This window comes from Lepus europaeus, chromosome 1 (genome assembly GCF_033115175.1).
Source record: "Lepus europaeus isolate LE1 chromosome 1, mLepTim1.pri, whole genome shotgun sequence".
In the NCBI taxonomy this organism is placed as follows: Eukaryota; Metazoa; Chordata; class Mammalia; order Lagomorpha; family Leporidae; genus Lepus; species Lepus europaeus.
In genome coordinates this window covers 99,454,191-99,588,505 of record NC_084827.1, presented here as the reverse complement: position 1 = coordinate 99,588,505, position 134,315 = coordinate 99,454,191, and the positions used below count along the sequence as shown (strand labels likewise).

Sequence of the window (134,315 nt, the reverse complement as noted above, 5' to 3'; positions counted from 1 at the left end):
ATCCCCTATTGCTTTTGGAATACATATTTAGAAAAAAAAAAGAGGAAACAAGGAAATATTTTGAGGAAATGTGAGAAACTCTTTGATGAAGTGTAGTAACCAAACCCTGCAGAGTGTCAGCAACAGAAAATAGATGTTCCCCTGCCTTTTCAAAATGAGCAGAAGGGTGCAGAAGAATGCTCACAACAGCATTGGCTGCGTTCTACTTTCTGTGTTGATAGAGTGATGAGAATCTATTGGGACAGTAAAATATTCCCTTCAAGCCTATAACATTGCTTTGGTGAAGGCAATTCAACATGGTATCTTATTTTAAAACACTGTTTCCTGAACTCTGTTCCTTAGGACGTTCTGCTGAGATGAAAGCGTTCTTTGATAGCTTTGTAGAAAGACATTGTGCACATTAGCATATCAGCTACTTTGAGGTGTCTAGCAGAAAAGAAATGTTACTTGAATCTTTTTAAAATTAGATTTCTCAAGATCATAATGGAAGAGAGGGGGAAACCTCTTGTCATCCCACTTTTAAGTGTTCTACAAAGCACAACTTGGGCAGCAGTGTTCTGAAGGGTGTAGCTATATGGTTTCACATAGAACACGATTTAGTGATTATATTTCATTTCATTATGGAAATATGTTGCTGAATCCATCCTCATTTTACTAAGTTGAGATAAGGCAGACAAAATACTGACAGCTATGAGGTTTGCATGTACTTTCATTCCCATTTGTGCATTTATTCATCTATTAAATAATCACAGAGCACCCCATATCTTGCTTGCCACAATATTGGGCACAAGAGGGAATAAAAAGATAGATAGGTCCTGGGCTCAGGGATTTTAAAGTCTAATTTGAGAGAGGGAAAAGGGATGTAAGTGTGTGGGGGAAGAAAGTAAATTGACAGATAAAATACAAAGTGGGATGTTCTCTATGACAGTGGGTTTCTAGAATAGGTCTGAAAATCACTTTCAATTTGCAACACATTTAGAAAGTATCTTTATTTGGATAATACAGTTTAAATATATCATCAGGTTTAAAAAGTGCCTATGTAAAGAGATTTTAAAAAGACCTTATGTGAAATGGTTATTGTTATGCTCACTACCTTGATTTCTCGTAGATTGTTTTTACATATATCAGAATGGAATTATTTATTTACTATGGTTATACTCTAGTCTCAAATAAACCAGAATGATATTTTCTGTTTTATTCACTTATGTTGGGTGAATATATTTATTGAATATTTAAAGACAGCATGTTTAACATTTCCATTTTCATTATATTTTGTAATTTATTTGAGGATATCTAAATATAATTCCATATTTTATTGGTTTTACTTTTACTCTAGAGAAAGCTGTACATTTATACATTTTAAGATAGTTTGCTTGTTGTTGTGTTGGCTAACTGTAACTCCTAACTTAAAGTCTAAAATTTCAATCACAAAATACATTTTTAAGAAAGGTGGTACAACAACAAAAATGACAAGTAAAACACTAAATGTTGTAAATTTCCTTAATTCTCAACATGATTATTCATAGAAAATGCTCACTGACAATCACAGAATAAAGTTAGAGCATAAGCAGATATACTGTATATACCTGTGCTGTTAAATTTGATATTCTTTGTTTTTAATGAACTGTCATTGCATAATATTTATTTCTTTTAAATTTTATTATGGGAAAGAAATATTCTTCTAAGGTTAGGCTTAAGGTATGGTGTTCCTCTGCTCCTTTCAGATACTTTGATTTTTGGGTATGACACCAGGCTTGGGGAAAATGCCATTATGAAATCCCAATACTGTATAAGATGTTGATGGAATTTATATGCAACATTTCTTCCTGAAAATAAGAGGAGATATTATTTGTTGTCAATATTTCAGCATGAACTACTTGCCTTATAAGTTATGCATTTAAGTTTGTAATTGGTACAGATTGTGTTGTATGCTTTCTTCTATGTCTAAGATATTTGGCATGTCACATCTAGAATTCTTAATTTATGTTCTGATTTGAGAGTTAAGTGAAACATGACTGTCGTGCACTATTTTAGGCATAGCACTTGCTTTTCATCTTTGTACTTTCAATTAACTTTGCATTTTAAATTTCCCTGATTGTATGAAAATAGTAACCTGGTTGCAATGTCTGAAGAACTCAGAATCAGCTTTTATTTAAAAATGAAAATCTACAATAGATTCATTATATTAGAAATGCCACGTTAATTTACTTTTAATACTTCTACTATTGTAGGATTATTAAACAAAACAAAAATGCTTCCACTATCTTGGAATTTTTGTCTGTGACTTACAGGGGCAGAGAAAACTCAGGGCTATCTCCTAGTCTACGCAAAAGTAGCAGAGCACCTCCCCAGCAAATCACCTGAAAGCAGAGAGCTGACAGACTTTGAGTGAACAAGTTCAAACTGCTCGGCAGGGAATAATTTTTGACTGATTATTTAAAATAAATGTGAAAAACTTGAGGGTCAAATAAGTTTACTTAAAGTGAGAAGATTTTATTTCCCATCAGGAAATTTAGGAAGTAACAGTCACAAAGGATTATAAGTTGGCAGTTGGTATCTTCAATTATTATTCCTTTAAATGAATTCACAAATGCAACATAAGCTACTTAGATATATTTAGGATTAGAGTCTAAGAATGGTGTCATTGTAGCCTTTGAATATATTCCAAATGTTTTTTTTTAATTTTGTGGAACATGCCATTTATATGTTTGATAATACTTTATTCTAGATCTTTAGACTAATATCCACACGGAATGTATTTGCTATCTAAGTGAACACAAAGGTCCCTTTGATCTTGAGGGCTTTTTCTACATAGAAAAAGAAGTCAGTTGGAAGGTAAAATTTTCATATAAATTTTAATAGTAAGCAGAATTTCTGTAGTATAAATAGTTTCTCCAAGTGGTTTAATTCAGCTATTCAGATATTTGACTTTCTTTTTCACCTCTAGATTTTCTTTTAATTTCATAATTTTTCTCATCTCCTTTTTTAAAAGTATGTCCTCATCTTTCAAAACTATCTATTGTTCCTCATTGTAAAAACTAGTTCAACTTAGTCAGTCTCATCAAAGGTTATCCCTTTAATAGTCTAAATGATTTCAGCTGTCTCATGGGCACAAGAAACTCGATTCTGATATTTCATAGATGAAGAAAACCAAGGACCAGAGATGATAATGACTAATTATTGTCAGAAACCTGGTGGTGATACCCACCTGTTCCCTACTGTTTCTCCAACTGTTACTGATTGAGCAATTAATCAGCATGCATCTAACCCTTCCTTGAATGTACACTTATAAAATGTGCCATTTAATGATAATGATCAAATACCACTCCTTTTGTATTTTTACTGAAAGTATTTACTCATTCTGGCTGAGATCTGAAAAACAGGCTAAGGACGAATTGTACAAAGCTAGGTAGGCAACCACTAGTATGCTGATAAAATTGATGAATAACATTTAGGATGCTTGAGTGCATGGAATCTTTTAGTGCAAGTAATAATTAGAGAAGCTCTGACTCTCTTAAACACACTTCCTGTAAGGATTCTTTTCTCTTTGCTTTGGAATGGAGGTGAGGACAATTTGGTAGTTAAATCTGAGACTGTTTAGTTGCAAGTCATCTGACACCTCTTTTTCTTCTCTTGATTTCTCATTAGTTTATGTTCTGCATTTATTTTGTTCCCATGCATTCAAAAATATCTGCCAGATTTCATCATCCACAAAGCACTTGATAAAATTCCTGTTCTTCTGTAGTGTGTTCTCATCTTGTGCAGATTGCTATGTATTGAACTTCCTATAAGAATTTAATTTTCCCATCCAAATAATCCAAGGTTTCTCCTCATGACTTCTCCAGTGACTCTTCATTTGGCACTATAAAGATGGTGGTTGTTAGGGGCTGGCGCTGTGGCTCACTTGGTTAATCCTCTGCCTGTGGCGCTGGCATCCCATATGGGCATTGGGTTCTAGTCCCGGTTGCTCCTCTTTCCAGTCCAGCTCTCTGCTGTGGCCCAGGAAAGCAGTGGAGGATGGCCCAAGTCCTTGGGCCCTGCACCCGCATGGGAGACCAGGAGGAAGCACCTGGCTCCTGGCTTTGGATCGGCACAGCGTGCCAGCCATAGCGGCCATTTGGGGGGTGAACCAAAGGTAAAGGAAGACCTTTCTCTCTGTCTCTCTCTCTCTCTCTCACTGTCTAACTCTGCCTCTTAAAAAAAAAAATCATTAAAAAAAAAGATGGTGGTTGCTAATGGAAGACATGACTTTCTTTTAAACTTTAGAAGGACTAGCCCTGTAGGTATATACTAGCTTTTTAGTTCACGTACAAAGTTTACTTGTACCTTAATGCTAATTTTCACTTGAGAGATATTGACTTGGAAAGAGAATGTGAAATATATGTCTCATAGTGTGATTGCTGAATTTATTTCTGCAGTGTTTAATACCATTGCTTTGTTTTGCTTTTGTCATCTTTTTAAACTAAGCCATTATGCCCTATGGTTTGGATTGTAATATTATATTGCAATTAGGTTATAATCCCTATTTAAAAATTCAGTTATTAAGAACTCCCAAGATACTTCTCTTTTTCATTTGTAGATGAGCTCATATTCTTCCAAATTTCATCCTATATTTTAGTGTTTTCAGATAGGACTGTAGTTTCTGATCATGGATCCATACTATCCAATAAGAAGTTTTTCTCACCTGACCTAACAATTTTAACTACAAACTTTTTCACCCTGGGCTACACGAATCTGAATAGTACAATGGTCAATAAGAATCTAAGTGTGTTAGGAAATTAACCTTATACCCACTGTCACCACGTGGGATTGGGTATATTGTGCTTTACACCAAAAAACTGCCAGCTGAGGGGTAGGTAGGGCTGAAATCCAAACTGCAATTAACTCCTTAACCCAAATATGATTTTTATATTTTGCAGAAAATCCCCTATGTGATTATATAACTTTAGAAAATGGCATGTTTTTACAAGTTCAAAAAATAAGAGCTAAAAATTCAAAACAGGTCTTGATATCTGCAAAGTGGAGAGACAACTTAGAAGAAAAAAAATACTTTGGCTTGTAATTCTGGCATTACTAAGAGAACAAGAGAGATTTTATGTTTATCCTGTTGATTCATTTTAATTTGTTCAACCCAGACAGTCTGCGCAAGGGCACATGGGCCCTGATTTTGCTATCTCTTCTGGGTTTTCATTCTATGTATGTACCTGTACTTCGACTTCACTTGTAAACAGAGAATTATGTGCCCTATATTCTGACTTTAAAAATTGCAAGCATAGAATTATTTATCAACACATTGGTCTCTTCCACACTAAGTCATAACAACTAAGAAATTTTAAATATTCAGCACTTTTATTCTCTTTACATAAAGCAAGCGTATCTGAGCCAAAATATTAAGTTCTAGCTCATTGCAACAATAACTAGTGTCATGCGCATGTATTCTTCTGATCCTGGACTGGAGAAGATTATTCAGACTTGATCTGTGTTTCAGGTTTTAAAATGCCCTAAAAACAGAAAATTAGATTCAGATCTCAGAAAAAGAATTTTGGATTGACTTTCAACGTACTAATACTAATTATACTTTTCTTTTGGTATCGTGACTCTTATACCTAAGAACATATTACAAATGTCAAAACTGTTGCATTTTGACATTACAAAAACAGGCCTTGAACTCTTGAACTACTGTGAAAAGAATCTTTGTTGTAAAGACTTTTTGTAAGCCAGCTGATAATTCTTAAGTGTGTAAGAAGATACTGTCTTTCAACAGACAGGCCCCATGGATGTATATAAAGAATATGAAGAGAAATATATTAGGTTTTAAAATGAGAATTAGGTAATAAATTGTATCAAAAATATGCAGATGGGGATTTTAGTATGTAGTTATAAATGAATTGTGGAAGGTGAAAAGAATTCCAAATTCCAAAGAGAAATAAATAATGTTCAGATGTTTCATTAATTTCTAGTCTGTGAAAATATGCATTTTATAGTAATATATATATGCTTATTTAGAAATATTTGTATTTTAGGTTAACAAGAACTCAATGGTAGCCTTTATACCAAAATGTTTGACTTTACCAACAGCAAGTCATAAAAGTATTTAATTTAAAACTTTTTAATATTATTGCAGAAACTTCAGCTGCCTCCAGATGTAAATACTTATCTGTCTAAATGTTATATTTTTATGTATGCATTTTCTGAAAATGTATCATTTGTAAAGTGGCAAAGATAATACATTAAGCACTACTTGCGCTTGTTTCTGTGAGGTACATAGAAATCTATTTTAAATAAAAGAAACTGTGTTATATTTTGGTTTCCATATAAGTCTCCTATTTTTAAATTGTGTTTATATTTGTGTGGGGAAGCTGTTGAAAACTTAAATGTTGGCACCAAAGGGCGCTGGAATTTTTTTTTACTTCCTGCTTACCATGAAGTTATAGAACTTTAGAATTTCAGAGCTGGAAAAGATGTTTCTTCAACAGCCATTTCTCTGCATGCCACATAGGATGATAGTTTTTGTATTATTTCATTTTCTGATTTTCTGCACCTATTTTAACATTTAATGAAAGATTACCAACTTGGTCTGATTTCAAGCCTAAACACCTCCCCAAACACTTAAAATAAAATTAAAAACGTTCACAAACCTGTTCAGGATATGGAACAGCTTTTCTGCCTTCACTTCTTTTGTCCCCTACCTCCAGCTCCAGCTGTTCTCCAGCCTCCAGCTTCTTGGTTTTCCTGAACCTGCCATCACATGTCTGTCCCACTGACTGTTCTTTCTGCCTGGATTTTCCTCCTCCGGATATTTATGTAGCGTTGGTCTGAGTTACAATGCCATCAGACAAAATGGTCCTTTCTTCTCACTTGTTTATAATAGCGTGCTCTGTCATTCCAGTACCCACTGGGCCTGTTTTGCTTTTCCACATTTCACTTAGCATTTATCATGTTATGTCATATATGTGATAGGTTGAAGTATAATGACTAATCCTTGAGCACTGGAATTAGGGGTCTTTTTATTTATATTTGAAGATAGAGTTAAAAGTCTTTAAGAGAAATGCTTTTCACAATGAGGAATACATATGGAACTCACGACGTCCCCTAAATAGCTGTAATAAACCTTGAGTCATAGGTATAAACCCAATCAAGAATATTGTAGCTTAATTCATAGTGGCAATTTCAAGATAATATTATGAGAGGATGAGGTATCTGATTTATAGTTCTAACTCTACACAACTGATGTTTTCTGGGACTTAGCATTAGAAAGGCAAAACACTGTAATGGCTGTACTTTTGGTATTGGTTCTTCAGTTCTTTAGTGTCTCCGTCTTCCCCCACCCTCCTTTAAGGGACAGTTTTGTTAATAAGTGCCCTGGTTATCTTGCATAAATTTGGTGATAGCCAGGTTCATAAGCCAAACATGTTTTGATTAACAATTGTTCATTCAAGTGCTCAACTGGTTTCACCATTGGCTTCTTGGAATTTTAGACAAAAGGAAATCATTTATGTTACATTAGTGTAGGTCATGAAACCTAGGCATAAAAATGAATACTTAAATTTCAGCACACCAGCAGTAGCTTTTCTTTCTTCCCTTGATTGGGAGATCACTAAATTTAAGGTGTCTTAGAGAGCATTCTGAAGTTGACATTTTTTTCAAGAAATGGTTCATGAGTTTTAGAGGAAACAAATATGCACATGTGTATGTGTATACATATTTGTATATATACATATATACTCTTGGCCAGGCTGAAGCCAGGAATCAAGAGCTGCTTCTGGATCTCCCATGTGGGTGCAGGGACCCAAGCACTTGGACAATCTGCTGCTGCTTTCCCAGGCACATTAGCAGGGAAGTGGATCAGAAGTGGAGCAGCTGAGTCTTAAATGGTGCCCATTTGGGATACCAGCATCTCAGGTGGCAGCTTTACCTGTTACTCCAAGATGCCGGCCCTGAAATATGTAATGTTACAATGAAGGAGAGTTATTAAAACTTTGACTTGGACAGTTCCTGTAAGATTTGATTAGGAACATTTTCCTACCAGAAACTTAGTATAGTTTGTTTGCTTTGGTTTTGTTAATGCTATATCTAACAAAATTGTACTTGTAACCACACTTGTGATTAACACAGGTTATTACTCTTTTTAAGTATTAGTCACCAAATCTTTTATTTATTTTTAAAGATTTTATTTATTTATTTGAGAGGCATAGTTACAGAGAGAGGGAGAGACAGAGAATGGTCTTCCATCTGCTAGTTTACTGCCCAAATGGCCACAATGGCTGGGGCTGGGCTGATCCTAAGTCAGGAGCCAGAACTTCTAGTTTTCCCACATGGGTCAGAGGAACAAGCACTTGGGCCATCTCCCACTGTTTCCTGGATTTCTCAGGCCATAGCAGAGAGCTGGGTCAGAAGAGGAGCAGGTAGCACTTGATCAGGTGCCCATATGGGATGACAATGCTGCATGTGGAAGCTTAGCCTACCAAGTCACAGCACCGGCCCAGTCAACAAATCTTGATCAAACATCATTGCCTAAGTGAATAGCATTATAATGCTCATTGTAAGTAGTATTAAAATAGTAAGCTCCTGGGCACTGTGGTGTAGAGGGCTGGGCCCTGCCTGCAGTGCCAGCATCCCATATGGGTGCTGGTTAGGGTCCCAGTTGCTCCACTTCTGATCCAGCTCCCTGATGATGCACCTAGGAAAGCAATACAAGGTGTCCCTGGTGCTTGGGCCTCTGTACCCATGTGAGAGACCAGGAAGAAGCTGATGGCTCTTGGCTCCTGGATAGGGCCTGGCCCAGCCGCAGCTGTTGTAGCCATTTGGATTTGGGGGGTGAACCCACGGATGGATGATTCTCTCTGTCTCTGTCTCTCTCTCCTTTTCTATCTGCCTTTCAAATAAATAAATCTTAAAAAACGAAACCAAACAGTAAGATCCTTCAATCAGGAAGAAAACAGGAAAACAAGGCATGCACATGAAAAGCTATCTAGCTTTAGAAGATAATATAAGAAATGTCATAATGTAGAAAATTAAGACCTAGTGTTCATCTAAATACTAAATGCTAATGAAGACATAGAAATTAAGTATCAATTATGTAGGAAGTATCAAGAAAATTGATGAGTTGAGCCCTGTAGGATGGGATTGATTTTTATAAATATAATACAAGGAAAAGTTGCCTGATAGGAAAAAATAATGTCCAAAACAAAGGCAGGTGTGCTCATAGCAGTGAATAAACCACAGAAGTAGAATGGAGGATTTGTGTAAGGGTCAGATCACAGCATTTAACTTCGATCGTTCCACTGAGTGAGACTCTGAAGATTTCAAAGCGGTAGTCATCATGTGAAGTTGGTATTTAATACAGGCAGTGAAAGAATTACCTTCTTAAGAGTTTTATCAAAGTAACCCAGAGGTTCAACTGCACCATACCCTTTCTCCCCTAATTGGAAAACAGTTTGAGATGGTACACAGGTTAGGAATGTTAAGATGAGCGTTACGATTGCTGTGATGTAAGCAGCTTTATATGGTGCTCCCTCCTGCACACTTTAATGTGTGAAGAGCAAAGCAAAATATTGTCACAAAGAAGAGAAAAAATGAAAAAGATTCATCTTTAGCAGTTTAGTTTTATTAGAAATATGACCCAGGAAATCAAAAAACAACACACACACACACACAGACACATACTTAGAGAAACAATCATTTGAAAAGGTCTACCTCATAATTCCATCTCCACATGAATAAATTTCCAGGTGCCACTGAACTGTGTGCATTAAATTTCAAATATAATCAAATCGGGTTTTGAAATACTAATGGCCATTTCATAGAAGAACCCTTGCTTCAGCAACTTAGGAAATTACACTTGATTTTCTTCTGAGTGTTACTCAATTGTGCTTGAAATTGTTCATTTGAACCCTTCTAAACAAGAAGCAGGTGGTTAAATGTGGGCGCTGTTTAACATTTACACAGAACATTCCAAGCACAATGTACTTTTGCCCCGTGAATGCCAACTGGTTTTCTCCCCTCTCTCATACTCTGTTCTTCCCTGGCTATCTGATTTGACCTTGCTACACCCCTGAAAGGAGAATTGGCTCAAACGTAGTTAACTGCTGGTGAGCATTAGACTGTTTTTATAGTCTTCCTGTTAAAGCTTTTAATGTGGCAACTGCTGGTTATTGAAGCAGCTTAAGAAAAAGAATTGCTGAGTTTGCCTTTTCTTTCTAAATGGAGAAACACAAGGTGACACAATCGTATAAAATTTAATTGAACTGGAACAAGGGGAAACAGCCTAGATATTCTGCACAGAGCAAGAGCAAGACTTTGCAAAAACACATTTCAGTTCTATATTGCAGTCTGGATCTTGGCTTTTATTAATGAGTGAACTAGTTCATAAAAGGCAGGTTTTTTTTTTTTTCCTTGTCAGCTTTTCCTTTACCAGAAATGGGCAAGGTCATAAGCATCTTACTGAGAATTCAGTCACAGGGAGATATATGTTAAATTCTGCCATTTCTTGGCCCATTCACTCTACTAACTGCAAACAGAGCTTTTGCTCTCATTCATTCTCTAAAATTTCCTTCTGTGTGCTCATAGTGAGTTTGTAGCAGCCTGGTACAGAAAATAATCACCTGATCCCTCTAGGACCATCATATCAGAATGTCTTATCCCAGAATAGTTTTCTTTTGCTTTTGAAATGCCACATTTTCCTAACTCTTTCCTTCCATTTTTCCTTTCCCTTTCTCTGGGTTCTGCATATGTTTCCCTTTCTCTGTGTCCCCCACATACTAATATTTACCTAGGATTCTTGTTTCTTTGTCCAAAAACACTCATTCTTGGTGATCTCATCTATTTTTTCTCTTTAGCAAGGATGTTCCAAATCTATATATTTGTTCCAAACTTCTCTTCTAAGAAGCAAATCTAGCTGTTTCCTGATGTATCCACTTGGATATGGCACAGTTACTTGAGACTCGAATGTCTAAATGTACTTTCATGGGTCTAGCTTCTTTTGCTTAGCATCCTGCTTTTGAGATTCAACATTGTTGTCAGATGGTTAGCGGCTTGTTCTTTCATATTACTGGGTACAATTCTATTAACATACCACAACTTGTTTATCTATTCATTTGTTGAGTATTTTAGTTGCTTCCAGTTTGAAGCTATTATGAGTAAATTAATTATGAACATTTTTCTGTATTTATGAGTATATATTTTAATTTCTTTGGATCAATACCTGGGAGTATAATTGGGTAAACACATAGGAGTGTAAACAGAAAGAACTGTCCGATGTGTTTCTACATTTTTATGCACTATCAAATTATGAGAGTAATAATAGCTCCAAATTTTTTCACTTTGGCCTTTGTAGTGAGAATGTAGCAGCATCTCATTGTTACATCAACATGTACTTCTGTGATTACAAACAATTTTACTCTACCCACCTGCAAATATCAGCTTGGTTTATCTTGATGTGCATTAAAATATTTAGCTACTGTTATTGTTTGTCTGTTTTCTTATTATTTATCTATAAGTATATTTTAATTATTCTGAGCAAAAATATTTTGCCACAAATGAGCTCATTTTCTTTAATAACAAATCTCTTCCATGTCTAGAATCCTTCTTGTTACACCCAAGGTTGTACTGTTCCTATCTCCTTAATGCATTTTTCCCTTCTCTCCATCTTTATGTCACGACTTAGTATTCCACAACTACTGTGGCCCCTACTTGGTCTTTATTTCATTGGTGTGTGCTGTGGCCTTTTTTTCATATTGTTTCTCCATTTTCATTTCTTTATTTTCTTTCAGAAAACCATTAGAAGTAGTTCTAAAGAGTGAGATTGATCATTCTAAATTATAAATATGATCAAATCATATTGTTAAAAAAGGTCCCATTTAAAAGCTCCCCCATTAGTTATTTCCTCTCTTCATATATAAGAATCAACTCAGGATGGATTAAAGACCTAAATGGATAACCCAAAACTGTGAAATTTCTAGATGTTAGTATAAAGGAAACACTTCAAGACATTAGTATAAACAGTGATATCTTGGATATGACCTCAAAAGTGCAAGCAACTAAAACTAAACTAAACAAATGGCTTTATATCAAACTCAGAAACTTCAACACGAGAAAGGAAATGATCAGTAGAGTGAAGAGACATCTGACAGAATGGGAGAAAATGTTTGCAAACTACTTATCTGACAATCGATTCATATCCAGATATATAAGCAACTTGGAAAACTCAACAATGACAAAAACCAACCAATCTAGTTCAGGAGTGGGCAAAGGAATTGAATGGACAGTTCTTGAAAGAAGAATTACAAATAGCCAACAAATATATGAAAAAAAGGTTCAATCTCACTAGCCATCAGGGAAATACAAATTAAAACCACAAAGAGCTACTATTTCATCCCTGTTTGAATGGCTCTTATCAAAAAGACAGAAAGTAACAAATGCTGGCAAGGATGTGGAGACAGTAATTCTTACACATTTGGGTAGGAATGTAAATTAGTGCAGACACTGTAGATAACAGTGTGGAAATTTCTTTAAAAACTAGAACTTAGGGCCGGCTCCGCAGCTCACTAGGCTAATCCTCCGCCTTGCGGCGCCGGCACACCAGGTTCTAGTCCCGGTTGGGGCGCTGGATTCTGTCCCGGTTGCCCCTCTTCCAGGTCAGCTCTCTGCTGTGGCCCAGGAGTGCAGTGGAGGATGGCCCAAGTGCTTGGGCCCTGCACCCCATGGGAGACCAGGAGAAGCACCTGGTTCCTGCCATCGGATCAGTGCAGTGCGCCGGCCGCAGCGCTGGCTGCGGCGGCCATTGGAGGGTGAACCAACGGCAAAAGGAAGACCTTTCTCTCTGTTTCTCTCTTTCACTGTCCACTCTGCCTGTCAAAAATTAAAAATAAAATAAAATAAAATAAAAATAAATAAAAACTAGAACTAGACTTGGAACATGATCAGCAATCTCACTGTTGGATAGATATACGGAAGACATGAGATCGTATTAAGGAGATGGCTGCTCCACCATGTTTATTGCAGAAATGCTCACAACAGACAGGATTTGGAATCAACCAAGCTGTCAATCATCAGATGAGTGGATAAAGAAAATGTGGTCTACATACACAACGGAAAACTATTCAGTAACAGAAAGAAAGAAATTTTGTCATGTGCAGCAAAATGAACGGAATTGGTGGACGTCATGTTAAATGAAATAAGTCAGATACAAAAATATGAAAATTACCTGCTTTCCTTTATGTGTGGGAGTCAAGAAACAAAATCATCACATGAATTCAGAATATTGATTATTAGAGACTGGAAGGGGTGAGAGGCATGGAGGGAATTTGGATAAAAATTAGAGGAAGCTGGGTATAGTTCATGAACTGTGACAAATATACTAATATGAGATGTTAATAATACAGGGGCCTAGGTATGATTTATAGATTTGACAAAACTATCATGCTAATATGTTAACAACAGGGAAACTGGATGTGGGGGCATATTGGAACTCTTTGTACTAGTTGGCAATTTTTTTTTTTTTTTGTAAATTTAAACTGTTCTGAAATAAAGAAGCTTTAAAAACTGCTCCCTATTTACTTCAGGATTCAGGATAAAATTAGAATTATCCTTTTTTTTATCCAATCTAAGCTCATCTCTTAACTCTTTGCATTCATCAACCAACACTACTGGCAATGATATAAACACTCAATTCTGGAATGTTACATAATTTTTTCCATCATTCTGGAATTTCCCTTTCTTTAAATCACCTGATTCACTTCTATCATTCTGATAAGACTCTATCATCATCATCATCATCATCATCACCATCATTATTATTATTTGCTATTCTTCCACTTATGTATTCCTTAGGTTTGACTTAGACTGAGTTTTTTAGAAAATACAGCCAAAGGGGTTAGGCGTTGATGGTTTATTTCGGAGGTGCAAAGCTAGTGCAGTGGAAATTAGGACCTATGCTATACTTATTTCCCTTAAACAGGTAATAATTGCATGTGTGTGTGTGTGTGCGCGTTTGAATTCTCACATTGCTTTCTGTAAATCACAGAAAACATATTAAAATATTCTGGTTATCATATTTAATTATTAAAGACTGAGTGCTTTTCTCCCATGATCAGGAATAAGTTAAGAACATGCATTCTCAGAAGTTCTAATCAACATTTTCCTGAAGCTCTATCCTGTGAAATAAGGTAAAATAAAGAAAAAGAAGAAATACATATTGAAAAGGAAGAAGCAATTAGGTATGGGAAACGATTATGCACATATAAAAATGTCAGTGAATACAGTAATAAACCATTAGAATAATATGTCTGTTTACTAAGGTCAAAATATTACTAGAATAAATCTAATATGAATGAAATTGTACAGCATGTACTCTTTTGTCAGGTGTATGTATTGAAAATATGTTTTTCCAGTTGGTGTTTCCTTTTAGCTTAGTGAACAGTGTTTTCAAAGAGCACACATTTTAAAATTTTATAGACTGATTTGTTCATTTTTTCCTTGTGGTTTTGTTTCTATGTTCTAAAAGTCTTTGTCTCTTCCAGGATAATGAAGAGCTTATCTTATGTTTTCTTCTATAAGTTTTCCAGTATGAGCTTTAAGTTTTATCTCAAATCCATTTTAATTTTTTGTATATGTAATGAGGTAAAAGTCACAGATGTGTGCATGTCCACTTGCTCCAGCCTTTTGAGTTGAAAAATATCATTTCATATTTAAATATGGGGTCACATTTTTCAAAAATTTTATTTGTTGTATATTTGTATCTCTGTTTCTATATTTTGTTTACTCCATCTATATGTCTACACTTGTGTCAATTACACAATACCTAGATTATTCTTACTTGATAGTAAGTCTTGAAATGAAGCAGTGTTAAGTTTTGCAAATTTGTTGCACCTTTTTGAAGTTTTTGTGTGCTTTCTAAGTTTCTTTATTTCTATATAAATTTTAGAACCAGAACATCACTTTCTACAAAAAAGCCTGCTAAGGTTTTATTGAGACTGCATGAATGGCAGAGATGAACTAGGAGGATATTTTTCTTAAAATAAGTTGAGCCTCAAAACCATAAGCATTATATATTTTTCCATCTGGTTATGTCTGGTTTTGGGGTTATCATCCCATGTATTTGTATTGTACTTATATTTGCTTAATTTGCCTGTGTTTCTTGCTTTAAGAATGGCATTGTAAAATGAGCTTTTAAATTTTCATTTCTTAGTTCTTTCACTGTGTTAATATATGGAAATATAATTGCTATTACTTGATAAGCTCCTCAAAGGTTTAGTTCTAACTTTAACTACCTTTCAATTACCTATAGTACTGAAAACAGTGGCTTAGATATATTTAAAAATTAGTAAATATCTATTGAATTTAAAACTTTATGTTTCAGAATTATTTTAGCTGAAAATGTAAATTAGTATGTGAAGAACTAAAAGTTTAGGCCCTAGAAAACTATATAAAGATGCCTTATATTCTTTATAAATTTTAATCATCTAGATCTGATATTATGGACAGGTGATGGAGTAGTGAAATCAACAGCAAACTTTCTGCAGGTGAGAAAACTGAGGTCTTGGTATTAAATAACTTGCCATATGTTGTAAGAGTGGTATCTGCGAGCCCAGAAGTATGAATAGCATGTGGATAAATGATATGTTACACTTGGAAAATCATAAGTGGCTGTTTTCTGTAGAGTTAGAAAGAACCCAGAGATAGAGTTTAAAACTAGAGAAGCTACTCTACCAGGGAAACTTCAGTAGACAAAAATGTGGTGTGAGTGTGGGTAAAAATCCTATTTTCCTATTTTCTTTCTTCTTTTAAGATTTATTTTTTTATTTGAAAGTCAAAGTTACACAGAAACCCACACCCACACACACACACACACACACCCCCACACACACTCACATATACAGGGGGTGGAGAGAGAGAGAGAGAGAGAGAGCCTCCATCTGCTAGTTCACTCCCTAGAAGGTCTCAATGGCCAGGGCTGGGCCAGGCTGAAGCCAGGAGTCAGGAGTTTCATCTGGGTCTCCCAAGTGGGTGCAGTGGCCCAAGAACTTGGGCTATCTTCTGTTGCTTTTACCAGGCACTTTAGCAGGGAGCTGGATTGGAAGTGGAGCATTCAAGACTTGAACCATTGTCCATATGGGATGCCAGTGTCACAGGTGACAACTTTACCCACTATGCCACAGTACCGGCCCCTCCCCGGCCCCTCCCCTACTTTTGCAATTTTCCAGTTTGCAAATAGGGCTGAGTAATTTCTCCATTGGATTATGCTTCACGTATACTATAACCAATCCATTCCTGTATCAAAGAGCATCTTCCCAGATGTTGGCAATTTTTTCCTTTTGTAGGTAATATTTTGTCCTCTGGGTCTAACTACTGCAATCTTTTGAGCCAAAATCTAGTTCTCCTACTTACTGATAGTTTTATCTTGAGTCACTCATGCTGTGAATTGTTTCTATCATTTTCAATGTATTGAGAGTTGCTTTATGGTCCAGAATATGGTTTGCCACAGTGTGTGTTCTGTATAAACTTGAGGGATTGTGTTCTATAATAAACAATTCATGATGCTTAGTAATGTCACTCACATCTTTTTATCCTATATGATTCCTATCTACTTTATCAATTACTGAATGGAAAGTATTGAGAACTCCAACTATAATTGTGGATTTGGTGATTTATCCTTGCACTTGGTGAGGTTTTTTTTTTTTAAGATTTTATTTATTTATTTGAGAGTCAGAGTTACAGACAATGAAAGGGAGAGACAGAAAGGTCTTCCATCCATTGGTTCACTCCCTAAATGGCTGCATCAGCTAGAGCTGAGACGATCTGAAGCCAGGAGCCAAGAGCTTCTTCTGGGTCTCCCATGTGGGTACAGGGTCCCAAGGACCTGGTTCATCTTCTACTGCTTTCCCAGGCTATAGCAGAGAGCTGGATCAGAAGTGGAACAGTTGAGATTAGAACAGGGGCCATATGGGATGTGGGCTTTGCAGACAGAGGATTAACCTACTGTGCCACAGCACTGACTCCTTGGTCAGTTTTTGTTTCTGGTATTTTGGAAAGTCTGTCTTCAGGTGTATACCCATTTAGATTATTATCATGTTCTTGAAGACAGGATCCCTTTATCATTATGAGGTGTCACCTCTTATGTCTGGTTCTATCATTCTTCTGAAGTCGTCTTCCCTGATACAGCCTCTGAATCTTTCTGTTGATTAGTATTTGCACAATGCATATTTTACAGACTTTTACTTTAGCATATCTGTTTCTATATATTTAAAGTGAACTTATGGTAGACAGCATATCATTGGGACTTACATTTTTATCCAGTCTGACAACCTCTCACTCTTAAAATTGAAGTGATAGATCATTCTTGTTTAATCTAATTATCAGTATGATTGGTTTTCATTCATTAACTTGCCATTTTGAGTTTCCATTTTTCCTTTTTGCTTCTTATTTTGGATTAGTTCAGTATTTTTAGTACTCTGTTTTTTTGCGACAAGTTATTAGTGATAGTTCTTTAAATTTTACAAGTTATTTTTGAATTTACATGTATTTCTAACGTATAACTCTTTAAATAGTTTTATACCAGTTTGCATATAAGGATCTTATGAACTATATTTTCATTTTATTTTTTTAACTTTTATTTAATGAATATAAATTTCCAGTGTACAGCTTATGGATTACAATGGCTTCCCCCTCCCATAACTTCCCTCCCACCCGCAACCCTCCCCTCTCCCGCTCCCTCTCCCCTTCCATTTGCATCAAGATTCATTTTCAATTCTCTTTATATATAGAAGATCAATTTAGTATAAAGATTTCAACAGTTTGCACCCACATAGAAACACAAAGTGAAACATACTGTTTGAGTACTAGTTATAGCATTAAATCACAATGTACAGCACATTAAGGACAGAGATCCCACATGAGGAGCAAGTGCACAGTGGCTATGGCACCAGTAACCATCCTAGGCTGTCGTCATGAGTTGCCAAGGCTATGGAAGCCTTCCAAGTTCGCCGACTCTGATCATATTTAGACAAGGTCATAAAAGACAGGGTGAGGATAGTAACCAGATTTGAACAATTATACAGATTTAAGTGGGGAAAAGGATCATCAGTACACATAGGTTGAGAGTAGAGCCATTGGTGGTAGAGTAGAGGTTATTATTACAAAGGAATGAGGCCCAAGTGCACTAGACAGGGCCTAGAACAAAGGACAGAGACATTATTAGAGGAGCTAAGAAAGGTGCTGTCTAAGCTACAAGTAATTTTTCTGATTGAGAGGCAAATAGAACCTGATAGAAGAATAGATAGCATAATAGACCAATATAGCAATTTTAATAATAGCTTTTGAAATCTTTAACTCTTTTTGTAGATTGCCAATTGATTTGAATTGCTTTTGTTTTTAGTAACCTCAGTTAACCATACTTTCTCTCAGTTGGCACTGTTAATACATTATTGGCTTCATCTGTTTACACAGCCATCCCAAAGTACTGAATACAATAAAAGTGGCTGGAAAAAGTCCATAGGAACCTATAGGAGGACAGCTAAACACAGAACCAACAACGCTTTAGTTTTATGAGCAGCAGATCATATATAACTGTGGATGACAAAAGACTTTAAGTCGCCATGTTTAAAATTATAAACTCATCAACCAACAAGAGGCACTTGCTTACTTCACAGTATTTTTGAAAGCACCTGTAGGATTTTACAAGTATTTAACCCTTTAGGCCTCTGGGGCTTTCTCATTAAGATAACTATCATGTCTAGTAACACAAGATCATTAGACTTTTTAATTCTCAAACATTTGTATTAATAGCATTTTCCATTATAGAAACTTAAAGTCTGGTACCACATCACATCTTGACAGTCCTTCTAATATAATCCAAATAGACTGATTAGTTGGTGTCTCTATAAGATGAGAGACATAGGTCCTTCGATTTTTTCAGTTGGGCCCAAACTGGAAAAACCAAAGTCCAGGATTTACTGGAAATTTTAGAGACCAGATTGTTTGAAACTTTGATTTTTTGAATGCCTGTAAAGAATGCCAAGAAGGCTCAAAATCCAAACTATCTGGTTGAAATAAGATTCCTTAAATAAAGGCTATTATTAAAATTGCTATATTGGTCTATTATGTTATGTTATATGTGTGTACATATTGTATGTCCACATGGGGAATTTTTATTAAGAGTTTCATTTTAAATGGCTTATAGATAAGATTGTCCATAAATTTAAGCTGCTAAAATCAATCAAAGATACATTTTAATTCATGTGACCTGAATCTCTGCATCATATGTTTTATACTTGTTGGTAGAAAGAAACTAAAAACATTTTATATGGTTGTGCTTAAGTTTACTGGTTAAAGAAACTACACCATGTTAGATATTTAAGAGGTGTTTCCAAATGCATGATTCTTAAAATTTATAGAAGGCATTGGACCTTCTGGTAAATGTTTTCTTAAGTTGTTATCTAATGGTTGAAACTGTTTGCTAAGTATTCATGTGATATTGCTATTGTCAGCAAGCGATCTAGGACTTGCTCCCTCATTTCTCTATTCTAAGCCCAACTTGTTCTTTCATTTCTCTATTCTCTTCAAGGTAGGAAACTAATTCTATTATGAAGGAATCTGTAGGACGCACAATTTAATCTTTAGACCTTATAAGAGATGGCTAACATTTTTCTGTAATAGCATAGCCAAAATAAGAACTTAAATAATAATCTCATAGTTAGATTCACTTCGCCATCAGCGAAGTATACAGTAAGTAGAAAAAACCTCCCTTTCAGACCAAAGGGAAAGAAAGTTTTAAAGTGAGAATATAATTTTCCTCATGGGCATTGTCTACCTTAGAAAAACTACTACAGAACATGCCTGTGACTATAGACTTGTAGTTCAGGCCACCGAAGATTAGAGATGGGAGTTGGGCACTCCCTTGACTTGCATCCTCTGGTCTGCTTTAACACAAACCAGGAGGAAAAGAAAGCTCGGCATCAGAAGCAATGGGTGGCAGGCCTATTAATGGCTGATCTGTACAGTGATCTGCCCTCAAGGAGACCCAACAGGCCAGTCCACTGCAGTGGCTTTCAATGTGGTAAGCCTGGGCTTCAGCAGAAGTCAGCTTGTGAAGAGCCCTGGCAGCTCTGCCAAGAGTTGGATCACTGGAAATGGACCTGCCCTGGAGTCGAAGGATGCCCAGGTCAGAGCCACAGATCTTATTGGCTCTAAGCTGAAAAGCCCTTCACTCAGCCCAACTTCCAAAGTGACCACTGCAGCTGAGGGTATGGTCAAGTAGGGTCAGCAACATTGCAGGCAGAACTGTAAATTTCTTGTTAGAGATGCCCCCTGCCTTTACCTGGCCAGCTCTCCTCCCAGGCCAGCCAAGTAATGAAAGTCAACAGAGTGCCTTCCCCTAGGAGGTTCACACCTCCCTTAGGATATACCCCATGTGAAGAGATAGATAGGTCTGGGCCTCTGAATTTACAAGGCCTAAAGCCCACCAGATTATTATCAAGCCCCTTCTATCAGGTTCTGTTTGCCTCTCAATCAGAAAAATTACTTGTAGCTTAGACAGCACCTTTCTTAGCTCCTCTAATAATGCCTCTGTCCTTTGTTCTAGGCCCTGTCTAGCGCACTTGGGCCTCATTCCTTTGTAATCATAACCTCTACTCTACCACCAATGGCTCTACTCCCAACCTGTGTGTACTGATGGTCCTCTTCCCCACTTAATGCTGTATAATTGTTCAAACCTGGTAAATGCCACTCTTAGGATCATTGGTTACTATCCTCACTCTGTCTTTTATGACCTTGTCTAAATATGATCAGAGTCGGCAAACTTGGAAGGCTTCCATAGCCTTGGCAACTCATGACGACAGCCTAGGATGGTTACTGGCGCCATAAACTAGAGTGTCAATTTGTTGGGTCAACAACAGGAGCCACTGTGCACTTGCTCCTCATGTGGGATCTCTGTCCTTAATGTGCTGTACATTGTGATTTAATGCTATAACTAGTACTCAAACAGTATGTTTCACCTTGTGTTTCTATGTGGGTGCAAACTGTTGAAATCTTTATACTAAATTGATCTTCTGTATATAAAGAGAATTGAAAATGAATCTTGATGCAAATGGAAGGGGAGAGGGAGCGGGAGAGGGGAGGGTTGCGGGTGGGAGGGAAGTTATGGGAGGGGGAAGCCATTGTAATCCATAAGCTGTACACTGGAAATTTATATTCATTAAATAAAAGTTAAAAAAAAATCATGACATAACATAGACCAAATTTGATCATTGTTACAAGGTGATTATTTGAAAATAAGCACATATTTAAATAACCCATAGCTCTTAATAAAAATTCAGCTGTTTTTGAACAATTAGAATTTAACAGACATCAAGAGAACATAATAGATTACTTTAATGCATTGCTTTAACAGAGCTTCAGAGTTTAATTCTATGTCAAAGAGAATTTGAGCTTCCTGTGATCTTTTGCTGTGAGGTTTCCTTCGTTTACCTTCTTTCATATTGGTGACCATGTTTCTGTGTTTCTGTGTGTAACACATCTTTAAGCATCTTTTGCAGGGCAGGATGAGTGGCAACAAATTCTTTCAGTTTCTGTTTGCTATGAAAAGTCTTAATTTCACCTTCATTCACAAATGAGAGCTTTGCAGGATATAGTATTCTGGGCTGGCAGTTTTTCTCTCTTAGTACCTGGGCTATGTCTCGCCATTCCCTTCTAGCTTGTAGGGTTTCTGATGAGAAGTCTGCTGTGAGTCTAATTGGAGATCCTCTAAGAGTAATCTGACGTTTCTCTCTTGCACATTTTAGGATCTTTTCTTTATGTTTCACTGTGGTGATTTTGATTACGATGTGTCGTGGTGAGGATCTCTTTTGGTCATGTTTATTAGGGGTTCTATAAGCTTCCTGTACTAAGATGCCTCTGTCCTTCTCCAAACCTGGGAAATTTTCTGCTAGTATGTCACTGAAAATGCCTTCTAATCCTTTCTCCCTCTCCATGCCTTCAGGAACTCCTAGAACCCGAATGTTGGGTTTTTTAATAGTATCCTGTAGATTCCCAACAATATTTTTTAGATTTCTAATTTCTTCTTCTTTTCTTTGGTTTGCCTGTTTCCTTTCCTGTTCTCTGTCTTCTAAGTCTGATATTCTCTCTTCTGCTTCGCCCATTCTGTTTTTAAGGCTCTCTAATGTGTTTGTCATTCGATCTATTGAATTCTTCATTTCATTATGGTTTCTCGTCACTATCACAGTTTCTTGTTCCATTAGGTGTTTCATTTCATTTTGATTCCTCCTTAATATTTCATTTTCACGAGAGAGATTTTCTATCTTGTCCATTAAGGATTTCTGTAGTTCAAGAATTTGTTTTTGAGAGTTTCTTAATGATCTTACCAATTTTTTGAGATCCGCTTCTTGCATTTCTTCTATCTCATCATCTTCATAATCTTGAATTGGGGTGTCTTTTTCATTTGGGGGCGTCATAGTGTCTTCCTTGTTCTTGTTACCTCGGTTTTTGCGTTTGTTGTTTGGCATGTTGGAGATATTTGGTTTCTTCACTGTGGTGTTTTTTCTTGTTACACTATGGCTCTATATTAAGTGGACTGTCTGCTTTTGGTGGAGCCTTAGAGGCTTGAGATGAGTGTGGACTGAGAGTTGTGTTGGTTCCTCAGGGTTGAGGGTGTGTCAAAGATGACACTCCCAGGTTAGGTGTGGTAAATCTCTCTTTCTTTTTTTGATTCAAAAGGGAAGTAATTCCACACAGCTGAACGTAATTGAAGGTAGTTAGCAGGCAAATGATATACCCACAGGAGCCAGAGATTGGAAGCTCTTTCCCAAGGACCACACAGGGAATCTCTGCTGCCCTCAGTGTGGGCTCCAATTCTCCTGCAGTCTCCCACTGGGTTGCCAAGTTAGATCCTAATCTCTTGTTATTTCACCCCTCCCCCCAGAGTCAGGTTTTTCTGCTAGACTCAGGGCTGGTACAGACCTGAGGTCGCCCTGCTTATGATGTATGTCCAAAATGGCGCCTGCTCTGTCTTGCTCGCCTTTGAGAGGTGAGCGGAGAGTGAGAAACTTGTGTCCGTATTGGCCACTTTTTTTATTTTTTTCCTCTCTCTCTTCTAGTTAGCCTGGTGAATTTTTCCCCACGGAGTTTCAAGCCTTGTTCCCTCTAGCCTCCTCTTTCCGCTTGCCCGCTGATGTCTTGGGCTATTGAGGTTCGGCTCACCTCGCGTTCCAGCGCTGGTGTGTTGAGTCTGCCGCTGGTGTCTCGAACTTGGGCTCCCACGCTCTCCACGCAGGTACACTGTGAATCACTAGTTCCGGAAGAGTTTCCTCTGCTGTTTCATCCCCTACTCTTCCTTGACCCTGCAGTATCTCCACTTATATTAAACTGTCTCTCCCCCGGACTAATAGTGTGCTCCCTGCCTATTCCGCCATCTTGCCGCTCATTTCTATATTTTCATTTTCTATCCCTGTCCTTTTCATTTTTGTCATAACTTTTACTTGTAGATAAATTATCAATTTCACAGTATATTGACATAGCTTTTGCTTCATGCAGTTATATTTTAAAAAATTTTTAAAAAATTAATGATGGTCTTTCCCTGATGCTCTTCATTTCTTTCTATATATCTTGATTTTGATTTGAACTTTTCTTCAGTCAGAAGATTTTAAAACAGCATTCCTTACAGAGTATTGAATTCTTCCAGTTTTGGTAGTTCTGAACATGTCTTTGTTTTTATGGGTATTTTTATTGGACATAGAGTTCTGTTAGCTGTTTTTGTTTGTTTCTTCTAGCACTTTAAAGATGTTTCATTGTCTTCTAATTCTCATTGCTACTGACCTGGTCAGTAGTAATTATCTTTCTTTGTATTGTGGTTTTTTTTTTTTTTTTGCTGTCTTAAGATTTTTGCCTTTTCATAGTTTTTCTGCAATGTGATTGTAATGGGGTTAGATTTTTTGATTGTTTTAAAACCTATTTTTGTTTGATTTTACTTCTTGAATCTGTGTATTTATGGTCTCCATCAAATAGGGAAATTTTCTGATTCCTGAAATGTCTTCAGATTTTTTTCTTTCCCGAGCAGTATTTTTTTCTCTTCTAGATTGCTTCAAATGCATATATATCAGACAACTGGATATTTTTCATAGGTAACAGAATTCCTACTTGTTTTGTGCAGCCTAGTTTCTCTCGGATTTGGAATTTTTTTCATTTCTATTGCCATTTCTTCAAGGCTACTAATCTTTTCTTTTTCATTTTGGAATATACTGATATACCCTTCCAATGAAATAATTCATTTTAGATACCATATTTTTCAGCTCTGGAATTATCATTTGGCTCTTTTTAAGCCTTCCATTTGTTTCATCTTTTTTCATATTTACTTTAGTGCTTGAGCATATTTATAATAGCTGTTTTAGAGTCTTTCTCTGGTGCTGTTTTTTCTTCTTAATAACATGTATTACTCATACATTTTTATGGGTTACAATGTAATATTTCAACACAAGTACACAGAATGTACTGATCAAATCAGGTAATTATAATTTTTATTTCTTTATCATTTCTTAATATTTTAGCCTTTCATTGAGCTCCTCTCTTGCAGTTTTTTAAATAGCATATGTTATTGAAAAATATAGTCACTCCACTATGCAGTGGAGTACTAGAAATTTTTCCTTCTATTTAACTGTTTTCTAGTACCTGTTATCAAACCTCCCTCTGTCCAATCACATCCCCTCCCTAGCCTCCTTTAATTGCCATTCTATGTTCAAGTCAACTTTTTTTTTAGCTCCCACATATGACAGAGAATATGCAGTATTTGTCTTTGGTGTATTTCACTTAACATAATGTCCTCCAGTTCCATCCACTCTGGAAATGACAGATACTGGAAATGACAGTATTATATTTCTATAGTTGACTAATACTGCATTATACTGCATTGTGTGTGTGTGTCACATTTGCTTTATCCATTCATCCACTGATGGACTTCTTGGTTGCTTCTATATTTTGGCTTTGTGACTCATGCTACAATAAATGTAGGAGTGCAGGTATCTCTTCGATAGATTAGCTTAATTTCCTTTGGATATATACTCAAAAGAAGGATCAGAGGGAGAGAAAGAAAGAATGAGAGCGACAGCGAGAGTGAGAGCGAGAGAGAGAGAAAGAATCTCTGATCTACTGAATTTTTCCTCACGTGCCTGTAATGGCCGAAGTTAGGTTAAGAGCTGAAGCTAAGAACCATGAATGTGGGCGGCAGACTCAATCACTTGAGCCATTACTGCTGCCTTCAAGGATCTGCAATAGTAGGAAACTGGAGTTAGGAGCTGGAGCCTGGTACTGAACCTAAGAACTCCAATATGTGATGCAGACATCTTAACTGCTTGGTTAAGTGCCTGCTCTCTACTTTTGGTTTCTTTAGCAACTTATTCTCCATAATAAATTCAGAAATTGACATTTCCTCCTACAGTGTATACAGGTTTCCTTTTTTGATATCTCTGCAAACATTTATTTTTTATTTTTGATGACTGCCATTCTAACTGGGGTATGATATTTCATTGTGGCTTTGGTTTTCATTTCAGTGTTTACTAATGATATTGAAAACTTTTTTCTTTATTTGACCATTTGTATTTCCTCTTTTGACAATATCTTTTCAGATCATTTGCCCATGTTTTTAATTGGATAGTTTGGTTTTTTTGCTGTTGAATTGTTCATACTCCTTAAATACTCTGGATATTTACCCCTTGTCAGATATAAATTTGGAAATACTTTCTCCCATTCTATATGTTGTTCTTCACTTTGTGGACAGTTTCATTTGCTGTGCAAAAGCTTACTAATATGAAATCATCCTGTTTGTCTAGTTTTGCTGTTGCACTGGGGATTTTATCTAAAAAAGCTTGCCTATAACAATGTCTTAAAGTGTTTCCCCATATTTAATCCCAGTAGTTTTATAGTTTCAGGTCTGTATTTAAGTCTTTGATCCATTTTGATTTGATTTTAGTATAGGATAAAAGGTAGGGAATCAAGTTTTAATCTTCTGTGTGTGGTTATATGGTTTTCCCAGCACCATCTATTAAAAAAAGTGTCCTTTTTCCAATGTATATTTTTGGCAGCTTAATGAGCAATCAGATCATTGCAGGTGTACAAATTCATTTCTGAGATGGCTTTTCTGTTCCATTGGTCTCTGCATCTGTTTTTTTGCCAGTAGTATGCTGTTGGGGTTACCATAGCCCAACAAGGTATTGTGATGCCTGAAGCTTTCTTCTTTTTGTGCAATATTGCTTTGGATTTTCAGGGTCTTTTGCATTTCTATATGGATTTTTAAGTTTTTTGTTGTTGTTGTTCGATGAGGAATGTCATTGGTGTTTTGATTGGTTGTGCATTTGCATTTGTAGATAAATTTGGATAGCATAGACATTTAACAATAGTAATTCTAATCCATGAACATTGGAAGTCATTTTCTTTTTTCTGTATGTCTTCTTCAATTTCTTCCATCAGTAGTTTGCAATTGTTATTGTAGAGGTCCTTTACATCTTTGGTTAAATGTATTTCTAGGTATTTTTGGTAGCTATTGTGAAAGGGATTGAATCTGTTATTTTAACTGCTCTTTCTTTTGCTTATGGTTTATATTTTCATGCATTTTGCATGTCTAGTAATTTCTTATTAGATATTAGATATTGTAATAGTTGCATCATAAGGGACCAGTGCTGTGGTGTAGTGGACTAAGCCTCATCCTGAAGCGCTGGGATTCCATATGGGTACTGGTTCATGTCCTGGCTATTCAGCTTCCAATGCAGCTCTCTGCTATCACATGGGAAAGCAATAGAAGATGGCCCAAGTGCTTGGGCCCCTGCACCCATGTGGGAGACCTGGAAGAAACTCCTGGCTTCTGGCTTCATACTGGACCAGCTCTGGCCATTGTGGCCATTTGGGAAATGAAGTAGCCAATGGAAGACCTACCTCTGTGTGTGTGTGTGTGTGTGTCTGTAAATCTACCTCTCAAATTAAAAAAAAAAATAAAATCTTTTAAAAAATGCATCATCTTTCTGTCTCTCTCACTGTCTGTCAAATAAAAAAAAGGGGATCATCAGGCTCCTGGATTTTCTTGTCATTCTTTTTGGAAAGTTGAAGTTTGGTTAGGAAGGCATTTAATGGACTTAAAGAAAAGTTGATGCGTTCAAGTCTTGTCAATTTTTTCTTTTTAATTTGACAGGCAGAGTTAGACAGTGAGAGAGAGAGACAGGTCTTCCTGCCGTTGGTTCACCTCCCAAATGGCTGCTACAGCCAGCAGTGCTGTGCTGATCCGAATCCAAGAGTCAGGTGCATCCTCCTGGTCTCCGATGCGGATGCAGGGGCCCAAGAACTTGGGCCATCCTCCACAGCAGAGAGCTGGACTGGAAGAGGAGCAACCGGGACTAGAACCCAGCGCCCATAAGGGATGCCGGCACCACAGGCGGAGGATTAACCAAGTGAGCCACGGTGCTGGCCCCGAGTCTTGTCAAATTTTGTAAGGGAAGATCTAGAGTACTCTTAACTCTAGTGCTACTTAATCCCGCTACAAAGAAGTCACCCTCCTGGAATTTCTACTGAATGCCCCAGGTTTAAACAATCTCTTAACATTCTTCCTGGAAAATACTGAAACATCTCCTGTTCCTCTGTGAACATTAAGAAATGTTCTCTTTATAGCTTCTCAGTAAGTGGTCTCTGTCTTGTCTCATGAATTTTCACCTTAATAGGTATTAAGTGTGTACTATGTTCACCTAAGTATGTACTGTATTATTTAGAAAAAGACCCAATGATGCCTCAATGTATTCTCCTTAAACTCTTTTCTGTGAAGCATCCTCCTGTTCTTCAATTATCAATTTTCTTAACCTTCCCATACTTTAATTTTCCTGAACTCAGGGACTGTCAAACTTAGCTTAGTTCGTCTTTCCTCACAATGTTCTAGGAAGTGCCTCTAGGAAAAGAAACATTCTGGATAGTGCTGGAGCTTATTTTGGGCTTTACCTTCTTTTATGGATTATAATCCTGTGCTGCCACCTGTTGTCAAATGCCTGTTTTATCTTATATATACATGTATATATATATATATATATATAATGTCATCAGTTATGTATATGTTTCATACATATGTTGCACACATATATGTTTAATTCATATGTATTTATCTTTCCCCCTTATTTTTAACTATATATGGCAAGAAGGCATTTATAGTACCAGATAGTTTGTCATAGGTAGAAATCCATGTTTTTATTCTCAAAGTTTTCAATTCACTATATTTATTTTTCCAATTAGTTATTTAAAATATTGTCTAGTCGATGGAATTCTTTTGAAATTAAAGCAAGTTAAATACAACAGGATGATAAATGTCTCAAATAAAATTGTGAACATGCCTCAATCATTGCAATGTGTTTCTAGGAAGGGGGGGGGGAGAGGGAGAGAGAAAGGGATAGAGAGAGATCAGAGTTTCACAATCATTTGTTCATATTGAGGGACTAGAATTGACAGATAGTGGGAAGTGCTGAAGGATGAATGATCATAACTTTTGAGAGATGCACTATTTTTAAGCAGTGCAAATATCTCAAAAATTATCCCTGAAGTGTTCAATCTTTTTGTAGATACAGCTTAAACAAAATTGTTTTGTATTGTGTCTGTTATTCAAAGCTTTAGTGTTAGTTATCTATGAAGTCACAATTTTTAAAGAACTTGAGGACAAACCATGGGTTATTATTTTAAATAAGTGTAGGCAATCATATACATCTTTGACATTTCTATCTTATTTCTGACAAACACAATTTTTCTCATCTGGAATGTTGGAGGTTAGAGTGGCAGGTGCCAACATGCACATTAATGTGAATTCTTCTCTATTACTCCCACTTTTTCTTCTTTTCCTTTCTGATTTTGTGTATTCTTTCATTTAGCAGCCTTTGTTAATAAAGACATGGTAGGTTAATGTGGCTTATAGTGGCTAGGGTTGGTTTAGAAGGGTAAGCATGTTTAGTTTCATTACTTCCTCCGTCACATGAATTGGTCACTTCTGAATCAAGACCCATACACATCTAGCATAAAATCTTCAGAACCTAGCTTCATGAAACCAGAGCTTGCTCATTGAAATTTGACAAACAACAACTGCAGGGCAGGTTGACACAGTCTCCAGTGGATTTCAGTTCTGTCATAGTGTACCTTTTTCATGCCCACTCTAATGAAATTGGAATGCTGAATTACTGCAAATTGATTTTGAGAGAAGTTATTTAAGGGCAGGCTGGAGCAAAGAGACAATATGTCCTTGCTTAAGTATATGCAATAAGCATTTTTGGATTATAAAAATGAAATAAAATTTTACTTTTTTTGTATTGATGCTCCTTTTCTTTCTGCTAATTTCTCAGTATGAAACATCTGTAGAGTCTACCTTCAGCATTACAGAAAATAGGTTTCTTCTCCAAAATATATGTTAAAACACTTTTTCTCAATGAAACAGACCATTACAATAACTATTCTTCCCTAGTCATTCATATTTTAAGAATCTGGAGGGTTCTTTCAACATTAAAAGAAATTATATTCACATATATGCTGATTAGATTTTTTTTAAAAGATTTATTTATTTATTTGAAAAGCTAAGAGAGATAGAGAGAGAGAGAGAGCTTCCATTCATGGATTCACTCCCCAAATGACTGCAACAGCATTTCTGGGCCAGGTGAAGTCAGGAGCCAGGAACTCCAGTCTGGTCTCCTACATGGAGGTACTAGAACCATCTTCAGCTGCCTTCCCCAGTGCAATAGCAGCAACTGAAGTGGAGTAAATGGGACTCAAACCTGCTCTTCAATATGAGACACCTGCATGGCAAGCAGCAGCTTAAACCACAGCACCACAATGCTAGCCCCCATCATGAGATTTTTAACTCAATTCAATTTAAGGACCACCTCATCCACTCCATGTTAAAGCAGTATTTTGGGTGAAGATGAAGGGGAAACATATTGTTTTGCTTGAGTCATGGAACTGTCATGTGTTGAACATCTAATTTTTAATGTAAATTATTTTAATTTGAACCATTTGAGGTGAATTGCACTTTACAAATGTGGCAATGACAATGTTTTTGATCTCACAACATAGGCTTCCAGAACCTTGCCACTATCCCACCTGTGGAATCTGTTTCACATCCCTTTAGTTGATGGAGCCCACATGATTGCCTCAATGAAGAATGCAGCAGAGGCTACATCCATGACTCCTGAGCTTAAGCCATAATAATCAGTATATCTTCCTGGCCCTATTTCCCTCAAAGGATCACTTCTGGACCCAGCCACTAGGTTGTGAGGATGCCCAGGAAATATTATCTGTAGTTGCTATAACCTGTAGTCCCATAGAGATCCCAGACAATAATGAGTATCAGCTATCAATCATGAGAGAGCAAGAATTCAGACGATTCTAAACCCTAGCCAACAAGTTATCCACAGACTTGAGTCTTCCAGTAGAGATCTCAAACATCATGGAACAGAGAGAATGTGAATTCAGTCCTCACATTTTGAGCTACCCTTGCTAAGGCTGAGTTAAACAAAGATAAATCATCACTACAGATTTCCCTCAAATTGCAGATTTGTGAGCAAAATAAATGTCATTCTTTCATGCCATTGAGTTTTAGGATGATTTTACAAGCAGCAGAGTATAGTTAGAACACATTTTGGTTTTAGGAAGTGGAGTGCAGCCTAAATGAAACCTCTATGTGGCACAGTACTTTTTGGATTAGTGCAGTTGGGAGTGGGAAGGGTCTTAGAAGATTGTTATTGAAAGCCTAAAGGACTTCAAGGAGACTATTAGCCAAGGCACAATGACCTTGAGTAGAGTACTGATGAGAATTTAGAGGGAAATGTTACTGGAAGCTGGAATAAAGGGGACTCTTGTTTGGTGGTGACATAAAATTTAACAACTGTGTCTCCCTCAGGAAGGTGGAAAATAAGAAGCACACCTATTTTCTAGCTAAAGAGTTTCATAGACTGGGAGTTAAAAGTCTTTGCCTCCTGAATGTTTCTAGCTGCCTGTAGTAAAATGCAAGGAAGAGAGATGAGCTAAAGAAAGAACTGTTATATATAAAGTCTCTGGGACTTGCTGGTTTGGAAAAGAAAACTGTTTCTCATTCCAGGCCTCTCCAGATGGCAAATGATGCTAAATTAAGATGTGGCTTCTGAGCAGAGATCAAATCCAGGGTGCTGTCAAGAAAACATGATTTAAAGATAAAACCTTTTGTTAACACCTCATAAAGTTTTGAGATAGTGCCTTGTAAGCCATTTTGAACACAGAAAAGGCCCTCTAAGGATCTCATAAGATGCCTCACAGATTCTTTCCAGAAAACAATAAGCTTTATAAAAATCTTAAAGAGTGGTATTTGTAAAGAAAGTCCAACTTAGAAAAAGGCTAATCTTAATGAGATTTGAACATGTGGCTTTTGTCTAATGAAGTAGATTATAAATTGATTCATAAGAAACCCACAGAGTGTTTAAAGGAATTTTATCACCTTGTGCTAAAAAGGGCACCATCCAAAAGTTATACAGGGTTTCACCCCCTAAATTTCTATAGGCAGAAAGCAGACCAAGGAAACCAGAAAGATGGAAGAGTACAATGGGTTGATAAAACCTAAAGGGCAAATTGAAGAGTCATAAAGATTTCCTAGGTAGTGAGAGTTAGGGGTAATCAAGGAACGATTTAGTAAAACATATTTGACTATGCTTCAGAATTATTGTGGAACAGTGAGTGCTGTGTATATGTTTTCTCTTTCTTGAATCTGAGCTCACTTTGTGCTTTTCCTCTATCTATCCCACCAAGTACACATGAAGTACATAAATCATCTCTTTAGATGACAAACTTTCAGATCAATAGGCTTGGTATTCAAAGTAGTAAAAATAAAGAACCACACTCAAAAACCTCAACTGATTTAGATGGGAAGATCCTGGATATGAAGCCTTAGCCTCACAAATTTGGGAAAGGGGTCTAGGAAAGGCATTTTTGCATGTGGAAGAAATTGAGTTGTGCCCTGAAAGTAAATTGTGGAATGGCCCTTGCAATACTCTTGGTCCCAAACGCTCTTCCATAACTTTGCTATGACTTCATTAACGGGATATATGTCCCATCTTCTAAAACTCGGAGACTTTGTAACTACATCAATGATTAGATGCTGTACAAGAAATGCTGTATGACTTCTGAGGGTAGATCATAAGAAGAAATAGAGCTTCCATCTAATTTCTTTTCCCCTTGGAATGCTTGTTTTTGGAATTCAGGTACCATATTGTGAGAAAGTCAATCTACAGGGGGAGGTACATATAGATATTTTGGTTGACATCAGCAAAACTCTCAGATAACAGCCAGAAATAATTGCCTGACTTATGGGTAACTAAGCATTCACATAATTCTCCCCTCACCTTCAAGCTGTCCCATACATTTAGTGAAGCAAAGAGGAGATATCACTGATAGGTTCCAATCAGATTACAGAGTTACAAGCAAAATGAATATCATGTTTGTGCTACTAAATTATAAAATTGTTTTTTATGCAGCAATACATTACTCAGCAAAAAGCACTGTAAGTTATGTATGATCATCAATTGTACACAGAAGGAAAAATACTGACAGTATATATGTGAGAGGCAGAGCTATGCTGTGAATTCCGGTGTGTCTGCATCCAAAGTTAGAGTTCTTCCAATTCTGTGAAGGGCATAGGTTGACCAGGAGGACTCCGAGTTGAATTAGAAAATCTATTAAGCTCTAGCCTGAGAAGATTGAGACCCGTAGCACAGAGATGAGATTTATAGCCTGCCAAAGGTAAAGGCCTTCCTTGAAAACAAGGCATGCTTCATGGTCAAAAAACATGATGGTAAAATTTTACTCATATGTTTATTAGCTTTTTTGAGACCTGGAGCAAGCTAGGCAATTTCTCTGTATGCAAGTTTCTGCCACTGGGAGTTGAGGATATAGGATCTATCTTGTCAGATTGCTGTAAGGATTCTAACTTATCTGTTGGAGTAACTTATCTATGGGAAACAAAGTTTTGGTCTGGATATGGTAACAAAGTCATCTGAAAGTCATACTGGAGTATGATAACAACATATCCAATGCGCTCTAATCTCGGTATAAAACCCTAACAATGAAATTGGTTATTACCTGTTTCCTTCTTGAAATCCTGCTGCTACCTGCCAGGACTTCTCTTCTTCAGATATTACTTATGTATTTCTGCACCACTGGCTATCAGGAGTCTGTATCATTCTCCCTCAACCCCTCTCCTTACTCCTCAAAGATCTCTCTCATGTCTTATCTACAAACTTTCCTGCTTGAAATTTAGCTGATTATTTGTTTAATGTCACTCAGGTACAAACAAGGTGTAACCCTGTGAGAACTTTGCCCTTTAAAAGAGTAGCTTATTAGCCACTTTTAATCTGCAATTGATAGAACTAGTAGGAGAGGCAATTTTGTTCCCAGAGTTCCTTGCCTACTCTCTCTCCTCCCACAATAAGCAAAAAATACTCTTGAAAGTCACATTGTCACCACCCATACACCTTTTGGAAAACATTATGTACCCTAATAGGACCCAAAAGAAATAATTTGCCTGTGTAGAGAACTGAGACTGACAGCAAATGAAAACAGCACTTTATTTTAAAATAGTGACAAGTTATTTTTCTACCCCTCATTCCCCATCAGTGGTGGGTGGGTTGTGGAGGTTGAGGCTCCTATTCATTGACCAGCTTGAGATGACAGCTGCTTGATATAACTCTCATTTAATGCCATGGGCTGACTATGTATTTACTTTCTGGATTAGCCAAATGTCACCTTTTAAAGGTATATTCACTGTTAGTAAATATTTGACTTCTATATGAAGGGAGAGGGAAAAGGGTAGTTATGTTGTTCCTTTGATTATGTGACTTTACTCCAGTTTGTTTGACATTGAAGCACACAGGATTTCTCTATACTGCATAGTGAAGGATCATAAGGTAGAAATCAAGTAGAATAAAATATATAATTGAAAGTTCTTTAGAACAGACTTTTGATTCCCTAAGATATAAGCATGAAAGATTTTCAAAGCTCAGGATATTGAGGGAGATGGAGAAAGGGAATAGGAATGGATAGAGTTTGTGTTGTGTCACACATATTTTTATCCATTATCTCCAAAATACATGATATAAAAGGTAAATGCAGTGTAATTTAATAAGGATGTAAACATAGTTTGTACTGAACAATAAAAATATAACCAAATCCAGATCGTGGGCTCAATTTTCCCTGATCACTAATCTCTGTATAGAGGTCGTGTCTCCATTAATGTTACCATATAGTTCTAGCACCTCTCTAGTTTCAAAGTTCCCCTTCCTATGTATCAGAATTTTAGGAGGGAGCTTTCAAAAATTACAGATTTTTAAGGTCTATCCAGAACTACTGCATCAGAGCATTTGTCGTATCTATCCATTTCTTTACCTTCTCATTACTATAACTCAAATCTAAATCTTCATTTGCTAGCTTGTAGCAATTATCTGTTTATTGATGTTGCCCACTAATCTCTCACCTCCCAGAGGATGTCTTTGTCAGGTTAATCATTTTAAAATAGAACATCATACCTGTTATCCCAATGTTCAATAACTATTATTGTCTCCCCATTGCCCTCTAGAATACCGTCTACTCATCTGGCATTTGAAAGTTCTACAGTTTGGCATTTATAAACTTTTTATATCTGATGTGGCTTCTTACCAGAACAAAAGTCTCATGGACCCTTCAGTCTTAACCAACTTGCGCTGCTATAATGAATTACCATAAACTAGGTGGCCTAAACAACAAATATTAATGTCTTACACTTTTGGGGCCTGGGAAGCCTAAAAGAAAGGTCCTGGAAGATTCAGTGTCTAGTGAGGGCCCTTGTCCTGATCTGCAGACTGCCACCTTCTTGCTCTATCTTCACGTAGCAGAGAGAGAAGTTCGGGGACTTCCCCTTCATTTTATAAAGGGACTTATCCTGTCATTGGGGGCACTATTCTAATAACCTCATCTACACACAAATGCTTCCCAAAGGTTCTGCTCCCTCATACTCTCACACTGGGATCAGGGCCTCAACACATGAATTTAGAGTGGAGACACAAACTTTCAATCCATCACACCTTCCTTCTGATTAAAGTGTTTTCCTGTGATTTCTTTGATATAGCACACTCTTTTGTACTTTATAGGAAAAAGTTTATTTAGCTCACAGTTCATACTTTCTTTTTAAAAACAACTTTCTGTAGAAGTAATTTCAGACTTACAGTAAAGTTGCTAGTGTAAAGAATTCCTGATTACCCTTCACTCATATTCCCCATATGTTAACATTTTACCACATTTGCTATATCATTCTCTCTCTCATATACATATACATATACTTACAAATATATATTATATATTTCAGACATGATACTTTAATTCTACTTCAGTATGCATTTTCTAAAGAGAAGGACAATCTCTTAGATAACCACAGAACACTGATCAAACAGGAAACTAACTTTGGTATAATACTATCACCTAATTCACAGAAATGGAAAGATAAGACACTAAAAAGAGAAAGCACTAGTAAAATGTACAGTTGCATAGGGCTTGCATTAATAATGTACAAAGAACATTCATCATTCAATTATAAGAAAACAAATGCTCTTCTTACCAATGGACCAACAACTAGAATACTTCACAAAAGGAGACTGACAAATAGTCAATAGTCACGCAAGAAGGTACTCAATATTAGAAATGGAAGCTAAAATTTCAAGATACCACCACAAATTCAGTAGAATACCTAAAATTATAGTCAATATAACAACCCCAACTGTTGGCAAAAATGTGGAACAATTGAACGGTCATGTATTACTTACAGAATGTGAAATCATTCAAATATTTTGAAGAGCTATTGGCAGTTTCTTTAAAGATAACTATACTTTTTCCCTATGACCCCATCAATTCCATTCCTTTTTAAATGTCTGAGAAAAATGAAAATATACACCTACAAACATTATTGAATAATCGTAATATTTTTATGCGAAAAAACCAATTACTGGAAACCACCTGCATGTTCATCAATAAGAGATCAGTTAAATCATGTATTCAAACAATGGAATAATAAATTAAAAGGAGACACACTACTGATAGGAATATATCACGAATGTCAAACATTTGATGCTAAAGTGAAAAGTGTTGGGTCTTAGTCCACCCGTACAGGATGGACTGGGTCCGAGGAAAGGTAAGCGCGCCGCTCGCCCGTTCCCCAGCCTCCTGGTCCCGGAGACAATCAGACGCAGCGGGGAGCCAAGTCTAGCAAGGACTCAGTCACCTTTTACATAATAGTACCTTTTATAACACAAAACTGCAGAGTCATTGGGGCAGGGCTAAGGGCCAACCAATCACTTAAAAAATCACCTTATGGGGGGATTTCTATAGGACTAGCCCTATGTCTATACACTTGTTACTAGTTACTGATGTTGCACAGCCAATTAGCTTTAGTGGTAAACAACTTTGGATTCCGCCCATCTTACTTCCTCTGGGCGCCATCTTACTTGGCTCCGCGTGGCTTCATTCTGCACAGCTCGGGCGGGGGCACCCTGGAGCAGCTGCGCATGCGGAGCCCCCGGGCCTGGCCTGGCCTGGCCGCGCTCATGCCCCACAAAAAGCAAGATGCAAAGAATAAAACATTTGTGATTCAATTTGTAGACAATCAAAATGGGTAAAATTAATTCATGGTGGTAGAGATCAGAATAGGTCTTACCTTGTTAGAGTAAACTAAGTGGCAAGAGGCAAGAGAAGACTTTCTGGTGTGATGCAAATGTTCTATATTTTGACTTTTACATGGGATGTCCAGGTTAAAGTTCCTTGACTCATATGTATTTCACCATAGCAATTATGCCTTAATAATAAATATGAAGCAAAATTTTTGGGTGGCTTATAGTCAAGCTACAGGTGTAATACACCAACCCAGTAGTGGAGCTGCTAACATCTCTTGGTAGGAGAAGAGATTTTCAAAATTCAGAAGGCCAGGAGACTGACTTCAGTTAGGGACACAGACAATCCTTGGTGAACCTGCAAGAATAGAATGAGCAACATAAATAACTAACATTTTCCTTTATCCTTCTCTCCTCTAAGGTTGTCCACTGGTTGACAGCTTGAAAACCAGAGGGGATGAGAGCTCTATTGATGTAGTCTTTAGAGATTAGTGCCCCTACATAGCATAAATAGGGAGGAGAAGAAATGAGTAGATCTTAAGGTAAAAGCAAAAGATATCCAGTATATATTATTTGCACAACTCTAAAGGGAGTTGGTGACTTATGAGAGATTCAACAAATTAAGAGGGCCTATATGAGTTGAAGGACTGTGAAAGAGTGATTGCAATGATTGGTTCTATACTTTAAGCTGTCCAGTAATGAAAATGAGGATGAGGTGAGAGAGAATGTGTGCAACTGTGATCAAATCAATTGAGTATAAGGCCTGGTTGCTCAAAAAATTGTGGGAGTTAGAGTACTAGAAGAAGTGTTTGTAAGTGAGAGTATGGATTGATCTCAGCTTATTATAGTGGAATGTCAAGGATATATCCATGGGAATCTATTGATAAAGTAACAAAGGATGCAAAATGGTTGAAGGAGACAATATCTAGACACTGAACAACTAAAAGAATGGAAAGAGTGTTTGAAATTATCAAGAATTATGCAGGGCTGGCGCCGCAGCTCAATAAGCTAATCCTCTACCTTACGGCGCCGGCACACTGGGTTCTAGTCCCGGTAGGGGCCCCGGATTCTGTCCCGGTTGCCCCTCTTCCAGGCCAGCTCTCTGCTGTGGCCAGGGAGTGCAGTGGAGGATGGCCCACATGCTTGGGCCCTGCACCCCATGGGAGACCAGGAGAAGCACCTGGCTCCTGCCTTCGGATCAGCGCGGTGCGCCGGCCTAGGCACGCTGGCCACGGCGGCCATTGGAGGGTGAACCAACGGCAAAAGGAAGACCTTTCTCTCTATCTCTCTCTCTCACTGTCCACTCTGCCTGTCACAAAAAATAAATAAATAAATAAAAGAATTATGCAGGATGGAAAGAACGAAAGAGAGCTAGGAGGTGAAACCTCCAAAAGAATGAGGGGGTGTGAAAGGAGCATTAAAGAGGAGAGGGCTTTGGATGAGTACTAGGAGAAGTGGGTGGGATAGTCTGTTACCTTGAGTCATCTTGATACCTTTATTGCTAAGGCCCCAGTGACAACCAATCATTAAGTGCTGTCAATCTGTTGCCATTCTCAATATGAGCAGCACTCCAGTTACCAGTAGGATTTTTAAAAGTCATTTCTCTGTTTCAGAACATTAGTTTTCTAATTGATCTCCGAATAGCCACTCTTGCCAGTCTAATTTCTTTGCTGCAGCTGTGGCGAAATTTCTCAATAAACATGATTAGATTATGTGAACCCATGTATTCTCCTCCAATTTGGTACTTATAATTTGTCAGTGGAATTCTACTTATTTTAAGATTAGAACCAAAGTTTCTCCTCATAAATAGACTGGAATGACCCAGCCTCAGGTCCACATCTGGTATTACCTAGCAAAAGTTCCCACCACTGACCATCTGTGCACACATACCAACCTTCCTTTAGAGTCTTTGTCCATGATGCTTGCTCTGACTGGAATGTGCTCTCCCCTTCCTTCCAATATTTCACCAGGTTCATTCATAGTTAGCAGTTAAAGCTCAGATCAAATGCCGTCTGCCTAAGGGAACCATTTGCAATTACTTTCCAAGCTCAGTCTATGCTACACATTTTATATACAGAGAGCTTCTTGAAGGTGGAATTCAAAAGACTGTCTCAAATGGGAAATATTTAGAATTGGTGTTACCTTCTTCTTTTCTGGGGCTATGCTCAGCTGCCTGTTGCAACACAAGAGACACATAGATGTAAGTTACAAACGAAGTTTGGTTTAATGGCAGGATTTCCATATAAGGTTCTGGTAGAACAGAGATAAATTGAACAAGTGTATAACTTCTGTTGGAAGCCCTTTAAGATGCAGCCTGTATATCCCAGTGTTTCTGACTTGACTTTGAGAAATAAGGATTTTTGATTTTTGAGCTGCACACTTTTGTTCAAGATGAAACAGGTTCTATTGGATCTAAATCAGCAAGGGTATAGGATAAGTTCAGTGCCTCCAGGTAGGATAAGTACAGTGCATCCAGGTAGCCAAATGGGTCTATAATAGTGACACCACATGGTAGCTGAAAACATCAACAATAGTGGACAAGTTTAAATGTCTTAGACTTGACTATCATTAGAATCACATAGAAAATTTTGAAAAGATATCGACACTGGAGATATTTGCAGAATTATATAAATTGACTTTAAAACTGCACACTTATAATGGGTTTAGGATATGTAAATTTCACCTTAAAAAGGAGTCAAAACTTTAAAAATGATAACAATGTTTGGCCCTCACATACAGCCATTGATATTAGTACCTCTGAGGGTAGAAACTGGATATAGACAAATGTTCAAAGCTCCCCAGGAAACTTGAGCAATAGCAAAGAAAGGTCCATCTAAATTTACCTTTTGGCACAGAGATCATCTAAAAACACATCTCCAGCAATACAAATGCTTATGTACAATGTTACTCATTGGAACATTGTAATGCAAAACACAAGAAACCACCTGAATGCCCAAACATATTAGATGGGTTGAATAACCTGTGATGCAAACAAATAATAGACAGCATTCTACTGTGGGAAAATGAATGAGGGAGAACACTCCAAAATGATAAGCATAGTGGTTTCTAGGATATACTTGTACATGAAAGAGCAAAATGCACAAATATATATATACTACAGTACACTCAGGTAAGAAAGAAATTGATATTAGAAAATACACATTTACTTACTCATCTGTGCAAAAAATAAAATAAAAACTAATGTGATTATCTTCATGGGTGAGTGAGACTAGGGTAGAAAACACACGGGAATGGGAAGGTGTGGAAAGGAGAGGGATGGCATCTCTCTAAGACACCTTGTATATTTCTGATTTTTAGAACCAAATAGTGTTAACAGAAAAAATAGTATTAACCCAAATATGCAGGGATGCCAAATAAAACACAAACTGTATCAAGTAAATGTAAATTTATTATAAATGAACACCACAACCACAACAAATGGGATAAAAAGGAAAGGATAAACATTAAATAATACTGGAAAACAATATTTTAAATGTATTCTATATATATAAACTATATATATACAGTTATAGAACTATAGATGCACATGCATTTGTGTGTGTGTATATAAATGCATAGATTTCCCAGCTCGATTTGCTTGGAATAACACTTCAATAGCCTAAAGAATACACGGCATCTAGAACTTATTTTCTAAGTAACATTTTTCAGTAAAATGATTGATTCCAGGACTGGCTGCAGAAAGTACAAAATAAGCCAGGTCATCTTACCTTGCTAGAAAGTAAGTGTTCAAAAACTGCTGGAGACTCACAGAATGACAGATGCCCTAAACAGCACTCTGGCCTCAGAATCAGCACTTAAGGCATTTGGATCTAGCTAAAAAGCCCATGAGAGTATTTCAGGCATGGAAAGCCAAGAAACTGTGGTAAAAAAATGACCTAAATGAAAGATCTCTGTGAGTGAGATCCCAGGGGAAAGAATGGGCCATCAAAGAAGGAGGTGCCTTTCTCTGAAGGGAGGAGAGAACTTCCACTTTGACTATGGCCTTGTCTAAATAAGATCGGAGTTGGTGAATTCAAGAGGCTTCCATAGCCTTGGCAGCTCATGACAAGAGCCTCAGGTGATTACTGATGTCATAAATAAGAGTGTCAATTGTTAAATCAACAAGGGGAATCCCTGTGCACTTACTCCCCATGTAGGATTTCTGTCCTTAATGTGTTGTACCATGCAAATTAATAGTATAACTAGTACTCAAACAGTACTTTACACTTTGTGTGTCTGTGTGGGTGCAGTCTGTTGAAATCTTTACTTAGTATATACTAAGTTGATCTTCTGTATATAAAGATAATTGAAAATGAATCTTGATGTGAATGGGATAGGAGAGGGAGTGTGAGATGGGATGGTTGTGGGTGGGAGGGTGGTTATGGGGGGAAAAGTCGCTATAATGCAAAAGTTGTATTTTCAAAATTTATATTTATTAAATAAAAGTTAAAAAAAACTGCTAGAAGCATCTTGAAAGATTTATAAGCCAATCTAAAGGAGCTTCTGATGGCCAAAGCTTGGACAATGTGGGCAACAAAATAAATACAGAACATATTGGATTAAAACTCATAGAATAAAATGAATATCCATGGGTTCATACTGATGAAAACAAGCAATGGGACAAGCAATATTCAACAATATAATTAGAAATAAGACTTTTTCATAATGAGGCTATCTCACCCTACTAATTACAAGGGGAAAATATCTCCTTTATAGTGGAGAAATTTGGTAGATATTAAGTTAACTATCTGATCAGTTATTGTCAACAATAAAAGGACACAATGGCATGAATTTTTTGAAATAAATTTAGCCAAGGAAGTCAAAGATTTCTACAATGAAAATTACAAAATTTTAAAGAAAGAAGAATTCACAAAAAATGGAAAAATCTTCATGTTTGTGGATTGAAAGAATCAATATCATCAAAATATCTATATTACTGAAAGAAATTTCCAGATTCATGGCAATCCTAATCAAAATACCAATGATATTCTTTGCAGATCTAGAAAAAATGATTCTAAAATTCAAATGGAAATGCAAGACATCCCCAAATAACTAAAGCCATCTTACACAACAGAAACAAAGCCAGAGGCATCACAATGCCAGATTTGAAGAGATACTACAGAGCAGTAATAATAAAAACAGCTTGGTACTGGCAAAAAATAGACATATATACCAATGGAACAAAATAGAAACTGCAGAAATCAATTCACGCATCTATAACCAACTTTTCTTTGCCAAAGGAGCTAAAATCAATCCCTGGAGTAAAGACAGTCTCTTCAACAAATGTGCTGGAAAACTGGATCTCCATATACAGAAATATGAAGCAAGACCCCTACCTTACATATTACACAAAAATCCACTCAAAACGGATCAAGGACCTAAGTTTATTACCAAATACCATCAAATTACTAGAGGACATTAGGAAAAAATCTGCAAGACATTGTCATAGGCAAAGGTTTCTTGGAAAAAACCTAAGAAACACAGGCAATCAAAGACAAAACTGACAAATGGGATTACATCAAATTGAGAAACTTCTGCATGGCAAAGGAAATACTCAACAAAGTGAAGAGGCATTGACAGAAAGGGAGAAAATATTTGCAAAGTATGCAACTGACAAGGAATTAATATCCAGAATCTATAAAGAGTTCAAGAAACTCAGGAACAACAAAACAAAAAATCCAGTTAAGAAATGGGCAAAGGACTTGAACAGGCATTTTTCAAAAGAAGAAATTCAAATGGCCAACAGACACATGGGAAAATGCTCAGGAAAATTAGCCATCAGGGTAATGCAAATGAAACCCACAATAAAATTTCACCTCACCCCAGAAATCAGCAAACAATAAATGCTGGCTAGGTTATGAGGAAAAATATCCTAATTCACTGCTGACTAGAATATAAACTGATGCAGCCACTGTGGTAGACAGTATGGAGATACCTCAGAACTCTGAAAATAGATCTACCATATGATCTAGCAATACCACTCCTGGGAATTTACCAAAGGAAATGAAATCAGCATATGAAAGAGCTATCTTTACCCCTATGTGCATTGCAATTCACAATAGCTAAGATATGGAATCAACCCAGATGTCCATCAATTGATGACTGGATAAATAAGTTATGGTGTATATTATATACTATGGATTATTACTCAGTGATAAAATTAACAAAACCCTTTGTTTTGCAGCAAGATATGTTACTGGAAACCATTATAGTTAGCAAAATAAGCCAGTACCTAAAAGACAAATATTGTATATTTTCCTTGACCTTGGATAACTAATAGAATACCTAAAATGTAATATATTGGAATGAAACTGACATTTTGAAATTTAATGATTACTTAAAGCCCTGTCTCCACTTGAGAAAGAATGCTTTTTCTTCATATTATTTGTTGAACTCTATACTTTCTGAAGGGTTAATCTTTTGAGTACATTATCTAAACATAGATCTTTGTAAAAAGAGTAAGAATGGGAATAGGAGAGGGAGGAGGAAGAAGGGTGGGAGTGCAGGAAAGTGGGAAGGTAGGGTAGGAAGCATCACTATGTTCCTAAATCTGTATATATAAAATACATGAAATTTGTATATTTTACATAAAATTAAAAAGAGAAAAGAGCCTAGACACAATGATTCAAATTCTAGCTCACTCACCTGCCAACCTGCAACCTTGTTCTTTCCTTCTTTCCAAGCTTTATTTCATTAAAAAGGGACTTCGGATTTTAATTTTTATTTATTTCTATTTTATTTGAAAGGCAGGGAGAAAGGAAGAGAAAAATAGAGACAGATAGAGATCTTGCATCTGCTGGCCCACTCTCCAAATGCTGATAACAAGCAGTGCTAGGCCAGGCAGAAGTCAGGAGTGAAAATTCAATCTAGGTCTCTCATGTAGGCAGGCAGGGACCAAAGTACTTGAGCCATCATCTGCTCCTCCTGGGGCACACATCAGTACAAAGCTGGATTAAAAGTATAGGAGCTGGGAGTAGAACAAGGCACTCTGATATGGGATGCAAGCATCTCAAGTGGTGTCTTAGCACCTTTGCCAAACACCTTTCCCGAGATTTTAAAATAATGGCTTTCAAACTGTTTATATGTTTGTTTTGTGGTGTGCAACTATTGATGAGTGGATTGTTTGCTTATTTTACAGGCCCTTTTTCTTTTTTAAAGGAAATATTTAGTGCCTAGAGGTTTACATAAGCAATACAGGTAAAAATAGGTTTGCTTTGAATTGACTGGGGAGAAATGAAGGGAGGGGACTGGATTGGGGTATAACAAAAAAGCTGTCCGACCCCCGCAATCCTCCACAACCGCCACTCTGTATGGAAGCCTCTAGGTCTAATGACAAACTTCCAGCCCATTGTTTGAAAACTCTAGAATTGAAGATTGTTGCAATTATTCTACTTGCTTCAGAAACACTTGTTTCTCCTGTGAACTGTGGCGCACATATTTGCTGTTTTTCTATTTTGGGTTTCCTATGATACTACTTAGATTAGAAGAAATATGATACATCTTTCTGGACCCAGGACCTGATATAAAACCTTCACTTAGTAGTTTACTTGGTAAATATTTATTGATGGTGACTACTAACAGTGGGGCTTCCAGACAGTTCCTGGAAGAGGTTACTTTGAGTCAGGCTAGAGAATACAAATTAGTGGATAGGTCATTTTCCTGATTTGTGGGGGTTGTTCAGTGATGACAGAGAAGACCATGTAATGGGAGCTACTAGTAGTTTTCAAGGACTGAGAGCTAGTAGATATGGGGCTTAGGGCATGTAAGTAGAATAGCCAAGCTTTGATCTGAGATGGTCATGGTATAACTCAAATTAATTCCCTAGTGTAGCATCTTCGGCAAGGTATTCTAAGATAATAGGAACTGCCAAATTTCCAAGGTATCTTAAACACCAAATCCCGAATACAATGTAGGCAGTCTCTAAAGCAAAACTTTTCTTGACATTTCAGAGCCACATCCCACAACTCCTATTCTTAGCTCAAGCCCACACCCTTTTGCAGAACCAGGTGAGAAAATGATAATTGCTCTAATGCAGGAACACTCTCCACCAGGGAGCTGTACTGGCTTGGCTGGAGGCTCAAGCCAGCTGGCTGTTGGTGGGAGCATCCTGCCCTCTGCTGGCTTTGGCTGAAAAAGTGAATATGCATCACATGTTAAGTAAGTAAGGATGAAAGTATTTAGTTTTATCTAAAAATAAATATTTGCCTCCATGTTGATGAGGAATAATTAATGCTTCTCTACATGACTTCTGGATTCACAGAAGATCTCCAGGTATCTAGACAAAATATAATTGGGCATGATATTCTTAATTCTTGCTCAATAAAATGGAGTGTGAAACACAATGTAGCATTTTAAAAGAACTGTAAGGAATCAAAGTCGCATCTCTAATATTTTAAAAATACTCATCTGGTGTTGGATCTAATAGAAAGTACCCCGGAATACCATTAGAGCTTTTGCATTTATGCATTAATTCTGCATGATACTAAACCTCTCCAAGACCCAGTCTCTTCATCTGTAAAATAGTGCCATACTTACGTTCAAAGATCAACTGAACTAATAATGTATGTGACAGTCCTTTATTGTGTCCATTAAATCATGTGAGATTTAAACATACGAGGGGGTCTTCAAAAAGTTCATGGAAAATGCATATTATGAAAAATTATGGATATGGTTCAATACTTTTTGCACAAAACAGACATCTTTTAATTTCATTTTTGTTGAGTTGCTTTTGAAATGCCCTTGCACCTGCTATGCACAGATTCACATAGGAGTACAAAGTGTTCTGCACTGTTGTCAAATGATTGATTTCCTGAAATATGGGAAAAATGAAAAATTGATGACAATGTTTCAAATCTAGAGAATACAAGCTTAGGAGGCAGCAGAGAGAATGTTTACTAAGTAGAAGTTTTCTCTGATTGTCTATCATTATGTTCTGTAGAACTGATAAAAATGTTCATTTTCTCACTTTTATCAAGAAGAAAATGGCAAAATTAAAATGACAAAAAATTAATTCTAAGAATAATCTTGTACTACAATCCATCTCTCCCTTTCCCTTAATCCTTTCTTCTTCTAGATCTTTCCCTTTTCCTCCCTTCTGTTCTACTCTTATTTATTCAAGAGCAAAAATAAGTGGAAACTCCTTAGCTAGTGTTGTCATTGCTGTAGCTGTTTAGCTGTTTCTTGCCTCCCTGTAGCATTTCCATGGGTATATTTTTTTCCAGTGATATCAAAATTTTTTTACAAATTTTTATTTATTTATTTATGTGACAGACAGTGAAAGAGAGACAGAGAGAAAGGTCTTCCTTCCGTTGGTTCACCCCCCAAATGGTTGCTAAGGCTGGAGCTACGCCGATCCGAAGCTAGGAGCCAGGTGCTTCTTCCTGGTCTCCCATGCAGGTGCAGGGGCTCATGCACTCGGGCCATCTTCCACTGCCCTCCCAGGCCACAGAAGAGAGCTAGACTGGAAGAGGAGCAACTGAGACTAGAACCAGTGCCCATATGGGATGCCGGTGCTGCAGGTGGAGGATTAACCAAGTGAGCCACAGTGCCGGCCCCTAGTGATATCATAATTGAATTAGATAGAACGTGGTCTCAGCTCTTAAGTCTTTGGCTGTCCAAGCTGAATGAAAAGGGTGTTGATATTAATATAGTAGGTCTTTAATGAAAAATTATAAATCTATTTTTAACTTGGTAGTTTACTTCATTGATTTTATCCTTCTCATTTGCAGCTCTGCTTAATAAAACTTTTTAAAAAGTCCATTTACTGAAGGGTAAAACCTCAGCAAGTATGATGTGAATGTGTTCTAGAAAATTCAAATCCTACGAAGATAAAATACCAGTTGTTGGAGGCACAAGGAAATAAGATTCTCTGTAATGAGATGTTCAGCCTTTAGTGTGTGTGTATTTATATAAATATAAATGTGCATATATATCCAGGTAGAATAGAAATTGCTGAAGGAATAACCAGAAGATGTCATCTGGTATTGAAGAATGAGGTTTCCCAGGTTGACAAAATCTGTGTGTGTGTGTATGTGCGTGTGTATGTGTGTTTTGGAATTGTGGGAGGAGTAGGCTTCATGATGCAGGGCACCAGATAAGCAGGAGGTGGTATTAAGAAAATCTGTGCTGTGGCTGGAGTGATAAGGAGTGTGAGGTTGAGGCCGGAAAGGAGTCTGGGGCTAAATAAAAATGTTATTTACCTGCTAAGATGTGGAGTTTAAATGTCATTGGATGTGTGTGTTAAACTGTAGATTTGAGTGGCAGAACATATGCCTCCATTATAGTCTGTTTAGTCAAGGAAATGTTTATTACAGAGGAAGATGTTATTATATTTTAAGTTTTTATTTTAATATTTAATTATTTAGTTTTATTTTAAGTGGTATTATATTTTAAATGGTATTATAATTCCCTATTCCTTTAAAAATGTGTAAATGTCTACATGAGAACTCACTATGTTCAGTATAAACGGTGTTGGGTCAGTAAATTCTAGAATAGACTAGAATCCTCACCTTGTATCTTTAAAGGATGATAGCTTGAACTTCTTTTGATTCCCCAGAAAGTCATGATTTTTTTAATTTGACAGGTAGAGTTATAGACAGTGAGAGAGAGAGACAGAGAGAAAAGTCTTCCTTCCATTGGTTCACTCCCCAAATGGCCGCTTCGGCCAGCGCACTGCGCCAATCCGAAGCCAGGAGCCACGTGCTTCCTCCTGGTCTCTCACACGGATGCAGGGCCCAAGCACTTTGGCCATCCTCCACGGCCTTCCCTGGCCACAGCAGAGAGCTGGACTGGAAGAGGAGCAGCCGGGACTAGAATCCGGCACCCATATTGGATGCCGGCACTGCAGGTGGAGGATTAGCCAAGTGAGCCACGGCGCCAGCCCAAAAGTCATGAATTTTTAAAAAGCCGCCAGTCTTCTTCTCTCACTTAGTCTTAGAAAACTATATGCTCTAAAGTGTCTGGAGTTCTTTGCCCAAAGAGAAGGATGAAGAAGTCAACTGCATTCTATATCTGACCCACCATTCTGTACTATTGAATAAAAAGGAGGTCAGAAAAAAAAACAGTAGATAAAGACCTTCTGCCTCTCCAAAGGTTCTTGCTCATCGGATTAGCCATTTTAAAATTGCAGCTTATTTATATAAACTGCTTAGTGTGATATTATTGATTTTGAAAACCTGGCCTTTATTTATTTTTTACTTGGAAACCTTTTATTTAAGATACACAAACTTCATGTATTTCATATATCCAAATTTAGGAACATAGTGATTCTTCCCACTCTACCCTCTCTCAAGCCTGCATTCTTACCCTTTTTCCTCTACCCATTCTGTTTTTTTTTTACAACGATCTATTTCAGTTAACTTTATACTCATAAGATTAATCCTACATTAAATAAAGAGTTCAACAAAAAGTATGAAGAAAAAAAAAACCTGTTCCTCAACAGTCGACATGCAGTACTTATAAGATTCACTCTCCTTTTCCCCTAGCAATTCCACAAACAGTAAGAGTCAAAGACTGCTCACACTAATGCTGTATTTATGGCATCTTAAAATAGAGCACTTTGAATTGATATTTCCCAGTTCCTATAATTCTAATGAGATTTATTGGTAATTTAAGATATTTCCTTTTTGTATGTTTGCTCAGCACTTAGCATGTTATGAGTGATTCTGAAGAATGGAGCACATTCAACTAAACAATTTGGGCAAAAATAAAGTGTAAATAAGTGCAATAAGTAGAGTAAGTAGGGTCTGGTCCTCTGACAGTGCAAGCTAAAGCACATTGATTAGTGTGAGAGCCCTGTAGGTGCTCCTCTAAGTCCAGGGCCCAGCACATAGTAGGTGCTCAACAAATAGTTATGGAATAATGAAACACAGCACCAAATCCCTTTCCTAATGTTTGCCTGCAGTGGTTGCCTTAAGAATGTAAAAATGGACTAATTGTCCCATGACTCCTTGGGCTCATGAGTTAATGTTTGCAAAGTACTTTGAAATTCTTGGGTAGAAGAATGGTGTTTTTGTTGGCACTGTATCATGTTTGCAGTGGCACATGAATTCCTCCGCCTTCTCTTCCTCCAGCTGCCTGCTCTATGCCCTCCCCCAGCTCCAGGCAGGGGCAGAATCTCTCATGGGCAGTTGCACAGCTCTTTCTGCCTTCTTCCAGCCAGCTCCAGCACTACAGGACAGGTAGGGATAAAGCACATGCTGGAGGGAATTCTGTAGGGCCTCTGAGAGTTCTTTAGGACAAGGAAGCCGGGGTGGATACTAATGACTCTTAGAAGGGCTGGGGCATAGAAGGATGAAGGTGCGTGGCCAGCCATGGGGAAAGTAACTGGGCAGACTCCTCTGTAGGACTTGTCGAGCTGATCTTGGAGAGAAGGTAGAGCGACACAGAGGCATTCAGGAGAATGTCTCAAAGTCACTGGTTCCTCAATTTTATGTGATTTATGCTACATATTACTGAACCTTGCAGAGTATTGGCAGCAAAATAGAGTTCTGTCCGGAAGAGCCTGAAGGACAAGTCAGATTCGTTTTACACAGGCAAAACCTTCAATTATTATGATTTCTTTCCTCATTTTTTATGTTTGATGATGGCAACTAAAGAAGTTCTGTTTCACATATGGTTAGCCAAGGCTACAGTGGTTTTCGGTGCTTTTGTTGTTATTTTAAAAACAGTTTTCCTTTTTATAAATTCAACAATTAAGCAGTTCAAATGTACTTTGGAGGGGAAAAGATGTATTTTCTATTCAGAATGGATGTCCTTTAGGGAAAATTCAGGCAAAAAAGTTTTTTTTTTTCCTTTTTGAGGTTACAATATTGACTTTTAGCTGATCACACACAATAAATATCTTAAAGCAATACAGGGAGAGCCAGTTACAGATCTGAGTAGCTAGAGTGACTATCGGTGGCAGATCTTGCCTTACAGGCAAGCACGGCTCCTATTTTCCACAGTTCCAAAGTGCCTTGTTTTCCATAGCAGACCAGGAGGTTTTCAGTGCATGTGGAAAATTTTCCACGATACATATTTATGTGCTAGTAGCTGTCCAAGTGGCAAATTTGCTCTCGCTATAAATTGTTTCTAGGGCCTGGAAATGAATGTCATGTGGACGAAAACCAGCTTGGTACTCTGTTAAAAAGATAGGCCATATAGATGAAGACTATTCTGCTTCAAGAAAAAAATCAGAGAAGTCTGGCTTTAGTGGGGCAGCATGAAGCTAAAAGTAAGGCTGAGGTTTTCTTTAAAATAAAAATTATAGAAGAAATTCCTTTCAACTGAACGGCACTTATTATTTACCTGAAAACAAAAGCAAGTGAAGTAAAAACTGTAGTTAGATTGTAGTAAGTAGCGTTTAGAGCTCTTGAAGTTTATAGTCCACATAAGAGTCACATGTAAAACATTTATTTAGAGCCATTCCAGAGAAGAAATGGCTTCTTTCTCTACATGATTCATTGCACAATTGATTTCACTATTTGCATAGGGCTTGAGAATCAGAAAGGTATCACTGATTTTTGTTTCGGTTGTTGTTGTTTTTTTTCCCCTTTCTCTATTTGTGACAATTTGATTCTGAACAGTCCATGTCCTGAAATAAATAGATGAGCACTCACTTCAGGAAACATGAGATGGGGAGTAGGAATCAGGGTAAGAGTGACTTTCTTTTTCAGTATGCTGGTGTCCTGTTGCATTGCAGGAGGCTGCAAATTCAGACTAAAGCCGACTAGAGGAAACCTTGTATGATCTGGCGTGGAGACCAGGAGGAGTCGCTGGCTGCAGTTTGCCAAGTACAGTTCTATGGTGAGTGTGAGTATGAAATGTGTGGCTTGATTCTCATTATGGATTATTTTCTTTGATCTAGAGGGAAGGAAGGAAGAGAACAAATTAATATTAATGAAGAGTTGTATGTTTAGATAAGTAAAATATTGAGGGATTCTTTCCGGAAATTCTTTATCCAAGTGTTTAATGAAGATTGACCCTTAGGAGTTTTCTTTTCTAAATATTTTGTACTTCTACTTGTTGATACTAAGTCTCTTGTGTTTTTATCTTATAACATACAGTCAATGGATTTACTGGGGGGATGTCTTCATTAAGGCCAATGTTGAGTTGTAGACACTTCTGATAATAAAAAAGCTTAATAAACCTGGGAGTATGACATCAAAACAAGGACAAGCTAAAAAACAAACAAACAAAACAAAAAAACAAAACAAGAGACTTATTGAGACAGTTGAAGTTTCTTAGACAAAAGAGAAAAGAAGAAGCTGTTGAGAAGTCACATTTAAATAGGTTAAGCACTAAAAGTCAAACTTGATATTATTATTGTTATGCTGAAGACTGAATAAGGTAGCTCATGGAATTGAGAGAGAGAGAGAGAGAAGGAGAATTTATTATTTTGTAAGGACAAGAGCCCTGTCTTTTCATCTTGGTATCATCTGCAGAGAACAGATGATCAATAAACATTTTGATTGAATGGGGGTATTTCTCTTTGTTGTTATAGAAAGGGCAACAAGTTGCTTTTATGTTTTCTGTAAGATAGGGGATCAAAACTTGATCTGGGGCAGCTGAAACTTAATCAAATAGGCTACCTGTCCAAAGGTAAGTTTTGAGGATATCACAAAGCATTCGCTCTAATTCAGATCGGCTCAGAGTTCCACTTGAGACTGGACAACAGAGATCAGGGACTATCTCCAGGAGACTTTTATCAGGCGCACTTCTGGAGTCTATGAGAAGAGACTGCACAGTAGATCTCGAAAGTATGTAATCTCTTGGAAGGTGCTCCTGGATCTTACCTCTAGTGACTTGATGTTAGCGTTTGTGAGAGAGAAGGAGGATGCCACGGATGGCCTCTTTGCCAGGAAGATGGTCACAGACTGAGCTCAGCTGTTACCAACCTGGAGGCTAGCTCTTGGATCTGAGGGTCCAGGGTACAGGTAGATCCTTGACCAGAAGATGAATAGAAAGAACAGGAGACCACTTTCTTGCTGTTACCAGTTGTATTTTTCAACCCCAGAATGGTAATGAGCAACCCAGATGGTACAATTAATTGAAATTGCAATTGATCCACTAATAGTATTTAAGCCAATGGTTTAGTTGACTTTCCTCAGGAAATCCATTCTGAAGAATTCCTCAAGAGAACAAAGTAAAATGCAGCAAACTGAGTGATTTGTTGATATCTGCCACCCACCCTCTATGGAAGCAGTAGTAAATGAGAAAAATGGCCAAGAAAAAAGGAAAGAAACAAGGATTATAAATAAAATTGACCGTAATTAAATCCAGTACCTGTTTGGTAATTTAGAGCAATGTCAGGTTTTGAACCAGCTGGCTGACTTGAATGTGGGTGATGCCGGGCACTGTCTCCATAATGAAGCACTTGAAGCACTGATATCCTAGCTGCCTTTCTTCAAAGACAAAGATGAGAGCATATAATGGGTGCTGTGATTGAAACAGCCAACTAAATAAACAAGGGATATGAAGGACAAGTAGGGGTGAGATGAGATCAGACCACCACTGGGAAAGTTGTTTAGCCTCAAGGCTTTGAGCTTTTTCTCCAAGTGCTGTCCAGATGCTGAGACACTGCAACAAGGCCAAATCCAACCCTATGCCTTCCTCACCTTCAGAGATGTCCATGAACTAGGGTATGTAAGAAATCACCAAATACCAGCTTTTTTGAGGAATTTTGCTTACCTTGACTTATACTTTTTAGTTTTTTTTTTCCCCAAAAGCCAAAACTTAAATATATTTTTACCAGTACTGTTATACTCTTATGTCTCTGGATATTACTGGTAACATCTCAGTAAGAAACAAAAAAAAACCAAAAAACAAAAACAAAGAAGTCCCACAATAATAGATGGTAGTGATGCACAAATGATGAAAAAAAATGCTGAAAATACTAGCCATCATTTTTCTAGTACCTATCACCTGCTGTGTCACAATTCATGATTTATCCCTGTGGCAGCCGTGTTCAGAGGCATTATGGCCATTTTCCATATGTAATCTGAAAGATCATAGAGGTATCAAATACCTCATGATTTATTTTAAGTCGGAGTAATTTTATTACATCACGTATTTATTCCTATTTAAAGCCAGAGAACCCTAAGAATATCATAGATACAAAAAATAAAACCAGAAGTCAAAATAATCTGGATTTGACTTTCCATGTACCATGCACAGTGAATGATCTAGTAAGAACCATTCAATTTCATTATGCTTCAATAGGTTTCATTAATGAAAATAAGAAAATAACTACCTCATAGTTATGTTCTTAGGGTGTAATACGATATTTGCAAAAGGATTTGATAACCTGTGGGATAAGGTCTTTATAGAATTCTTATTCCACCCTCTGTATTCTACTCTTATTACATTTCTACTCTCCGAGCATGATATATAGCTTCAGCCTCCCTAGCTAGCAATATTTATCCCACCTTGAAAAGGCTGCTTCAAATTCTGCCCAGCCAATTAAGCTTTCATGATGACATAAGACATCATTGATGATTTGTAATGGCCTCTTTTTTTTTTTTTTGGACAGGCTGAGTGGACAGTGAGAGACAGAGAGACAGAGAGAAAGGTTTTCCTTTTGCCGTTGGTTCACCCTCCAATGGCCGCTACGGCAGGCGGGCTGCGGCCGGTGCATCACGCTGATCCGAAGGTAGGAGCCAGGTGCTTCTCCTGGTCTCCCATACGAATGCAGGGCCCAAGGACTTGGGCCATCCTCCACTGCACTCCCAGGCCTTTTAATATTACCTGAATCACACCATCATATTATTATACTACTTTATTTTGAGTGTATAATCAATTTGTTATTTCTCTTTAATTACCTCAAATTCCTGAAGTGTTACTGATATGAGTTAAAACATATGACATAATTTTGAAAAAAAATAAAGATTCAAATTTTTTGAAGAACATTTTTTAAAGATTTTTTATTTTATTTTATTTTATTTGAGAGGTAGAGTTACAGACAGTGAGAGGGAGAGACAGAGAGAGAGGTCTTCCTTTCATTAGTTCACTCCCAAATGGCTGCAACTATTGGAACTGCACTGATCTGAAGCCAGGAGTCAGGAGCTTCTTCTGGGTCTCCCACATGGATGAAGAGGCCCAAGGACCTGGGCCATCTTCTACTGCTTTCCCAGGCCATAGCACAGAGCTGGATTGGAAGTGGAGCAGCTAGGTCTTTAACTGGTGCCCATATGGGATGCCGGCACTGCAGGTGGAGGATTAACCTACTGTGCCACCGGACCGGCCCCATAAGAACATTTTCATTTGTGACTTTCAGTTTATAGCCTCAATCTAATCATGACAAAGCATAAGATTCTGAATGGGTTTCTTATTTCTGTGAATTTCGTATCTTACAGTGTCCTGTAAATAAAGATTAAATTCCACCCCCTTCTTTAAAATAAAAAATACTGGGGACCATTTATGTAAACAGGAGACCAGCATATACTCATGATTTGAATCCAGGTTTTTCTAGGTTTATAATTCATGTATCTACAGCTATGATATACTATAAATATATTATATGAAGTGCTGTCATTATTAACTATATATAATTAATACACAACATGAAAACAGCACATCAAGTGTCTACTTATGTCCTATTCCTTAAATTCTCACATGTTTTCACTTTAGTGGAGTTCTCTTCCTAATGGCAATATCAGATTATTTAGTTTACTTTGAGTAATGAGTATACTGAATAGTCTGATTTGCCTAGGGGCATATACATGAAAGTAATAATGATTTCTCCAGTTTCTTAAACTTCGTCAAATTTCTCTTTTCCTTGGGCAGACACATTATATTTTGGCCATTTTCCTATTAGAAAATAAAACAAACTCAAATTTTGTGTTATAGAAGCTCTAATCTCAATCCAGTTTAAAGCCATCCCCTCCCACTTCATTGGTCAGACACAAGGTTTTGGGGCTGGAACCTGGGAATATATCTGCCTCTAGGCTGCCATCTCTCTCTCCTTCCTGCAGCCTTCTGCAGTTTGGGGTGAGTTGGGGCAGAGAGAAAAGAGAAAGAAAAGGACCCGTTGCTCACATTTCTCAGAGTAGTTGTCGTCTTTCCTCTGTAGTTTTTGACTGTTCCTCTATCATGAACTGTCAGGTTGAGGCCATCTGTGTGGTAGGCATCTACATAGGAGTTGATCAGTCACATCAGCTATCAGCAGTTCCAGCTTCGTAAGTTCTCGTCTATGCAAACCTCCCAGTCTTTCGCTGCTGAGGTTCACTGGTACAGCAGCCAACCACTGCAGATGGAAAATGTCAAGATGTCACAAACCTGGCTACTTTCTCCAAATTTGCTGGACCTGTGGACCCATGTAAATTGCCCCCCAGGGCTGGTACCTTTTTCTCTCAGTTCACATAGGTATAGGAGTGGATTGGCAAGGCTAGTGAGTGTGCAAGTGTCAAACTAGGAATGAAATGCTGGCTTTCACTTCTTGCAGGCACCCTTCCCAGTCTTTAAGACTGGTTCTTTGGGCAGCCCTTGGATTTGGCTCAGCGGTGACAGACATGTCCTTGGGGAGTGGAAGAAAAAACTTTGGCCTTATTCCCTTCCTATCCATACCATGACCCCATCACACCTTTAATGATCTCCTGTGCCTCTTTTTCCACCCCAATGTTCCTTTTTTCTTCTTCTTTTCTTTTTTTATTTTTATTTTTTATTTCATAAATGTGAATTTACAAAATGCAACTTTTGTATTGTTGTGGCTTCCCCCCCCCAACCTCCCTCCCTCCCGTGGCCCTCCCCTCTCCCTCTCCCTCTCCCATCCCACCCTTTATCGAGTTTCATTTTCAATTACCGTCATACACTGAAGATCAACTTAGTATATACTAAGCAAGGATTTCAACAGGCTGCACTCACACAACCGCACAAGGTATAGGGTACTGTTTGACTATTAGTGTTTTTAAGTTTCATAGTAAAACACATTAAGGACAGAGATCCTACATGGGGAGCATGTACCCAGTGACTCCCATTGTTGATTTAACAATTGGCACTCTTATTTATGATGTCAGCAGTCACCCGAGACTCTCGCTATAAGATGTCTAAGCTATGGAAGCCCCTTGAGTTCACCGACTCTGAACTTGTTAGACTTGACTGGAAATGAATAGGGCATAGTTTGGGTGACAGCTGAAGGCAGCAAAGCCATTTCCCTGTCCCTTTGAAAGCCTTGAAGAATGTGGCTGGCTCCAGTCCTTATCAGCTCTCTGGCTTCTTTATCCTGATGTTAGAGTTCTAACCGCAATTCTGGAATAGCAAGAAAAGTTGAACTCAAAAGTCTGTGCATTTTGGAGGGCAAAAATTTATTCATAAAAATTGAAAATTTCTGATTGGTGAGTAACACTATTAAGAAAATGAAAAGATAAGTCATCGATTGGGAAAAATATTTGCAAAGGACATATGTTTTAAGGGATTATCCAAAATATACAAGTAACCCCTAAAACTCAACAATAGGAACACAAACAACTGGATCAGTAAATGTGCAAAATACTGAACAGACATCTCACCAAAAATACACAGATGCAAATACATTATGAAAAATGCTCAACATCGCATATCATTAGGAATTGCAGATTAAGCCAACACTGAGGTGCCACTACACCTCTATTAGAATGGTGAAAATCCAAAAAAATGAAAAAAAAATCAGATGGTGTAAAGATATAGAGTAATGGGAACTCTCATCAATTGTTCTTGGAAATGCAACATGGTACAGTTACTTTGAAAGGCGACTTGCTAACTTCTTACAAAACTGAACATACTCAGAAGAGTATGGTAACTTGTATGGTAAATAAGATGCAGAAATCGCGATGCTAAGAGCCGGCACTGTGCTGTAGCAGGTAAAGCTGTGGCTTGCCATGCTGGCAATCCATATGGGTGCCGGTTTGAGTCCAGGCTGCTCCATTTCCTATCCGGCTCTCTGCTGTGGCCTGGGAATGCAACAGAAAGTGGTCCAAGTCCTTGGGCCCCTGCACCCATATAGGAGACCTGGAAGAAGCTCCTGGATCCTGGCTTCGGATCTGTGCAGCTCTGGCCATTGTGGCCAATTGGGGAGTGAACCAGAGAACGGAAGACCTCTCTCTCTCTCTCTCTCTTTCTTTCTCTTTCTCTCTCTCTTCCTCTGCCTTTCCTCTTTCTGTGTAATTCTTACTTTCAGATAAATAAAATAAATCTTTTTTAAAAAAGGATCTCGATGCTAAGTGTGAATTTTATGTCTATACCAAAGCATACTTCAGATGTTTATAGCAGCTTTATTCGTAATAGCTAAAATTGGAAATAACAAAGATGTCTTTCCGCAGGTGAGTGGGTAGACAAAAATGTGATCCATTCCTATAGAGGAATATTATTCAGTGCTAAAAAGAAATGAGTGATCAGATTGTAAAACACATAAAGGAAATCCACATGCATACCAAATTAAAGAGGCCAATCTGAAAAGGCTATCTGTCTAATTCCAATTCGACAACACCATGGTAAAGGGAAACCTATGGAAGCAATAAAACAAAACAAAACAAAGCAAAACAAAACAAAACAGGGAATATCAGAAAGAGATGAAAAGGTAGGCCACAGATGATTTTTTGGACAATGAAACTATTCCATATGATATTATAATTTTGGATATATATCATCATACATTTGTCAAGAATGTATAAAATTCACAACACTGAGTAAACTTTAAACTATTAACTTTATGTGATAATGAGGTGTCAGTGTAGACTCATCAATTTCAACAGATGTCTGACTCTAGTAGGGGGTGTTGACAGTGGGGGAGGTTGTACACATGTTGGGTAGGGAGCTCTGCACTTCCCACTCAACTTTGCTTTGAAGTCAAAACTGATTAAAAATCTATTTAAATGTTAATTGATGATAAAATACTGTTATAAAGAGTTACAGATAACCAAAGCAGAGGAATTTATTTTTTAAATAGGTTATAGATTTCTTCACTGCTTCATGGGAACAGAGTAATGTTTCATTATAATGACAGTACCCACTGGACAGAGAATTTCCAGGAAGTCATATAGTTCAGTTTTCTACCTTGCCTTTGTGTTTTATACTCATAGATAAGGATCTGGAAATGACTAAGGAGCTGCACAGATGGGTAGGAAGAGGTGGCCTCTTCCTAGAAGTTTTAGCCTTGACAGTGAATCTTAATCCAAAGGACAATCACAGTTACTGCTCTGTCTTTAACATTTTCTGTTAATTTTAATAAAGTCCATTAATGTTCCAATTCTTTTATGTTTATATATGACAGGTTCAAAAAATTCATGGAAATTGTTATGCAAAATCTATGTATGGATTTCAAAAACTTTTTCACCCAAAGGGACCTGTAATAAAATCACAAAAGAGGAAACCAATAGATGAATGATGTGACTCTTTATTACCTAGAAAAACAGCTGTCTCCCAAAGTTGAATTTTGTTTTCTTAGAACACTCTCCTCCATGTTCACAACCATTAAACCAGTTTATGACAAGCAGAGAGAGACTAAATTGAGGCTAGCAAGTTAGAAGTGGTATAGTTCTGAGAAATTTAGCCACTTCAGCATAACTGGAATTTGTATTTGCCTGTTACGTTATTCTTTCACATTTAGTTGCAAACACCCATTCTGTGCCATGATCGATCTGGTTTCTCTCTATAAAAATGAGAGTACAAGTACTTAGCTTCATCTTTGTAACAACCTGATGGGGGAAGTCATATCAATATGCCCATGTTACAGCAGGAAATTGAGTCACAGAGAGGCCATAACTAGCTATTAGAAGCTAGTAAGGGGTTTAATAGAGATCTGAGTACAAAACCCTATCTTCAGCGTAGGATTCTTAATCACGAGTGAGTTGCAAAAAACCACAATGATAAAAAATAGCATAGCACTAGTTAGCAGTTAAAGCTATAAGGGTGGGCATTGGGTGTACTGGTTAAGATGCCTGTTGGGATATCCACAATCCACATCAAAGTGCTTGGGTTTGTGTCTTGGCTGTATTTCTTTTGTTTCTTTTTTTTAAGATTTATTTATTTGAAAGTCAGAGTAGGAAAGTTTAATAGCATAAATAAAGCTTCATAAATCAGTAAGGAAGGGTATGGGTAGTTTTCTAATGCTGCTTGGGAAAACTGGTTATTTGGATTTAAAAATTCACCTTAGTACCTCCTACTCTAAAAATAATTAACAATTTTATTCTATGTGATTTAAATAACAAAATATAAATAAGCAACCAAAATAACTTAGAAGACATTTAGATGAATATTTATCTGATGTTTTAATGGAAAAGAATATTTTCAAAGCAAGTAAGGAAACCACCAAGGAAAAGATTTATGGGTAAAAAAATTTTCTGCAAGCGAATTGAAAACACAAATAACATGTAAAAAACTTATTTTCATACACATCTGTAAAAAAATCACAAAACAAGATACAAGTGGTAAACTAAATCAACAAAATATGAAAAATGTATAATACAATGCAAGTGAATTTTCAAAAATTTTAAAGCCAAAATTAGGTAGCAGTTTCCATAGAGCACATTTTATCAAATATTTTAACTGGTCCATAAACAAGGTTATCAGGAGTATTTTTTATTTTATTTTTTAAATTTTTATTTATTTATTTTTTATTTTTTGACAGGCAGAGTGGACAGTGAGAGAGAGACAGAGAGAAAGATCTTCCTTTACCGTTGGTTCACCCCCACCAATGGCTGCTGCGGCCGGCGCGCCGCGCTGATCCGAAGCCAGGAGCCAGGTGCTTCTCCTGGTCTCCCATGCGGGTGCAGAACCCAAGCACTTGGGCCATCTTGCACTGCACTCCCAGGCCACAGCAGAGAGCTGGCCTGGAAGAGGAGCAACTGGGACAGAATCTGGCGCCCTGACTGGGACTAGAACCCAGGGTGCCAGCGCTGCAGGTGCAGGGTTAGCCTATTGAGCTGCAGCGCCGGCCCAGGAGTTTTATAAGATGGATAATTTCATATGCAACCTTTCTACAAATAATTTATGGATACTGCTTGATAGATATTGCTAAATATCCATTAGTTTTCAAACCAGTACTTTTTCATATAAAGATATATTCTATGAAAATAGTAATGTGGACAAAGAATTATGCCCACATTTCATCACATCATTATTGCTAACAGTGAAATATTGAAAGCAACTTAATATTTAAAAACATTAAATTAGTAGTAAATGGTAATTTATGGTACAGTTATGAGATGGTCCATCATTCTACAATTAAAATTATGACTTAAGTGGGTTCTTAGTGACAAAGGAAAATGATCATGGATGGACAGCGTTAGGGTTTAAGTAGCAAAACTGTGTTTAAAGATAGTGTTTTGGAGAGTAAGTCAGAGGATAGAAGATCTCTTTGTCTCTCTGTCTCTGTCTCTGTCTCTTCCTCTCCCCTCCTCCATCTCTCCCTTTCTTCTCCCTGTAAATGTTTCAAGTAAATAAATAAAAATCTTAAAAAGATAGTGTTTTAAGTGTAACAAGAAAGGATACATAATTATGTATGCATAATTATCTCATCTACTTAAAATTAATACTAAGAAAGTACTAGATGGACTGTGATAAACGTTCATGATGGTTTTGGGTGGTGATGGGTTCCTCTATATTTTGCAAATTGTAATAAACTAAGATAATTAAGGAAAAACTGGAAAATACGGTCACAAAGAAAAAGTGTAGCACATTGGCAATAGTGATGCACACATGGATGTTATCTCAGATCTGAGTGATGCAAGAGTAGGGATGGAACTTAGAGCAAATAAGAATATAGGACTAACTCATGGTGTTGGGTAGCTCTGTCAAAGCACTGGAGTAGACAGAATAACTTCAAGGAAAAACTTGTGCTTTTTTTTTTTTTTGAAGTATATTGGTAAAAGCAAGTATTTTTCTAAAACAAACTAATTGTGTGCCCGAATCCACATTTTTACAGAGAGTCACCTAGCTTTTCAACTTTACCTCTAAAATGTTCTGGTTAAGAGGTTTTCAAAGGGATGCGTATTAGAGTTTAATCTCTAACATTTTCTTTTTATTTTTAAGTCCATGAACTTTTCCAATTCATTTATATTAAATTATGGGTTCAAAAAGTCCATGGAACAACGTTATGAAAAGACTATGCCTGGATTTCAAAAACTTTTTCCCTGCAAAAGAAACTTCTCTTTTAATCAATTGTTCCAAGAACTTTTTGAAGTGCCCTTGTACATTTTCTCGGTTGGGCTGCAGAGAGTAGGAGGGACCAGCAGTGGCTGTTGCCTTCATAAATGACTGTAGTGCAAATACATGGAAATTTCCAACTTTCCTCACCCTCATTTCAGGTGGACTTTCTAAAATGTCTAGGGGAACTTGAAGGCATCACTGTTGTTTTAAAACATACTCTTTCCCAGGAAGATAAATGTATTTGCATCTTGCCAGTAGGTTGTGATCCAGGGCTAGAAGCCTTTATGTGCCTCATTTTTAGTACTCACCAGAATTTCCTGCTTTTACCCAACCCCTTCCAGAGTCAGGCCCATCCACACTTGCTATCAGTATAGCGTGTTGCTGGTCCACATGCTCAAGCTTGTACTTCTGTCTCCTCAAATTATCTGGGTTCTCAATCCCTGTCCTGCAGAAGCCTGCCTACCACTACATAACCCCATGACCCCAACAGAGTTTGAAGCTTTTGTAGGCCTGGTGGAGAGGATGTTGCCTTCTTTCACTTCTTACTAGGAAACATCAACATATTTTTAAAGCATGAGCATAATAATTTATGTCTCTAAACTTGTCTAGAATCAAAGTGTACTTAATCGAGTCATCATTGAACTCTTTATTATATGGGGGGGACTTTTATTCCACTTCATCTCCACATCATTTCACTAGGCTTTCCATCCGTCCAGAATATGAGGTGCTGGTTGTTGGATCTCCCGAGTGTGATGTCACCAAGTCCCAGGGCATTAATCATTGTGGCATATGTGTTGTTTCATTGCTTTGCTCTGTTGAGCCAAGGAGATGAGGCATATGAATTCACACTCCTCCACTCTCAGCTTTTTTCTTCAATCTCCACTTTCTCTCTGAAGGAGTTTTGGCTGTCACCAAATACTGTTCCTCAAGTGCCAATTTTTTAAATGTGAATGATGTTGTACCTATTCGCAGGAACATCTTGTCACTTGGGCCAGTTCATTTCCCAGTGGGTACATGGTGACTGGTAGTGTAGCTATGATTTTGAATGTTGCATTGTAAGTACAAAAGTCACAACCAGAATTGTGAAATGCTTATTTAAAAGTAGGATGTCTACATGTAGGCTCAAATATCTCTGGAGTCATTAACTCTGTTTAGAGATGTGGAAGGGGTCACTTGGGCTTTTGTTCAATGTCACATATATCCCTCTGTTCCCTCTTTTTTAAAATAGGTATCTTTTTTTTTAAAAAAAAAGATTTGTATATTTACTTGAAAGTTAGAGTTACACACGGAGAGAAGGAGAGGCAGGGAGAGAGAGAGAGGTTTTCCATCTGCTGGTTCATTCCCCAAATGACTGCAAGGCCGGAGCTGAGCTGATCCGAAGCCAAGAGCCAGGAGCTTCTTCTGGGTCTCCCACATGGGTGCAGGGGCCCAGGGACTTGGGCCATCTTCCATTGCTTTCCCAAGCCACAGCAAAGAGCTGGATCGGAAGTGGAGTAACCAGGACTCAAACCAGTGTGCATATGGGAGGCCGGCACTGCAGGTGGCAGCTTTACCCACTGTGCCACAGCACTGGCCCCAATAGGTATCTTTAGTTTGTTGTTTATTTAGGTTTTTATTTATTTGAGAGAGAGAGAGAGAGAGAGAGAGAGAGAGAGAGAGATGGAGAGAGAGAGAGAGAAGATGATCCCACTTTCCAAATGCCCACAATAGCCAGAGCTGGGCCAAGCTGAAACAAAGAGTTGGAAACACCATTCAGGTCTCCCATGTGGATGACAGGAACCCAATTACTTTAACTATCATCACTGCCTCCCGGGGACTGCATTAGTAAGTAGCTGGAGTCAGGAACCATAACCAAGTATTGAACCCTGGAACTCAGATGTGTGATGTGGTCCTCTTAACTGGTATCTTAACCACCAGCCTAATGCCTGTCCCATCCTCTGTTCCCTCTTGAAATCCTTGCTGCCATTAACCTCTGTTGTATATATACTTCTAATATTTGCCTCTAGTATTTGTCTGTTCATTAGCAAATAGAAACCAGCAATCAATGCAGGCACTATGTTACAAACATAAAGGTGGGAAAGAGGAAGCAGGCTTTACTCTCAGAGAGCTTAGTCTAGTGGAAATTGAGACCAGAAAGTTAATTGCATTATGGCGTGGTAAGAAAAATCCCATGCATTGTAGCAGTACATGGTGCACAAACATGGTGCACACTCAGATTGGCCCTTGGGAATGGTAGTTATGGAATTTTCCTGGAGAAGTAATCTAGAACTGAAGAGAAAGGCTTAGAACCGTGTGGATCTGATGCTTCCAGGTACTCCTTCTTGGGGCACACTGGGCTTCTAGAAGCACCAGAATGACAAAGCAGAAAAAGCATCCAGATCATGTTTGGCCAGACTCTGGTAAGCAATGGGGAAATTTAAATATTCAATTTCTGTTTGCTTGCAGTTCTGATGGCATTGTTGCAATGTTGAGAGGGTTTTCTCAGTGTTTTTTGATCCATGTTAAGAAGAAACATGTAGAAACAGTGATTTCTCTTGGTGAACAAAAATCTTGAATGTTCCTCAATGGACCCAAAGACTTCTGGGATGTGACCACAGGTCTCACTTCTCAGGAACCTAGTTCAAAGTTCTTATAGTGATCTCTTCAAATGACCTCCACAGCTGTGAGTCTTTGCACAGATCTGTAGGCAGACAAATTCAAAGTGATGCTCTTCTCCAAGATGCTTTCTGTAGATTGATCTCTGCTCTGTTTAGTGGAAGACTTCACTGACTCACGTTTCTGGATCATCCTGAAGCTTGTCACGACTGTTTGTTGACTTGATCAATCTGTCATGTCTTGGGTCTCAGCTTGTTTCACCTTCTTATGATTTTTCTAATGGCATTACAAATACATTAGTGCTACTGTTACTACTAGTACTATTACTCCTACTAAGGCTTTTTTTTTAAGTACTCTGTGGTATGCACTAAGATTTTTTTTTTATATCTTCAGAACAACCCTACAAAAATAAATATTAATCTTCATTTTGTGATGGAGATCACACAACCTCAGATAAGCTTAAGATAGTGATTGATTTACCAAATAGTATTATTATCATATGGGGCACATTTAAGTTTTATTGCACCATGTGCACTCTTTTCAATTCTCATGATTGAGAAAGCCCGTGAGTGCCAGCAATCCTTCCTAGCCTAGGGACCACTGGCAGCATCATGACTGGACATCTAGAAGGGCCTAGTGGTTTTTGATAATTATCACAGGTATTAAGACAAGCAAAGGGTCTTCCTTAGGGCAAGCAGTTGCCATGGGGGTAGAAATAGTGTGTCAGGCTCCAGAGTCAGCCAGCAGCAGGAAGTCCTGGGTACTCCTTCCTAGATATTGAAGAGGTATTGGGTTTTTGTTTTGTTTTTGTTTTTGCTTGTACTTGCTGTTGGATATTTATTGTTATGGGCTTAGGATTTTTGACTCTTGGCAAAGAAATGAACTAAAGTGCTGTCATCAGGACAGGGAGATAATTGCTTGGATTATTGGATCAAAATTACATCAGGATTAGGTGATGTGGTACAACTGGTTAAGCTGCTGCTTGGGACATGTGCATCCTATATATAAGAGTGCCTGGTTCAAGTCCCAACTACTCTATTTCTGATCCAGCATCCAGCTAATGTGTCTGGAGGCAGTGGATAATGGTCCAATTACTTGGGTTCCTGGCACCCATGTAGAAGACTCAAATGTAGTTCCTGCCTCCTCTCTTAATCTTGGCCTATCCCTGGATGTTGTAGGCATTTCTGGAGTGAACCAGTGAATGAAAACTCTATTTCTATCTCTATCTCTCTCTATCTCTATCTATGTCTCTGTCTCTGTCTCTATCTCCATCCATTGCTATCTCCATCTCCATCTCTACCTCTACCTTTATCTCTATCATCTCTCTCACTCTCTCTATCTTTATCTCTATCTATCTTCTCTATCTCTCCCTGTGTTTCAAATAATAAAGAAATCTTAACAAATAATTAGTAACATTAGCAATCCCTATGAGTATGTAAACCTGCAAATATATTGACTCTGACATACTCCATATATTTTATTATTAGAAAAAACAAACTTAAGCCGGCGCCGCGGCTCACTAGGCTAATCCTCTGCCTTGCGGCGCCGGCACACTGGGTTCTAGTCCCGGTCGGGGCACCGATCCTGTCCCGGTTGCCCCTCTTCCAGGCCAGCTCTCTGCTGTGGCCAGGGAGTGCAGTGGAGGATGGCCCAAGTGCTTGGGCCCTGCACCCCATGGGAGACCAGGAGAAGCACCTTGCTCCTGCCATCGGATCAGCGCGGTGCGCCTGCCGCAGCGCGCCAACCGCGGCGGCCATTGGAGGGTGAACCAATGGCAAAGGAAGACCTTTCTCTCTGTCTCTCTCTCTCTCTCTCACTGTCCACTCTGCCTGTCAAAAATTAAAAAAAAAATAAAAAAAGAAAAAACAAACTTATTATGATAAATTTTTTACTTACTATCTTATTCTTTGCTACAAAGTAAAAATTGCCTATTCAAGCATTCCAAATGTTTACAGCATAAATAAGCAATGTTTTCATGTTCTAATAAACTTGCTTTAAGTGGGTAGATATCAGTAATGAAAGCAAGCTAGAGACTGCTCAGGTTCTCCATTACATTCCAGTCTTAGTCACGCCATTGAACTAATAGGGACATACATGGTCCCTACAGATGAATAAGAAAGAACACAAAATAAACATGGTCAGGTATTTTTACTTACTACACTACATAAGGGGCTGTATGGTGGGCTACATGCTTTGGCAAATGGGTAAGAAAGTATAGAAATCCTAAGCTACCTGGGATGAAGCTAGACCATGAGTTCTATTGATTCTGATTAGGGTATTGAAAAGGAAATCTCAATGGTGGAGAAAGAGATATGGCCTGGGAGGCCTAGAAAAGGTGTGTTTAATCTGGGGTTAGGAGTTAGTGACTACATTTCTTTTTGTTTTGAAGTCTTCCACCTCGGTGGCCTTCCTGGTGAAGCAATCCTTGTGCAAATTGCTTGTGGTCATAGGGTACTTAGAAGATATAAAAAAAATCATTGCTGTTATTTTAAATTGATTTCTCTTTCCAGGAAAGAGGAGGAAATGATCAGAAAGACCTAGAGCTATGTTTTATCAATACAAGTTAACTATGTTGTGTCATATAAACTCTGTTTACAAATTATTGTTTTGCTGGTAATTTGAATCAGCTTTCAGAAGTCTCAGCTAAGTGTTGTCACAAAATATGGGTGATCTCCCCTTTCAATAACTTCACATACAGCTAGTTAGGGACTCTTCATGCCCCTCTAACAAATCAACCCAGTTTATCATTGAGGTTTTCTAGTATGCACTTTGTACAACCCATTCTTCATTACAGTTCACATACACGTTCATTTGTGTTCAGTATGCAGTGATGAAATCAATGAGATCTTCTCTACTTACTCTATTTCTTGGTTTCTTTATTTTCAGCCCAGTTTATACCAACGATTTAAATAGCTAAATTAATAAAATGTAACAAAATTTCTCTTGATCACACTTAGTGTATTTTCTCCATCCTTCAGAAGCTTAACTTTTTAAAGATTATTTTTATAGGTGTAATTATTTATTTGAATAGCAGAGTTACAAAGAGAAAGGGAGAGACAGGAGATAGAGAGGGAGAGAGGAATGGAGAGAAGGAGAAAGGGGTAGGGAGAGAGAGAGAGACAGAGAGAAAAAAAAATCTTAAATCCACCAGATCACTTCCCAAATGGCCACAACAGCCAGGGCAAGGCCAGGCTGAAGCCAACAGCCCCAAACTCCAACCAGGTTTCCCACATGATGCAAGGGCTTAAGTACTCAGGTCATCTGCTTCTTTCCAAGGCTCATTAGCAGGAGCTGGGTCAGAAGTGGAACAGCTGGGGCTCAAACCAGCACTCATGCGGGATGCTGGCATCACAGGTGGTAGGCTAAACTCATTTTGTTACAATGCCTGCTCCCAACTTTTTTTTTTTTAAGTTCTCTTGGGCAAAGAGAGTTCTGTATTCTGAATAAGTAGTATCATCTCTAAGTCAAACAAAAAGAAAATGATATAACGTATTTCCTGAAATGCCAGAAATTTGTATGAGGTGAATCTCTTGGTTTATAAGGAAAAAGGTTAGAGCCATGTACTCTAAAGGAGCTGACATAATGATTCATTGGTTTCTAAGATACCTGGGTAAGTTAAACCAAACAGGAAACAAAAACAGAAGTATCTGAGTCAGAGAGAAACTGTTTATTATTCATTTGAGCTTACAAGTAGAATGATAATACAATTGCCCTAAACTACAAAACTGAAGATAACTCATTATCAGTTATGGAAATACTGTGGTTATGTTCTAGTGTCATAATATTTCATGGACAATTCCACCTTCCCCATTTCCCTTAGACTACCCCAACCCTTCATTTTTCTGGAACCAGGTCGTGTTTTTGTAAACTCTTTAGAAAAATTGACAATTGAAGATGGATTACTCTGCTCAAAGTTTTGAGTGACCTGTCCTCCTCTGTATAAATTAAATGGGAAAACCACTTATGAAAACAAATGGAAAGATCAATGCTCCCTTGAATAATTGAGACGATGTCCAGTGTCTCACAATACAGGGAGACACTAAATATCAGATGCAAAATGGCTATAAACATGAATCTTCTTAACTTCCTATGAATGGCAGTCATTTGTAATACACAGACAACTTGTCACACCCAGTGAAAACTGAAGAAGGGGAAGCAGAATGGGGAAGTGGGGTGGAAGGTTTTAATATAGTGGTCTTTTAGCATTGTGGAAAATGTAAGTCAATGTGGCATTTGCAGAAGTTATCACATTGTTATCAAAGCTGTCATATATGCTTCCTCTAATTGCACCTAAAATGGCGATTCCTTTATATCCATCAATGTAAGGAGGAGAAAGAATATCTCTCTTTGTAAAGTGACCATCTGACTCTACCACTTGTATCTACATGCCATGTCAGTACTCAACAGCTCAGGATTTCTTAGATATTTTACTTAATATTTATTGAGCGTTTACTATTGTGTCAGATAGTTTTATAGCAGCTTAATAAATTTCACAGAACCCTGTGATTTTGGTACTCATATAGATGTGAAAACTGAGGCACAGAGAGACAAAATGCAATTATTTCCATATACAAACAGATCCTTCACATTCATTTTTGTTTGTGGATTTTTTCAGGTTCTTGTGTTATATCCTGACATATTATGGCTATATGTCATGTTATAAGATATGTTATAATATGATTCTGAAACTTAATGTTTTGAATCAATGATGCCATTTATTTTACCCACATGATCTGAAATTTTGGTTGGGATCAGAAAGGACACTTGCATTTTGCTCCACTCAGGATCACCTGGAGTGGCTAAGAGTATTGGGGACTGGAATCCTATAAAGTCTCCACTGCTCTTATGGCAGTGTTTGACACTGTCTCTCAGCTAGGACCTTGCGAAAGACTATGCCTAGCACACCTGCATAGAAATGTCCATGACTTCCTCAGAGCATGGTGTCTGGGTCCTAGGCATTCCAATAGAGCTAGGCAGAAGCTGCATTATTTTTTATAATACCCATAAGCATTGTGTTACATCATTTCTGCAGTAGCTACTAGGCTTATTCAGACTTGAAGGGAGATAATGTATATCCTACCTTTCAAAAATCACACTGTAAAGATAATGTATGGGATAGCATAAACCATGGATACCATCTATGGAAAATATAATCTATCATGAGTATCTTTTTATCACAAGCTCTTAAATCTCAACTCTCCAATTTTGTTTACCTTACAGGTTTGTTTACAACAGGTTCTGTATTCACGTCTAGGAAATAGAGCTGTTGAATCAAAACTAAGAGGAGGCAGGTCTTTGCCCTGAACTCACTGAGTAGGGGAAGGGAAGTGATGGCTCATACAGAAGTAGAATCCAAGGTATAAAATTCCACCAGGGACAATTAATAGCAGTTCCTGGAAGAGGTGCTTATAAAATGATTCTCTTGGAATTGTCAGACGTGTTTGTCTGAAAGTTTTCTGAGAAATGCCATTTTGACAGTGAAGTCTAAGCAGGGACAGTTTCAGGCTGAGTTTCACATGAGCAAGCACAGTGGAGTGATGCATTCTCTAGGAACCACAGGCAATATGTAAAGCCTGCTTTTAATAGAGAAGCTCACCTGGCTTGCTCATGTTTGTATGTTTGGCAGTCACTAACCTAGTAGAACAGTGACACTCTGGGTAAACAAGATGAGGAGAGAGTGAAAAGACTGTCTTGTTTGTAGATTTGATGTTCATACATAGTCTAGTCCCCTATCCAAGTAGGAGCTGAACACTTGATTGACAGCATCTTGGTTGACACTGTAGTATTAAGAATAGATTTTAACACCAGCTAAGGTTTGATGTTGAAGCACACATCTCTTGACCAAGTATAGTAAAGTATATGTTCATAAGAGAGGTTTGGAGCCATTTGGAAGGTCATATTAACAGAATTTACTTGAGAACTTATACCAGTTATGCCTGTTATGTCTTATTTGTCTTTTTCATTTTTTTGTGTTCTCTCTTGTACTGTACTTCATATTCTTTTTTTTTCCTTTTTTTAATTTTTTTTTACAGGCAGAGTGGATAGTGAGAGAGACAGAGAGAAAGGTCTTCCTTTGCTGTTGGTTCACCCTCCAATGGCCGCCACGGCTGGCGCGCTACGACCGGCGCACCGCGCTGACCCAAAGGCAGGATCCAGGTGCTTCTACTGGTTTCCCATGGGGTGCAGGGCCCAAGCACTTGGGCCATCCTCCACTGCACTCCTGGGCCACAGCACAGAGCTGGCCTGGAAGAGGGGCAACCGGGACAGAATCCAGCGCCCCGACCGGGACTAGAACCGGTGTGCCGGCGCCGCAAGGTGGAGGATTAGCCTATTGAGCCATGGCACCGTCCTGTACTTCATGTTCTTACAATTGTTTCCCTGGTCAATCTTCAGCCTCTTCTGCTTTCTGAACACTGATACATTTGTTCCTTCTTGGCATCGCATCACTTGAACTGCTAACCCAGAATCAGATAAACCTGCTCCTGGGAATATTCCCACCCCACCTCAATCCCATCCCCCTCACAAACCTACATACACACATTTACATGTACATATGTACATGAAAACACTTGTGGTCTTCCTTCTAGTGGTCTTAATTTGAGTATTTAAACCTCAAGGTCTCTGGCTTTCTTTCTAGTTTGACCTCAGTAGAGTAGAGTAATCATTAAAGTTCTGTAATGATATGTTTATAAGTGCTTAAAATCAGAGATATGTTTGAAAAAAAGCTTGTTATGCTCATATTAAAGTGTATTTGGAAGGGCTGGCGCCATGGCTCACTTGGTTAATCCTCCACCTGTGGCGCCGGCAAACCATATGGGCGCCAGGTTCTAGTTCCAGTTGCTCCTCTTCCAGTCCATCTCTCTGCTGTGGCCTGGGAGGGCAGTGGAGGATGGCCCGAGTGTGTTTGCCCCTTCACCCGCATGGGAGAACAGGAAGAAGCATATGGCTCCTGGCTTTGGATTGGCACAGCACTGGCCGTAGCAGCCATTTGGGGAACGAACCAACGGAAAAAGGAAGACCTTTCTCTCTGTCTCTCTCTCTCACTGTCTATAACTCTACCTGTCAAATAAATAAATAAAATTAAAAAAATTTTTTTTAAATGTATTGGAAAACATATCAGAGGGACAAAGCCAATATCTCTTTGCTATGTCCTGTTGGCTACTTGTTGGAGCTGTCTGTTAGCTGCCTGCCCTGCTTTCTCCACTCATCTGGGAATCCAGAATATTGGTTAACTACTTTTTCCTTTCAATATAGCCTACTACGATTTAAAAATTTAAGCTAATCTAACCATTTCTTTTGGACAAAGTCTTTAGACCTACTCTGGCTGCCAATTGCTTCTCTTACAGTGAAGATCCAGTGATAGAATATGACTTCATGTTAGCCATTGAGAAGTGCCTTATACAGGAAGAGGCAGCAACTGAAACATGAATTACATGACAACCTTTTGATGTTCAAGTCAAGTTTCTGATAGGACATTGATGTGAAGGGGTGATCACACTCTCAATTATCTACTTTGTGTTTAAGGTGTATACTTATTGGGTTTCAGAATTATTGTTGTTTGAAAGCTAGAGCATCTTCATAGTTGTTGATCTTCTCTTGCCAATATTATGGTCTACTCTGTGGAGTAGGATAAAGAGATGAAAATTAAGTTACTCAATGTGGCAATGCTTTTTCTCGGATGTCAGAAGCTGAGCACTGTGCTGAAGCATGACTGCAATGGTGGTAATGAAATTAGAGTTATAAGTCAGAGAAAAATAATTAGGGTCCCTGCCATAATGCTTATGATAGCACTGTCCTCCCTGGCCCCCAGAATAGGTCAGATACCTGAAGTCCTTTTCCCTTTTCTCCTTATGCATAGGAATCACAAAATCCTATTGCTTATCTCTTTGTAGTTTTTCCAATTTATACTCTCGCTTTGTCCTCTATGGACACTGCTCTAGTTCAAGCTCATACTGCCTGTTTCTAAGATTATGGGATTATTGTGGTTAAATTGGTCTCTAACTCGCTCTTCTCCCTCAGTTATTGCAAAAACCACTGACAATTTAATTTTCTAAAATTAGCTAACTTATTTCTCCATTCAAAAATTGGTGATTCCCTTTTGATCATTGAATCAAGTCCAAACTACTTAGTGTAGTAGATAAGAACACTCATCATCAGTCCAATAAGGTTTTTGAGGGTTTTCTCTTAACAATCTTCCACCCACACTCATGCTACATTGGCTTTACTACTGATTCCTTTTGTTTTTGCCTCTTCTTCACTTTTCTCATCTTCTCATTCACAGGTGAACTTCTGGCCAACATTTCTATTAAAATTTGCTGATTCTCTAAACTTTTTTTTTTTTTTTTGACAGGCAGAGTGGATAGTGAGAGAGAGAGACAGAGAGAAAGGTCTTCCTTTTTGCCGTTGGTTCACCCTCCAATGGCTGCTACGGCTGGCGCATCGTGCTGATCTGAAGCCAGGAGCCAGGTGCTTCTCCTGGTCTCCCATGCGGGTGCAGGGCCCAAGGACTTGGGCCATCCTCCACTGCCTTCCCGGGCCACAGCAGAGAGCTGGCCTGGAAGAGGGGCAAGCGGGATACAATCTGGCGCCCCAAATGGGACTAGAACCCGGTGTGCCGGCACCGCAAGGTGGAGGATTAGCCTGTTAAGCCACGGCGCCGGCCTGATTCTCTAAACTTTTAAAGGCAGTGTATACTTCCACCTGAACAAGAAATTCATCTCTGTTTTGTCTTTTGAAGTACCTTGTGACATTTTCTGTCTTGCACTCTGTAGAGGTGGGCATGAGCTCTTACTAGACTGGAGGCTCACGAGGAACAGAGATTTAGCTATACTAACTTTAGCATCATGTTCCCTTCATTTAGAGTGAGGCACACAGTAGACCTTTGCTAAATGTTGTTTGGAATTGAATTTTCAGATTCTGTCTGGGAAAAAGTTAAGTTTAATCCACATTAACTCAAGGGTTTCTGTAGATATAGTATGTAAAACAAATGTACAGAATATATATGAATGGTTTGGGGCCTACTTTGATCATATATTCTAAGTAAAAAAAAACAAAATGTGACTTCAAAGGTGATGTTTAAAACTGTCAAAGGACAGTAGGACAATTTTACCAAAATTTGAATGTAAGGAATTTGATTACTTTTATATGTTAGAGATTAACAACTCTAACAGCTCTTAAAGATACAAACCCCAAATATATAATGATATTAATTGGTTGTATACCCGATATGTAGGTATGTGAAGTCTTTTGAAATATTTATATATATATAGCTTATGTTTTAATTTTACTCATTGTGTTTTACAAATAAGCTGTATCACAAAGTATTTTTATGTAAAGAGAGACCAACAATGTTGCCTTCTATCTTCCACTGTGCTAACAATATCCAGCAGTATGTAAACTAATCTGAGAATTAGGCTCACAGAAATCTGTGTACTAAAATCCTAAATCTTGTAGTTTTAAAGAAAGCTCTTTCTCATGGTGTGTTGTTCCAAATCTTACTTCTCTTGTATTAAAAGTTACAGTATTTATAACTGATACTCTTTGAACCTTGTAACAATATTTTAGTTATTCCATTTTCAGTTTTGAACAAATTGACATTTTTCCATCAATACCTCTGGGTAATATTTTTTTTTAGGTAATGCTATTCATAATGCACCTGCTATTCAGTCCCCACTTCACAAATAGCTATGCTTTGGGGCACAGATCTTCCTTTGAAGCTAGTGGGAACTTGGTGCACAGATGAAACATGTGGCAGGAAGGGAGACATTTCCCACCTTCCTCTCTCTCAAACTCTTTCATCACTGTGTGGCTATGTTTTCCACTCCTCTGTAGATAAGAATCATTTTGTAAAGTTTCTATACTTAACACACCAAGACTAAATGCTGTTAAGTACCATCAGCCATTCTCATCACATTCATCCAGAGTGAGTGAGTTAAAGAAAATTAGGTTACTCTACCAGGAACTGTGACCCCAAAAACTGATGGTTGCTGATAGTGTCTTTGGCAGATACTCTTCTACAAGTGCCAAGAGACAGACAAGGCAATTTCCTTTGTGCCGTTCCTCCATCCTTTTTGAAGAGACTATGGTATATTTTCCTTTTCGCACATTTCGGGTCCATTGCTTGACTCTTAGGGTCAGACAGCTGCTGACAATGCTGCTCAGTCCTTAAATGTAATGACTGGATTGCATCTAAACCTCTTCCCCAGGTGTCTTGCCTAACTTTGTAAAATTTCAGAAAGATGTAGTCCACAAATTTCTTTGACAATCCATGCAGATGCTGAATGGTCTTCTTTTTCAGGAAGGTGCCATGTGAAGTAGTCCCATGAAGAGTCATAGCCAGGTTGCTCATGTTGTGTACTTTGTAAGACTGCCAGCATGCCAGTCCTCATGCTAACCTGACCAGTTCAAACTTTGTAATGAAAATATTGTCTTTTTCTTGACTTTTCTGAATTGTTTTCCTGATCTCTACACCCTATCAAAGGCTAAAATTGGGGCTTTATTTACCCTAAAATTATTTAAGTTAAGTTTCTCTTATATGAAATAAACTTAGTTGGAGGAGGAGGAAGCTTGCTTTTCATCAGCCAGATGCAAACATTCTAGATAACATTTGACCATTTGGAAGGAATACTCCTGTGATGGCTTTTTTTAAAAGATTTATTTATTTGAAATTCGGAGTTACACAGAGAGAGAAGGAGAGGAAGGGAGAAGGAGACAGAGAGAGAAAGAGAGAGAGAGAGAGAGAAGAGAGAGAGAGGTCTTCCATTTGCTGGTTCACTCCCCAATTGGCCACAATGGCTGGAACTATGCCAATCAAAAGCCAGGAGCTTCTTCTGGGTCTCCCACGTGGGTGCCGGGGCCAAAAGACTTGGGCCATCTTCCACTGCTTTCCCAGGCCATAGGAGAGAATTGGATCTGAAGTGGAACAGCCAGGACTCAAAAAGGTGCCCATATGGGATGCCAGCACTGCAGGCAGCGGCTCTTTACCCGTTATACCACAGTGCCAGCCCCTGTGATGGCTTTTAATAAAAGGAAATTTTTAGTCTTTCAACATATATGTGTTTTCATAAACATGGGACTAAACACTTGAGGACAGACAGTGAATGCTTTCTCTTTTTTTGGAAAGCTTTTATTTAATAAATATAAATTTCATAGGTACAGCTTGATGCTTTCTAAATATTCAGTTGTAAATTGCAAATACTATTTAAAAATTAATAGAGAGGATCCCTCCCCAACAATAGTAATTTTGTTGGGAATAGACTTGTGTTTTTTAATTTATTTAGGCTAGTTTTTTGTGTGTATTGGATGTGAATGCCTTGTTTATGCCTCAGTTCCCTTGCCTATAAAATGGAGCCAAAGAAGAGGATTGTACAAACAATGCCTTTAACTCTGATCATATTTTGTGGTTCTAGATTAACTTCTGTATCTCTAGTGGGGCTAGAGAGGCAATGAGAAGGAACAATTGCATAGAAAGACCTAAACTATAGAATTAAGTCAAATTGGATCAACTTTGCCCTCTGAGTCTTCACATAAGGAATCTACCACATACTCTCGTCCCTGCTACCTTTCTTTTCTATTCTTTATTCTCCTTCTTTCCCTTTGTGGCCCCCTTTCTTCTTTCTTTTCTTATTCCTCCAGAGAGGAAGGCATAGTTCTCCTGGGCAACACATTTAGGACATTTTTATAATTACTACTCCAACTTTGCTCTTTTTAGACAGATACTGAGTAAAAACACTGAGCCAGCATTCATGTGTTCTTCTTGAATTTTACCAATTTTATATTAAATTAACTTTATATTTCCCCAGTAAAACTCAGGAGGAAGAATATTTATTAGAGTGTGAGATCACTTCCATATCCATGTAATCACTGCTTCTCATGAAAAGAGACATGTTAATTCACACATGCTCCCTTAGTACAATGAGTTTTTACTGCTTTGATATATTTATTTTATTTTTAAAGGAAGGTCCAACTACCATGATTAAATCTATATTCTGTTCCCTTTCCTCTTCCACCCTCATATAACTAAGCACAAAAAAATTTTAGATTCATTTAAGTTCAAAGAACAGGAAAAAGGAAATCAGTATTTCCTTTTGTGCTATTTTCTCTTGGACCTTTGCCATGTACCTGAACAATGAACCCCAACCCTCTTTTTTTGGATTTTCTATTTTTTTTCTTTTTTTTGGTCAGGGTAGATTTCTAGCAATTTGGTAAATGTTGTAAAATCAATCAGAGTCTTTAAAAAATTAGTCCTGCCAAGACTGTGAAATGCATTCCTACATATTCATTTCTGAATTGATGGACGGATGACAGGCAGTAGGCAGCAGGACTGAGTACTAAACGATTCTTGTGTCAGCCTTCAGAAATCTTAGCAATCTGATCTGTAGCACACGAAAAGGAGTAGGAAAAGAGCAAAAACAGAAATATGCATGAGAATTTGGTCTTAAGTCAGAAAATAGCAGCAAAGTATTATTTTTAACAGGAGGAATAGAAAAATAGTGAAACCAGAAGGCTGGAACTTTTGATACCATTATGAATAAATGAACGGATTATGTTATGTTTTATTGAAATTGTATCTGTTATGTTATGCTATGTTGAATCCTTTGCAATTAGTTGTAAGGGAATAAAAATGATTGAAAGTGTGGAAGGCTGAGAGATGAGATAAGGGCAAAGTTCTACTGGTAATCTTCTAGCAAATGTTAGTGTGGTTTGATAATGCTATAGTCTAGGAAGCAGGCTAGTAACTTATCCTGGGACTACTCTCCATGATCCATTGTATCTACAAACAAGCTGCTTCACCTCCTGATCCAATTGTCCATATCCATTAAATGAGAGCATTGTAGTGGGTAATGTTTCACCAGCCCCCATTCAAACTCCTGCAGCACAAATTTTATAATGGTTTCTCTCTCATGTACCATGGGCAGAAAACAAAAAGAAATATGCAGAATCTGTGGAGTTAACTTTGTTAAAAATATATACAGCATTTAAAATCTTAAGATGAAACATTCATACAATTTGGGTAATTTTATTCAATCTATAATGTTGGCATTTGAGTTCAATGCTTATCTTCTTTCCCTTCCCTTTGTGAAGCCCATTGTGTCTTGCTTATTCTTAGCAGTATTCAAACAACAACTCTCCAAAAGAGAAAAGAAGAATGAAAACTGAAGAAATCAATTCAAGTACAATTTCTTCTGAGGAGTCCACTGGTTTACTCTCAACCTGCTTTACTTTTTCACAAACCTGGCTTCAAGTCAATTTGAGCATTTCTTCACAAATCTGGTTAGAGTTTCTTTAAAACTATTTTAAAAGGAGAAGAAAAATAATGGCAATTACATAGCTAAATAAAAGTTACAGACTGCCCTAGGTAGAAAAACACAGAATTACCTTCCTCTCTTTACCCAAGCCCTTCAGGAACTGATGGAGATAAGCCAATAATCAACTGCTGCTCCCTTGAAGAATGAGGAGGCAACAGAGAAAGCACTAGAAGATCTTCAAATTTCCTGAGAGTCCAGAGGGTCCATAATATGACTCCTGCCTTCAGGGAAATCACATTTCACAAGCAGGCAAAATGGAAGTTTAGACTAACCCAATGTGTTTCACCTGAAAAATGACCAAAACTGTTCCACCTCCAAGAGTGTTCCTAAACACTCTCAACATTCCACATTTTTCCCCCTGGGGAGTCCACTGGTTTAGTTGGCTTTGATTTTTCAGCTGCCTGGGAGCACGACCTATGTTCCCAAGGCATAACCTAGGTTCTCTAAGCAAACCAGGAATGCATTGTAATGGTATATGCACATGTGAACTATTTGCTACTTAGGAGAATTTGTACACTTTGAAAAATTCAAAGTCTTAAGTATAATAAAGTAATCAGTAATCAGTAGTTTGAAAATAAATCAGTTAATTGATCATATTTTGTCCACATTTTAGAAAGGATTTCAAAAGCATTTAAACAATTTTCTTAAAGCATTAAAAATCCCTAAAAGTCAGCTGGTAGTCAGCCAGGGAAAGATGAGAGTCAATAGGTTTTCAGGGAACCCATCTTGCAATCCCAGGTATAGGTTGCAGTCCCAGGTATTAGGACTAAAACCCTGGTCTCCAGGGTGCAGGGGAAGGAAATTTTCCCATTGTGGTATGCATTTGTGTTTAACACATACAGGAGGTTTTGCCAAGTGTTATGAGTGAGACAAAATATGAGACACAAACAAACTTCGCCCTTGAGATTGTTATTATTTAGGAGGATAAACTGCAGCAGGAGAGAGACCAGGGAATATTAACAATCTGCTTACCAGTGAGGGGAAGTGTTGTCCTACACACTGATTATGGAGTTGAATACCATATCCTAGATAGGAGTGACAGATCGATACAATCTGGCTTTTCCTTCATTCAGTTTCTTAGCTTGTGGCTAGAAGCCAGGGATATATTTTGCTGTCTTTGTTCCTTACTCCACACATGGCTCTGGCAAGCAGCTGTTACGTCTTCCTTTCCTTGCTCAGCCATGATCAGTGCACTTCTTTGAGGTCCTAGGAAGAATTTTAATCAGCCCGGGCCAGTCATTACTGTCTGTCTCCAGACGTATCCTACAAATACTTCATTTTTATTCCTCTCCAGTGTTGTGAAGAAGAATGAGACTGAAATTATCCTTGTTACACAGCTTAACAGCAAAACCTGGACCACTAGCAGCAAAGATATAAAATACTTCCTTCTCTCTTCTCATAAAATGGGTGAAGTATCACTTCCTGATACTGCTAAGCTAAAGCTCAGGGATTTTGCTTACTATGTATATTTTAGTTTTTCCATTTTTCTAAACTGAAGCTATTTAAATTTTGTCATTTCCACCTTGTACTTGTTCTAGTTGGTTTAAACGAAACAAATTGATAAGGACACTGTCTGTTTTATCTCCTAGTGCATCCCTAAATACTGAGCATTCCTCCACCAAGTTTTGAGTTTCCAAATGAATGAACATGTGACATAGTTTGAAAGAAAAGTCTTAATTTCAGTTAATTTTTATCTGCTCCCACTCTATGTCATCTCAGAAACTATCATGTAGCATTTAATGAAATGGATTATCTGCTTCAAATGTTTTATCTATTCATCTGACATATATTCATCCAATTTTCACTAAACTAGGATATTATTTATGCCTATCAGGTCACAAATAAATATAAAATGAGTGGCCATGCAAATAAATGCCTATAATAAATGGTGATGTGTCAAGGGCTGATTGTGTGGGCAAATACTAATTCTAAGAGGAGTTCAGGAGCAGCAGTAAGACATTTTGGCTGTTATCATCAGATAGTATTCCACAGAAGAGGCACTATTTGAGATCAGCTCTTCCCAGTGGATGGAGTTTCGATTAAAAGTGGTGGGAAGAATGGGGAGAGGATTTAAGGAAGAAAAGAGTTTAAACAAAGATGCATGAGTATGTTGACATCAGGTGGATAGTCAGAAATAAGGTTATGGGGCAGACATTGTGGCATAGTAGGTAAGGCTACTGCCTGTGACACCAGCATCCCATAGGGGCACCAATTCAAGTCCCAGCTGCTCTACTTCTGATTCAACTTCCTGGTAATGAGCCTAGGAAATCAGCAGGGTCCCAAGTGTTTGGGACCCTGCATCCATGTGGGAGACTCACAGGAAGCTCCTGATTCTGGCTTCAGTCTGGCCTAGCTCCAGACATTGCAGCCGTTTGGGGAGTGAACCAGTGGATGGAAGATATCTTTCTCTCTCTCCTCTCTCTCTCTCTCTCTCTCTATCTCTATCTCTATCTCTATCTCTTTTGCTGCATCTTCCTTTCTGTGCAACTCAGACTTCCAAATAAATAAATAAATCTTCAAAAAAGAATGAAAGTCACTGTGTCTTGCAGGAGTGAGCCAATTTATTTAGGTTAAAAGTTAAACTTGGGAGGTTAGGTAAGGACTAGATTGTAGATGATTTGAGAATAAAATTAGGAAATTTAAATGTCATCTAATGGTTGTGGTGGGACAGCACAATTATATGGAAATAGTAAGATTGGGGAGATTGGATCTGGGGAGACCACTTGCTGCTCATCATGTTTTGTTAAAGATTGAACTTCAGTGTGAACTGGGAGATGCCAGTAATTGTGGCAAGAATGAGACAAAGGCCAGACATTCCAGAGGCAGAAGTGAGAGCAAGTCCAATCAAAATAAGCAGGTCTGAGATAAACATCAGAAGAGGCTATATTCTGCCCTATTGGAGAGGCCTGGTGAGTGCTGTTTTTCCTATCATTTAATGAATGTACATCTTAAGGATTTAAGGGCACTGTACTAGGAGATAAGATCCTAAACAACACTTCAACTCTGATGCACATGTAAAGCCTTTACTTTCTGAAATTAAGATGCTTCTTTAACCATCTTTGCTAACCCTCAATGTGGAAAATTTTCTTGAAAAGCAGTTATTAAATCAATAGCATATATTTCAATAGATGGCACCTTGTCATTAAAAAGATAAAGTAAGATATATGTTTTTACTGTATTTAGAATTTTGTTTTTATAACACAATTATTTCATGCTCATTGCAATTATGTCAAACAACCCAGCATGCATAAATTATACTTACAAATGAAAAACATAGCCAATATTATTCAACAAACACCTGCATTGCCCTAAGTAAAGAATCTCTGGGAAATAAATCCACTGCCAGGACATTGGGCACATTATGAGTGTATTCATCACATTCTTACTGAATAGTTCTTATAAGAAACCACTCTTCTAAGTTCCAGAGGGAGACAAAATGAAACAGAAAAGGGCTCTGTCTTGGAGTAGGGTTGGGGAAGTGGAGCTTACTAGAAGACAAGATAGACATAATTTTACCAGGATAAAGTGTGATTAATTATGAAGGAGATTCCCCAGGGAGCACTTGGGATTATCTGAGGAAGAAAGAGATGCTCTTCTCTTCTCTACTGGGGAACACCAGGCAAGGCTTCATGAAAGACACAATATGTAAGCCGGGCTTGGATGAGTGCATAGGATTTCTACAGATATAAGTAAAGATGGTGAATCAGGTAACAAAATGCTGTGAAAAAAGGTAAGATTCTAGGAAGAACCATGTGTCTTCAGGGAAAACAGCAGTCCAGAAAACTTGGAGTGCAGGCTATGACTAATAATAACAATGGTTATAGGAAGTATTTGTTAAGCAATTACTGTGTGCTGAGCACCGTCGTGGTTTACTTGGTGATATGTCGTATTATTGGCCACACTTTGCAGCTGACTACACTGAAGTGCAGATCACCTAAGTAACTTGCACAAGAGCATGAGTCCAAAGGTCTTATTCCTTTCATAAGAAGGCACATGTAAAAGCACACACACAGGGATAAGCAGCTGTGAATGAGTGCTGGGTGTAGCTCAGGGGAAGCGTCATAATAATTGAAAATTATTCTGTAGATGATGTGATGGCATCTGCCGAATTTGGAACATTATCACCACTACTATGTGCTTAGTGGAACTGGACCATAAGATCCATAGTAATGTGGTACTAATGAAGTATAGGTTGTATATCAAACTCCAGTATCCTCCAGGGAACTTTGTAACTTTTAAATTCTTACAAGATTTTGCATATCAAAGATGTTTCCATATCCTATGTTATTAATCCTCTGAATGATGTAGCATTTCCTTCATTGGCTATATGAGGAAACATACCCCAAACTGGCACTGAGCTTGCCAAGAGTCCATGACTGGCAGCTGGTAGAGTTAGGGAAGAAAACTCGCTCTTTTCACGCCTAGACTGTGGCTACTGCTTCTACTCAGTCCTCTTTTCCTCCACTGATTTTATTTCAACAATCCCCTTTTCATAATCAGAGGTATAGATATAAATGCATGTGATTGTTTATGGCTTTGCTTGATACTGGAAATCAGAACACTGATACAGAAGACAATATCCTTCCTTGCAGAAAGAATGGGCCATTTTCTGGCTAATACGGCAGAACCAATCAGTCAGGTGTTTGCCCAGGGAGGCAGTGGCTTCTGTACTTTTCCACTGGTCAGGAAGGAGCAGTCCTAGCTGGTTTTCTCTGGAAACTCAATGTCAAACTTCATGGCAATCTTCCCAGGCTTTTGTTTTGGGAACTAGGCCAGCTGTCCAACTGTATAAGGTTAAATCATTCATTTCACAATCTTTTTACCTCCCACCCAGCTTATTAGTAAAATAAGATGTTCATAGTGGTTGGCTAAAGAGAAAGTGTCACTTTCTGAATTCAGCACACATTTCTGCCATATACTTAACTATAAGATGTCAATACTTTTTAAAACACAAAAAGGAGAAATACAAAAGGAGAGAGATAAAGAGAGATAGAGATAAAGAGAGACAGACATACACACACACACACACACACAGATTCCATCTGCTGGTTCACTCCCCAAATGACCACAACAGCCAGGTTTGGGTCAGACAGAAGCTGGGAGCAATCCAGGTCTGCCACATGGGTGGCAGGGGCCAAAAACTTGAGACTTATTCTCTGCCTTCCCAGGCACATTATCAGGAAGCTAAATCAGAAATGGAGCAGCTAGGAATCCAACTGGCACTCAATATGGGATGCCGGTGTTGCAAGCTGCAGCTTAACTTGCTGCACCAAGCTTCCAGCTTGAAGTCTTCAATATTTTTTTATCAAAAACTCTCCACTATGTTTTGAGTCAATATCAGAGTCAAGGTGGTGCTAGATAGTCATCTGGTGTTGGGGCAGACAGCACATTCTACTTTTAATATTACCCAAATATCTCTAAATGAAAGGGAGAATAGAGAGTGTGTGAAATTCCTAGGGGTTCTATAAAAATTCCCAGAAACTCAGTGGTTGGAAACCCTCACAATTCTAGAGATTAGTGATTTGAAACCTAGGTGTCAGCAGAGCTGTGCTCCCTCTAAGATTGTGGATAGAATCCTCTATTTCCTCTACTCTGGTGAAGACTGTCAATCCTTAGTGTTCCTTGACTTGCAAACTGCAAAGTTCTTTCCATGTATATATTTTCACATCATAGTTTTCTCTTTGTTATAGGAACATCTGTCATTTTTGTAAGGGCTCACTTTAATGACCTCATCTTTATTTCTAATTTAAGCTCCTTTTGCAGGTAGTGAGGGTGAGGACTTCAACTTCCCTTTCGGGGGAACACAATTCTTTTGGGGGAACACAATTCAACTCATATCAGATGTAACCAATAATTGGCACCCTTCTATTTTTTTTTTTAAAGAAAAAAAATTTTTTTTGGACAGGCAGAGTGGATAGTGAGAGAGAGAGAGTCAGAGAGAAAGGTCTTCCTTTTTGCCGTTGGTTCACCCTCCAATGGCCGCTACGGCTGGCGCATTGCGCTGATCCGAAGCCAGGACCCAGGTGCTTCTCCTGGTCTCCCATGTGGGTGCAGGGCCCAGGGACTTGGGCCATCCTCCACTGCCTTCCTGGGCCATAGCAGAGAGCTGGCCTGGAAGAGAGGCAACCGGGACAGAATCCGGCGCCCCAACCGGGACTAGAACCCGGTGTGCCGGTGCCGCAAGGCGGAGGATTAGCCTGTTAAGCCACGGCGCCAGCCTACACCCTTCTATTGTTACTTGTGTATTCTTCATATCACTTCATGAAGATTGTAAACTTCTTAGAGCTATGAAATAAAGTAGAGGAAATACTTTTTTAAAAGATTATTTATTTGAAAGAGTTACACAGAGAGAGAAGGAGAAGCAGAGAAAGAAAGAGAGAAGTCTTCCATCTGCTGGTTCACTCCCCAATTGGCTGCAAGGGCTGGGGTTGCATTGATCTGTAGCCAAGAGCCAGCATCTTTTTCCGGGTCTCCCACATGGGTGCAGGGGTCCAAGGACTTGGGCCATCTTCTACTGCTTTCCCAGGCCATAGCAGAGAGCTGGATTGGAAGTGGAGCAGCTGGGACTTGAACTGGTGCCCATATGGGATGCCAGCACTGCAGGTGGCAGCTTTATCCTCTATGCCACAGTGCCAGACCCAAGGAAATACTTTGACCCTCTTTGGTAAACCTATGGTATCTGTTGGAATTATTATTTTAATTGCAGCCATACTGTAACTTTCGTTTTCAGTCTTCACCGGTTTCTTATCTCCATGAGGACAGGGGTCATATTTGGCTCATGTTTTATACCCTAGTAGGATTACCACAGTTATGGAAAAGCAGTACTACAGAGTGCTTAACCTTGTCATCATGGGAAGTGGGTGATATAGATTCTAATCCTGGCTGTTCCGGGCACTAGCTGTGTAATGTTAGGCAAGTGTGTTAACTTTAATATCCTCATCTGGAAAAGAATGCTAAAATAATACTACTCTCATGGTTTTTACAAGATTAAACATGTTTAGAGCATTGTCTAGCTGTTATTATGACTTTTTACTCAGTAAATGCTTGTGGAATAACTTGAGGATGCAGGTGGTCTAGTCCTAATTCTGCCATTAAATCTCTGTCTCTTTGGACAAGACATGTGCTTTCTGGGCCTTAGATTTTGCTCCTGCAAATTGAAGGAGTTAGATAAGATGGCTCTGAGGTTCCTTTCAATCTGTTTGTCAGTCAAGCTAGCACCTTATGATGATGAGAAAAAGATGAAAAAAAAAAAAGAGAAAGGATGTTTTACATCTAGCTGATTCTATTCTTTATTGAGGATTCCAACAAATAGTAAGGATTTTTCAAAGATACGCATAGTGTTATTAGTTTCTTTCTGAAACTTACTAACTTGTACTGTATCTGTTTGAATTATTGTTTTAATAAAATAAAATTTAAGAACTATTAATGACTATTGTAAGTTAAGCTCTGTGCTACGGTATGGGCACATAAAAATGACTAATATGCCATTCTTTCCTACATTATGTTTGAATCTGAAAGCAGTCGAGTTTTTGTATCTTTTAAAACATTGTGAGTTGGCAAGGATAGAGATACAGTGGAGGATCCTGATTTTCTAGTAAGTTACTTTATTTCTTCTCTGTAGTCTCTTCTGCTGTACATACACACAACTTTCTAGACATTGAAAAAAAATACGGAAGGTAAAGAACATTCTGCCATTGTTTCTTACTGTTGCTCCTTTATCGATTCACTCACTGTTGTCCAAGGCAAGGCCCCTGCACACAACAGAGCTAATCGGGCAGCTCCAGAAAGTGTGCAGATTGGAAGAAGAAGGGGTCTCTTTGGGGAACCCTAAGATGAAAGCTCTCTTGGGAGCTGCTCCATTGGATGCAGCCTGACACCTTTTCTATTCAACTGAATTAACCTGAGGCCTCTTAAATAGGTACTATTTGAGCTGGTATCTGAATGGAGAGAGAATAAGACTAGTAAAATACTTCTGAGAGTAGGGAGAGGCAGTAGAGTGGGAAGAAGAAACAGTTGGTGCAAACGCTCTGAGGAGGAAGTGCTCTCTGTTCTTGGGACAGAAGGAAGGCCAGTGTGACCAGGGTGTGGCATGCTGTGAGGTCACAGGATCTGCCAGACGATGCAGGACCGCATGAGAAATCTAAGTAAGGAGTTTGGGTTTTATTCAGCGGCCAGGGGGAAATCACCTACATGCCGTGTGGATGTTTTGTTGTTCCAAGTATCACACAAAATGTCAGTCCTCAAATATGTTGCTTGCTTTCTAAGAAGTTACTTTCTACAGCCCTGAAGCCTTTCTCAATACTGTGGCTTTGACTGCCCAACCCCATTGGGCAAGGGTTGGGTTAAGTAAAAGCTGAGCCTGATGGTGACGCAGTTTTAGTTAAGAGAAGAGGAAGGAACATTGTCATCTGTTTACTTTGAATTTTGACAAGCAGTTGGATTTTGAAATGCAACCGTGTGCCTGTGGTGGAGGAAGATGGGTAGGTAGCAAATGACTTGTCGTGAATGAATTGGACAGTAGAGCACTGTTACTTCAGAAACAGTGGATTTCAACTGGACAAACCAATGCTGTTCACTTCCAGAAAAACTGATGGCCTGTGATGGTGTTTCTTTTCTTCTAAGTTACTTTGTAGAGATTTCAAGAAATATTTTTGAGGAGTAATTTTACTTGCTGAAAACAATGATAAAGACATATGAAAGAATTACCTGAAAAGATGAAAAAGAAAGCTCACTAAGCAAAATAAAATCTGAGCCTGTCAAGCACCAAACATCTACTGGATAAACTGACAATTCTCATTAATAAGCACAAAATGAAGTTTGAAGACTTATTTAAAAAGAAAATATTATCATGAATAAAATTTGATTGGCTTTTAAAAGATCTTTGTGAAGAATTACTATTCTCAAAGTTGACTAAATAATATATACTTACTATAAGAGATTCAAGAGAGCATGTACTTTGAGAAGTATTTAAGACAGCATGTAAGAGAGATATGAGTACATAAACTTTGAAAATTCTCCTCCACTGCCTCTGCTAACTTCTCTCACAACTCCTCCAGAGGTAACCAGTAGTGATGAGTTGATTATATATTTCCAGTTTTTATGTATTTGTGTGATAGTGCATTTTTACATATTTGATTTTATTTTAAGAAAAGAGCAGAAATAAGATCATGCCAGGCACATTGTTCTTGTTTTTCTATGTTTTGTTTCTTTATGAGCATATGGAGCTTTATTAATTAGTTCAGAATATTACACTGAAAATACCACAAATTATTTGATCACATACCAATTTGTATATACTTACGAGTTTAACATTTATTTTGCAATTACAAACAATGGCACAAGAATTACTCTTATACTGTTTTCTGCACATGTAGGAGTACTTCTCACAGATCGATTATTTGCTTTTTGAAATTTTAATTTATTTATATTCTATTTTATTTGAAAGGCAGAGAGAGAGAGAGAGAGAGAGAGAGAGAGAGGCAGAGAACCATACACTAGTTCACTCTATAGACGTGCACAATAGCCACAGCTGGGCCAGGATGAAGCCAGGAGCCAAGAATAAAATCCAAGTCTCCCATGTGAGTGTCAAGGAACTAAATACTTGAGCCATTACCTTCTACTCCATAGGGTGCATATTAGCAAGAAACAAGAATCAGAAGCAGAGCCAAGTCAAACCCAGGCATCCCAATGTGGGGTGTGGACATCCCAAGCAATGTCTTAGCCACTTGCCAAATATGTGCCCCTAGGTTCAATACCTAAAAGAATTACTGGTTGTAAGTTTTACAATTTGATCATGTCAAATTAATCTACTCATAATAATTTATTTATTTTGTGTTTGGTCCATTTGCTTGACCAAAAATCAGCATTTGATTATTTCAAATTTTACATTCCTGATCACTTCATGAGGTTGAATATCCCTTAATAAGCATATTGAAGACTTATAATTCTTCTGTAATTTATCCATTCATAATATACTCATTTAAGTACTTTCCTGGGGCAATCATTTGGTATAGTTTATTGCATATTATTATTGTAGTGAATATATATTTATATTTGAACTTTGTTGGATATATTATTGAAAGTTTTATGAACCCAGCAACTTGAGTAACAGCAACTTATTTTTGGTAAGATAATTGTCCATAAGCAAAGAAAGTACTCATTTCTCTAAATGCTTTAATGTTTCTTAGAAAAATATCTCCATATTATAGGACAATTCTCTTAGGATGAAAATGTAGTTCAACTCAGTCCAGTTGACTTCTGTTTACTTTTGTCTTAAAAGATTAATGAAAAAGGATTGTTTAGCAAGATTTTTGGAGAAATCCAGAATTAGGGCTCCTTTAACTACTGGTTATTCTGGTTATTTTGTGTTTATACTTAAAGGGGTTTACTCTTTACTCTTACGGTTTTATTTCTCCAAAGGGAAGTCACATCTCTGGAAATGGGGGGAACTCATAAGTGGTCTAACAACTAAAAAAATTAGTTTTATACTTTACATTTGTTTCAGTTTTGATAGAAATAAATCCAATCCTTATCTTACATTGAAACATGATACAATTTTTAAAATGCTATTTTAAATCTTTACCATAAAATTTTTGATCACTGATTGTGTCTTGTTCAACAATATGCCAGGATAGGGAGTTTGGTAGTAAGAGAGGGCAATTTACAAAGAAGGGAGCATCAAGAAATTTGGTGGTAGATATTGATACATATGCCACTACCTTGGCTGGAGTGATTTTATGAGTCAAAATCTCAAATCTTATGATTTATATGTGGTTTGTCAATGTATAGCTCTATAAAATTTGTTTTAAAAACACCTTGCTGGCTGGCGCCATGGCTCAACAGGCTAATCCTCCACCTTGCGGCACCAGCACACCGGGTTCTAGTCCCAGTTGGGGCGCCAGATTCTATCCCGGTTGCCCCTCTTCCAGGCCAGCTCTCTGCTATGGCCGAGGAGTGCAGTGGAGGATGGCCCAAGTGCTTGGGCCCTGCACCCGCATGGGAGACCAGGAGAAGCACCTGGCTCCTGGCTTCGGATCAGCGCGATGCACCGGCCGTAGCGGCCATTGGAGGGTGAACCAACAGCAAAAAGGAAGACCTTTCTCTCTGTCTCTCTCTCTCACTGTCCACTCTGCCTGTAAAAAAAAAAAAGCAAAAAATACAAAAAAACACCTTGCTGGGCTCTGACATTGTTAGTGCTGGTATCCCATATAGTTGCAGGTTCAAATCCCAGCTGCTCCACTTCTTCTACAACTCCCTTCTATTGGCCTGGGAAAGTACAAAACAGTGGAAGTGCTTGGGCCCCTGCACCTACGTAGGAGGCCTGGATGAATCTCCTAGCTCCTAACTTGGTTCTGGTTCAGTCCTTGCTGTTGTGGCCATTTGGAGAGTGAATCAGCAGAAGGAAGCTCTTTCTCTTCTCTCCCTATGTTCCTGCAACTCAATGTTTCAAGCAAATAAATAAATCTTAAAAAAAAAAAAAAGCCTTGCTAAGCAAATAAGTTTGAAGCAGCCAAAATTATGTTTATTCAGGCCTCCATGACCTACTTCTGAGTTCAACAATTCCACATTAGATCTTCAATGTAACTAGTTAAAACTTTTATGTTTATTGTCATTTTATTTGAAAGGGAGACAGAGAGAGAGAGAGAGAGAGAGAGAGAGAGAGAATCTTTTATGTACTAGTTTGCTCCTGTAATGTCTGCAACAATCAGAACACTGCTAGGCAGAAGCCAGGATTTGGATCTCAATTCAAGTCTCCTAAGTCAGTGTCAGGGCTCCAAATACTTGAGCCATCGTCTGCTGCCTCCCATGGTCTGCACTAGCAGGAAACTGGAATCAGAAGCAGAGCTGAGGCTCAAACTCAGGCACTCTGATATGGAAGGTGGGTATCTCAAGTGGTGTTTGCTGAACCAAATGCCTGCCTCTGGAATGACTGTTTTTGGCAGAGGGCCTCAGAATATTGTTCTTCACACACCATGTGTGGATTTGGGGTTATTTCTCATTAGATTTTTTTTAACTCAACTAAATCATATAATATGAAGAGGAACACAATATAAAGCAATTAAAGGCAGAAGTACTGTAACTGAAGTCAAAGCTGGAAATCCAAGAATCATCTCCCATTCCTTCTTTTTTTTTCTTCTTCCCAGGAGCTTCTCAGGAGCTCCTTACAATCTAATGAGTACAGTTTTAAAATTATTGCATAGATTTACTCTTCAAAACTCAAACAACTGAAGCACTTATAGCAAATTTTGCATATATACATGGTATAGGCAAAAGTTTTCTTTCTTTCTTTTTTTGTAAAGGAAACAGATTTCATGTATTTCATATATGCAGTTTTAAGAACATGATGATACTTCCCATTCTGCCTCCTTCTCTCTCACATTTCTTCTCCATCCTTTCTTATATTTCTTTGAATTTTTGTAATGACATACCTTCAATATACTTTATAATCACAAGTTTAAGCCTCCAATGAATAAAGAACTCAACAAAAAAGAAAGTAGAAAGACCACAAAACCTACACATACCCTCATTGTTTCCTAGTGACCCATACACTCCTTTTGCCTTCAACTTGGAACAGTGCAGAGTTCCATCTCTGCTGTATGCCCACCATGCTCAGTGAACTCTTCCTACATCTGGAGATAAAAAGTAATTGGATTTTAAAAAAAATGCCGTTAACATTGTTTCTTGTAAGAAGTGCATCAAATGGATGAGTAAAGACGTTTGCTTTTACATTTAAAAGAAATTTTGAAATTGTCCCTCTGAGTTGATCAATGAAAAGCTGACTCAGATAATCTATTTGTATCACCTAGTTAAAGTACTCATATCTAAGGCCCCAAATGATTTTAGCGACTTAATCTCTTGGATGATACTGCAATCCACTCAGAGCTTCATTATTTGATTAATCTAAGCTAAAATAGGTCAGAGAATTACTTTTTGTCCTTGTATTAAAGCAGGAGGGATATTATCTATTGTTAATTATTATTTATATTAGGTTTAAACTTTTTCTTTGTGCTGTTTTAAATATGTATGTCCAGTTCCAAGCTAGTATTTGTTCTTTATCCAGACTAGGATTTCTAAGGTAAGAACTTCAGGACTTCTGGAAGTGGAACAGCCCATATGGGATGCTGGTACCTAAGGTGGCAGCATCCCCTGCTGTGCCACCACACTGGCCTCAGAAATCCTATTTTTTAAGTTACCACTTAATCCTTTCCAGCTCTACCTTAATGAACAGATTAATTGAGCTAACAATAATCCAGAAATTTCAGTCACTGGCTCTGCTGATGTTTTGCAGACATCTTGATATACTAAACCAACGGACTTCACATGCATTCTAGTCTTTAGACTCCATAAGGGTGATGAGGACATCCTTACTGCTCTTGTGGGCATGAAACAGTTAAAGTAGAATGAAACTCATTTCCTTTGAATCTTCATTTTCAGTTATGAAGAGTCTTCAAAAGTTCATAGAAAATCTCTATGTGGTTTCAAATTTTCTTTTTCACAAAAAATAAGCTCATTATTAATTCAATTTCCCCATAAACTTTCTAAAGTACACTAGATGACTTAAAACAAAATCCAATAAAGCAAATAGCTGATGTCATACCATGTGCTGTGCATGGGCTGTTATGCCTGTTCCTCTTCACAGTTATTTGAGTTAGACTTGTAATAACTGAGATGTGAAGAGTGTATGAGTCAGTTGAGGCTGCCATAACAAATACCATAGCAAACACAAACTGTAGACTGGGTAGCTTGAAACAATGAAAATGTTTTTTCTTATAGTTCTGGACTCTGGGAAGCCCAAGACCAGGTGCTGGCCGTTCAGTTCCTGGGGAGGGCATTCTACTTGGATTGCAGATGACTGCTTTTTGTTGTGTTTTCACATGGCAGAGAGAGATCTCTATGACTTATCCTTTTTTTTATTTTATAACTAAAGCAAGTATTTATTGCGTTTGATTTTTAATTTATTGAAAAAAATTGTTACATAAAAATTTTGACGGACATAAGAATTTTATATAGTTATGAAGCACTGTGTGATATTTTGATACATGTGTAATGTCCAAGCAGGGAAAGTATTTCTGTCTCCTCAGATATTTGACATTTCTTTAAAGTGAAAACATTCCAAAACTTATCTTCTAATTTTTTAAAATAGAGAATTATGTTGTCCATGAACATTATCTATAGTCACCCTACTGTGCAATACATCCCCAGAACTTTATCTCATATCTATCTCTGATTTGGTACCTATTAATCAACCTTTCCCCATTTCTCTTCCCCTTTCTATTTCTATTTCTCTGGTAATCACCATTATACTTTTAACTTCTTTCAAAAAATTTATATAGTTATTTATTTGAAAGGCAGAGCAACAGAGAGCAAGGGAGAGAGAGATTTTCCATCTGGTGGTTTACTCCCCATATGGCTGCGACAGTCAGGGGCAGGTCAAAGCCAGCAGCCAGAAACTGCACCAGAGTCTCCCACATGGGCTCAGGGACCCAAGCACTTGGGCCATAATCTATTTGATGTATTCTTTAGTAAGCAAAGTCTCCGTCACTGCATTTTGTCTTGTACATTTATCTTATCCATTTGGCTGGCTCCTTTACTTGTTACATTTAGTAGGTTCTCCTTAAGCTAAACTCACTCTAACTTTAAATACATGCATTCTGTTTTAGTAGAAAGATTGCCTAACTATTTTAAATTCCAGTATTAACTTCAAAGTGATTTTAAAAGGACATTTGACTTTTTTTGTTGCATGAAGTTTCTTTTCTTGACTTTTGTTTTGATTGTTCCTTTTGCTTGCATTTCCTGATCCTCCCCTGAAACCAGTTCTCTCAAAACCACTTGCCCTCAAACTCTGCTAAAAAGAAAAATAGTGGGCTCTTGAGTACCTTGTGATGGTGACCTTGACCCGTTGGCACTTGCTGGGAAACAATCTTGAGTCACCTTGGTTTTCCTTCCTGGCCACCCCACCTCCCTTGGGACCACTTGCTGAGTCTGAGAAAAGTCCAGTCTAAAAGATAGCCAGCAGTGTGCCCTAGGGTGGCCTATTTTGTCTTCCTATTATACTTTGTAAAGATGATGGATCATTTTAGTAAGGATAAAGTGGTGGAGGACAACCAGAAGAATGCTGAGTGGCTGTAATCCAAGTAGTAGATACAACGTCTTTCTGATGAACGTTAATGAGCTGAGGTGTACTTCAGGGAGAGTACACCTCAAGGACTTTGTGAGGGAACAGTGTATAACCAGCACCTGTATTTCTTGCTTGCATTCACAAGAGCCAAATGTCCACAAACTCTGACTTTTGCATAGCTCTGCTAATGTTAAGAAGGGGAATGGATGTGAAACAAGTGGCAGAAAGTGAGGAAGTTTTTCTTTCTTCTTAAAAAACATGGCAGATGGTGTTTTGAACACAACTTGCCATAGAATATGAAAACGTAAGAGTTCTGGGTATTTGAGGGAGAAAAAAATAAGTTGATTTTTTTTTAAAGTTTGAAAATCAGCTTGAGGTTCTCTCAGGAGCTTACAGGAAAAAAAAAAACAGTGAGAAATGGGAGTGAACTGCAAGATAGGGTTTGTGTAACAAGCACCTCAAACCACAGAAGTCACATGGGCTGTCTGCTTTGCTACTTTTGATCACTTGTCTGAGAGTGGTACTTTCAGCTTCCCCCATCCTGCAAGGCCACTCAACCATGTGCCTGCTGGAGTAATCTTTATTCACAATGTCTTTAAAAAGGCTCAAGCAACAGAGCAGCAATGGCAATTTGGTGGACTATAGCTCTGGTCCAGCATATAGCTCTTACTCCACACTCGCAGGCAGCTTTACCGAGGACGACAACAGAAGGATTCAAATGCTGGCAGACACTGTGGCTACTCTGCCTCGGGGACGAAAGCAGGTATGATGGTGATTTTGTACCTTTATGAGGGTCATGTTCTCCTGAGAGCAGAGTGATAGTGGTTGTCCTACCTCGTACTAAACGTTTGATCTTAGAGGCTTTGGAATTAGCGAGAGTACGAGTGAGGAAGGAGGCCAGAGACCCAAAGAGCTACTACTGGCCTAGTTCAAAGATTAGAGACCTTAATCAAGCACCTAAATGCTCTCTTCTGTTCAAGGAAAAGCTTACAAACTGTTCTCATTTGAAGAGGTGCTCAGGGCAAAGGAAAACCATTCAGCACAGCAAACTTGAAGACGGTTTATATGATCACAATTGAGAGAGCAAGAGACTCTCTGACTTTTCCCGCTTTAATTCCTCACTGATTCTTTTCCACCCATCCTCACTTCTAGCCTTTGTTAGTCATGTCAGCTCATAATCAAAAGAGAATTTTTTTTTTTTCCTGAGGACACATTTTGTTGACTAAGTTATGTTCAGCTCTGGGGCACTGGCACATACCTTATGTTTCTGGGAAATAAGATGTCTTGGACAGGTGAGTGCCAGACTGAACCCCAGCTGCCCAGCCTACTAGTTGTGGAATCTTGAGAAAGTCACCTGCCTCTCTAAAATTCAGTTTTATTTTTTCGAAAATGCGTATAATTTAAAAAAGCACCTCAAGTGAGCTCTTGCTACTGAAGTAAGGACGTGTGCAGTGCCTAATATGATGCTTGAGGTGCCGCCTGTACTCCTCAGAGGCCCGAGTATGCTGTTTTAAAACTTTCAGTGCAAAATAATCCTCTAGGGATGAAAACTCCATTGGAAAAATTCATGTCCAGCTGGATTTAACTCAATTTTTGTTCTTTGTTTTCTAATTTGTAAAAAAGTATTTTTAAAGAAGGGCACATCTTCAACATCTGTTTATATAACTTGTTGTAATGCCCCCAAGAATATATTTGAATGTAGGTAGAGCACTTACACAGAAAAGACTTAGAATTCCTTTAGAAGATAGACTTTTGCCTTTAATCTTGCTCTCGTGCCCCTCTTAATCCTTCTAACTTCAGGATTAGAGAGTTCAGTGTTGTATATAGTTGATTTCTTGGTATTTTTCATGCTGATGATGAAGGGTGTAACTTGCCATGATTTGGATAATGGGTCATTCTTAATTCAACATTATTTTATGATACAAAATTTAATGTATTGATAAATATTTCTATTAGTTTACAACCTCTGAAAATAAAGCAACATGAAAAATATCAACATCTTTATTCTGTTTTCAGATATACAGAAATCTGGTTTTTTTATATATGTATTTGCCACAAAGCTACAGAAATAAATACTCCTGTGGTTCACTTGATTAGGCTATAGTTCCATTTTCTTCATTGAATACTTTCTGGTAAAAATAGGTGCTAATTTTGGAAACAGAGTCAGAATTTTCCATTTCTATATGTTCAACTCAGCCTCATCATTTTATTTAGTCTTAAGCCCATAAATTTTGGTGCAACAAAGTAGACTGAGCAGCTACATGGGGGTAGATAGACATCATGCTATGTGTAGGAGGCTCAAAGATCAGAAGACCATGTTTCCTGCCTGGGTAGTGTTTACAACTCAATAGGCAGTATGTATGCAGTGTTATAGAAAGCAAAACAGCATAAATACTCTCCTCCAAGCTACGTGTCTTTGAATACAACCTTGAAGGATATTCAGCATTACACAGCAAGTGGGTAATTAATGCTGTGGCACAGAGCCTGGGGCCTTGAGAACATGTTTGTGTAACTGTGTAAGATTTAGTGTGTTAAGAAAACCCAGGGCGTGCGTAGGAGATAAGAGATCTCAGAGCTGGGTTGCTTTGCAAAAACATCTGTATGTGTTCAGTACAAAGACATTTTCTTTTCACATGTTCTCCATCTGCTATGGGTTGAACCCACGGATGTTGACTCTGCTGATATAGAGAGCCAAATATCATTCGATTAAAACAGAGAGCCTCTGAACTTGCATGAACAGTGGAGGGTTTGGGGAACTTAATTTTGGAAAAATGGTATGTTGGTTGAGAGAGTTAGCAGCAAGGGAGGAACTTTTGCAGTAGTTCAAGAAAAAAGAAATGACAGTGGCGAAAGGACAGAGTATGAAAGGCACTGAAGACAGAGTCACATTTGATTTTAAACCTGAGTAAAGATAGAGTGAACTGAAAAAAAAAAGAAAATCATAAATGAGATTCAGACATATGAAATAGACACATGTATGCACACAAATATGAGCACATGTACGCCTGTACACAGCCCTGCACCAATTAATTTATACATACATCTTATCTTCTCCAGATCTTTGTCATATTGTTCCACATGGTAGACTCTGCATATTCAAACGGTTTTTTCCTGCTATTGTGGGTATTACTTTTTTAGAAAAAGCAAAACAAAACCTCTTGAACACGAAACTTCAGAATCTATACATTTATCATGAATGAGACTAGATGCAAGTGTACCTCAGCATTTCACAATTTTCCAAACTGATGTTCTTTTCCTTTAACTGGTTTTTAGAGACCAGTCAACTATTTGGCACTGACTGGATTGCAGGCAAGAAGATCCCTGTTAGCAATCCCATGAGCAGGTGTTTCTTCCCTACTGTTATTTTCAACACTTTCAGAGCTGACGTCAATAATTCATACTTCTTGTTGCTGTTGGCGTTGGCTTTTGCAAAGCTGTATCTGGCTACCCTGTACTTTCAACATAGACTTCACAATCAATTGGGTGTTTACACTCAGAGTTGTTTAAAGATAGATTTCTCTGTGTATATTTCCTCAATACCTGCATTTGTTGGAAGTATCAGACATCCCAGAAAAGCTTCTACTTTTGAACATAGTTTAAAAAAATTCCACGCAATGGAAAAGTCTGTAGGAAGTAGTGAGAAGGAAATAAGAACAGTTTTTAGAAACACAGTAATGCTAAAGGAGTAGTAGTGACTGTGTTTTACTGCCCATCTTCACATGGTAGCTTTGGCAGGTTCCTTCTGGAAAGTTCACTGAGTGCTGGGATGAGAACCAGAGACCTGGAAAACTGGCAAGAAGTTTGTTCAGTAGTAGTACCACAAACTGCATTTTTTCGCCTGATTTTCTTTTAGTTATCAAATCATTACTAGCTAGGCAACTCTCGGAAAGGCGATTTCACTTACAAGTTCAGAGAAGGAACTTGTGCTGAGCCCTGCAATGTGTGTATTTCCAGGACGGTTCTGCTTTTTGTGAGCTTTCACTGTATTTCTGGAAGCACATCCACCAGGTACCATAACTCCAGGTGCTCCTAACTGCACCAAGGGGATTTGATCATTCCATGATGCTTTTAGGTGGAAAATGGTGTGAGTTTCACTAAATACAAATTGACAAAGTATTGTTTAATCCATACTGTGGCATGCTTGGTATCAATACCTAACCATTTGAAAAAGAGGTTTGTGAACCTATAATCAGACCTTCCTCAGAAACTGCAACCTACTATTGAGGGTTCTTAGGGAACTTACAAGTTAGGAAGTTGACTTTAGTTTCTTTGTTTTGGTGTGTCTTTGAATAGCCTGCCAAGCCTTGCTATCAAACTCTCTTGACAGTAAAGAGTAGGGCAGGAGCTGTATTCATGGAAAAATTAGGGTGATGCAGAGGACACATCATTTTGGGACTTTTGAAACAAACAACACCAACAAAACACCTAAGCTGTGAATCAGTATCCTCCCCTATCCCACCCCCAGTGCTTTCAGGAAATGAGTACAGAGAATGGGTACCAGGAAGTAACTGTCATTTAGCAACAGAAGTGGCTATGGTGTTAAACTTTGAGCTTCTCAAAGGCAGCCAGCTCTTGGGCTGAGCTGCAGATTACCTCCATCTTTTGCAAAATGACAGCTGAGGTATTTAGTCTTGGTTTCCCATTAAAGCAGGATGTGTGAATCACTGCATAGCAGGATAAATTACATGTTGAATATTAAAGCCTGATCTTTTAAGTCATGTGACAAAAAGCAGAAGAAGAGCAATCATAAGCCCAGCCCCAGGCATCATTAGATTAGTGGCTAGCGAGGACTTAGGGAGCTTTGTCTATTCAGCAGTCATAATTGAATGTGTAGTTTGCAAGCCTGCCAAATTGCTAAACCTAGATTTCTCATATTAGATAATGTGTAATAAAAGACAGCTGCTGCCAGCATATGCTGTGAATTGCACACCAGCTCCTCATTCATGATTTTTGGTGCCATCACTATAACCCTGGGTAAAGGGTCTGTCTGGGAGGTCCTCCTGGAGATGGGCTGCTAGCCCCAGGGAAAGGGGTGCAGGGAAAATTGTTTCCCATGTATAAGGCCCTTGGTAAGACCTGAGATACATTTCATGTCACTTTGGCAGATCATGTGGTGGGCAAACTACATGGAACCTTGAGAACATTCTTTCTACATCACTGGAGTCTGACAGCCCAGATCAAAAACAAGGAGGCTTTGTGTCAACACATGGCCTGTGTCAGAAAATTGGATGGTGCCTAATTTATTTAAGCTGCTTTTTTTTATTTAAATGCTAGGTGTCTGAAACAGCCGCCTTGCTAATCCAGATGGAAACTAATTTATAATTTGACTTAGGCTGATTTTTTATGTGTCACTGATAATCCCAAGTCAGTCAATCCATGGGAGTTGAACGTTGCTATGCTTCTCATGTTGTGCTAGGCAAATGTTTTCATCTTAGCAAATAGAAAGCTTGGAAGGAGGCATGTGGTGGAATTGTCCTTCCCTGTGGAGGTCTTGGATCTGTCTTGTGAACCTAAAAGATTTTAGATTTCAGTCTACCAAGCATTACTTTGTTTTTAGAAGGCAGGTTGGATGAAATCTTCAGGATCCCATCACTGCTATGATGGTTAGCCTAGTAAAAGTATGTTTAAAGCCAGCGCCGTGGCTCAATAGGCTAATCCTCCACCTTGCAGCGCTGGCACACCAGATTCTAGTCCCAGTTGGGGTGCCGGATTCAGTCCCATTTGCCCCTCTTCCAGGTCAGCTCTCTGCTATGGCCCGGGAGTACAGTGGAGGATGGCCCAAGTGCTTGGGCCCTGCACCCACATGGGAGACCAGGAGAAGCACCTGGCTCCTGGCTTTGAATCAACGCAGTGCGCTGGCCGCAGCACGCCGGCCGTGGCGGCCATTGGAGGGTAAACCAACAGCAAAGGAAGACCTTTCTCTCTGTCTCTCTCTCTCTCACTGTCCATTCTGCCTGTCAAAAAAAAATATGTTTAAAATAGCGAAGGCTTGAAATTTAATAATTCATTTAGTCTTGGTATCATGTATCCATTTTACAGTTATATGTTAATACATCACTGTCTTACATTATTTTCTACTCATTTTCTTTTTCTACAGTTCTTGCTGTTGTTGGATTGAAATTTTGTTGTTGTCCTCTGGTGCTTTTTAAAAATATAACTAAATAATTGTTATTTTTGGGTTTTGTATGCTTTGATGATCACCCTTGAGTTTTCTTATGATTGTTTAATGTAATGAAGGAGAAAGTTGAATAATATCTTAATATAGTCCTCCAGAACTTGAATGGTTTAACTTGGATATTCACTCCCACTCATTTGCTTGTGTTATTGTCTTGTAGTTTCTTTTTTATTATTTCTCTACTTTTCAGTTTGCACTCTGTTTCAGGCAGGCTTTGGGGGTAGAAAGTAAACAAATATATTCTCTAAGAGGCTCAAAGCAAACTGATGATTATGTATAGAAGTGAGGCATTTAATCCAGTATGCCCTTCATTTCTAGACATAGAAATAAAGCTGCACATATATATGTATAAGGTGGGTATTGATAGCGAGAGTACTATTTTAAAAATTTAATCCTAATTTATAGTTATTGATGACATAATCAAATATGACCTACCCGAATACCTTACAGTCTGAACTGAGTGGAAGACAAGCAGATGAAAATAATTAAATAGATTAAGAAACTGTAATTCCAATACTAGGGGAAGTCTGAAAATGTGTGGAAACACAACTTTCCTGCTCTCTTCCACAAGAAGGCAGCCAACCACATAGCTGAATGGCCCCCGTCCTTGCTAATGGGACACACCAAGATGTAACAAATCACACAAATTGTTGTAGACCTTGCACAGTTATTCCTTCATTAAGTTAAAATAGATAGTTTTAGTATATCCAGAAAATAATTTTGGCTCTGAGCTATACTATTTATCTTCAGGGTAATATAAATGAGTCGAGGTCTAGAACTGACAAAAGAGGAAAATATAACTAATTTACATCAAACTGGAGAGATAGATCACCTTACTCTTACGTTAACTTTACTGACCAGTGGCCTAATTTTGAAGACTGGACCATTCCAGAAAATCTGTGCTTCCCTAAAGTAAAGCAGGCGTCCCTCCTCATAAATTCCTTGCTGAACATTTGATTTTTGTAACTTATTGCATGTACATTCACTTCTTCTATGTAGTTTTCTCCCACTGTTTTATTTTCTCCTGTATTCACCATGCTCTACTCTGGTATTTTATGTATTCACCTACACTTGAGGGCACTTAGAAAAGTTCACAGAAAATGAAATTAATAATAAATTCATTTGGGAGAAAAATTTTTTGAAATCCATGCATAGGAGTATGGCAGCCATGTTAGGTAGGCAATTCAGCAGTTTGGGCTAGCAGCAAACACTTATGCTTTGGACCCTTGGACCAACACTTGAGAACAAGCTAATTAACATTTACCAAAATATCCCCAAACAAAAATCACACAAATGTGCTCTGCAATCCTTCTAAATCAAAGCACCACCTTTTGTTAACTTTTAATTTACAATAGTAGTGTGTATCTTGAAAGCTTAGATTCACATGATCTTCTTAAAAATGTGTAAAGGAGTGGCCGGCGCCGTGGCTTAACAGGCTAATCCTCCGCCTTGCGGCGCCAGCACACCTGGTTCTAGTCCCAGTTGGGGCACCGAATTCTGTCCCGGTTGCCCCTCTTCCAGGCCAGCTCTCTGCTGTGGCCCGGGAAGGCAGTGGAGGATGGCCCAAGTCCTTGGGCCCTGCACCTGCATGGGAGACCAGGAGAAGCACCTGGCTCCTAGCTTCGGATCAGCATGATGCGCCGGCAGCAGTGGCCATTGGAGGGTGAACCAATGGCAAAAAGGAAGACCTTTCTCTCTGTCTCTCTCTCTCACTATCCACTCTGCCTGTCCAAAAAAAAAAAAAAAAATGTGTAAAGGAGTGAAGATGATATTATTTATACCATTCTGAGTCAGGAGGCAGGAACTCCATCTAGGTCTCTAACACAGGTGGCAGGGACCCATGTATTTGGGCTATCATCTGCTACTTCCTACATGAATTAATAGGAAGCTGGATTGGAAGCAGAAGCAGGCTTCAATCCCAGGAGCTCCAACATGGGATGTGAACATCTCAAATGGTGATGTAATCCACTGAGCTATAACACTTGCTTCTTTGTGCTGGTTCTTTAGAGATCATTTTATTCTACTGAAAATATGACACTGAACCATTAGGAAGAACAGTGTCATTTTATCAGCATCTCCAAAAACTATCAGGCATGAGTATTTGGGTTTTGCATGCCATTCTCTGGATCTTAGGTTTCTTTGGCTTTCAGGGTGATTATGAATTGCTATGGTTAATCTATTGGATGCTTTTTAAAATACAGATCAGAGAAGTAGTTCTCATGGGAAGCTCTGGGGGTTTGCCGAAATACATGAACTCTTCACCACAGTGCATTACATCTGAGCACCTTTAAGCCTTCAAATGTAGTTCCTGAAAACACCCTTGCCCAACTCTCCTTTTTCATCCTTGGAGAATGGAAATTCCTGCCTTTAGTGACTATTTCCCAGGAGCTGTGCCAAGAAAGTTGATAAAACAGAAAGTCCTCGGTGATCTGGTACAGTTTGCCGATGTATCTTATGGACCTTGAAATAACTGTATACCTTTTATATTTTTCAGCTTGCTTTGACCAGATCAGGTTCTTTGGGTGACTTTTCCTGGTCTCAAAGGTAAAGAGATTCATTTATTTTGGGGTCTGTTACCAACACATTTTTGGAACCCAACTATTTAAATTGTTCATATGCACACATGCCCCCCCCCAGTATCATATGCATTAAAGTTTACATAAATGTTAATTGTTATAGTTATTATAAATCATGAAATATTCCAAGTCTGATACTTTGATGTTAATGAAGATTTTTAAATTTTTATTACAGAAAGCTTGTTACTGTGGTAAAGCAGGATAATGAAACATTTGGATTTGAAATTGGGGTAAGCGGTTTTCAAATTTTCTGGACTTTCAAGGAAGAAAACTGCATTGGCAGTGTCATGATGTTTGCAAAAAAAATTGAAGTTAGTTATAGAGAATTATGGAAACTGAGTTTATTCAGAGTGTGGAGGTTCCTGGTTGTATTTCAGTGTGCTAAGTTCTGTCAAGGAAAACACTGAAGCTGCTAAAATTAAGTCCTTATTTTAGGTATGAGATCTGCTCAGGTCCTGTGCTTAATTTCTTCTATCTTCTCTTAAGTCTGAGATGGATCAGAAATGCATGATAGCCGTCTGGTCTTAGATAAGAGAGGGGAATAGTTTTTAAAGGTGTACTTTTTACATATTTGTTTTTGATATATTCATAATCACATTATACTGTGTATCAGGTTATGAATCTTTACTTTGATATTCAAGAAGTCTTTGAAAGGCTATATAGTGTATTTGGAATGCATGTGTTCACGAACAGCTCCTGTTATGTTTGATTCTAAAGATTTCACATTGGATATAGTGAGAAATTTAGACCCTTTTTCCTAATGACAGTACTTCATAACTGATACTTGAACCACTGTAGGACATTTGCCTCTACTTGCAGGTTGTTTTAATGCTGTAAGAACTTTCTAACAGTCTTTATAGATTTCAATGTAATTGCCTAAGAATTTTATCTCTTAGTTACTGTCTCCTTTTCCATGGTCCTGCTTTTAATGATGGTGAGTTAAGACAAAAGACCTCTAGTCCAACCAAATATATCAGTAGTGGCTTAAGCGTAACTGTTTTCTTCCATAGCACTTTTTGCATTTTCTTCAGATGTGCTTTGCATAATTATATTCTTACTACACATCAGATTTTAGATCTTAGTTTTGGAGCTGCTCTCAGAAAACTTTGGTATGAGATCAGCCCCACAATTGGAAATTCAGTGTGTATTTTAAGATCAAGAACAGGAAGCTGCTAAGTAAAACATGTTTTATGAATAAAGAAACAAAATGGAATGAACAGGGAGAAGGCTATAAGAGAAAAGAAGATATCTTCTACTTTTTAACTCTCTTAAATTTGCTGAACTCTATAGTTTATCACAATATTTGGTGAAATCCATCTAATTTTAGAAATATGGTATGCTCTTATATGCCCTATTCACATAAAGCACTCCCTATATTGTCGCAGAGACACTGTGCTTTTTGTGACTGCTTCTTGTCAAATAAGAATTACCCTCAAGAATGAGCAGTAGTTGCTATTGAAAACTGGATAAACGACTATTCACTTATTCTTACTTTTCTCACTCTGATGTGGTTTAATTTCCACTGCTTCAACATAATGCTCTACCTAGGGCAAGAGTTAAAATTATCGTAAGTGGACAATAGGCCATCCCATCACTGAACCCCTTGTCTGTCAGCAGGAGCTAATGGCTTCAATCCTGAGCTACAGCATGTATGTGTTAACTGAGGTGGTACAGGAACACACACCAATGTCATTGCTTCTGGCATATGGTTCCCATTACCAGGTTCATGCCCTAATCTATTCTCTAGTGTTCATGAGATTTGTTGAGTTTAACAAATAGATGAAATGCTTCTGAGAGCTTTTTGAAGACCAGAGAGAATGTCATAACCTCTGTATTGTATACCCAGTGCAAATACATATTTGGATCCTGGTGTACCAGGTAGGTGACTTTGGAAGAGACCAGCTCCATCCTTATGTCTGCTTTTCCCATGGGTACTAGTTTTATGCTGCTCATGAGAACCAGTCAGCATGAGGAAGACTCCTGTATTCATATTCTTTCAATTTCTGCCTTAGAAGAGCCTTGGAGTTTAAAGGAAATAATACATTTAAGGCAAATAGCAATGTGCCTGGTATAAGTAGATGATTAAGAAATGACAGGTGTTAGATTGAAGGTCACTGAACCTGAGAAAGGACAATGTGACCATTGTGTCTCTGAGGCCTATAATAGGAACTAGAAGATTGTGGTGAGAGAGAGTGAAGCATTCAATTAATTACTATTTTCTGTAACTTTGGGACTTCTGTCATTTCCTCTTTATCTCTGTCTTCCAAATTATATGCTCTTTGTGACCATATAGGTAGGTACAACTAAATAATCAACATATGTCCCCTGCACTGTACTCACTTGATCACTGGGGATGCAAGGTATATTCTCACTACTATTGACAATTGTTAAAATAGTGGCTTCCAAATGAGTGTCAGTTTTATCTTTGATTCATGTGCTGCATGAACTAGACCAGCCTTCCATCTCTGGAAGTGTTCAAGATGAAGTGCAAGTCCTCTGGCAGAAAAACTGCTAACAGGGTCTCTGATATAGATGGGAGATGTATTACAACACCTTTAAAATTTTATTTGAAAGACAGAGAGATAGATGGACAGAAAAAGATTTCCCATCTGTTGGTTCACTTCTCAGATGTCCACAATGGCCAAGATTGGGCTGGGTCACAGCCAGAAACTGGGAACTCAATGTAGGTCTCCCACATGGATGTTAGGAACCCAATTACTTGATCCATCACTGCTGCCTCCTGGGATCTGCATTGGCAGGAAGCTGGAGTCAGGAGCCACAGCTGGCCTTGAAATTAGGTGCTCTGATATGGGACTTGGACATCTTAGTGCCTGGGATAAATGCCCACTCCCCTACATGATCTTGTTTTTTTTGTTGTTGTTGTTGTTTGTTTGTTTTGTTTTGTTTTCGTTTCTTTTTTTTTTTGACAGACAGAGTTAGTCAGTGAGAGAGAGAGACAGAGAGAAAGGTCTTCCCTCCGTTAGTTCACCCCCACATGGTTGCTATGGCTGGCGCGCTGAGCCGATCCGAAGCCAGGAGCCAGGTGCTTCCTCCTGGTCTCCCATGTGGGTGCAGGGCCATCCTCCACTGCCATCGTGGGCCACAGCGGAGAGCTAGACTGGAAGAGGAGCAACCGGGACAGAACCTACACCCCAACCGGGACTAGAACCCAAAATACTGGCGCCGCAGGTGGAGGATTAACCTAGTGAGCCGTGACGCCGGCCACCTACATGATCTTTTAAAGTTCCTTCTAGTTCCTTCTACTTTTTAGATAAGGAGATTTTTAAATTTTTTTTTATTTTTTTTAACTTTTATTTAATAAATATAAATTTCCAAAGTACAGCTTTTGGATTGCAGTGGCTTTTTCCCCCCATAACTTCCCTCCAACCCGCAACCATCCCATCTCCCACTCCCTGACTTGAAAGTTAGAGTTACAGAGAGAGAGAAGGAGAGGCAGAGAGAGAGAGAGAGAGAGAGAGAGAGAGATCTTCCATCCTCTGGTTCACTCCCCAGCTGGCCGCAACGGCTGGAGCTGTGATGATCCGAAGCCAGGAGCCAAGAGCTTCTTCCAGGTTTCCCACGTGGGTGCAGGGGCCCAAGGACTTGGGTCATCCTCCACTGCTTTCCCCAGCCATAGCAGAGAGCTGGATTGGAAGTAGAGCAGCTGGGACTGGAACCAGTGCCCATATGGGATGCTGGTACAGCAGGTGGCAGCTCTACCTGTTATGCCACAGCACTGGCCCCAGATGAGGAGATTCTAAATGTCTTATAGGTTGAATAGAAATCCTTCAGAGGTTAACCAACTCAAGGTTTTCACTCATGGTGCCCAGGCACCATCAAATAAGTAGGAAGGAACATTAGAGAACAATTCCTGTGTAAGAAAGTAATACTGTAGTTTTCTGATTTTAGGAATCATATTTTTTAAAAAGATTTATTTATTTTATTTACTTTAAAGGCAGAGTGCCCAAGAGTTGAGGAGGTGTGATACAGAAAGACGAAGAGAATTTTTTCATCTGCTGATTCACTTCGCAATGGTCAGGACTTGGCCAGGCTGAAGCCAGGAGCTTGAAAAAGAAAAAAATGTTGGGGCGGACATGTAGTGCAGTAGGTTAAAGCCCTGGCCTGTGGCACCGCCATCCCACATGGATGTCGGTTTAAGTCCCAGCTGTTTCACTTCTGATCCAGCTCCATGCTAAAGTGCTTGGGAAAGAAACAGAAGATGGCCCGAATCCTTGGGTTCCTGCACCCAATGGAAGACTGGGAAAAAGTGCCTGGCTTTGGATCTGCCCAGCTCTGAACTTTGCAGCCATTTGGGGAGTGAACGTGTGGATGGAAGATCTCTCTCTCTCTCTCTTTCTACCTCTCTCTAAATCTCTGCTTTTCAAATAAATAAAAAATCTTTAAACAAAAGAAAAATGTTAGTTATAGGTCATGGGGGCCCAATATCTTGTAAACATTTGTTCATCGTTTTGGTACAATTTGGGATTAAAAAAAAAGAAGAAGAATGAAAACAACCGCTACTAAACTAGTTGTCAAAATTGAGGTAAGAGGGGAAGTGTAACTTCTAATTTAGTGGAGGTGACTAACGAACCAGTGAGAATTCAGAGCAGATGTGCCCGAGAGTGCTCAGAAAGGAAGGTAATTGAATCAATTATAGTAGTTTTGAAGAAACACAGGGCAGATTGTCATTATTTGCAGAACTATGATTTAAAATAAGCATTGTTGGCATATTTTCTTTACTGGATGTACTGTTTTGTATGCTCCTGTAATGAGTGTTTTAGCTTGGGAGAATCACATAGAGATTTTTCTCTTTGCTTTCAGCCACATTTTTTAACCCATTAGTAAATGAGATACTTAAATTTATCTTAATAAATGTATGATGATGATAGTCTCAGGTGGCTGTAGGATTGAAAATATGAAACACTGAGCCACTCTCAACCCGTTTTCTTTCTCATGTCAGATGTGTTTTTACGAATGGAATTGGCTGCAGGTTGGTGGAATTGCAAAATTGGTACCTTTCATTCAGTTTATTGTCAGGCAAGCCTTTCCAAATTGTCCTTTGCACTTACTTATTATATTGCTTACTGGTAATTGACACAATTTTAGTTTTTGACAAGTAGGTTTCGAGTGTTCTGAACAGTAACTGTCTATTACCATCATTTTACAGACACACAGGCTCCAGAACCAGAATGCCTGCTCCTCGGACATGTGCACGCTGATCTGCAAAGTACAGGAGGACAGCCCTGCTCACTGTGCCGGCCTGCAAGCCGGTAAGTCATAACTCTGCTCATTTCGAATCTTTGGAATAGAAAGAAATGAAAACTTTTTGCTAGTGAAAGTCAGGTGTGGTGTTTGCCTTGAATTTTCTTAGTTCCTTTATGTTGCTAAGATTTAGAGCTTGCTTGTTTTGTTTTATCTACGTGTGAAAAGTATTATTCAACTAATCAATATAGCACTCATGTTTTTCTTGATATCTCCCAGGTGACGTCCTTGCAAATATCAATGGCGTGAGCACTGAAGGCTTCACCCACAAACAAGTGGTTGACCTGATCAGATCGTCAGGAAACCTGCTTAGGTAACTAACCAACTAGTTCCTGTCTGGGGCTTCAAAGATGTGACCATCTCTCATAATGCCTGCTGAGTGAATGAATGGGCTTTTTGTTCAGAGATCACAAGAGAGGTAGAGCACCACAGCTTTAGGATTGGGAACAAACAGTTTTTTATCAGCTTTTTTGTTCCCCAAGGTTTCCTCACACTTGAACAAAGTGTCAACATCTGAAGTCAGAAGACATCAATAGCCCAAAGTCTGTGTGGGAAGGATAGAATTTAAAAATGCATTTTTAAAGCCAAATTCAATTAAACTGGCACACATTCTCTTTGGACTGAGAGGAATTGCTCCAGTTTCCACAGTTGATAAAATCTTGTGGCTAGAACAAATAAAAGGTCCTAAGGGCTGCACATTTTCCTCTTATGCCACAAGCTGTTGTTTTTCCCTGCCAGTGTTCCATTTGGAAGGAAACACAGTCTGCCCAATCCTCTCCACCCTGAAAACTTCCCCCACGTCCTCCACACATAGCTACTGGTATTCAAAGCTTACCAGGAGGACACTGGTCTCCCCAGCTCGAGACTAGTCTGACTTCTCCACCATTGCATGCCTAGCACCTAATAAGACCTTAATAAGTAATTGAAATATGGAATTCACTCATTCATTAAAATGGTGTTTGTTGGGAAAAATGCCATATTTCCAGCTCTGTGATAGTCTCAGGAGAGACAAAGACAAAGATTTGCTTAAGTGCTTTAGTAATTTTGGAAGAAGATGGCTGAAGAAACATGAAAAGCAAGTGCTTTTTATGTTTTAGTTACTGGTAACTACTATGAGTAAAATAAACAGAGCAATGGCGTAGAACATGGAGTAAATAGGCTGCTAGTTTAGCTAGATGTGTACAGTGGTCCTCTCTGGAGGTGAAATTGGAGATGAAACTGGAGCTAAGACCTAAATGAAGAGAAGGGGTGGTCATATGAGCTTCTGGCAGGAGCATTTTAGTTAGAGAGGACTTGATTTCTCAAAATGGGCTTGGCACATCCAATGGACTGAGAGAAAGAGTGCATCACTGGTGATTGGTGGATTAGGAGAGGCTGATGAGAATGGAGAGAGATAATTGGTCAGGGAGCAGATTAGGGAACTCATTGGCCATGCTGAAGAGTTTAAGTTTTATTCTGATTGAGGTGGATCCCCCATTATGCTATTCATCCTTTACAGTGGCTTTGTGGGTTTGTTTTATTTCTTGTTATAGATGAAAGGACCTGAGGTTTAAAAAGGGCTTAATGAAGGTCACCCAACCAGTGGGTTTAGGGATGGGATGGGTCACTTTCTCTGGACACCAAGATCTATTCTTTTCAGCTGCAGCCATTCATTGTAAGCTACCAATAGAGAATCTACTGGATGCTCTTCTGCTACACTTTAGAGGATGTTTTGGGTTGTTTGGTATGTGGATAAGATGCTTGGTGATGGTAGAAGATGGAGTCCAATTCTATGGGTCCTCTGAATTCAGGGTAAATGTTGCAGGCTCTCTTGCTCCAGAGAAACCTGCATTCAGATAACAGGAACTGTAGAGAGTCCAAGAAAAATGCTGTGATTAGATTTAGAAGGGAATATGCCACATGAGGGAAGTGGGCAGTCCACAGGTGAATAAGGGGCCATAGATGGAGAAAACTGCTAAGAGGCTGGAGCTGTGGTGTAGCGGGAAAAGCCACAGCCTGCAGTGCTAGCATCCCATATGGACACCGGTTCGGGTCTTGGTTGCTCCACTTCCGATCTAGCTCTCTGCTATAGCATAGGAAAGCAGTAGATGATGGCCCAGGTCCTTGGGCCTCTGTACCCACATGGGAGACCAGGAAGAAACTCCTGGCTCTTGGCTTCAGGTCGGCGAACTTCTGGCCATTGCAGACATCTGGGAAGTGAACCAGTGGATGGAGGACCTGTCTCTCTCTCTGCCTTTCAAACAAATAAATAAATTTTTTAAAAAAAGAAAATTGTTGTAAATTCAGATGAAGAAAATGGAAGACAGTCTGTACAGTTACTGAAGACAGTGGCCTATTGAAATTTGCTCATAGACATCTATTGCTTGAAAATGTTCTTATATCTCTAAAAATTGAATTACACCACAGTTAAGAAATTTGAATCAATATTTTTAAAATTCTTATGTGTGTGATTCACAAATTTTTTTTTGTTATTGTATTCAGATGGATTGTTTAGTAGTCCAAAAAAGGGTCTTTCACTTGATCACACAGCACTAATCAAGTCAATCAGGAAAGAACAAGTGTTTTATTTTTAGAAAGGCATTTGATGTAGGAAGAATAGAACACAATTAAGTTGATAATCCTAGGATTTAACTTTTGTAAGCTAAAGATCTTAAGATGAAAGAGTCATACAAAGGTTGTTATTATATAGGTGTTCCAGTTCTGTTGGTTCTTGTTCCAAAATTATAAAGCAATTAACAGATGTGAGGGCTTACCAGAATCCTAGGAAGAAAAAAGACCTCTTCCTATTTCAAGAAATAACATTTTGATTCCCAAATGCCTATTGCTTTTGTTGTTGTATTCTTTGTGCTTAGCCTGGGGCTGAGTCTGATAGGAGATGTACAATAAATGTCTATTAGCCAATGAATGAGGTGATTGAGCCTGTCCCCACAAGAGTAAGTTCTGGTAGGGAGCAATCATCATTGTCATATAGTAGCTTCTATAAAACATGAACTATAGGATACAAATTCTTCAGCATGTTTTCTTTTAGCCACTCTTTTAAGGGTTCTGTGGTTTTTTTTTCCCCTTTCTTTATTTTCTTTCACTGAATGGTGTCAGAAGATTTGGCCCAAATCCAGAGACTTGAAGTACCATGAGATCCATGGTGTTTATGTAGCATTTTTAATATAGCTTGTGTTCAAAACGTAGTTCTCCCTAAGGATGGCACTTGTTTAAATGAATCAAATCAATCAGGTTATTTACCTCTCTTTTCTCTCTCTCTCTTTTTTTTTTTTTTTTGTTTCTTACAACAGGATAGAGACTCTTAATGGAACAGTGATTCTCAGAAGATCAGAGCTTGAAACAAAGCTCCAGGTTTTAAAGGTAATTTAATACAGAGAGGCACATTTTTCACTCTTGAATGTATAAGTGGTAGAATAAAGATCTATATGAGGAACTGAGGTAGCTCTTGAAGACAAAATGTGATGATGAATTTAAACTTCTGAATTATCAAGAGCCACACAATTACCTTTGCAGGAATATCAACTTCTATAAACTGGTGTAAATCACTTTCTTCCTTCCTACAGGAAGCCACATCACTTGAAGAACTTGTCATCAATGCACCTGTTATCTCTTTTGATTTACATATTGCTTGGGAAAAATATCAATCAGGGAGAGGTGGTGTTTTTGTCCTGCTCCCAAGTGGTGCATGAGAGTGCTGGGGATCTGAGATTTTTGCTCTTCCATTGTGTCAGATGTTAAATCCTCTAGTTTTGTTGAGCATTCTTTTTTTCTGACAATACTTTGTAGGTTCCCTTAGGTTTTCTATATAAATGTCATATCTTCTGCAATAATGAAAATTTGCTAAAACTTACAGCACATTGATTAGTGGTAATCCTGTTCTTGATTCTATTTTTATAAAGACTTTATTTTGAGAGTCTGAGTGACAAAGGAAGAGACACACTCACACACTCACACACACACACAAAGAGAGAGACAGAGAGAATCTTCTATTCACTGGTTTTCTCCCCAAATGGCTGTAACAGCTGCAATTTGGCCGGGCCAACACCAGGAATCAGAACTCCCTCCTTGGTGGCAGGGACTTGAGCCATCATCTGCTGCTTCCCAGACCTGCTGCTGTGAGCTGGAGCAGGAGCAGGAGAGAAGCCAGGACTTAATCCAGTGTGTAGGTATGGGTATGGATGGCAGTGGCGGTAAGCAGCTTAATCCACTGCACCATAATGCTGTGCCCTTGTTCTTGAAGTAAAAAAGGAAAGCTCCTAACAGCTTGTCATCATGTTTTTATAAGAGTAAGTAGTACTTTATATTCTATTTAAGTTTATAAAACTGTCAAAGTTAAATTGTTTTTATCAAAAGGAACATAGTCTTAGTGAGCATCTTTTTAAAAACAATTAACTTTTTCAGCATTTTTTAGAAAAAAGAAAGGAATATAGAAAATGGACTAGTGAGGTTTAAAATTAGGGTGAATATATATTGGTATTTCAGGAAATAAAGTATTCGCTTGCATAAAACATTATTTCACTTTTCTAAGCAATTTCTAGTCTTTGAAATTTTCTCCTGAACATTTAGTATACATGCATGTTAGTTTTTCAAGCAATGTACAATGTTTTTCAAGCTCTCTGTCATCTTCCAGTATATCATGAGGATACTGACATGTTTTAAAGGTCCATTTGAGACCACATCTTTCTTCTTATTATTTACTTTAGAGAAGTTATTCAATTTAGAAAAATTACAATAGACTCTTCTTATTTTGAACAGCAGGTTGCAAAGGAGAATACCACCTTATTCAATTGGTGTGCTTGCTGCTGTGTCTTGCATTCCACTTCTACCTTTGGGTTTATTTTCCCTCTTGCTTTAATGCTTTCTTCAGTGAGGGAAAGGAGGTCTTTGTAAACAAGCAAAAAAAAAAAAAAAAAAAAGGTCTTTGTCTCACTGCGGCTGTTGAGACAATTTTCCTAGGTAATTGAAGTTGATCTTTTGTTCCCTTAGCACTTTATATGAATTCTTCTTTTGCTACTTCTGAGAGCACTCCTAGATGTTTGTCTTTTGTTGGTTTTCTGCATTTCCTGTATTTTCTTCTAAAAGTTTTAAAGATTTACCTTTTTACATCTTAGTTAATTTTTGTTCACAAAATTCAAATTTTACTTTTTTTTTTTTTTTTTAAACAGGCAGAGTGGACAGTGAGAGAGAGAGAGACAGAGAGAAAGGTCTTCCTTTGCCGTTTGTTCACCCTCCAATGGCTGCCGCGGTTGGCGCGCTGCAGCCGGCGCACCGCGCTGATCCGATGGCAGGAGCCAGGTGCTTCTCCTGGTCTCCCATGGGGTGCAGGGCCCAAGCACTTGGGCCATCCTCCACTGCACTCCTTGGCCACAGCAGAGAGTTGGCCTGGAAAAGGGGCAACCGGGACAGGATCAGTGCCCCGACCAGGACTAGAACCCGGTGTGCCGGCGCAGCAAGGTGGAGGATTAGCCCATTGAGCTGCGGCGCTGGCCCAAATTTTACTTTTTAATACATGAATCGTCAGTTCTCCCAGTACTATTTATTTAGTAGTTCTCTTTTGCCCCTATCTAAGCCATTTCTGCATATGCATGTATTTTCTTACATGTGCTCTATTCTGATCGTTTAGTGCATTTGTCCAAAAAATAGCTTATAATAAGTAGTGTATCTAGTTGGGGAGTTTATAATAAATCTTGCTATCTAGTTGATATCTATTCTTTTTTTTTAATTTTTTTTATTTTTAACTTTTATTTAATGAATATAAATTTCCAGTGTACAGCTTATGGATTACAATGGCTTCCCCCTCCCATAACTTCCCTCCCACCCACAACCCTCCCCTCTCCCGCTCGCTCTCCCCTTCCATTCACATCAAGATTCATTTTCAATTCTCTTTATATACAGAAGATCAATTTAGTATAAAGATTTCAACAGTTTGCACCCACATAGAAACACAAGGTGAAACATACTGTTTGAGTACTAGTTATAGCATTAAATCAAAAGTTGATATCTATTCTAGGTTGTTCTTGGTCCTTATAAATTTTAGAATCAGATTGTCAAGTTCCATAAATCAATGGTAGTGATTCAGTATCACATTTTTAATGTATAGATCAATTTGAGGAGACTTGACATCAAATGGGATTGTATTTTCATATTGATGGATGATCTTACCATTTAGTTGTTTCTTTGATGTCTTTCAAAGAGTGTCGCAGTTGCCTGCATGCAGATGTTATATCTCTTTAATCCTGTGTACATTATTTTTTCCCTCAGTCTCTATAAAAAAGTATTATTTTGACTGATGTTGATATACAAAGATGTGAAACATTTTTTCTATGCAGTTATTGTGTTCAAATATTTTGCCAAACTATATAATTTATAATAGATTATCTGTAGATTATTCTTTGGATTTCTGTCAAGATAATAGCTAACTGGAAGAATGGCATCCAATTCATTCTGTTACTTTACAGCACTTGTGAGGATCTATCATTCAGTTATGAATAGAAAGTAGAGTGGTAGGCATCCTTCTTTTTTGTTTGATTTTAAAGGAGATTCCTCCAATTCTTTACCATTTCGAATGAGCTATCTCATTGAATCAATATTTTTTTTCAGATTAAGGAGACCCCCTTCCATGCCAATTTTCTAGTAGTTTTCTAGCCCATTTATATTAAATTTTATCAAATAGCTTTGTTCTGCATTTGTTCAGATGATCTCATTTACTCAAAAAAATCAGTATGTGATAAATGACAGTTAAAAATTTTCTCATGTAAATCCAAGCTTTGACTTCTAGGATTAAATCCAATCTGATTTATTCTTGAAATTTATGATCATTTCTAGTAAAATTAATGGTTAGATTTAGAATTTTATAAAGGTTTTTGAAGATGGCATCATTTTGCAGGCACTCTGGGCTATCATTCTTTGTTCAGACTATCTTTTAAAGTTGTAGCATCAGATTTACCAGACATAGTATTTCGTATGGACATCTTCCTCTTTCTGTTTTCTGGTAGTTTCTGCAGAGCCATCTGAATCATCTAATGCTGGGGACCTTTTTAGATGGGAATTCTTTTTTTTTTTTTTTTAGATGGGAATTCTTTGAAACTACTGTTTCTATTTCTTTGTGAGTTGTAAGGTTACTCAGGCTTCCTATTTTCTTTTCAAAGAGTTTTTGTGAGTTATGTTTCTGTTAATACAATTTTCAAATGTGTTGCTTGAAGTTGGTCAAATCTATTGCCACCTTTTAAAAAATTAACAGAAATTAAAAATTTTAAATGATGCAAAAATTGTACATGTTCCTGGAAACTGATTTTGTACACATTTTTATTTATATTACTTTCTATTCCTTTTCTCTTTTTTTTGGGCAGTAATCCTCTCTCAAGGATTTTTGTATTTTTTTTAAAAGATTTATTTATTTATTTGAAAGTCAGAGTTACACAGAGAAAGGAGAAGCAGAGAGAGAGAGAGAGAGAGGTCTTCCATCCAATGGTTCACTCCCCAATTGGCCACAATGGCTGGAGCTGTGCTGATTCGAAGCCAGGAGCCAAGAGCTTCTTCCGGGTCTCCCACATGGGTGCAGGGACCCAAGGACTTGACTTGGGCCATCTTCCACTGCTTTCCCAGGCCATAGCAGAGAGCTGGACTGGAAGAGGAACAGCCAGGACTCAAATAGGTGCCCATATGGGATACCAGCGCTTCGGGCCAGGGCGTTAACCCGCTGTGCCACAGGGCCAGCCCAGATCTTTCTATTTTTGAATCTTACCTCATTTTTCTGGTTGCTTTTAATCTCTTTTATCTTTACTGATTTGCTAGTATAATTAGATCTGGATTCACTTATAAATTTATACTGCTTAGAGCTTGCAGTCCTCTTTTGATTTAAAGACTTATGGCATTATTCTCCTTTGGAAAACTATCAGCTCAATCTCTTTGACTAGAACTTCTCTATCACTGCCCATATTATTATCTTCTGAAATTCCTATTACCCATACCTTAGAGTCTTGATTTATCTTCCATGTTTTCTTACTACTCTGCTATTTTGTATCACTTTATGTTGTATTATTCTTTAGGAATTCTTTAGTAACATCTTCAGTAATGTTCTTGTTTGTTTAGGATATATTCTTTCTACTAAGTTTTTAAACTTCATTTGTTTTTTATTGTCAAGTAGCTCTTTTTCATTTGTATCTGTTCTTGTTTTACTTCTTTGTTTCAAATCTGTTCCTCTTGGAAGCACTGATTTTATCAGCTCTCAGAAAATGATAGATGTCCTAACAATCTTTGAGTACTTTTCTATTTTTGTTTTGCTTGGACAGAATCCATACTTGTATTGTCTTACTAAGTATCTGTGGGCTTAGATTTCCCTTGTATGGTAGCCTCTCTGTTTAAGTGGATATGATGATTGGACAGTTGCCTCTGCTCAGCACTTCAAGGCTCCCAGTGCAGAGCGAGGCCTGGCAGCCACTGTGTCCTCAACAGAGAGGCAGTGTGCTGCTTGGCTCAGGTCACAGGTCTCTACTTACGTGGTCTTGCCTTCCAGTATAAGCTCTACAAGAGCCATAGTCAGCAGCAGCAGTTTTTCTTCAGCCTCCTTTATTAGTGAGGAGATTCTGCCCATGTATGTTTTCTTAAGCAGGAAATATGTCTCGGTCCCCAATCTCCTCTCATTGCATGCAAACCATATATTGCTATAGGACTTAAATTCCTAGTTAGCTTTCTGCTTCTAGAAAGCTAAAAGACAGAGTTCACTACTGCTTACCTTTTTACATTTTCTCCTATTTCTAATGTTGAAGTTACAAGATTTCCAGTTCATCACTGATCAGACCTGCACCAAGTCAGGTGGGATTCCCCTCCCCATGGTGACATTTACTTTGTGCATCCTGTGTAAGTGAGCTTTCTATTTCTCAAAAGACTCATTGTTGAGACACAAGCACTTCTTTAGAAACCATAATCCCTTTAGAGTTCCATTTAAGAGATCCCTTTTCTCCTGACCTATGATTCAAATGTTAAACGTGAAAACATCAATTCTAATGGTTTAGCTGAGAAAGCCAATCTTAAACCTAGCTCTGCAGGATATGTAGTCCTTAGGAAATATTTTGCTCAAAATTTTCAAAATAAATATTGAAGCTTTATTTTCAAATCTTTAACTTTCCAGGGAATTTATAAAAATTAAATAGGGTATTATCTGCACAATTAAAAGTACTAAAGTGTCATGGAAATGTTTAGCTGTATGTCTTAAGTAGATTGAAAACATTGGAAATATATTTGGAACCAATCCAAATGACAGGTGAAGGTTGCTTCACGAAGGCTTTTGTTCATCTACTCATTCAACCAATATTTACTAAGCAGCTGCTGTGAACCAGACACTGAGCTAGGTACTATGGGGGTGATGTGGCCAGTATGGCTTGATCTCACATATGCTTTCATTCTCCTCTATTGGTAAGAATTTAGATCTATCCAAATACACAGCTGTGAAATGAGTAATAAAGGTGGAATCCTACTCTGAAGAAATTAGGGGAGCTTAGTTACAGACTAAAGCCTCTGAGTCACTGATACGTCTGCTCTTTACGAGGACGTTTTCTTAGTTGAAGTGATGGTATACTTATATGAGTGGGCAACATCAACACGTTAGATATTATAAAACCTTTATTTTCACAAATATTTATTTGGCCAGCTCTAGCTTTGTGTTTTAGAATAATAATTGCAGAAGTGTAACCTCCCCTTCTTTTTGTATTTAGTTTTGAATGTCAACCTATCCTTAAATTCCTCTACTAGATTCTATTTTCGTGTAGACAATATGTCTCTGTAAGAGAGAAGAAAGGGTTTGGTTCACCTGCTGGAATCTTAGTGGTCCTACACTCCCCTAGGTATCTTCTGGCCTTCAGATGACCACAGTTTTACATGGGGAACAGGAGCTATGATTAAGGCAGCAAACCAGTCTTATAGCCATTATAGCCTATATTACAATAGAGAAAGAATTAAGAGATGAACTGAGCTAAGGGTTTTACTGCTCTGATTTGCTGCTTATGTATTATATTTGCAACTGTAAGCATCGCTGTCAAATGCTACTGTGATCAAGGCTTGGATGAGCCTTCCCAGCTAGGGTTCAGTCCCTGAAGCCTGAGGAACAACCATGCTCCCCTAAAGCACTTAATGACATTCTTAAACTTTACTTTGCTCTTTCTCTTAGGCCTACCCCCCCATCTATACTTTGGATACTTTTCTCTTTTCCCTTTTAGGCTTCATCTATTCCTTGGTTTCAGATAAGTGTCCATAGGGAAATCTGAGCTATGCTCCTTTCTGGAGTAGGGACTTCCGATGGCAGAGAAGGGTGGAATAAAGGACAAGGGATGGGAGAGACAGTGAGCCTGGGACAGCATCTTGTCAGACGCCAGCTTTCTGGTTTGCATTCTATTTCCATGGCTCAACCTGCTCCATGGGCTCGACTGGGCCTGGCATATTGTTTCATTTTCACTGTTGATCACTGGTCTCACATGCTGGGGAGGCCAAAAAGGAAGCAGTTAAAGAGATCACGGTGTTTAGCTTAGCTTTGCTCCAAGTTTAATCCTCCAAGGAAACATTTCAGACCAGAACACTTCTCCTTCTTGGTATAGAAAATACATATATATCCAGCAGAAAAGGCTGCTTTAGTAGTTTGGCTTCGATATAAATGATGGCATTAACTGAGCATTTACTAAGTTCTAGTCACTATTCTAAATACTTTACATCTGTGAACTCATTCAATTTTCATGAGATTCTCAGGATTTAGGTTCTATTATTGTCTTCATTCTGCAGATGGGAAGAATCTTAGAGTATAAATCCTTGCCTTAACAGCTAGCAAGTTCTTTTAAACTTAAACAATCTGGTTCTATAATTAACATATCTATATATATATGCTATCTAAATTCCATTATTTATGTTTTTAAAATAAACCTTTATGCGACTACTTTATACCTTGAGAACATAGTATTCCCAATATTCTTATATTCAGTAAAAATCTTCTAAATGAGTGGGAGGGGTTGGTAGTGCTAGAAAGAAAGGGAAAAAACAGTAACGATGAAATCCAACACCTGGGAATACATTGTTCCCTTCACTGGGGGTTCCTAATAATTAGCACTTTTATTCTTTCTCACAGCAAACCTTGAAGAAAAAATGGGTGGAGTTCAGGTCTCTGCAGTTACAGGAACAGCGCCTGCTGAATGGTAAATGTGATTTCCTGTTCAGAAACCACAAAAACATTTCATTCCTTCATTATTTTTGCCTCTAAGTTACTTTCAGATTGTCATAATTACAAGAAAAACTTGTCTAGCACTGATCAAAGATACTAGTCTGTATTCCTTTGGTGTAGATGATAGAATGGCACATTAATTTAGAAAAGGGATAAAGCAAATCATATCCCTTTCTCCATACATGCAACATATGTGCTCATGAAAGCATGCACACCCACATGCAGGCATATAATTGCAGGAGGCATCTAGATATATTTTAGAAGAATAGTAGGAAAGAGTGCTGACTTTCCTACTGCTTCAGCAAATGAATTAAAATCCCTGAAAAAGGTCATGGCTGGCTCAGAGGCTGTGCAGATCTCAGCAACTATTGAAGCTGGACTTGGTGCATGGTTTGTGGCTACAGCTCCTATCATTTGTGTATATTGTTTACCTTACATTATGCAGAAAAAGCCCCTTTTCATGGCTTCTCAGACTAAGACAAACATATAAAATTATTAAAACAGTAAATGCATGGCCCCTGCTCTTGCCATCATGTACATTTTGAAGGAAAGGCTGCGTTTAAAGCTGTTTATTTACTATTTGTTGCATGACTACTGTAACCTGAGGAATGAACTTTTATGTACAAATTATTTCCTTAAACCACTACCTTTGTGACTGTGAAATGTTATACCTTCTTTAAAAGTCTGTGTTTACAAATTAAATACCTAGCAAACATGGTAATCCATTTGTTTACAGAAAAATATTCAGCTTCTCAATCGGGTACAAAGGTGTGGATTAGATTTGGGCTGAAGTTTTTTTTTTTTTTTTTAATAGAAGTTTGAAATTGGTTCTCTTTTTTGTTTTTCAGCTAGTATTTTTTTTTAAAGTCCATAACAGACTTTTTCTGGTCTGAAGTTTGTTAGAGATACAAAAATTTTCTTGTGGCCTTTTTGATTCAGGTTCTCTGTAGAGAGGGATATGTTTGAGAAGCCTTTGCTTGCAATGCAGCAGCATCTTGGGTAGCCCAGTGACTGTGGGCAGCACTCAGGTTCTATAGCACTGGCCTTGGGACACACAGACCTTTGGGTCAGGATCCTTACAAGGTTGTTATTGCACAGATTTGTTTGAGGGGTTGAGAGGGTTCTGTAGTTTGTTTTTTAGACCTCGAATAGGCAGCCAGGACATGCGATCCTACAAGGCACTTCCTCTCAAATAAACAAGGTTCATCATGTCTTTGTAAGATAAGAGAAAGTAAGTTGTGTTAGTAAAAAGGAAGCATTATGTCTAATCACTGCAGGTCTAGGCTAGGAAACTTCACAGTTCAAATGGAAAAACAGTCTCTTTATATTGTCAACCAAGGACAAAGGAGGGCAGCAGTAAATGTAGCGAGCACAAAATGAGAAACCATTTCTGAGTGTGTGGAGTCTATTACTTTTCCTGGAGCAGAGTCATATTCTTATCATGCTTTTCTCAGCCTGGTATGCCAAATATTGTCCTATTTTTAGTGGCATTTCAACGAATTCCCAACAGTGTCAAACAGTTGGCATATGGGCAGGATATTCTTGTGTATGATTGAGTCTGGGCAGCCCAGATGCAGGTTCTGAAAGGTTGATGAAAAAATTCAGCCAAGTATATATAATCAATTTATTCAAATAAATTATTATTTATTTGAGGACTTTTTTTGTGTGCATAATGCTATTCCAGAACATTTAAATATTCTAAGGCAGAACTTGGAATATTGTGGCTGGAAGATATATTTGATTTCATATATCCTTGATGTATAAAAACCTTTGAATTTTCTCTTTTATAACTATATTTCTCATATAATTTAAATGTCTTTATAATAGTTTTACAATTATTTTTAAAAGAACAGAAACAAAGAATCAGAGGAACTATGCAGAGAAAATCCATAAGAGACAGTGTTTCACCAAGTTCAAGGGTCACTTAAGTTTAAGAAATGATCATTTAGAGATTCACAAGCCACACTGGCATATTGTCAGTTGGGTTGAACTGTTCTCATAAGAAAAATCTTGTTTAAATTTTTTCTGACTTTATAATCTTCATGACCATGGAACCATACGCTTGGAAGCTAGCCCACAAAGAATAGTTAGGGAAACCCTATATAATATTATCAATGGACTCTCAAAAAGTCACTTATTCTTGTGTCAAAGCACAGTGAAAAATGTTATGCGACTTTACTCTTATTTTCCTTAAAGAGAAATTCTGGTATGTTTGTTGCAGTAACTGTCAGAACCATGCCATAACACTACTGGTCCCTGTTTTCCAGGTGATGCAGCTAATTACCCAAGTTTGGAAGACATGGACATGGATGATTTGACTGTTTTTGGAACCTTGCCTGGGACAGGTCCAGGCCCCATGGAAAGGAACCGATTATCCAGTGAGAGCAGCTGCAAGAGCTGGCTGAGTTCCATGACCATAGACAGCGAGGATGGCTACCAGACATGTGTGTCTGAGGACTCAACCAAGGGTGCCTTCAGCCGGCAGACAAGCACAGATGATGAGTGCTTTTTGCCCAAGGATGGGGATGACTTTCTGAGAAGGTCTTCTTCAAGGAGGAATCGGAGCATTAGTACAGCCAGCAGTGGGTCCATGTCTCCCCTGTGGGAGGGCAACTTCTCAAGCATGTTTGGGACCTTGCCCCGAAAAAACAGAAGGGGAAGTGTCCGGAAGCAACTCTTGAAATTCATCCCTGGCCTTCATCGTGCTGTGGAAGAGGAAGAGAGTCGTTTCTGATGGGTTATGGTGCCCTTTTGAATTGGATTACTTCACAAGTCTCTGTCAACTTCCCCGGATGACTCCACCCATCTGGTGGGAAAGTACCAATGGACTGAGAAACTGACATCGCATATCAGAGCAACAATGACCTTTATTTAAATTTTTGCATCATTGCTTTTGCTTCTTATATCATTTTTCGACCAAAACAACTCAAGTATTAAGCAGACATCAGGGAAATGAAACAATGAGTTAGATAATATAACAAAGCAATGCAAGTGCCTGTTCATTCAAATGCTACTTGTAAAAGCTGGAATAATATTTATTTTTAGATCATTGTATGAAATATGGACAACTTTTTGTGTCAAGTATGAACAGAGAGGAATACACTGGACTACTTCTCATAGGTTAATTTAATAGGTTACAAAACCATATGTTTGCTTAAGCTCAGTAGCCACTGGAAGTCTCAATAATAGTAAGCTTTGAATGTTTCTGTTAAATATGTGAGAGCTCCTAAACAAACATTATCATTAGTCTTTTCTCATGTCCCAAGCATCAGTAAAGCAGGAAGATTTAAAACAAGATTCGCTATGAGGGATTAAGCTTCATGAGAACCATGGAAAGATGTGCCTGAGATAGAGCCTGAGGAAGATGACAGTGGTGACTTCTTTATAATAAGGAATCTAAACAAAAGTAAGGGGAAATCTCATCTTCTTGCCCAATTCAATTTTTCTTACTGAACATTGATGACAAGTCTATAACTCTCAGGGTCTTTCAGATTTGTGGATAATTTTTTTGCTACAAATGTTTAGAATTCACACACACACAGAAGGGCCTATGAAAGGATCATTCTCCCGTAGACTTTTCATGACACCCCTTACTTTTAATATTGTATATTTTGAATAATCATGACCTCATCACTCTTTTGCCTGTTAGTTGCATTCGTGTCTCATTTCTGTCCTTTCAGTCATGCTATATTTTATTCAATATGCATTAAAGTTCGTGATTTCTCTGTTCTGGTGATATAGCTGCTCACTACCTATACTCTGGAGTAAACAATCTGGACTACATAATAAATAGTCCTTACTGATTTTAAGCTGTGTGTGTGTATATGTGTGTGTGTGTATGTGTATGTGTTTGGAAGAAAGTTGACTTTGAGTGGAGCTGTTACACTTAAATAAGCTTCTGATTAAGAAATGAGTATTTCTGCAAGAAAAAATAAGGTAGGGTAAGGAAGCTTGTAGGATAAGAAATGAATAATAGATGTCACAATATTTTTACTTGGTACCTGCTTTCTATTAATTCTGTGAACTTAGCAATACCCAGGGTGCTCTGCGTAAGAGCCATTTGTAGTGAAGGCAGAGGGGAGCACCCTAACCACCGATCAATCCTGCCCACCAATTCCTGAATGCCTAAAAGAATAAAGATGCTGTGCATGTGATCCTAAAATAGTGGGTGTTAGGCACAAAGACACAAAGGAAGGAATTGGAGAGTTTTCCATGACACCAGGCTAGTCAGTTGAGGGCTGACGTTGGAAGCCAGTTCTTCCTGATTCTAGTGTTTTCTGAAGTCCTATCTTCATATGGTTTATTCTTTTGCTGGTTCTGTGTAGTTATTATCACAGTGCTTTTTATTTCCCTGAAAAGAATGGCTAAAATTCATAATTTTAGGTACTGTATAGGGAAGCATGTTGTTTTTGGTAAATAGGAAAACAATTATTTAGGGGGACTCTGACCTCCAAAAACTAGTTTTCAGTTAGAGGCACATTAATATCTGCAAGATTAGCAATTAATTTATTTTTAACAAGCATCTGCAGACCAGCTATGATTCAACTATATTGCTTATTTCTCATCATAGTCTAGAATTATCATGTTAAAGATATGCTTATAAATGTAGCATTTTCTGTTAAATCTATTAAAGAAAGTTCAAGGGAAAGAAACGCATCATTTACTTGGGGGAAAGATGACTTTAAAGTCTTCTACAATGAGAAGGAATGCTTGGGGAGCTACCGCAGATTATCTGGGAAAGCAGACCATAGGTCATCTGCGTTCTGTGGCTTTAATACAGAAGTGTAATGCTTCTGCGTGACAGTAAATGTCAAATGTAAATGGAGGGGAGGAAAGGGACAGCGCCAGCATCACTTTGTTCAAAGAATTAGATTCAAGAGTAAGAAATATGTTCTGGGAAAAAAAAAAAAAGAAAACCCTTGGTTAACCAAGGTGCAGGAAGGAAGAATATATCATATGTGCTCACAAGCTATATGAAAACTAGCTTTTGTTTAGTGGAAATGTGTGTAAATTTCTTATAGCATAGCTTTTCAGTCTGAGTCCTGCCCTAGTGGGATTATAGTCACATGGAATGCACTGTGGTGTACAGTGACTCACTTGGAAGCAATTTACTGGGAAAATAATCAAAAAGTGAATTTTTCCCCTAAATCCTAACTTGTCACATATATAATATTTGTGAATTACATTAACTGATTTTTTATGAAATTGTTCAGAACGGCATTATATAAACCAAACTGAGTCAAGTATACTGGGAATCCTTTATCCCATGACTGAAGAAACAACACAATGTCAATATTAAAAATGAATTTCTGAAGTGAAATCTTGTTGATCACTTTCTAATTTGCAATACTTTTACATCTTAGGTGCAAGATATAAATAGTATTTAAAAATTTCAGTTTGAACTCAAGATCTCAAACTTGGACAGAATTTGTGTACTGGTCATAAAATATAAGTGTATATGAGTTCAGATAGTGAAATTGAGTTAAAACTCCAGGGGTTTCAGTTATGGGGGATTCCCACCCTTTCTGAGTTCTGCCACCAAGTTCTCATAGTGAATGTAAAAGAAAAATCCCTTATATTTTCAGTGGAAGAGGAAAAAGGAACCATTGGGAAGTAACCACTGGGAGTCTTCTTAACAAGGCCAGTCCTCAAGAGAAACTCGTTCATCAGAGCCTAAATTATTGATTCTTTTCAGAGTTTAACTGACCTAGGGGAGAGAAAATATCCAAACCCGGTGTGCTCTAGTCATTCTATCCCATGAAGGGGTAGGGATACTGAAAAGCACAGGTGAAGTTCACAACCAGGGGCATGGGTACACTAAAAACACCAAGACCCAATCATAGGACTATAGGGAACTCCCCAGCCCCATACCTCATCATGACATTACTAAAGAATTATTTAAACCAGTGTCATTTGCCAAATATGTCATATGGCACTATCAAGAAAATATTACTGGGCATACCAAGAGGTGAAAAACATTGCTTGAAGAGACAGGGAAAACATTAGACCAGAGCCAGCTATGACAGGGACATTGGAATTATCAGACTGTAAATGAAAAAGCAACTGTGATTAATATGCTAAAGGCTTTAATGTTATAGTAAACAGCACACAAGAGCAGATGGACAATGTAAAAAGAGAGATGGAAATTCTAAGAAAAATATTAAAAATACCACAGATCAAAGCACAGCAACATAGGATGCAGCACATTAAAAGAATCACATACCTAGACCAAGAAAGATTTATTCTTGAAATGCTCAAAATATGAAAACCAATTAATATATATGTACATACATATGTATGTACATATATATTACCTTAACAGAATAGAGGCTAAAATCACATGGTGATCTCAAAAGATACAGAAAAAGCGATACAATTCAAAATCTTTTTATAAAAGCCTCACAATCTAGAAAAAGGAGAAAATTACTTAAAAAATAATATTGGCTATAAATGAAAAAAATCCACAGCTGATATCATACTCATTGGAAAAAAGTAAAATTATATGATTTATAACAAATATAATTATACATATATAATTAATATTGATATAGTAATATAAATAAAATAATATATAAGTAAATAATATAATAATTAACATTCATATAAAAACTTATAAAATAAATACATACACAAAAGGAAAAGATACACTGTCTTCAAGGATAGTAGGATTGAATATTGCTAAAATGTCCACACTACGAAAGAAGCTTTCAGATTCAGTGCAATTCTTACTACACCTTTAAGACACTTTTCACAAAAGTTGAAAAACAGCCATCTAAACAATATTTTACTGGCATAAAGATAATGGATCAGAATAGAGAGCTCTGAAACAAATCCAGAAATGTATAGTCAACTGATTTGCAGCAAGTAGCAAGAACACACAATGGAGAGAACACAGTCTCTTCAACAAATAGTGATAGGGAAACTGGATTCTAAAGGAATGGAATTGAACCATTATCCTAAACTATACACAAAAATCAACTCAAAATGGATTAAAGAGTTGAGTGTAGGACCTGAAATGGTAGAACTCCTAGAAGAAAACATGATATAAAAACTTTATGGCATTTGTTTTCTCAATGATTTGATGAATATGATATAAAAAGTACAAATAATAACAAATATAAGTACATCAAACTAAAAAGCTTTTGTATGGCAAAGGGTCGGAACCGTGGCTCAACAGGCTAATCCGCCTAGCGGCGCCGGCACACCAGGTTCTAGTCCCAGTCGGGGCACCAGATTCTGTCCCGGTTGCCCCTCTTCCAGGTCAGCTCTCTGCTATGGCCCAGGAAGGCAGTGGAGGATGGCCCAAGTGCTTGGGCCCTGCACCTGCATGGGAGACCGGGAGAAGCGCCTGGCTCCTGGCTTCGGATCAGCACGATGCGCTGGCCGCAGCGGCCGTTGGAGGGTGAACCAACGGCAAAAAGGAAGACCTTTCTCTCTGTCTCTCTCTCACTATCCACTCTGCCTGTCAAAAAATAAATAAATAATAATTTTAAAAAAAGTAAATGAATGGAAAAGACATATCAAACTGCAACTAATTTAAAGAAAATGGTAATAGCTATATTAATTTTACTTAGAAGAGACTTTAGCACAAGGACAATTATCAGAATAAAGAGGAGCATTAAATGGTGAGGAAGGAATGGATTCTCCAAGAAGGCCTAAAAATCCGTAGTGTTTAAGTACCTAAGAGTAGAAAATTATGAGAAGCAAAACTGGCAGAACTACAGTAGGAATGGACAAACTCACTACCATAGTTGGAGGAATCAACATTAGTCTATAGAAATGGACAGATAATTGAATTCAACATTATCATCACTATAAATCACTTCATTCAAAAACAGGAGAATATATGTTATTCCCAAGCTCACATGGAACATTCACTGAGGTAGGCCACATTCTAGGACATAAAACACACTTTAACAACCTTAAAAGAATAGAAATTATACAGTGTTTACCCTCAGATTACAGTGGAAATAATCTAAAAATAAATAACACAAAGAGAGCTAGTAAATACCCAAATGCTTAGAGGTTAAACAACTTCCTTCTTTTCTTCCTTCCTACCTTCCTCCTCCTCCTCCTCCTCCTCCTCCTCCTCCTCCTCCTCCTCCTCCTCCTCCTTCTTCTTCTTCTTCTTCTTCTTCTTTTAAGATTTATTTGAAGCACAGAGCAACTAGGGAGAGGGAGAGATAGGAAGAAAGGTATCTTTCACCCATTGGTTCACTCCCCAGTGACTGCAACATCTAGGACTGGACCGGGCTGATGCCAGTAGTCAGGAACTCCATCTAGGTCTCCCATGTGGGAGGCAGGGATCTAACTACTAGGCTGATCCTCTGCTGATTTCCCAGGCACATCAGTCAGGAACTGGATTTGAAGAAGAGCAGCTGAGACTTGAAGCTGTACTCTGATATGGGATGCTGGTGTCGCAAGCAGCAGCTTAAACTACTGTACCACAATGCCGGCCCCATAAACAACACACTTCGGAATAACACTTGGATCAAAAAAAAAATAGCAAGAGAAATTTCAAAAAAATATTTTGACATAAATGAAAATAAAATACAATTGGAATTTGGAGGATATTGAAAAATTAGTGCTTAGCAGGAAAATTAGAACTTTTAATACATATGTTAGAAAATAAGAATGAACTAATGTCAATAATCTGTTTCCACTTCAGAAAATTATAGGTGAAGAAATTAGAAAAACAGTATGTAGTCTGAATTTTCATTTGTTTATTCAATCATCCAACAAGTTAATGGGCAATTTTTGAGCCAGTTCTAATTATTGTAAACTTTCTTGGAAACTTAAAACACATAAATGTCCTTCATGTTAATATTTAGAGATTTGTCAGAAGACAAATATTTTTATGATCACATGACTATTTTCTGAGGTAAACATACGTTATGGAGGGCTAGCATTGTGACATATGGGTTGTACCACTGCCTGTGGCACTGATATCCTATATAGGCATGGGTTCCAGTCACGGTAGCTCCACTTACAATTGAGCTCCCTGCTAATTTGTCTGTGAAAGCAGCAGAAGATGGTTCGAGTCTTTGGGCCCCTGCCCGCAGAGGAAGCTCCTAGCTCTTGGCTTCAGATTGGCCCAGATCTGGCAGTTGTGGCAGTCTGGGAAGAGAACTAGTGGATAGAAGATCTCTCTTCTGTCTCTCTCCCACCTCCCCACCACCCTGTAACTCTGTCTTTTAGATAGATAGATAAATAGATAGATAAATAAATAAATAAATAAATAAATTTTTAAAGAGCCTATGCAGGGATCACCTCACTCAGACTGGAGCTAGAAATGTGACCATATTGTACAAAAAGGGGAATGCAAAACATTTATGATGTTAAATCAGACAAATGATAAGGGAAATCACAAAATTACAATTATTCATCTAAGCAAATTGGATTTGGTCTAAGTTTTTATTTTCTTTATAGCAGTGATAATTTTGTGATTGTGATCTGAGAGCATTCTGGTCACATTATAAATTCATTGCTAATGAAAATGTATGTAAGGGCTGGCACTATGGCATAGTGGATAAAGCCACTGACTGCCATGCCAGCATCCCATATGGATGCCGGTTCGACTTCTGGCTGCTCCAATTTCAACCCAGCTCTCTGCTATGGCCTGGAAAAGCAGTAGAAGGTGAGGTGTCTTAAGTCTTTGGGACCCCGCACCTCTGTGAGAGACCCCGAAGAAGCTCCTGGTTCCTGGCTTTGGATCAGCTCAGCTCAGGCCGTTGGGGACATTTGGGGAGTGAACCAGCAGATGGAAGACCTCTCTCTGTCTCTCTGTCTCTCTCTGTCTCTCTTTCTCTCTGCCTCTGCCTTTCTGTAGCTCTGCCTTTCAAATAAATAAATAAGTCTTGTTTTTTAAATATAGTGTATGTACTCAAGTTGAAGAGTAGAGAAGGCTGAATGGTATCTACTTTCCTTTCCAATGGCTATTTGAAGACAGGTCATCCATTTTAGCCACAATTGTTTCCTAATCATTTTCCAAGAAGTAATGGACAGAGGAGAAATGAGAAGAGGAATAGTATTTGTAGCATTTAGGGAGTGAGATTCTGTAATTACTTTGTTTTCATATGTCCAAAATTAAGTTAGTGGATACATAGATCTTCAACCATTGTCACTGCTTCAAAAAGAGAAAATAAAATGAAACGAGTTGAGTAGACAACGCTGTTCTTTCTTGTTATAACAATGCTGTGTTTTTCTTCAATAAATTATAGGTAAATTTTAAAATTATTTTTAAAAATATGAAGTAGGAAAAACATAGAAGATAATAATAAGGGTCTGACCAAACAAACTATATTTTAAGACATATTTGACATTTCCTCACCACAGTTGGTGACGCTTTTCTTCTGAGTGTACAACTATAGATGGAGCTGCTGGTTAAAAACAGGATGTGGGTCAGCAGTCACGCATGAGACTCCCTGGAGTCCACACGAGCTAAGTAGACAACAGCGATCTTCGGACCAGTGCGGCTTGCTTCCTAGGAATCACCGGAGAACTCTGAGTCAGCAGCCTTCTGGCATCAGCTCTACAGGTGCTAACAGGCTGGGTAAGGCCGAAGAATCTCCACTTTAAACAAGTTCCCCCGAAGGTTCTCTCAGATATCCAAGCAATTATGCTTTGAGAAACACTGTTCTAGCTGTGTATAATTCTTCTATCAGCCCTGGTATTGGTAAAGGGTTGAAGCTGTGAGTAGTAGGCCGGCGCTGTGGCTTAACAGGCTAATCCTCCGCCTTGCGGCGCTGGCACACTGGGTTCTAGTCCAGGTCGGGGCGCCGGATTCTGTCCCGGTTGCCCCTCTTCCAGGCCAGCTGTCTGCTATGGCCCAGGAGTGCAGTGGAGGATGGCCCAAGTGCTTGGGCCCTGCACCCGCATGGGAGACCAGGAGAAGCACCTGGCTCCTGGCTTCGGATCAGCGCGATGCGCCGGCCACAGCGGCCATTAGAGGGTGAACCAACGGCAAAAAGGAAGACCTTTCTCTCTGTCTCTCTCACTATCCACTCTGCCTGTCCAAAAAAAAAAAAAAAAAAAAAAAAAAAAAAAAAAAAAAAAAACCACCTGTGAATAGTAAGGAAAGAAGTATAAAAAAGAAGATGGAAAATAGCCAAAAATAGTTTGAGTGTTTTTACAAACTTATGAGTTTCCTTTTAGACCTCCCCATGACTATGAAATTTCTGCTCTTTCCTACCTCGATCAATCCTCATTTTCTACTAGTGGTTATGACTCACCCACTGAAGTGGCAGCCATCTGAAAGGAGTTATGATTTCCATCTATTTTTCCCCTTTGTCATATTTCTGGAAAAAAAGTGAATACTAGTACATGTTTCTCCCATCTCTCACATCTTTACAGACTTCTCATCTCAGGCATATAAATGTTTTTTCCTTTCTCCTTATTCCATATTTAACCAGTATTGTCTGATACAACTACATAAGCAGAAGATCATAGCTCTTCAATAATTATATGAATCTCATGAGTCCCTGATTCACTCAATTTGTTAGCTGGAAACCAACATTCTATGATACTGGTTCCAGCTTCTTTCTTAAATTCCCTGAGTCCATTGGTCCTTATTTGTGCCTCTAAACTTCCTAACACAGTAAACATAGAATTTAGAAAGCAGTTACTAGAGCCTATGAGTTCAGCATCCATTGCTTGCTGCCATGATGAAAAGTTATTACTTAAATCCTGCCCTATAGTGGTCTATGAAAGGCCACCATGAAACACACCAAACACCAGAGTAAGGGAAAAGTAAGGAGGGGTGATTACCTGACAGGCTGCCCCCCCATGCAGGAGAGAACTGCAACTGTGCCAGGAGGATGGGTGTTATCACAGCTTAGAAGAGATATGGAAGCGAGTGCAACAAATTCTATTGGGTGGGGCGAAGGCAACACATATGGTTGGGCCATTTGGTCATCTTATTTCTGGTAAACCAGGCTGGGCTTAGGAAATTTATCTCGGAGAGACAGAAACTTATTGTACAAGATGGCGACTGGGTCAGAACCTAAGGTGGCTCCCAAGGCTTAAGATCATGCCTCAGATAAGATGGCACTGTTTTCACTAACATTCAAGGCATTGATACTCTTGCCAATATATAAGTACAATGGTCCTCAAACTCTTTGTATGTCTTGGAAAGAAGTCATTTTATGTTGTTTGGTTTTTAATTCAGTCAAGAGAAAGTGAGCTCTCATGATGGCAGTGCATTTAGTTTTCATTCATATGCTCAGTTATCTTCAAGCCGCCTTCCATGATGATATGGCTGAATTGGTAGGAGCTGTGCACTAATGCCGACACTGAATGAAGACTACCAATTGAGAACAACCATGCCCGTGAGATCCTTTCTGTAACCATTTTATCTTTTCTTGTTAGGAGACCTCATTGAGGATAATCTCATTTGGTCAGAGTTTCTAAAGAATGAATTCTAGAGTCTAAAATAAAGGATCATTGTTTCCTTCCTGGCCTCTTACACTTTTCCCTAGGTAGCCTTTGTTATCTAATGAAGCTCCAGATACATCTTTCAACCTTTGACAGGAGGTTGCAACTTGAACTACATTTATTAGATCATTAGTCATAATGTCATGTGCTTTAAAAATGTGGATGTATATTTACAGACATATGATGATACTTTAAAATGTTAGTGGGAAATGGAATTGAAGGATAATGTGCTATTTCCATGGCCATTTTGAAGCTTCTTCCTACATACGTACATGTGCAAATGCACACCTAGGCATCTTTTGTATCCTCAGATTCTGCATGTGCAGATTCAACCAAGTACAAATGGAAAAGAGTTGAAAAAATATGAGCATGTATGGATTTTAAATATTCTTTTGTAGCCAGATGAACTTCTCTTTTAATTCCGTTTTGTGAGTTTTTTGAGGCATTTGTGTATATTGTTCTTGACATGAACCATGTAGTTAGGCCTATGATGGTTACATCTGTATTGAACAGGTTCAGACTTATTTTCTTTGTCACAATTCCCTAAACAATACAGTATAACTACTAATTATACAACATTTACCTTGTGTTGCCCATTATAAGTGATTTAACATGCTTTAAACTGTACGGGAATGACATAGGCAGGGAGGAAGTTAGCAAGGAGGAACTGAGGTCTGCAACATCTGCCTGGAGCCTCACATTCACCATTCCAACACGGCCCCATTCTCCATGCAGCAGGAAAACACAGCTTCCAGTTTTGGTGCTGAAAACCAGAACTGGCCAGCAGTATCCAGTATGGCTGCTGACTTCATTCCAATGATGACCTTTAGCTTTTATAATGTCATTATAATAAAATTACCTTTCCAGACACTCCCACTCTCATTATGTGTCTGTTGCCATGACATTTATGAGAGTTCCAAAAAAAAGGCAAGGAAATGGGCAGTACTCAAACTCCACCCAAAACACTTCCTCCATTGAATATTCAGTGACATCACCCTTTATACCTCTAGATGATATAAAGGGATGACTCCAATCCTTGCTGAGTACAGCTCATTCTTAAGCATCCTTGCACTTCTAGAGTGTACTTTGAATATAAATAAATCTTGCTTTTCTGCTGACTTTTACCTACCTCTGGTCTTTGAATTTTTTTCTTGTGTTGAAGAATCTGGATCCAGGCACTTCACAGTAGGAAGAGGTAAGTAGGTTATATGTAAACACAGCACCATTTTGAATTAGGAAGTAGAGCATCCCCAGGCTTAGGTATCCTCCAGGGATATGGAATCCGTTTCCCAAGATACCAAGGGATATCTGTACATAAAAACATATGTGCATTCATATACAGATACATACATGTGTTTTGACTGATTTCTTTTGGAATCTGTTGCTAAAACTTTTTCCTTATTTTTAGAATCAACATTCTTTTTTAAAAGTTTATTTTTTTTGCTTGAAAGTCAGAGTTACAGGATGAGAAGGAGTGACATAGAGAGAGATCTTCCATCCGCTGGTTCACTCAGTGGCCAGATGGTTCCCCAGATGGCCACGACGGCTGGAGCTGGACCAGGCAGAAGCCAGGAGGAAGGGGCTTTTTCCAGGTCTCTCACATGGGTATCAGGGGCCCTGGTACTTGAGCCATTTTCTGTTGCTTTTTCCCAAGCCATAAGCAGGGAGCTGAATTAGAAGTGGAGCAGCTGGTACACGAACCAGCGCACATATGGAATGCTGGCACCACAGGTGATTTCTTTATCCTCTATGTCACAACGCTCACCCCAACCATCAGCATCCTTGAAAAATTTGTCTACCTATTCATTATCACCACTTGGTTTATTCTCTGTGATTTAGTATTTATTTCATCACTCAACCATAAAACATTTTCATTTACAATCTTCTAAAGAACAATGCAAAGAATTTTTATTAAACTTTGACCTCCCCAGTCTGTATAATTTGATATCTGTGATTATACTTCTTCTGAAATATTCTCCTACATTCTTAATTATTACTTTTCTAATTCCTCACTCTGCCACCTAAATGGGGCCATTCTTCAAGTTCTATCCACTGTTCTTTACTTTTCTCTCTCTAAACTTCTTTTTCATCTTCAGTTGAAACTTTGAGTATCACTTCTGTGTACCTCAACAATATTTCCAGACATGTATTTCTGGCTTCTGATCTAGCTATCTGAACCCCTCTAAGAATCCACTACATTTTCTGCATTTCAGGTGTGTTGATCAGACTCTTCTGTCTCTATGACTACAAAGAATAGAGTGAATGCATGAATGAGTGATGTGAGCCAGGTAAAGGCAAATCATTTTGTTATTGACCCATTGACATTAGGAAAACAGGGAGCAGTGTGGACGACAGTAAAACAAAGAGCTCTTGCCTAGATCATAAAGCAGCTTTAGTGAATTTTTTACAGGTTTTTGTTAAAAAATGATTAATGTGGTTATTAGAATTGTACCTATGAAATACATGAAATCTGTTCTCTTTGTATTAATAAAAACTTAAAACCAAAAAGAAATAAACATGATTAAAATCAGTTTTGTTCTCCTGACTTCCAAATACTGGCAATTATATTTTAAATTTTAGAAAACACTGTGCAGACCAAAGAAAGAATATATGGAAGTCATATTTTGCCTATGACCACTAGTTTGCAATTTTTGACGTAAATCTAGATTTCTGGAGAAACTCTCTACATAATCAATTTTTCTAATCCAGACTGCTTTTTCTTACTCTTCTACACAATCACCTGATTAACATTCCTCAGTCTAAAGTTATTTTCCAAGTAAAATATTCTGACATTAATCAATTTAGACACAAAACCTTAGCAGAACTGTAAATATTGTCTTCAAATATAGCCATAGTTTTCCTTTCCTCCACAGCCTTATCATTTTCTGCTTCTGTACATACTAACACTTCTGGGATGCTGTAGAAGATTTCTTAATGACCCCTGTCTAACTGCCTCCCAAGAACAACTCACACTCTCCACTCCTCATGAATTTAGATTTGTTGTGTTCCCTGTAGTTGAGTTTCATGCTATTCAAGGTTTGGTTGATTTTGTTCCCAATTGTACTTGTTATTTAAAAATCTCCACAGAGATTGGGGAGGACAGTATAACAAATGGAAAAGAAAAATAAAAATACAAAATTCTACACTTAGATTGCTTTGTAAGAGTCTTTTAATTCTTCTTTCCCTTTGAAGAAACTGGAACTAGATGTTCTGGGTAATGCTTTATGCAAGAACAACGGTAATTGAATTCCAATTAGTGCACCCATACTTAAAGAGGAGTAGCTAGCCCTAAGCCAAAACACTGATGAATGAATCTACAACAAATCCAGTTCAGGTTAAAATGCAGCTTCTTCAGATAAGTACACTGTTTATGACTATCCACTTAGACTTTGTAGACCAACCTACCAAATGTCAAATGATCCCTGATTGTATTTGGTATTTTATACTCACTACACTTCTTAGCTTTCTTGATATTATGGCATTGGTTATACTGTTCTAGCATTCTTGCATATCGTGTCTTTATTTCTAATATTTTGGGAATAAGCTCATTCTTTTTAGACTGGCCTAAATGCTGCTCTCTTCATCATCTCTGATTTTATTGAGACACACTTGTATTCACACTCACAATTTTTCCCTCAATATGAGCTCTGTATCTGTACACCATTCTCGGTCTTTATGCTCATAACACTGATTCTATTCCTCTTTGTTATATTGGATAGTCTTTACTGTTCTTAATTAATGCTTCTGTAAACGTCGCATTCTTCGAATGCATATTTGGGTACTTATTCAATTGTTTTTCAAACAGTGACTAGCATCATCATGACACAGAGAAAGTATTGAAACCAATTTGGTTTCTTGCCCCCTAAATTCTTTCTCCTTTCATTTGAGATCAAACAATGTTGATTGTCAAGCTCACCTGTGGCACAGACTTTGTGCTCAAATCTATGGATATCTGAGCATTTTGAATGAATTGTAGGGAAACACTCAGGAGACTTGGAATTTGTCTCAGAAACTGCAAGTCAGTAGTAATACATGAATTTCTTCCCTCTATTTTTCATTGGAGATGGCACACAAATGTGTCCTTGGTAAAAAGATTACTGATTAGAAGCGGTATACTGCAAGGCCATTGCTGAGTTGATGTTCACGTCTTTGAGTAAAATCTTCATATTTGATATGGGATCACTTTTGCAGCATCTATGCTGATTTTATGGTTCTATAGATTATAAAAAACCCATATGCTTTATATGTGTAATTAGAGGTTTTTGACTGTTGCTATTTTATGGTGAATGCCACCACAATCAAAATGGTTCATTTATTGACAAGTTTGCCCTGAAAATAAAAAATAAAAAATGTTGTGCATGCATTGTTAAGTCTGGAATGGACAAAATTTTGGCAGTCATTTTAGAAAGCAATAGAAGTCTGAGGGCTCTTTGGTCTTATTTTGGAAGCAAAAAAGAATTTGAAAATGTCAGGTTTATAAGCAAAATCTCCTTTTGAGTTACTGAAACAAGGAACATACTTACCAGGAATAAAGTGTGGCTTCACAGATGCCCTTAAATGACAGAGGTCATGTGCATAGTTGAATGGCAGTGACAAAAATGTTCTGTAGTTATTGAAGCAAAAAAAAAAAAAATGTTCTGTTAACTCCTACTTACTTCCTCAGAGGCAGTGTTGTTAACACTTCAACAAATTTTCTTACAGATGTTTGTCTAGGCATTTATATATGATTTGGACTAAACATAAATAATATTTACACAAACTGAGTTATATCATACATCATTCTGTACAACTTTATATTTTCGAGTCTTTGATACCCAAAAAATGTCTACTTTCTCACATGAATGCTGTTCTTGTAGAATAGTATATTTTAACACCATTGTCCTTTCTCAAAATGGTCATAAAAA

At 38.1% G+C, this 134,315-nt stretch overlaps 1 protein-coding gene across 2 annotated transcripts; it reads left to right on the top strand.

The window, feature by feature from the left end:
* Nucleotides 1-48,711: 48,711 nt before the first annotated feature.
* Nucleotides 48,712-120,830, top strand: CYTIP (cytohesin 1 interacting protein). 2 transcript variants are annotated; one of them, XM_062199886.1, is made up of 9 exons: nt 48,712-48,823; nt 50,326-50,429; nt 100,433-100,482; nt 100,690-100,744; nt 105,682-105,784; nt 105,996-106,089; nt 109,067-109,136; nt 116,887-116,953; nt 119,247-120,830. In XM_062199886.1, exons 2-9 carry the CDS (start codon nt 50,427-50,429, stop codon nt 119,711-119,713), a joined length of 909 nt encoding a protein of 302 aa, XP_062055870.1. In that variant the 5' UTR covers nt 48,712-48,823; nt 50,326-50,426; the 3' UTR covers nt 119,714-120,830. The 2 variants fall into 2 exon arrangements, with proteins under 2 accessions (XP_062055870.1, XP_062055860.1); XM_062199876.1 differs by lacking the exons at nt 48,712-48,823; nt 50,326-50,429 and adding an exon at nt 92,333-92,526.
* Nucleotides 120,831-134,315: the final 13,485 nt, after the last annotated feature.

Bases quoted from the DNA above. Each gene is read 5' to 3' on its own strand.
- CYTIP (XM_062199876.1), top strand. From the start codon at position 92,353: ATGTCTTTAAAAAGGCTCAAGCAACAGAGCAGCAATGGCAATTTGGTG. The intron at 92,527-100,432 runs GTATGATGGTGA...TATATTTTTCAG, and splicing joins TGCCTCGGGGACGAAAGCAG to CTTGCTTTGACCAGATCAGG. The intron at 100,483-100,689 runs GTAAAGAGATTC...TTTTTATTACAG, and splicing joins GACTTTTCCTGGTCTCAAAG to AAAGCTTGTTACTGTGGTAA.